The 144,179-nt window shown below is 47.0% G+C and overlaps 3 protein-coding genes and 1 pseudogene across 3 annotated transcripts; 3 read left to right on the top strand and 1 right to left on the bottom strand.

Moving 5' to 3' along the window:
• Positions 1–31,141: 31,141 nt before the first annotated feature.
• On the top strand, positions 31,142–47,077 carry LOC126518651 (uncharacterized). The gene is made up of 2 exons (XM_072284190.1): positions 31,142–31,174; positions 46,436–47,077. The coding sequence occupies exons 1-2, from the start codon at positions 31,142–31,144 to the stop codon at positions 47,075–47,077; spliced, it is 675 nt and encodes a 224-aa protein (XP_072140291.1).
• A 15,441-nt stretch (positions 47,078–62,518) lies between these two features.
• LOC140213039 (uncharacterized) lies at positions 62,519–62,941 on the bottom strand. The gene has a single exon (XM_072284187.1). The coding sequence runs from the start codon at positions 62,939–62,941 to the stop codon at positions 62,519–62,521; it is 423 nt and encodes a 140-aa protein (XP_072140288.1).
• Positions 62,942–77,874: 14,933 nt separating this feature from the next.
• On the top strand, positions 77,875–138,895 carry LOC126518731 (protein obstructor-E-like). The gene is made up of 4 exons (XM_050168500.3): positions 77,875–77,983; positions 128,056–128,265; positions 129,169–129,556; positions 138,029–138,895. The coding sequence occupies exons 1-4, from the start codon at positions 77,935–77,937 to the stop codon at positions 138,129–138,131; spliced, it is 750 nt and encodes a 249-aa protein (XP_050024457.1). The 5' UTR covers positions 77,875–77,934; the 3' UTR covers positions 138,132–138,895.
• Positions 104,914–106,011, top strand: LOC140215422 (uncharacterized; annotated as a pseudogene).
• Positions 138,896–144,179: the final 5,284 nt, after the last annotated feature.

The following is a 144,179-nucleotide window of genomic DNA, read 5'->3' as shown; positions in this document are numbered from 1 at the left end:
GTCTCGTCTAAGCTTTGTACCTTACTCTCGATAATAAGAAGCTGGTTCTGCATGTCTAGGATTCTTGTTTCAAACGAGTCTTGCTTGTCTTGAACCGCAGTGAGTTTAGCCAAAATGTCTTCCTAGTTTTGGAGCATTTCCTTGCACATTACTTCTGTTATTGGTCCTGCATTTTTCTCCACGTCCCCAGAGAGATGAAACAACAGGCCCGCAATAGAAAAACAGTCGCATATACAGTCAACGACAGCCTGCAGACACGGCAGCACTATAAGACCAAGAACATCACTTTGGGAGCCATTTTTTCGGTCACCAACCTGCATGAACCGCGGTACGTCAGGCGACATCGTCACGGCGGTGCTGCTGTGTCCACTGAAGCTGGTAGGCGATGGGCATGCTTTTATAGCATACAGCTGATTCCTTCTGGGCATGCGTCCTGACGTCATCGTGCCCCCAGATGGTGAGCCGAAAAGACCATCCACGTGTCGATGCCCCTGGATACCGGTGAGGTCAGCAAACTGGCCGAAGTATCCGCCCACGCAGAAGTGTCGCGGCAGGCCAGCATCGTAGCGAAGCATGATGTTTCCAGCGTCGAAGGGTTTCGCAGCGCCTCCAGCGACGAAACTAAGGCACGTGCAGAGAACCTACATAAAAAGCAACTCGTCAGGCGACATCGTCACGGCGGTGCTGCCGTGCCCACTAAGAAATTGGCTAACCCCCGTATGCAGAAATGCAACTTAAGTCGAAGCACATGCTTGACTTGATTTAGATGACGCCTGGCGTTAACGTGCCCAAAGACGCTCACTGCGTTTCCTTCGGCGCGTTCCCGATAGGCGTCACTCGGATCAAGTCAAGCATGGGCTTCAACTTAAGTTGCATTTCTGCATACGGGGGTAAGAGTGGCTAAACTGGGTAAGAAATTGCGTACGAACAGCGCAGCTTAGTGAATTCCATCCCTAATACCACGCAAGAAAGTGCGGTAAATGACAATGCTATTAAGGTTGAAGCAGGAAGGGGCTGTGCTAATTGGCTCCTGCTCATGAACAGGGCTGTGCCACCAGCTGTTAGCTATGAAGAAACCTAGCAACTAAACAACTAGAAACATGGTTGAACATCCCCTCCACGCGATGCCAGCTTGCGCTTTCACGGCGTGACATGATCTCGAGGCGCCGTTTTGACGCCGTAGCTGTGCATGCTCTGCTATGGCACTCTGTCAGGCAAATGTTACACTCCTACATTTGTGTTATTCCTTCCCATGAAAGGTAAGCAAGTGTCCTCAGTTTTCTTTTCTCGCTGCCCCTAAGCACTCGACCCACCGCGGTTGCTCAGTGGCTATTGTGTTAAGCTGCTGAGCACACGGTCGCGGGATCGAATCCCGGCCACGGAGGCCGCATTTCGATGGGGGCGAAATGCGAAAACACCCGTGTACTTATATTTAGGTGCACGTTAAAGAACCCCAGGTGGTCGAAATTTCCGGAGTCGTCCACTACGTTGTGCCTCATAATCAGAAAGTGGTTTTGGCACGTAAAACCCCATCATTAAATTTTTTTTAAGCACTCGAGCCGCGTTCATGTTTATACTGACATAATTTTTCCAACGGTTCTTTCAGATGCACGAGGCCTACCTTCGTTATTTGGCGCCTCTTTGTGATGCATGATTTACGTAACACGAAGGCAGTCAGCGGGCTTTTTCAGCAATGATTCACAAATGCTCCCCTCCACCCCCCCTAGAAAACCAACAGAAATCATCTGTGCAAATGGACACTAGGGACTATCCGAAAAACAACGGGATTACAAGCTCGCCTGAAAAATGCTACTCCAGCCATCGTATTTTCCCATTGAGACACTTATACAACGCAGGGTACATTAAAGCAACTTGAAGATGACAGACTAGTTGCTTATTGCGGTACTTTTGATCCGTTTTTCGCCGTTATGTCAGTAGCCATGCGCCGTTGATCGCCCCCTACAATGGGAGGCAGAAGGCAGGTGAACGCCTTCTTAATGGTACTCATATCTATTACCTAGGTCTTCCAGCGCGCCCTTCGTGTGCACAACACACTTTTTGCTTCCGTTCTTCATACGGCGCGTCATCTTTATGCATGCATTCCTCTTTGCCACAAAGAAAGCTATAACAACTTATGTTCATCAAGGAACCTCTGCTCACACGTGTGTAAATTGTTGTGATTATATCGAATAACAAGACATTTTAATCCTTATAAAAAACACTCTGTGGGTGCATTTTGCGGTTATCCGGGGCACCAAACATACTTTTATTCCATATTAGCGAAACAGAAAAGTGGTCTTAAACAAGCGTTCCAAACCCCAGCAAGAACTGAAATTTGGGCGAGTTTGTGAAAATTAATACTAGACTTAAGGCGCAAAAAGTGAGAACACAAGACAGCAAACAAAAAAGGACACGCGCTTTTTTTGCGCTTTAAGGCAAGTATGTTTTTAAAACCGTGAATGCCCAAATCATTTTGTAGTGAAACAAAAAATTAGATCAGTAGACTACTGGTGTGGGCGAGTTGGCAGCATTCCTTTAGGCACGCTTTTGCGCACAAGACAGGCGGTGGTGACCCGAGACAAGAAAGGTACAAGTGGGACTTTTAAAATGAAGGTTGATTAGCGCGTAAGCCAAAATTTTATAGGCTTCACGAACACGATAAGAACAATGTCCACTAACGAGATTCTGGCTCTCAGCCTGTTTTTAAAGACTGCAGTTGTCGCGAAGCACCCCGACCAGAGCAAAATATAAATTATGAAGATGACAGATTACTCACTTCAGGGTAAAATGCGTAAGTGCTGCTTTCATAGTGCAAACACGAAATGACCAAGGGTATCTATCGCAAGGTGCGTAGGTAAAAACTAGGACATCTCCACCCGTGTTGGGGATAGAAAGGATATTTTGTGCATACAGCATACGTCACCGTTCGTACAATTGACAGTTTTTTAAAACTTTTTTTGTTGTAGAGATGTTTTTTGACACCTGCCCGACCTATGTCATAACATACCTCGTCAGTGTAAAAAATTCCTCCTTACAAGCTATATGTGATGCCTGCAAATTAAGAATTAAAATCAATAAACGCAGAATGTGTCAGTTTTCACACCAGACTAAACAATTTAATTTGCAAGAAAATCTACTTTTACGTACAAAAATCACTGTTACGGCTTGCATCACCTGATACTTTTGTTTAGAGAACATTTTACTCCAACATCAACTGACAAATCCACATTAACGTTGTACGTTCGAATTTGCCATCTGAATCCCATGTTCTGCGTTCACTTGGCATTTCTACACAGTTGCAATAGGTATTGTATTCACTGATAGGATTACACATGTACGACATACTCGGAACCGGTAGGCCGGTACCTTTTCAAGAGTGAGGTAGCAGCCGTATTCGATTAGCCTACGGCGTGCCGTGCGCAGTTTCGCGCTTGCGTGCAAGCGCTCTCTACCTTGCAGCTACAGAAATGTTATCACTCGATTAAAGTAAAATTATTGTACCTTTATAAAATAAATATTGAATATTTTATAAATGGCATAAGAAAATAGTACAAATATACTTAAGTTTCGGACTCGCAATATGAGAACCGCGAACAATATTTGTTTTACTTTACTTGCTGCTTAGGGTTACATGAAGCCGCTTAGAATTTTCTGGTGCACTTAACAGCAGCCACCTACAAAGCAGCTTGAAAGTCTCGCACAGTTTCTGCTTCCTTCGTAGAGGTTTTCGTTTGATTTTTATATAGCCCTCATATTTACCAATTTGTCAAAAATAAGTATGGATGTCCAGTCACTGAATTTCAGATGTTGCAGGATTTTAAGATCACTTGAAAGAATAGTGCGTCTATTTTGTACATTTTGTTGCGCTTACATAGGATAAAAGTATATTTGGTGCCCTGAAAAGCACAAAATGGCGCGTCCTGTCTCGTGTACAAGCGTACAAGAGGAGCTGTCGCAGAAACGAGACGAGACAGCTGCTTCAAACTGCCCCGAAAATCTCTGCCATTTCATTTTATCGCCGTCAAACTTTATTATTTCTAGCTATGGTAGCTTCACTATTTTTGCTTGCTGCGATTGTCTAGCTTCCCCATTTGGGTTGCTCCCTCCCTGTTTCCCGTATTTCTTGTCGAGAAAGGTACGCGTTGATGCTGTGCAGAACACTTATTATCTTTAACTCGTACTCAGTGGTTTTCGCAAACTCCGAGTAAGCTGTTTCGGCTAATATGAACTGCTCCATCTGCTCGTCTGCTTTCTTTAGCTAGTCTGCAATACCTTGGATCTGGCTGGCTATCAGCGACATCGTTGCAGGATCGTAATTTTCCTCAAGTTTCTTTTCAGCATCGCTGAATAAGTTCGTTATTTGTGTCCTCAGCATTTTTCGCTTTTTCAAAATCACTTCTCTGTTCATCTTGACTAACTGAGGAAACTGCTGGTCGCTTAGAGATTCTAACGGCGAGGCGTCATCTGAGTCTGTCTCCCTCTTTGTCCGCGCCGCTCCTTGCTGTCGATGTCTCGCCTCGCTGCCGTTGGTTCGCCTTCGGGCCTCCTCTTCGTCCCTCTTCTGTGGCCAGTCCGTCGTTCTGGTAGTCCGTGGCCAGTCGGAAGAGGAGTAGCCGCAATCCTGGTCACGCAGCCATTTCGCAGAAACGAGACGATGCAGCTGCGTTCGATGCGAACGGGATCGAGATTGTTCTTTTTCTTTTCTTTATTGTTTTTTCTTTAGCGCGCGCGCCTTTGGAGCCCGCCGTCTTCTTCTTTCTCGTCTTGTCCGCTCCCATGAGTTTCAACAGGAGCATTTACGGATCCGACTGCTTCAGTTGACAGTTGCCGCAAGAACTAACTGCTTCCATACAGTCTCAGGTACGATTTACACCTGTTGTACCCGAGCTCAGACACAAGCGTAACTTGGAACCAACTGCGCCTGCGTGCTGCCATGCACCTGCCTGCTAATGCACCGTGCTACCACATCACAATCTGCAGTCTACAAGAGGAGCGTTCCCTCCACCTACTGCTTCCCTTGGTAGCAGCTAAGGAACTGTGAACGTTGACTAAGCTACCTGCTGCTGCGCAGGCTTAGGTACAATTTACACCAGTTATACGTGAGCTCAGACACAAGCGTAGCATAGAACCAACTGCGTCTGCGGGCTGTCGTGCACGTGCGTGCTACTTTAGATTCCGACCACATCAGAACCTACCCTCTACAATAGGACTGTTTGCGCCACCAGCTGTTTAACTTGGCAGGAGCGGCGAAACTGTGAAAACTATACTATGCTCTGTGCATCTGAATAGTCACCTGTTCGTTTTTCACTCGGTATTCCTGAGCTCCTGCGACTAGGCGATGTGGTTCGCATCTGTGCTATGGAAGAGTCCTACAACATCACAGTCGGCCTTCTACGAGAAGGGCGTTTACGACACCGACTGCTTCACTTGGCAGTACTGGCGAAACTTTGAGCGTCGCACTATGCTAGTGGCATTTATATAGGCTCGCGTGAATTCTTCTCCTGTGATACCCGAGCTTGGATACAAGCGTAGCGGTGAACCGCCTACGTGCAGTCGTGTACCTGCATGTTAATGTTGTGTGCTGCCACGTCACAAGCTGCACGCTACCAAAGGAGCTTTCGCGGCACCGGCTGCTTCAATTTGCAGTAGCCACTGAACTGTCGTCGTCATACCATGCTATCTACTTTTGTACAGGCTCATGTTCGTTCTTCATCGGTGATACCCGAGTTCGCACACAAGCGTAGTGTGCAACCACCTGCACCTAATGCTGTCGTACACCTGCCTGCTAATGGAGAATCTTACCACATCACAATCTGTAGCCTAGAGGAGGAGCGTTTGCGCCACTGACTGCTTCACTTGGCAGTAGCGGGGGAACTGTGAACGCCGTACTAATCTAACGGCTTCAGTACGGGCTCACGTGCGTTTTTAAAGCGGAGCTTTCTTTGCCTCTTGCTTAGACTTTGCTACTGCTGTTGCTGCATGTTGCTAGTGTGGCTGCGGCTGTCTGGCCCACTGCATCGGGGGTGGTTCGTAGTGTCTGTATCATGACAGGAGGGAGTCAGGAGAAGCGATGGGAGAAACTCGTTTGGACACCACCACGTCGAATGTGCACAATGCCCTCTGGAGTTCCCTGGGCGTTGGCATGTTAGTCTCTTGACAGCTTTAATTATCAGTGACCCCCTCGAAAGTATTGCGGAAACTGCAGCACTTTTCTTTCTACTAACGTGCGAGTCCAGAGGGGACGTGGAACTATAGAGAAGAGGGAGGAGAAGAGGCAGTTCCCCTACAAGGGGGACGGGGGGAAGGTGACCTGAGAGGGAAAGAAAACCCTACTACTATGCGACAACGGTTGCGGGAGAACTGGATAAGCTTAAGTTCAACGTAGAATAGAGTACGTTCCTACTATTTCTGAAAAAAAAATCACCATGCAAATATCTCAAGTAGCCAAATTACACAGGGCGTGCAGAAGCAGAGCTGCACTACTTAATGCGCACCGCAGGGTCCAGGCGACACTAAGGAAGCGATCTACCGTCTAATCAACACTTATGTGCCCACTGCGGTAGCTTCGGGTCGATAGCATTGCTAGAGGTCACGGATTTCATCGCCGCCGCGGCAGCCACATTTCGACGAGGCGAAATAGAAAATGCACGTGCACTTAGATTTGGGGACACGTTAAAGAACATCACGGTATCAAAATTAATACGAAGTCCGCCACTTCGCCGTGTGTGTGTGCGAAAACATTTATTGTAATGAGGTCCGGAGGCTCGACTTCTTAAGCCAAGAAGCCACGTTGGCACTATCAGGCCAAGCCTTTCAGCGACATCACGGGCCCTCTTGACGGCCCTTAGTTGGTCTTGACACAATGGGCTTTTATACCTTTTTTCACACTGTGTCCATTCTTCAACGAGATTCGGTAGAGTCGCGGGACACCCCACCAGCATATGTCAGATTCTAATTATGCCATTACAATCGTTGCAGTCTATCTTAATCTTCCTCTCTAGATATATTTTACTAATTGGGTACGGCGTGGGATATGTACCTGTTTGCAGTAAGCACAGTGAGACTGCCTGAGCCCTGTTCAGTTTTGAATGTGGGAATGGGAATTGTCTGCGTCCTAAATAGATATGTTTCTTAATGTCACTGTAAGTTATTGAATGATCTCTAGATTCCCTGGCTTGATGGTGAACGACTCGGTTGTGACTGTCACGGTTAGCAAGTCCTCGTGCCAAGCCATGAGCAACCTCATTGAAGTTTACCCCAACCTCGTCCACTTTCCTCATATGCGCTGGAAACCATCAGGTTTCAGTTCTCATAATCCTAATGTTTTCAAAACCTTTAGCTGCAACTCCAGCTACGTAGGCTTTATCAAAACACTTTATAGCGGATTTCGAATCACTGTAAATGCAGGCCCACTTATTACTCCTGATGGCTCGAGCAATTGCCGCTTGCTCCATCACCATGGGCTCCTTGGTAAAAGTAGTGATGGCGTCTTGCGTCTTCCCTTGATAATTTGACACAATGGCAATGCCTTTTATCCAATTCTGACTTTACCACGTACCGCCCCTTAATCCCCAATTCATGTTTAATACTTCTGCCACGATGAGATGTGCGTTGTGAGGCAATGGCAATGCTCGACCCTTTGCGAGGCTATGAAATACAGCGAACAATGCTTCAAGCAAACACGTGTCCCTGTGTGTTCTGTGTACTACGCAGTCAAACAGCAGTGGTTCACGCAAGGCAGCCTTTAACGTCAACTCACCATTCTCGTGTTAGACTAAATGTTGAAGAAATCAGGCTTTCGCCGTCAGCATCCCCGCTAATTATCGGCAACCAAAGCAAGCAGCACAAAAAGCTTCGGTTACATCGATTCCCACAGTGATTGAGATCTGCATAACTTTTCACATGTGAAATCCGAGCTCGGACACAAGCGCAGCATAAAAAAACTGCACCTACTTACTGTCGTACACTTGCCCGGCTATTGAAGAGTTCTTCCTCATTACAAAGTGCAGTCTACGTCAGGAGCGTTTACCTCACCGGCTGCTTCACTTGGCAGTAGCGAGGGAACTGTGACCGTCATACTAAGCTATCTGCTTCTGTAGAGGCTCATGCACGTTTCTCACCGGTGATAGCCGAGCTCGCACGCACGAGTAACGCAGAACCACCGGCGCCTACGCAATACGTAAGAGTCCTATCGCATCACAATCTGCAGTCGAGAAGAGAAACATTTCCGACACCGGCTGCTTCAATTCGCAGTAGCAGCGCAACATTGAACGTTGTACTATGCTATCGCCATCTGTACAGGCTAAAATGTACACTCGGCCACAAAAGTTTACGGACCACGGAATCGCACAAAACGTTAAATTTCCAAGAAGCCTGTAGCAGTATCCAGTAGAACATTATACGAAAATGTTCTTAACATATTCTAGCCGATGCCCGAATTGCACATACCAGACTGCGTTGTGAGGTTGCGGAGATATTCAGCTTTTTCTAAAATTTCATGGTCCGTAATATTTTGTGGCCGGGTGTACTTACAGTGAAGCTGTATACCTCTACTGTCCAGGGAAATTTTTGTCCGGTTGGCGTGGTGTGCCGATCCCGGAGATAGTGCAATGCTGAGCCGACCCGCGGCGGACGTGAAGCAGGCGTTAAGCACTCCCCATACGTGGGCCGATACCGAAGATGGCGCAATGCCGGGCCGACCCGCGACGGAGGTGCAGCAGGCGTTAAGCCCTCCCCATACGTGGGCCAATCCCAAAGATATTGACACGTGTTCTTGTGTTCATCGGGCGGCACGTTTCACCGCCTAAAAAATGTTAGCGCACAGCGCAGGACGTGCTTGCTTTTGTGGGAAATTTCTGGAATGTTATCGATGCTTCCATCCGCTGTCTTTGACCGAACCTTGTGTAATCTGATCGTATGTGTGCGCGACGCGAATGATGTAGAACTTCGTGGAAGGCACGCGGGTCCCAGCGATTACTCTGGAACATTCGACGACTGATGTATAAAAGCCGACGTGCTTGAACCGCTTATCAGATTTTCGACGATCGCCGACTGTGTTCGCCGATACCGTTGTGCTTTAAGTGTAGCCTGTCTTTGTGGGCACCGGTTCGCCCAATAAAAGCTACTTTTGTCTTTCGCAGTATTGCTACTGTGTTCTTTAACGTCACTACCACGTGACAATATTGCAATGCCGGGCCGACCCGTGACGTCGGTGCACTTCGCCATTAAGGGCGTCACATACACAGCTTGACTGGTAATCCTTCTTCAAAGAGTGGAAGGGCACTGAGTTTTCTTTCACCAGTGATACCCAAGCTCAAACACAAGCGCAGCAAGAAACCATGTGCTGTCGGACACCTGCGCGCTGCTGAAGAGTAGTACCACATCACAATCTGCAGTCTACAAGGTCAGCGCTTATGTGACCGAATGCTTCACTTGACATTAGCGAGGCAACTGTGAACGTCATACTAAGCTCTATGCTTTGGTACATGCTCATGCACCTTTTTCACCGGTGATACCCAACCACGGACACAAGTTAGAGTGGTACCGGCACTACGTGCTATCGTAGGCCTGGGTGCTACATTGGAGTTTGACCACATCGCAACCTGCACTCTGCAAGAGGAACGTTTATGCCGCTCGAGGCTTCATTTCGCAGTAGCGGAGAAACTGTGAACGTCGTACTAAGCTGTCTGCTTCTTTAGAGGCTCATGCACGTTGTTCACCGGTGATAGCCGAGCTTGGACACACGCCTAACATGGAACCACCGGCGCCTACGGGATACTTAAGAGTCCTATCACATCACAATCATCAGTCTACAAGAGGAGTGCTTACGCCACCGGTTGCTTCATTTGCCAGTAGCGGCGAAGCTATGAACGTCGTTCTAGGCTATCGGTATCTGTATAGGTTCATGTGCATTTTTCAGCGGCGATAACCGAGCTCGGATACAAGCTTAGCGTGGAACCACATGCGCCTACGAGCGGTCGTACAACTGCGTGCTCCTGAAGAGCCCTAAAAGATCACAATCTGCAGTCTAGAAGTCAGCATTTGGGCCGCCGGTTGCTTCATTTGACAGTATCGAGGGAACTGTGAATGTCTTACTAAGCTATCTGCGTCCGTATATGCACGTTTTTAACCGGTGGTATCCGAGCATGGACACAAGCTTAGCATAGAACCACCAGCGCCTACGTGCTGTCGTAGACCTGCATGCTACCGCAGAGTTGTAGCACATCAGAATGTGAACAGTACAAGAGGGGTGTTTACGCAACCGGCTGCTTCATTTGGCAGTAACAGCGAGACTGTGAACGTGGTACTAATGTATCTGCTTCCCTATAGGCTCACGTGCGTTTTTCACCTGTGGTACTCTAGCTCCTACACAAGCGTACATCGACCCAACTACATCTACGTGCTGTCGTTCAACTGCGTCCTATTGAAGAGTCCTACCACATTAAAATTTGCAGTTTTTTTGCGGAGCGTTTACGCCATCGGCTGCTTTATTTGACAGTAGTAAGAGAACTGTGAACGTCGTAATAAGCTATATGAATTTGCGCAGGAACATGTACGGTTTTGACCGATTAAACCCGAACACGTAGACAAGCGTAGCGTGGACTCATCTGCGCATACGTGTTGTCCTACGCCTGGGTGTTATTCAATGGCCCTAACTAATTACAATCTGCACTCTACGTCAGGAGCGCTTACGCCACCGACTCTTTCACTTAGACGTACCGAGGTAGATCGCACTTAGCAGTCTGCTTCTGTGCACCCTCATGTATATTTCAATTTTGATGCCTGAGCACGGATGCCACCGTAGCGTGTGCTCAGCCACCACGTGCGCCTATGCGCTGTCGTACGCCTGCGTGCTACTACAGAGTCCTACCACATCAAATTGTGCACTTTACACGAGGAGCGTTTACCCCACCGGCTGCTTCACTTGACAGTAGCGGCAAAATGTTCAACGTCGTACTATGCTATAGGCATCTATATAGGCTCACGTGCATTTTTCACCAGTGATACCTGATTTTGGACACAAGCGTAGCAGGGAACCACCTGCGCGTACGTGCTGTCGTGCATCTGCGTGTTACTGTTGTGTCCTACCACGTCACAAGCGGCAGTCTACAAGAATAGCGTTTGTGATACCGGCTGCGCCAATTTGCAGTAGCGACTGAACTGTTAACGTCGTACTATGCTCGTCGTACTACAAGTCTCGCCAAGGCCCTTAAGCACAAGGGCCCGGAGGCATGTGCCATACGCGTCGCTACTATCACAGCACCAGCCTCTACAAAGAGGATGTGCTACGAATATCGTGGGCTTCTAACGCGCAATAAGCTTCATCTCATAAAAAATTTAACACTCATTTATGATCAAAGGTTGGTTGTGCTACAAGAAGCATTACCGGACGAAGGGGAATGTGGCGTCGGTATGCTATCGGAGAGCGCCTTTTTCGTTGAGCTTCTGCTTCCCGACACTCCACCAAGACAAGAAGAACGGTCAGCCTCTCACCACACCTATCGCAGAGTGGAGGTTCATTACCAGTCAGCAGGTAAGGATGAGTAGTGTATGCGCGTCCTATTCTACGTGGACAGAACACACCATGAGTTTGTCGCGGTTTTGTTACTGAAGGCCAATTTCATATGTGTGGCCTAATCAAATGAAGTTTAGTAGATCTTTCACGATCCCAGATGGATTGCCAAAAGTTTCTCAGCGTTCTGCGCAAGAAAGGCTTCAAATCTGTGGGAGGGATAGCTATGATAATGTTGCAGGCTTTCGTTGTTATGGATTAAGCAAGTTCGTCTGCAAGCATATTGCCCACTATGCCTCTGTGGTCTGGCACCCAACATACTACTATATGTTGGTAGAATGCATACATAGTGCGCCGACACGAATGGAGGTAATTTACTACTGGATTTTTATTTTTCCTCAAAGGCACTCAAGCTCTTACTACGCTCACAGAATCTGTAACAGCTTTTTTTTTAGTTTTAATGCCACTATATGCTTTACAGCTGAGAGTATTGCGTAAGCTTCTGCCGTAAAAATCCTTGCATCTGCGTCCAGAAAATGGCCCGAGAAGGATGGCCCGATTGCCGCGTTGGATACGCCATTAGGTGACTTTGATACGTCGGCATAAAATTCTGGGCAGGGGTACTTCAATTAGAGTTCCAGAAAGTGCATATAGATGTGCATCTCTGGAACATCCTTTGTAACTTCGACAAAGGACATCTCGCATTCTATCAGCGGCCACAGCCACGGTGGCAACAGCGTTGTTGGTGCCATCAGTGGATGTGCATGTAGTGGAACGTTCATTTCCTCGCTCAGCTTCCACATGTGTAGCGAGGAAGGTTTCCTCATTGAATGTCTGTTTCGAAATAGTGTAGCTGATATGAAATCGTTACCTGTTTTATAACAAGGATGTTCAGGATTAGATTGTACTTTGAAGAAGTATGCGAAGTTTATATATTTTAGAAGAGTTAACTGCTGGGCTAGTTGGTGATCTTGCATACTGAAAAGATCTTGCGCCAAAAAACAACACATACAAGAAAGACGACGACACCACGGGCGCTACTTCAACTGTTTAATGAGGGCTAAAGCACTCGACATATATAGCCCTCCAAAACACCGCGCATGAGTACAAGGCAACACGGAGTACAAAGTCTTATGAGAGTAGGCGCGATAGAAACTTCAGCTCCGCCTTGTGAAGAAAAACCGATGTAATACTAACACAGTCGAAGTTGAACACATTAAACAGCTGGAGTAGCGCTCGTGGTGTCGTCGTCTTTCTTGCGTGTGTTGTTACCTAAGGTACACAGACTACACACCTGAACAAAGAACCTTTCTCATTCTTACAAAATGGCTGTACAAATTATGCATTGGAATGCCCGCGGCATTCTAAACAACTTAGATGACATCAACGAAATAATACAAGAGTTTAACCCTAGGCTGTTCTGCGTTCAAGAAACACACTTGAAAACATCAAATGCAAATTACCTAACACAATACACATTACTCCGCAAGGATAGTGATAATGGTCATGCCGCGTGTGGTGGCTTGTCTATTATAGCTCAGAGGTCAGTTCCTTGCCAACACCTCCACCTTCAAACTAATAGGCAGTAGCAGTTAGGGAAATTCTATTTGACAGGGTGTTTACGGTCTGTTCACTCTACGTACCACCCGAACATGGTTTGCAACTTAGGGACCTTGAAACGCTTGTCAACCAGCTTCCTTAGCCATTAATTTTAACCGGTGATGTGAACGCCCATCATACGTGGTGGGGGCGACTCGTGCTGCGATGCAAGCGGGCGTACTGTAAAATACCTGTTATGTACCGGTGCGGTTCTGCCGAATAAAAAAGAACCCACCTTTTATAACACTTCACATAAGTCATATTCTTCAATAGACCTAACCATAGCCTCTCCATCTCTAATGCTGTACCTGGGTTGGAAGGTCCTGAAAAACCCTTACAGAAGTGACCACTTCCCTATTCTCTTAAGTTTAACAAAACGAGCTCACTGCCCTCCACAGATTGCCCGATGGAAAATCGACTCGTCGAATTGGCAACTGTTTCACAAGGTTGCGTATTTACAGTGCGATGATTTGATCTCTTTAAAGATACATGACGCTGTGGCATATTTGACACGTTTTTTATAGACGCCGCTGAAAAATGCATAAAGCAAACCAACGGACTTGCTAATAAGCGTCCTTTGCCTTAGTAGAACAAGGAATGTAAAGAGGCACGCAAAAACAACAAAAAAGCTTGGTGACTCTCCAACTGCGGAGAACCTCATTAATTTCAAGAAGGCAAAATCACAGGGCAGGAAAACACGTAGACACGCTAAGCGACAAAGTCGGGAAAGGTACATATTTAGTATAAATTCGTACAAGGATTAGGGTAAGGTGTGGAACAGGGTGAACAAATTAAAGGGCAGGGAAACACAACCGCTTCTTTTAGTAAACGCTCACGGCGACACCATGAAAGATCAGGCGGATTCCCCGGGCAAGCATTTTCAAAATATTTCTAGTGCGTCATTGTATGCGCCTACTTTCCTAAAGTTCAAGGAACGCATACTGCGAAAGCACCTTGGACGAAAGTGCGAAGCAGATGAACCTTACAACCGTCCGTTCAGTCTGACTGAACTGAAGGCTTCTCTCAGTTCTTGCAGCAACTCAGCACCAGGTGGTGACCGTATAATGTATGCAATGGTCAAGAATGTGCACCCAGAAAAATTGAACACCCTTGTGTCTCTTCACAACACCATGTTGGTATCCGGGCAATATCCATCCTCGTGGAAAGAAGCGATTGTCATCCCAATTCATAAGCTAGGCAAAGACCTCGCATTAGCCAGCAGTTATAGGCCAATAGCACAAACAAGGTGTATGTGTGAGTTATATAAAAATGGTAAGCCGGTGTCTAATATATTTCCTGCAAAGCAACCATCTGCTTGATCGCCTTCAATGTCGTTTCAGGGAGCAATAGACCCCCTTGTTCCCATTGAGGCAAACATTAGATATGCTTATATAGACAAACAATTTTTTTCTCTGTATTTCTCGACTTGCAGAAAGCCTATGATACAACATGGCCATTCAGAATCCTGCGAGACCTATCTGCAACGGGCGTACGGGGCAATATGTTAAAGATAATAGAAACCTACTTGTCTAACTGCACGTTCCGTGTTAGACTGGGCAACGCCCTGTCCAGGCTTTTCGCTCAAGAGACTGATGTGCCACAAGGGGGCGTGCTTAGTTGCACGCTCTTCATTGTGAAAATGAATTCCTTTCAAAAAGTCATTCCATCTGCAATGTTTTATTCAATATATGTGGATGATGTACAACTAGGATTTAGGTCTTCTAACCTTGCAGTCAGCGAGCACAAAGTCTAACGCGGACTTAACAAGGTCTCAAAACGGGCAAATGAAAATGGCTTCAAGTTAAACCCCCTCAAAAGCTCCTGTGAACTTTTTTTCTAGAAAGAGAGGCTTTATACAAAATCCTGGTATTAGGCTGCATGGACAACACATAGCACTCAACACTTAACATAAATTTTTAGGCATAATACTCGACTCAAAACTACTCTTCATTCCTCATATCAAATTATCTGAAAGCTAAATACCTTAAAACAATCAACATCCCGAAAATAATGTCACACAAAACATGGGGAAGTGACAGGAAATGCCTTATGAACCTCTACAGGAGCATTGTACGATCACGGTTTGACTATGGCGCCGTAGTGTATAACTCTGCTGCGCCCAGTGCTCTCAAGTTGCCGGACCCTGTGCATCATCTTGGTGTCCGCCTCGCCACCGGTGCCTTTAGGACGAGTCTGATTGAAAGCCTCTATGTCAAATCGAATGAATGGTCTCTTGACCTGTAGCTGTCATATTATACTTTTAATTATTTTCTGAAAGTACATGCTAACAAAACCTTGTCCCACCATGAACGATATGGCTTCATATGATACAACGCTCCTTCATAACAAACCTAGAGGCAGAGAGCCATTCTCGATCCGTGTGAGAAAGCTGAGCGAGGATATGGATGTTAGTATTCATGAATATCGTCTAATGGCTTCTGCTAAGCCGTTTCCCTCGTGGTTGTGGCACGTCATTGAATGCGAAACGTCATTTGCACAGGTAACAAAGCACGCTCCAGAGGCCCACATTCATATGCATTTTCTAGAAGTGCAATGTAAAAATTCCTGTCCAGAATATTACACAGATGCGCCTAAATCGCATGGTGGAGTTTCGTATGCAGCCGTCGGCCTATCCTTTTCGGAGTCCAATTTTCTGCACCCTAAAACAAGCATCTTTATAGCATAGGCATATGCGCTATTGCAGGCAGCGAAGCACATCAAACGCATCAAACTACATGAGACGATCATATACACAGAATAATTAAGCGTTGTGAAAACATTTATGTCATGCGGCAACCACAGAAATCCAGTAATTGCAGATATTTTCTCTCTCCTCTGTACTATTTATGCCTCTGGCTACCATGTATGCTGGGTGCCTGGACACAGAGGCATTGAGGGTGACGTCCTGGCGGACCGAATTTCTACCTCCTTAGACACGAAAGCTTGCAACATATTCGTAGCCGTTCCGGTGTCAGACCTAAAGCCATACCTACAGAAGAAACTGAGAACTGAGTGGGACGCTGAAATTCTTAACAAACTCCACGTTGCTATGCCACATTTAGGATACTGGCCATCACTGAGCAAGTCCAGATGAAGTGATGTCTTATTCTGCAGTCTCAGAATACGGTCCACTTACGGTACACATAGTTTTTTTGTTGACTGGCGGTGAACGTCCAATGTGTAGTAGATGTGGGGAGACACTGTGTTCAACATGTCTTCCTACATTGTCGCGAAACACAAGCGAGAGGAAAAGACACTTCCCCTTTGCATATGTTCAGTGTATACCACATCATCTGGCACTGTTTTTAGGTAGATAATCGCTATTTGATATGCAATCTATTTTAGCCTTTTTAAACGACGTTGACACGTTTCACGTTTTCTGTCCAAGGAATTCGTAGCACGGTCTCTTCCGAGAGGCCACTATTGCGATGTCAACCTTTGTTATAGCACATGCCCCCGGGCCCTTGTACTCAAGGGACCCGCTGAGGCTGTTGTGCTACTCGTCATCAGCAATCACCTGTCCATTTGTATGCATGTAACGCTACTACACCCTTGTTCCAGATTCTATACTTATAGCATAACCTACTTCAGTCACTGTCATGTTTTTGTTCCTTGTATATTTTAAGCAATTTATAGCTCTCACGTTTAGGCCTCTCTACAGAAACGTCACATCAGCCATTAATCCCTTCAGTACTCATCGTCACTGCATTGGCACTCTTTGGCCACACTTGCCCCTTGCGCCATTAAACACTACATATCATCATCATCTTTCAAGGATGCACAAGAGCGCGAGTATGCATCGTGCTCCCCATCACGGTTCACACAGTGTAGAGGGTTTTCGCGGGATTCAGTGGGATGTTCGTGTGCACTGCATTTAGGACAGGTTATTCGGCCTCGACAATTTTGTGAACTGTGGCCGAATCTTTGGCCTTTGAAGCAACGGAGAGAGTTAGGGATGTAGTGCCTTACTCTGGTCTTAATTTAACTTGCTTCTATTGTTTCTGGCAGTGCACTGGAGCCAAATGTGAGAATTAGGTGCTTGCTATCGATTTATTTTCCGTCGCGTCTCATTCCAATTTGTTTTACGTTGATGCATTGTGCTCCTTCCATTCATCCAAAAGTTCAGCCTTGGTCAGGTTCATCAAGTTGTCATCAGAAATCACACCGCTGATGGTGTTCATGGTGCAGTGGGGGGTTGCTGAAACGGAGGTGTCCCCAATAAACACAAAGTTACTCAGTTTTTGATACTGGTTCTTGCCATGCAGTTCTAAGAGGAGGTCGCCACTTGCTAGTCTAGATGTTTTATAGCCTGGGCCAATAGTCTGACTTAGACATCTGGAAATGAGGAAAGGCAAGATCATTCTCGTTGTATTTTCCTGTTTCTAAGAGGGAATTACTTGATAGCGGCGGATGTTTTCAGTGTGCTGCGCAAAAATTTAAATGCTTCTTCGGTGCGCCCTCGCTTCTGAGCGCGGTCAGGGAGTTTTGGAAATGAATGCATAGGAAATGTTCAGTTTTCGGCAGTAACGACAACCGCTCATTATGGAGCCCAACAAAGGGATGCCACAGGTCTTATAAAGAACAAGGCTTCCGGACGCCAACTGTACGTTTCCGCTATGACCAAATATGTACAACAAAGCTTGGTTGCACCACAGAAGGTTAACCCTTGCCGCTAGGAATGTTGGAAGTAATAAGAAGTGAAATGAAGACAGGAAATATGAAAAGGCGAGAGAGGAAGAGGAAGGTTGGAGAGGAGGATAGGAAAAGGCGACTGCCGATTTCCTCCTTGTGGGTCACTCTGGAGGTACTGTCTATATGAAGCAGAGGCCAAAGAAGTGTGTTGCCTCCGCCGGGGACCTTAAAGGTCCAAGCACCCAGCATCGGCTCCACCCCAAGATTTCCCTTTAGCCAGCACGGCTAAGCCGCGCACGGCCACACATGGAGGATCCAACCCTCATGTGTTGGGGTACGTGGTGTCGTAACACACCAAACGTCTGCTGGCGCTGACACCCCTGCGGGGCAAGAGTATGAGGCTGCACTGTGTGGCCTCAGAAAGGTGCACGCTGACATGGCCGACTTGCAGCTGCGCGACTTGTACCGGGAGTTTCTGATCCAAACAGACGCAAGCGACCAGGTTTTAGACGTAATTTTGGTTTTAGGAGCACGGGGCATTCTCCGGCCTGTTGCGTTCTCGAGCCGTTCATTGACGCCGGCAGCTCGGAGTCAATGTCAACACTCGGTGACAGACAAGTAGTGTTTCTCGATAGTGTTCGTTCTGCGAAAGTTCGACTCTGCCGTCGATGGAGTGGCCTTCGAGATAGAGACTCACCACAAGGCTCTCACTTGGTTGTGACGCTTGAGCAAGCCGAGTGGCGGCCTTGCGCGTTGGCCACTCTGTTGCAGCTTTACAATTTCACCATCTGCTAACGCAAATGAAAAATCAATGCAGCAGCTCACGCACTTTCGCGAGCGCCAGTCTGAGTTGAAGGGAGACAATCTCACCGTAGCTCCTGTAAGATATGCGAAACAACCGTCGATCCTGGGCGAGGGCATAAACCACATATATGTTGTGGGTCCCGCAGCACTTGTCTTCAGTAGGGGGGAGCTGTTCGAGGCTCAGCAACCGACGATAACTGATGAATTTGGGATTGCAAGGACCAGGGCAGTGTCCACCTCCTCCGCCTCCTCCGACGAAGAGCCGGGGATGGAGGCGGTCGCAGCGACCTGGCCGTGAGAGTTAATGACTGATAATGCATAATGATTTCTGTTCCCATATTCGGTGGCATCAACATTGAGCACGTCTTTTGAGGTGGAGAATTCTTTTTGGAGAGCCTTTGCTCGCTGCATCCTGCACTGTTTGTGGTGCACAGGGTGCACGTTTTTAGGAAATGGGGTGATGCAAAGGTTCTCGTGTATGCGATGTGGAATGGTGCATTTAGTCTTGAAAATGGGTGCCAGAGTGAGAGTTTGTAGAATGTGTCGACTCGCTGCGGTGTTAAAGTCTGCTATACTGGGATGTGAGGTGGGCTTCTGTGAGTTCAGCGTGTTGAAGGTGCCAGTAAGCATTAGCCTTTCATTGGAGCTACGTATTGCGTTCCCCAGAGCGAATTCATATATCTTGCGTAAAAGAGTGCCGATTTTATCTGATTCTGATTTAAGAAAATGTAGATATGGTGTTGCGAATGTAATCTTACTGACAACGAAGGCCTTGACTAAGCGAAGAATTTCGGCCTTTTTAGTCCGCCATATTTATTAGAGACGCCCTAGAAGGGCGTCTCTAATACTGTGGAGTGGAGGTAGGGTAGATGTGTCGAGCAGGTTGCTTTGAATGTGTAAACCGAGCACCCGTAGCCTGTCCACTCTAGTAACAGGGATGTGGTTTAGGACGACCTGTATACTAGACGTGCTGTTCGGTCTCCCGGTAGGATGGCAGAAGTAGCTCGGAATTTTTAGCGGATCATGTGAGATTCATAGCCCTAGCATGAGCAACGACGGGAGTTTGCTGTGGCCTGTAGAGTGTCTTGAATCTATCCATCGGAGCCGCCAGTCTTCCAAAAAGCGATGCCGTCGGCGTAGGGCGAAAAACACCCGCCGTGGTTGCTGAGTGGCTATGGTGTTGGGCTGCTGAGCACGAGGTCGCGGGATCGAATCCCGGCCACGGCGGCCGCATTTCGATGGAGGCGAGAATGCGAAAAACACCCGTGTACTTAGATATAGGTGCACGTTAAAGATCCCCAGATGGTCGAAATTTCCGGAGTCCTCCACTACGGCGTGCCTCATAATTAGAAAGTGGTTTTGGCACGTAAAACCCCATAATTTAATTTTTTAGAGCCAAAACTTGAGATAAGGAATAGATCGCAATGCTAGCGCCATCGGCATCATAGAAATATTAAAAAGAAAAGGGGAGAGCATTCGAGCCTTGGGGCGTGCCATAGCTACGTAAAGCGTACGAAGGGGATTGCTCTGTGCCTATGTGTATAGTAGCGGTGCGGTTGGATAAGAAGGTACGTATGTGTATTTCCGCCAACCCCAATGAGATCAGACTCTCGGAGGACGGTGAAATGGGAAACGTTATTGAAGACTCCGTGGAGGCACAGACTGAGAATTACTTACGTATGTAGACTGCTATTGGGTCTAATGATGTCATGCTTCACTCGAAGCATAATATCTTGGCACGAGAGCGATTTGGGAAAAACTACCATTTGTGATGGATAAATATTGTTGTCTTCCATGTATTTACTGAGTCGTTGGAGGATGACCTATTCGAGTGTTTTACCAAGAGAATACGTTACTGATATAGGCCTGAGATTAGAAGTGTTCAATGGCTTGCTTGGCTTTCGGATAAAAATTACCCTGGCATCTTTCCACGAACTAGGGAGCGTGCCAGTGTCAAAGCAGTGATTGAAGTCCGCCCTGATAGCTGTGACTGAGTTGTCGTCAATATTGCGGAGTATTTTGTTGTTAATAAGTTCGGGACCTGGTACTGACATTGTGCGCAGGGTGGCTAGGGCATGCCGAATCTCTGCTTCCGTCAAAGAAGCGCTTAGTAGCTTGTTGGGTTCGCCAGTGTACTTTCGCATGTCATACTGCTGAGCGGGAGGCAGATGTTTATGGCAGAGGTCGTGGAAGCGTCCGTTGAGATTGTTTCGTGTGTGTGTAGCAGCTTGTTTATGCTGTGGTTGTGGTGTTTGCGTGATGTGGTAGGGTCTAATAAGTGTCGCAAGAGTTTCCATGTGCGCTTGTTATCGAGGTATCACGCTTTTTACATACCTGGCCCCACTGCTGGCAGGCCAGTTGTGTGGCGTACTACTGAATCTGGAGGTTTAATCTGGCAATTCTGAGTCCTAGCCTTCTGTTGTGCCATCACCTCTTCCAGTGTTGGAGAAGAGGCTGTTTGGCTTCCCAGAACCACACCGAAAACGTCTTGCGCATTGTCGATCACAGCATAACAGTACCGCCAAGAAGAAGCCTACTGACCCCGGTAATGTGCGACACATTCAGCGGCTACGAGGGCATTGCAGAAGCAAACATTCCATTAAAGCTTGAACGGAACACCTGCATTTCACTGGGCCTCGAGCAGCTTCGGAACGGACATTCATTAGTCCTACTGATCAGCTTCAGCAATGAATATCAGCACTTACCGCTAGGCACAGCTCTCGCTTTCCTTCATAAAAATGCTGCCCTCATGGATGTCTTCTCACTCGGAACTGCTTCGCCTATTTCATCGGAAGCGGTCAACCTGAGCGATCGTATTCACATTAACTCCGCCTTACAGGAAAGACAGAAACAGCAACTACTCGACCTTGTCAATGATTTCTCTGCCTGCTTTTCTACCGAGTATAAAGTACGGCGCACCTCCGTTACGAAACATCGCATTGCTACGGACGAGTCAGCACGCCACGTTAGTCAACTTCTGTAACGCGTTTCGCTTACGAAAAGGAAGGGGATAAAGCGCTAGGGTCAAGATATGATCAAAGATTACGTGATTCAGCCGTACATAAGTGCATGGTAGTCCGCCGTCGTCTTAGTTAAAAAAAGAGGCAATACACTACACTTCTGTATAGACTATTGACGGCTGAACCATGTCACCAAGTGCGACGTTTATCCCCTGCCACGGATCGATGACGCTCTGAACCGTCTACGCCACGCCCAATTTTTCACCTCTTTGGATCTTAAGTCAGGGTACTGGCAGATCGAAGTAGGTGAGCGCGACCGCGAAAAACAGCATTTGTGACACCTGATGGATTATCTGAATTTAAAGACCTCCAATTCGGCCTGGTTCCGCACCTGCCACATTTCAGCGGATGATGGACACTGTTCTCTCTTCACTGAAATGGCAGACGTGCTTAGTCTACTTAGACGATGCTGTCGTGTACGTAGTAAAGCACGTACTGATCCCAATCAGCAAAGCAAATTTACTACAAAGGCTGAGAAATATCATTTTGACTTTCAAGAACTAAAGTTTCTCGGACACGTAGTCGGCCCCCGCGGTGTTCGGCCAGACCCAAAGAAGCTAACTGCCATCACGGAGTTCCCCCGTCCAACTGACAAGAAGGCAGTTCAACGTTTCTTAGGTCTCTGTTCTTAGTACCGTCATATTGTCGAAGAATTTTCGAGGATCGCCGAACCATTAACGAGATTAACACGCCTAGATGTACCCTTCAGATGAACCGACGAGCTACAAAAAGCCTTCACAGAACTGCGGAAGCGACTGCAAACAGCCTCCGTACTCGTACATTTCGGCGACAAGGTTAACACAGACATCTACAAAGACGCCAGCAACGTGTGGCTCGGTGCAATACTCCTCCAGTGGCAAGATGGCGCCAAACGAGTAGTAGCCTGCGCGAGCCACAGTCTGAGAAAAGTGGAGCTCAACTATTCCAGTATTGAAAAGAAGCGTTTCTCCATGGTTCGCGCCATCGGCAAGTTCTAACCCTACCTGTACGACCAACCTTTTCGAGTAGTAAGTGACCACCACTCACTGTGCTGGCTTGCGTGTCTTAAGGACCCCCCAGGCCTCCTCGTTCATTGGAGCCTCCGCATTTAGGAGTACGATGTCACAGTGGTTTATCGATCTGGACAGAAGCACCGCGATGCCGACTGCCTCTCACGTGCACCTATACCTTTGAAGCGAAGTCACATAGAGCAAGAATTCCCGTTTCGTGGTGTCATAGACACTGTCGAGATGCCTGACCTCCAGCGTGCCGACAGTACATTGCTTCCCCTCATCCTAATCCTCCAGGGAACCACGTTGTTGTCCCACGACTGATGTCATGAGGACAGACTTCTTATTGCCTCCGCAGCAACGTTCTCCACAAAAATACCTTCGAAAACAGCGAAGAAACTTTCCTTCTCGTCGTCCCAGTTTTACTGCGCGAAGTGTTGCAAGTGTGTCATGACGACCCATGTGCCGGACACTTAGGCTTCGCCAGGATGTTAGCGCACATGCGCCAGAAGTATTACTGGCCACAGCTGTTCTAGTCCATTCAGCGCTACGTGAGAAGCTGCCGTGATTGTCAGCGGCGCAAGGTTCCACCTTTGAAACTTGCTGGTCTTCTGCAACCCCTGGACCCTCCTCCAGTACCGTTTCAACAGGTTGGAATTGATCTTCTCGGTTCGTTCCCTACGTTGTCCGCAGGCAACAAATGGATAGTCGCAACGGACTACTTAACGCGGTACGCAGAAACAAAAGCTATACCCCGCGAACCCTCTGCAGAAGTCACCATGTTCTTCGTCCATGACATTGTATTACGTCCCGGGGCCACTTCCGTCTTAATAACCGATCGAGCGAATGCATTTACTGCTGACTTAATCCAGCACATCGTCACACTGGCCCACAAAAATCATCGGAAAACTACGACCTGCCACCTACAAGCTGATGAACTTACGGAGCGCCTCAATAGAACTATCGTTGATATATTCTAGCACAAGTTATGGGAACAAATTCTACCATATGTGATATTCGCATACAGTACCGCTGTTCAGGAAACCAGCCGATTCCCTTCCATCTAAACTGGTTTATGGCCGCTGCGTAACTACACCTTTAGACGTCGATAGACAACGAAACAAGAAGCAACAATGCGGACGATACCGTCCAGAAGGCCGAAGAAGCTCGACAGCTTGCTCGAAACCGTACCCGCCTCGAGCAGTGGTAGAAGGAACATCCAGTACGAACCCGGCAATCACGTTTGGGTGTGGACATACATCCGTCATCAGGGGCCGTCGGAAAAATTAGTGCGTAGATACTTTGGCCCGTACAAGATCGTCAGGCGTCGAGAACTACGAGGTCCTCCCTCAGAGAGTACTACTATAAGCTCGAGCCGACGAAGGCCATGGGCCGAGATTGTACACGTAGTACGGATCAAACCATACTACGCCCGGAAGAAGTATCCCTCTGATAAGCTTTCTCCAGCGTCTTCTGTCGCCCTTTACTCCTCCGATCAGCTACCGGGACGGTCGCTTTTCACATGGGGGGTAGTGACGCGAAGTAAGCTGTCCACTACGAATCGTCATCGCCAGAAGTCAGCTGCCCACTGCAGGCACCGGTCGTCAGAGAGAAGACGACGAAGCGAAGAGCACAGTAGGGGGGGGGGGGTTGCGCCAGGTTTTTTGGGGAGTCAGCCATCATTAAAGGAGGCTGTTCTGTTTGCGCGAGCCCGTCTTAGTTATCTTCGTGACAATATGCTATCAGAATCAAAGTCATGGCCTGCGTTAATAAATAAGTTAGTAAAACATAGCAATTGTGTTTCGCACGAAACTGCTTTATGGAATCAATGCTGGTACATACTGAAGAAAGTATATTCAAGGCATTCCATGAGGTATGAGTATAATATATGGTGTAAGATTTTTGTAGATTGTAGGTTTCGTAAAATACACTCTGGACTGGCCAATCAAGACGCTTTTAAATTATCAATCAGACTTTCGACACCAACTGCATCAGTAGCAATGGGGTCTATCGGTAAAAAGTTGTTCGTTAGTATATGCGCAAACACTGTGGGGGTGGCCTTATGTAAGTCAGTAGAACACACTTTGTTCAGAACAGTGCAGCTTTCTCTTTTAACTACTGGGACATTAGATTGGATTAATTGAATGTGCGTCCTTTCAGTACCGTTAATAATGCTCCAAAATTTACGGGAGTTAGAACGCAGTAGGAAAGCAACAGTTTTACCAAAAAATTACTTCTTGGCTTTTGAAAGCACAGTACAGAATTCTCGGTTAAATTTTTGATAGGAAGACCAGTGATCAGTTCTGACTGTTAATTTGGCACGTCGAAATGTCGGCTTCTTTTTGTTGAGCATGGGCTTTCAGTTGTTATTAAACCATGGAGAGCGAGGACTCGATGAAAGTTTTCTTTTAGCCACAAAAAGATGAATTAGACGCAAGAGTTCGTTTTTATAAAGCAGCCAGTTGTCCTCAACGGAGCACTGCTCAGCCAGGCCAGTCGTATTCCATAAGCAATCTTTCCTTTGATTTGTTTATGCTTAGGTGGCCGGACCACCCATTTCCGTGACAGAGACTCAAAAGGTCCTCCCTGTACTTAGTAGGTACGACTTACTGATGTAAAATCCTACCCTTGTGATCTCTGTAGTGCTGATACAACAATCCTCCTCTCTCATGTATCGTCACGTTACGCTAGCAATGCCTTGTTTAGCTGTGTGGTGTAATTTAGCTAAGCTGTCATCATTCTTTTGCTCCGCTGCCAGTGACTCTCTGTCCACACGTAAGAGCTGTTCAAAGTTCTTTGATGCCGGTGATAGTAATTACCCTGTCTCGCTTGCGAGTGCATCGGCGGGCTCTTCCTGCAGGGGGGAACTTTGACACCCTAGCGATACGCTCTCATTGAGGTGGTCAGCTGGCGGGCTCTCCTCGACCGTTTTTTCATTCCTCGAGCCTAGCTCGGATTCGGTTGTTGAAGTTATCGCTTTTGCTGCTTCCGCTGGAGCAGCTGGTGCATTTTCAGCCGAAAGCGACGCGATTTTACGAGCTTGGCCTCGCGTCAACGCCTGTACTACGCCCTCTCCCAGTTTAAGCCCTTTGTCACGCAGTAACCGATTCGAACGATTCGAAAAGAAATGTAAGGGTACTGCAGTGACAAAAATTTGGAAACTGCAGCCTAGGTCACTAGCTCACCGAGTGGTCCACTGATTTTGACTTTGGCCATGGGCAGACACACACTGTATTCTTCTACAACCTGTTTGATTTATGCTACTCCTCCAGTGAAGTCATCTACCGTCACGTAAGACGGATGGACGATGTCCATCGTGGCGGCACTGTCTCTTAGCACCCGGCATGGTTTGCCATTAACTTGCAGGTCGTGAAGATATGGGCTTAAAAGTTCCATATTCTCGTCCTTTTCACCCACGTAGGAGAAAACTACGCTAGTCTTCTCGCAGTTTACAGCTATATGTCCCAGTTTGTGGCATTTATAGCAGCTGATCGGTCTGAAAGATTGGAATTTTCTTTTCTGCTCTTTTGGCACTGTTTCCCCATTTGATTTCTCCTCACTCTTTTCCGAGGGCTTTTCCTCCACGTCTACAGGCTCCGGTCGTCTAGTCTGCGAACCCTTTTTGAACGGAAATGGTTTCCGTGGTCGATTTCAACCGTCCCAATTTCCGTCCTCGGCGTTCAACTTTCTACGTGTTGCGTACTCTTCGGCTAATTCAGCCGCCCTTTCCACAGGGCTTACATTCCCTCTGTTTTGCACCCACCGTTTCACAGCTTGTGGGATGCTTTTGTAAAACTGCTCTAGACGCATGCATTCAATAATCACGTCTCTGTTGTCGTACGCTTCCGCGCTTTTCAGCCCCTCGACTAGGTTGGCCTTTAAGCCATATGCAAACTCCGGATACACCTCGCTATCTTTCTTGCCTGTGCTGCTAAGCCTTTGCCGAAAAGCTTCGGCTGAAAGGCGGTATTTCTTTAGGAGACTAGCCTTAACTTTCGCATAATCATATGCATCCTGTGCACTGAGTCTGGCGATTACTTCCGCCGCCTCACACGGCAACATGGGCAGCAACCACTGTGGCCATGTACTCGTACCGAAGTTCTTCTCGCAAGTCCTTTCAAAATTGCTTAGGAACAAGCCTATATCGGTCCCGACCTCAAATGGCTTTAATAGCGTGTCCATGCGGCATAATTCTGCCTCACTTGATTGTCCCAGAACCCCTTCACTTCCTTGAGACAACTCCAAACGTTTGCTTTCAAGTTCAAGTTGCATTTTCCTTAACTCGCGATCTTTATCGCATCCCTCTATCTCTCTCTCTGTCCCGTTCTTCTCTCTCTCTCTTTCCCGTTTCTCTCTTTTTTTTAGAAGTTCCAATCCCATTTCAATTTCTTCCTCATTGGGCTGTTGGGAAATTAGCTCCAATAATTCCTGTTTTAGAATTTTGTTGTGTACATCTAGGCCCAGTTCCTCACCAACAATCAACAATTCGTCTCTCAGCAGTCTCCTTAACCCCATGATAGCTGCTTTACTGACTTGGTCCTGCTCGCTAAACCTACCTAGGTAAACACAACCTAGCTAACAATCAACAATCTAGCTTCCCTACTGTTCTAAAGAGAACAACCACAAAGTGAAGCCTAGGGAGTCAAACCAAGAACCAAGCACTCACCGCAGACACAGCACCACGTCGCAAAGTCCGTCTGACCGCTGTCAGCCAGTTGTGAGGATTGGGAGGTCAATCCCACCGTTTGTTACCAGTTGTCAAGATTGAAGTCGGGCATGAATTAGGTGGTAGCTGGCCCATGCCGTCGTCCAACTTATCCACGCTGAGGACGTTGTTGAAGGGATGGACGCTTCTCATTCAGAACGAGGATTATGGGTTTATTTACAGTAGCTGCATAAGGACGTTGCAGTTCATCAGTCTAGCATGACTGCGAGAGAAAATACACTGAGCAGCCGCACAGCAGCGGTTTATAAGCACTCGGTCCTCCCGCGATCCCTAGGTGAGGGAAACGTTCGACCAGTAGACGAGCCGCCTGTCTGCGGGAGGGCTTACACACACACACTCCCGCACAGGTTCACGGTCCCCACCGACGTGAGACGGTCTTCACAGAACTCCGGGCTTACGTCAGGAAAGGCGCATCTTATTCCCCGAGCTGATCGCCGCAGCGCGGCCGCCATGCTCCATTGTCTTGCGTCTTGAAAGGCGCGTGGGAAGGGGCCTCCGCAGACGTTCCATCGGCAACTCCCCCGCTCGCGGCAGACAAGGTAGGCGGTGGCGTGTTCAGTCATAAAGCCTGGTTCATCGAGCTCATCTCGGCAATCCCGCGACGCAGAGTGGCGGACATGGCGCATTGTCCTGCGGACACAGTAGACTTAGTGACGCCGTGTGGCTAGATGGTTGCGGTGGCGTTTCAGGAAAAGTTGACGCCGCTTTCTCAACTGGCTGGCAAAACTTCCACCTCAGCGGGCCGTTCTTAACAATAGAGGTTAGTTCTATGGAACCTAATTGGCCGTTGCGTGAAAGCTTCACCTCATGTTGATTTCAACAAGTGCATTGGATCTGCATCATATTTTGCCCAATGCGGCTGGTTACCTTGGCCATTACTGGGTGCCCAATTTTGTAAATTTCAACAGTAAGTGGAAGCAGTTAACGTCGTGCAATATATTTAAAGAAACGCTTACATTGATGCAAGTACAACAATCACTACGTGATATCCACACATGTACATAAGAAGAGGATGATGTCTGGGGTTTTTTAGCGCAAGGGCCAAGTGCGGCCAAAGAGCGCCACACATTAAGATGCACACGAGTAGCAAATAAATGTACTTTCGGAATTACACTTGACTGGATTAGCCACTATATACTGCAAAAAGAAGCACAAGCCAAAACTGCAATGATACCACGCATGATCATGCCATTTGGCGGGTCTATTGGCTACGGGACAAAAGTGAGTGAAACCTAGTAGCACTGAAACTTCAAGGGAGCAACTACGGACGCCGTTGCATTCTGCGGCCGGCCACTCAACCACTCAAGTTTGGTCGTTCTCTGCTTAGGCGCACTTGGTACTGTCTATATCCTAAACATTTAATGTTGCCTCCTGAAAAACTTCTCAGAGTCTGGATTGTGAAAATTTTAATGGTAAACATTTTTATTCCATCGTTCTTCACAAAGAAAGCTAATATAAAAGTCAATTTTAACCCGTTCGCGTAGAACAATATCTAGCATGCTACTGACAATAAAACAACTTTTCAATAGCAAGTAAAAGAATCATTTTCGCATTTGTTGGGCATTCAGGTATGCAGGAAATTGAGGCAGGCATATAATTTTGCTAATACAATCCGTTAGGGAATATCAGATTAGATTGTACCTGGACACCCCCCTTGCACTTCTTTATTTTCGTGGAATAATGCAGTCTTGAATGGCTTCTATAAGCAAGCTCTAACGTAGGTCTAATACAAGTTAAGTACATGACTAGCTTAGCAGATTAGGATTCTTGCTTCAAGTCCCAGTGAAGGAACCGTAACACGTGCCCCAGCTTCATAGGTTTCTGGTAATCTGGGGTTTTGAGCCTCGCTTGAAGGTAATGTGCTAAAAACGTAGAAGCACAGGCAAGGTATGACAACGAGATTTGCCAATAGTTACAATATATCTTCGTACTTTACGCTTGCCGCTACACATACAAAATTCTAGCACCCTATTTTATTGTACAAAATGTGCCCCTAACAACGTACTTAATGTTTGTCGTGGGGCAGTGCCGCCACGCTACGTACTGCTGCATATTGATTTAATCTTCTTGAACCACATTTACAGCATAGAACCAGCGCAAAACACAGGGTGAGAAAGTAGACGACAACCATGTGTGTTAGAATGCTATTATGCTACTTACACAAGCGACTACAGCTCCTTCTCTCAATAGCTCAATTTTACGCCTTTTGAACTATTGAGAGAAGGCCACTATACATCGTTACAGCGCAGGTACCGCCATGGACGAACCAGGCTAGCGCTAAGATTGATGATTAATGCTCACAAGTTCCATTGCACATTCAGTAATCGCACACATTTAACTTGCGGCGTCCTTCAGGAGTAGGCGTGAGCTTTCGGGTTCGTGCTTGCCGCAATGTTTGGTGGAAGAATAGCGCTTGGAGCTGGAATCGCTGATGTGCAATTACGAGCAATATACGCACGTAATTTGTTTAGAAGCTCACTGTAAGCATGGGTAGCGCAAGGGTTTCTCTGCGCTGATATGACGATTTCGCTGCAGCTGAATGCTACGTATGCGATGAGGGTAGATATATGGACTTGTTGATAGATCCTCGTATAATTTGTTGTAGCACAGGAAGAAAGACGCAGACATAGACGAGGCGGCACACAGCGTTTCTTGCACTGAACTCATTGCACTCCTTGAACTCTCCTTGCACTGAACTTCAGGAACCGCGCGCACTCATAAACGAATTTGAACTTCCAAGCGTTTTAAAATTCCAAAGCGCGAGTGATATTTCCTCCTAATAAAGAGATGTTAATAGTATCGCAGCACACACGTTTTTTCATTACATTTGTAAGATTATGCCACGTAATATACCATGAACCTGGCTGCAAGCAACCCTAGGTGTTGTGCCAGCCCCATTGTTGGAATTGCAATCGTCTGAAATCATCACCCTAAAAAGCGCATTGCAATGCGCCCGACAGCACAATTTTTTTTCGCTCCAGTCACTAGCACGCTCATGCAAAGGGTATTCACAACACGTAGGAAGAGATAGTCGAGGCACAGCATACGGCTCATATGGCCAGGTTCTACTCCTCGGCCGCGGGCAGGAGCATCCTGGAAGTCTTAGGGTGTGGTCCTGCTCTAGAAGAGGAACGCAAGCATAATCTCACTAAGGAGCAAAGGGCTTACATTACGCTCCCTCCTTTTCGCCGCAACCTCCACCCGCAGCACAATGCGGGAAGGCGGAGGGCCAGGGGTGAAGCCAGTCCTGCTGAAAGACGTTCGTACAAACCCGGAGTCTGCATGCTTAGAAGACGTGGCGAAGCACGATTGATCGGTCAACTTCTCCGCCGTCACGGTTGACCACACTGGTTCTGTTCTCCACTCCACTTCTATCAGGAACGCCACTGCCGCTAAGGCTGAGCAAGTAGCTATCGCCGTAGCTCTCCTTACAGATTCTAAGCAGCAGATCTACACAAACTGAAGAGGGTCTTCCCCCTTACTCATGTGAATATTTCGCTTATGTATCTTTTTGGTTCACTTATGTTCGCCTATTCAAACACTATTCATGTGCTGCCTTATGCATGTACTGTACTAATTGCCGCAATACTGCTATTGACTTATTTTTGTGCTATATATATTATTGGAATATCACATATTGTACCAATTCTTGAAGTGCTGCTTTTGACCCACCATGTAACGGCGGACAGGCGAACAGTATGAGTAAATAAAAAATACAAATACAAACTCACGAATAGCGGTCTGGGCATTTGCGTCCGGATCGGTATGAGCTGAAGTAACTCCCATTTTAGGTCATAGTGATATTTCTCCTCATACAATCATCTGGTTTCCGGCTCACCTTGGATCACATCTGGCCAGCATGGCCAACGTGAACGAGATCGCCCATGACCGAGTGCGCGAACAAACTGACCGCGCTGGGTTGCCTGGGGGATCTACGGACTCCAATCTAGCAATCTTTAAGGACCCTCTCCTCAGTTTTAATACCATCAAACATTATCAGTTGGGCAGGAGGGTCTTCCCCCTTCTTCATTTAAAGTTCTCTAGAGCACAGGCCTCTACCCTCTGCAAGCTTCATACCAGGTCATACCCTAGTCTTTATTCCCACAGCCAGTTATTCGAAGGGCTTGATTCAACATGCCCGAATTACGTTACGTTAGAAGACGTACAGTGGCAGTGCCCGTCATTACAGGGTCCTCAATGCATGATCGAAAATAAATGGAGCTCCATGCTCAGGAGCTCAGGCCTACATCAACTCAGGGCCGTCCAGAGGGCCCGCGACCCGGCGGTCAGGTTCGGCCTACCCGTCCCGACGTGGGAGTGGCCCGCTTTTTTCCGCCTTGAGCGGTAGCCAACCTCAGGACCTAAATAAAGTTCTCTGTCTGTCCGTCTGTTCGTCTCTCCGTGTCTGTCCGTGTCTGTCCGTTGGTCTGTCCGTCTGTCTGTCCGTCCGTCTGTCCGTCCCTGACCGTCCCTGTCCGTCTGTCTGTCCGTGTGTCCGTCCGTCCATCCATCCGTCTGTCTGTCTGTGTGTCTGTCTCTGTCGCAGCCTCTGAAATAGCCTTTACGCGTGCGTTACACTACCAATAGGCCAAAATCATATACAAACAGCAAAATAAATAAGAAAGAGATAATTGTTATGGTCAAGGGAAGCCTGGAACGATGATGTTGGCTATGGCCACACGAAATTTTCCGTTGTCTTCAATCGCTATAACCGCACCGGGAAGGTGTTTTCACACTGGAGAAATCCAGGGAGTGAAACACTCATGATAAACGCTAGTGGACCACAAACAAATCTCAGCATTAATGTGATGATCAATGCGCGTACAGTGGGGGTGATATGTACAGTCGTGAGCAAACGTGGAGAAACCACTGCTCCGGGCGCGGGAGCAGCCGTGGGGCCGCTACGCGACCCTGCTATCTCGCGCCACGCGCTCGCTTCGAGAGTGAACCGAGTGACGACAAACTTCACCCTCGCTCTCACGCGGGTGCTCATCACGCTTGATAAATTTCTAGTGCACCGTTCGGTTGCTCTGCTGCTGACGGTCGCGGCGATGGTGATCGCGCATCACAAAGTGCCTAAAGTCTCTCGTGCGAACTGCTTCCTTCCTCCTCCGTTTTCGGCGCGCCTTGACGGATGCGGGTCGACGCCGTGCCTGTATCGGCATGCTGTTGGAAGGCACGCACGGCTTCTACTCGACTACCAAATCATTAGGTAGAGACGAATACATCGAGGCGTAAAATGCAAGGCACTGCGGATCCTTGCTTCGAACGCCCCCTTCAAATAAGTATTAAATATGTTTTGCACTCACAGGCTCTTTATTGCCGTCAGAAATAAAGAATGTGAACGTAACATTCAACTAATACTTGAAAGAGAGAAAATTATTCTCTTCAAACCACTTATTTCTATCGACGCGCACGTTATTCAGTCGTGTGAGAGAGCCACATTCATTAAGATTACCAGTGATTATTGCATAAAGTTCGATAAACACATCGCCGTGATTGTGTTTAAAGCTACTTGCCGAATTCTACTCTCTTTAAAACCCTCGCTTATTTCCCCACACACATAAATGGCTCATTATACTACGGTTTCATTCACAATTAGCCAATGCTTCTTTATCTTGCAGTAACGCATACAATACTGATTGCAAAAAAATTGCTAATGTGCGAAATCTAACAGTAAGAGTAATTACCTTCTGCGATTACAGAGAATGTGCTATACCTACTTACAATAGTTAAAAGGAAGAGGTCCGGACACCGACCAACATGGTTCAAAATATATTTACGTTTCTGCTCCCGTACGAGAGCCTTCACAGTGAGCAAGGCTCATTGTGAACAAGGCTCCTGTGTGGGAGCCGAAAGCTAAATATTGATATGAAAGATGTTTATTTACAGGTTCGAACGAGGTTCAGGAGGAAGCCACAGGGAAGGCCCAGCCGGCGCAGAGTACCCGAGATAACGCGCGCGCACTCTTCTTTCTCTGTTTCAGTGGCGCAGTGCTGCAACATTTTCCCTGGGGGCAGACGAAGCTCGCTGAGCGAGTTAAAGGGACCTGTGATGGTACTTCTTGAGTCAGGCCACGTGAACAATTTGTGTCGCACGTGAACGCCGATTACTTGCCATCCCTCTAATGATGGCATAGTTCACGTCACTCAAGCGACTGAGTATAACGAATGGTCCCGTGTAAGTGGCGAGAAAATTGTGGTATGATCCCTTTTGCGAACAGCTGTCCACAAGCAAACATAGTCACCGGGTGTAAAGCTGCCAGGGATATGCCGCGCATCGTAGCGAATCTTGCTGTTGCCTTGTGAGGAGAGGACAACTTCCTTAGATGCGACGTGTTTTTTAAGCACGATACAGATGTTGGGCGATTGAAGGATCTTCTTCACAGGCTAAAGGTAGAATAGTGTCAAGAAAGCTCTGGAGAGCACGTTCGTACAGCAAAAAGAACGGCGCATATCCTGTAACTTCGTGCTTGGCACTGTTGTACGCGTACGTTACAAAAGGTCAGACGGCGTCCCAATTTTTGCGGTCAGAAGCGACATACATTGACAACATGTAGGTAAGGGTTCAATTCGTCCGCTCCGTGAGGTCATTCGTTAGCGGGTGGTAAGGAGTGGAATGACGATATGCAGAACCACAAAGCTGTAAAAGCTCTTCAACGACGTCGGCGGTTAATTGCCGTGCACGGTCGCTGATGACAATCCGTGGAGCGCCGTGACAGAATTTGACGTGAAAATGAAGCGACATCTGGTGCAGTGGCAGATTGACGTGCCACTGTTTTCGGGTAGCGAGTTAGGTAATCTACGCATAACAATCCAGCGGTAGCCTGCTGACGCCTTTTGGAGCGGGCCAAGCAAGTCAATGCCGACTTTTTCAAAGGGTAAAGTCGCTGGCCTAACTGGGTGCAAATAGCCTGCTGGAGCCGTTGTTGTTTGCTTGTGGCACGGGCAAACAGTACAGCTAGCGACATACTGTTACGTTGTTTTGCAGAGCTTGGGCCACAAAAATATCTGGCGAAGTCGGCGTAGCATGGAATGAAGGACAGCAGGGCGCAGGTTTTCGGGCACAACTAGAAGCAATGGAGGACCATCAGCCGAGTAACTTTTTTTATGCAGCAAACCATTACGAAAAGTAAACGGTGTTGTTGCACCTGGCTCGCGTGCAGCTGCCCATAGGGATTTCAAGGTAGGGTCGCAACGTAGCTCGCTCTGGACGGTGTACCCAAGTCTGCAAAGAGGGTAGAGATGGAAACCAAGTAGTCATCGAAGTGATCATCGTTTGCGACGAAGGGCGACGGGATAGGCAATCAGCATCCGTGTGACATCGTCCGCTCTTGTAGGTAAAGGAAAAGCTGTACTCTTGAACGTGCAAAGTCCAGCGGGCCAACCGGCCACACGGGTCACGCAGCCCAACGAGCCGACAGAGTGAATGATGGTCAGTTACTATCATGAATGCGCGGCCGTTTAGATGCGGACGGAACTTCTGAATAGCGAAGACGATTGCTAGACACTCGAGTACAATAACCGTGTTGTTTTTCTCCGCTTTTGTAAGTGTCCGACTAGCATAAGCAATGACATGCTGACGACCACAGCAGATCTGAACAAGCACAGCACCAACACCCACACCACTGGCGTCAGTACGCAGCTCAGTTGACGCCTCCGGATCAAAATGCGGTAGAACCGGTCCAGAAGTCAACATAAATTTCAGCTGTTGAGACGCAGACTCGCAATCAGCAGAGCACAAGTATGGGGTGTCTTTGTGAAGGAGAGACGTGAGGGGAGAGGCAAGCTGTGCGAAATTCTTAATAAAGCGCCGGGAAAAACAGCGAAGACCCTAAAAGCTTTACAGATCTTTCACCGCGTGGCTGTTTGAAGTCGCGAACCTCTGCTATATTTTCAGGGTCTGGTCATATGCGTTCTTTGTCAACAAGAAAGCCTAGCACGAGGGCTTGACGCTCACCAAAATCACATTTCTTCGAGTTTGAAATAAGGCCAGCTTGCTGGATACAGTGAACAACGACCGACTGGCCCTGATTGTGCTAGTGAAATGTCCGGCCGTAGACAATGACGTCGTCCTAATAGCACATGCAAATTTCCCATTTGAGTCTGCGGAGCACGGTGTCCATAAATCGCTCGAATGTCACTGGAGCGTGGCATAAGCCAAAGGGCTTAACTTTGAACTCAAAGAGACCGTCATGTGTCGTGGAGGCTGTCTTCTCCATGTCTGAGGGGTGCATTAGAATTTGCCAATATCCTGACCGTAAATCAACAGAAAAGAAATACGACGCGGAGTGGAGGCAGTCGATGGCGTCGTCCAGTCATGCTAGGGGGTACACGTCTTTCTTTGTGACGGTGTTAGGCGGCAATAGTCCACACAAAATCTCCATGAGTTGTCTTTTTTCTTGACTAGGATCACAGGAGCACCGCAGGAACTACATGATTCCCGGATCACTCATTTCCCTAACATTTCTTCGACCTGCTCGGTGACGACTTTTCTCTCAGAAGGTGAAACGCGATAAGGCTTCTGACGAATTGGCGTCACTTGCACTGTATGGATGCGGTGTTCTATACGAGACGCCGGTGGTGTATGGGACGCTCTTTGCTCTTGAGCAAAATCAAATACTTATGCGTAGCGATCGAGCATGCCTTGAACCAGACACTGCTCGCTAGAAGACAGCGACTTGTTAATCATGCGCTTAAAGTAAGCAGAATTATCATGGCTGCAATCGGGGTTGGATTTTTTTCCGGCAGTTGACATTTCGACCGTTCCGGTGCTGACAATGGTTTGTTGGTCAAAACTTGCCTGTTTAAGTCCTAGCGTCAAGGTTATGGATTGGGTTGAAACGTTCGCTGTCCACAAACGAGTACATCCATCAGTGGTGACAACGAGGGAGTGAGGGACTCGCATGTTTCTTGAGCGCGTTGCTATAATCGGGCTCAGATAAACCACAACAAGAACCCGTAAGAGGGCGAGAAGTGTTGACAGGTTGTTGACAGAAGTGCGACACACATCTTGCTACACGAACAGAGCGTCCGCGACCTCCCTGGTATTATCAGTCATCGAAGTTCACGCGTCAAGGCGAACAAAAATCGCGTCAGTGACACAATACAACGTGCCCCCCCCCCCCCCTCCCTCACGCAAGAAATCAATTCCTAAAATAATGTCATGCGTAGTATATGCAAGCAAAGGAAATTCTCTCCGAAATGTCTGGTCCCCTATCACAACTGAAACGGAACAAACCCCAAGTGGGCGTAACATTTCCCTGCCAACTTCACGAAAGGTAGTGTTCCAATCCCAAGAAAACTTAACTTTTTGTCCAAGACGATTTTTGAAGGACAAGCTCATAACTAAAACTGCAGCCGCAGTATCAACTAAAGCAAAAGCACTCACATTGTCAACACAAACACCCGCTTTGTTTATAAACATTACTGCACAAGGGGTCTTGATGAAGATGAATATATTTCGGCCTCACTCCGTCGGTCGCACAAGCTAGTTTCCGAACAGCGGCGGGGACGAGTGACGAGAAGGCGACGGATAGCGCCGTTGTTAGGTCGGTGGCGGTGTACAGCTACGCTCGGAAACGGGGGAGCCACCGCGGTTGAGGCTTCCCTGCTACAGCCGTTGGAAGGAACTGGGAAACCGCCAGGGATCGTCAGAGGGCACACGGGGTGGAAAGGCATTAAGCCGTGGAGCACGCTGCTGAAGCGGTGGCAATACCTAGCAATGTGTCCAGGCACACCGCAGCTGTAGAAAATGCGGGAGTCGCGACTTGTGACGGGCGACACGGGTGACATGGGTGTCACGGGCAGAAACGAACTCTCAGGCTGGTTGTAGGAGGGAAGAGCCCGTGGAACAAATCGTGGTGGTGCATCTTGCCGGCGTCCCAGACTTGTTGGTTGCGGTGGCAAGTTGCTCATGTATGGACGATCAGCATAGGTCCTGCGAGGCTCTGAGTAAGTGCCCAGGTGGCCGGTGGTACACGAGAGCGATCACCAAATGCGCACTGATGGCACACATAGGCGTCGTCAACAATTTTAAGGCGTTCAAACTCTTCTTTAATCGCTTGGCGAATCACGGAGGAGATGTCGTCATGAGCTGGGAGGGACACACTTGCAATAGTCGTTACATTGTCCGAGCGTCGGAATTTTGGTGCAATCCTTCTCATTTTCAGCGCTTAAAACGTCCGGCAGGGTTTCTTTTTTTTTCAAACCAGACAGAGTACTAAGACCTTCCGTCGTTATAAGAAAATTATACACATCTTCAGCGATTCCTTTAAGCAGATGTCGTACTTTTTCTTCGTCTGTGATGGTGGCGCTGACGATTCCACATAATTTGAAAACAGCCTCTGCGTGCGTTGTAAAAGTTTCGCCAGGTAACTGACCTTGTCGTGAAAGCTCAGCCTTCTTTTTCTTAGAGATCGGGTCGCCGAAGTAGTTGGTGAATTCTACAAAATTATCCAAGCTTGTCAGAACGTTCTGGTGGTTTTGAAACCAGAGGAGCGCGGTTCCAGTGAGAAACAAAACACATTATCGGGCTGCTTCGTAGTGCTCCAGTGGTTGTGGCGACTCACTCTGTTGTAGTGTTTCAGCCAGTCGTCGCCGTCTTTGTTCGCCTTCCCCGAAAAGGTGGGTGGCTCTCGCAGTGGTGTCCAGTAGCCAGCTAACAATGCGTGATTGCTCTCTGGTTCGTCGCAGGTAGGGTCGTCATTGCCTTCTCCGGAATCAGCCATGTTCGCTGCTTGTGGTCGTAAATCGGCAAAGCGTCCACTCCGCCGGACAGTTGGTAGAGCTGGGTCATCCAGCATCGTCCAGAATTTACCCCGCATCTACACCAAAGATGTTACGAAAGATGTTTATCTACCTGGCGAACCGAGGTCCAGGAGGAAGCCACAGGCAAGACCCAGCCGGCGCAAAGAACCCCGAGATAACGTGCGCCCACTCTACTCCTTTCCATGGCTCAGTTGCGCAGTGCTGCGACAATATATATATTTTGAACCATTTTGGTCGGTGTCCGCACTTCTTCCTTTGAAGTATGCATCCTCCCAACCAGACGGGCTTCCGTCATAATCTCGATTTCATCTATTTACAATAGGCTCGGCATTCTTCCTTTCGAAACTAGCGAATCATTTAGGCTAGGAATTCGCCTTTTTCGCGCGCCTATATATGAACTCGAGTTAAAATGTACTCGTCGTCTTGCATTACAAATGTTATACTAAGTGATGCTCCAACACTTGCTGTTGCGGAAGAGTTGCGCGGACTAAAGCTAGCGGACTGTGTTGTTTTCTAATATTACCCTCCTGAACTCATTGCCAATGTTCACGCTCTATTAAAACCAGATTGAAGAATGCAATATCCACTTCTAAGTTCTGATGCCGCAATTTTCTTCCAATGCTTAAGATTTAAATGTCATTTGTAACAGTATACTATGTCCATGCTGTCATTTGTGTCCTTTCTGTGCAACTTGTATATTGTTTATTTGTGCATTCTTAGAATTATTCATGTGCAATTCGAATGCCACTGCCTCATGAACAAAAGGATTGATATGCCCCTTTTCTCCTTTCTTTTCAATGTTTTTTTCTGGTACTTCTCAACAGGTCAATATTTATTGTTGAAATGCTTGCATCAACGCTTACTGTACTATATCTATTATATTGCTTGCTGCCATTAGGTCTTTTTATACATTTGTATGCAAAGAGCTTTTAGATTCACTTGCCCTGAAATTAACCAATGCTGTAGCTATAGGAGGATTCCCAGGCAGTTTTAAAAGCTAAGCTTTTCTTTGCGAACCACGACAGGTTTCTGGACCATGGGAGCTGCGTGGCTCTTTTGTCGCCGAATAAGCCAACCAATCGAAGCAGAGCGCCGCGTGCTTCTCTGGGTCCCTTGCATCACCACCATATGGCACTCGCATCCGCGCATCTCCCGATCTATACAGTATCTGTACAGGAAAAACATTGATTCACAGTGGAGGAAAAGAACTAGGAAGCTTACCAGCAAGTATGCGGCCTGTAGGGTGGGCAACACAGCAACAAATACGGTCAAGCGGAAAGTCAGAGAAGCTGAAATATTCTCATGGGTGGCGGCAATGGAAAAGAAACCTGCCATGAGTAACTACTTAAGAGGAAAAAACGAAATCAGGAAAGAAACAATTTATGATAACTCAAAGGGAAGCTCATTACTTTTCGAAGCGAGATCGGGATGCCTTAGAACGCGTACCTATAAAGCGAGATATAAGAAGGAACAAAAAGCATGTGCTTGCGGCGGTAAAGCTAGGGAAACTATGGAGTATGTTTTATTAGAATGCGAAGACGTCTACCCAGCGGTCGATTTAGGCACCACTGGCCTCCTTGAAGCCTTTGGGTTCAGCAAGAGGAGTGGAAAAGTAAACATGTCCACAGTAGGCATTAGTAAGAGGCGATTGAGGATTGGTGGACGAAAATTAGGAAAACGACAAAAAACGGAGACGTACAAAAACACAGTGAGCAATAGGGGATCAGAAAATTTGGGCGTGGGAGTTCATAGTGTTTATTTTATCTTTTATTTTTTATTGTTTAATATAGGTAGGAAAATAGGCAGTATAATAGCAAGAGCTTGGTGGCGCAACGCACAGCCCATTTCCAAAGGGGACGCTCATAACATCCATCCATACATCCATCCATCCATCCTCCACACGGCCGCGGCGGCACCGGCCATGCGGAGGAAACAAAAAACAACAACCAGATAGCTCGCCTTCACGCTTCCGCGGCTGCGCAGTAATGAGGAAGGAAACGCTCCATGGGTATAGAATTGTTTTTTAGAGCGCAGCTCTTTGGCGTCCGTTCCTGGGTTTCGCGTCGTCGTCGGCGTTGTCGTCGGACTCGTAACCAGCTCCGCCCCCCTTTCATCCCCCCAGCGCTAGCAGCGACCGACTGATACCGCTGGATGCCGCTGACGCCGCTAGAGAGTCAAGATAACGTGACTGCATAGAACACCGTCGCCGCCATGCAGAAAGAGGAGGAAAGGGTCCCCCCCCCCCTGTTCTTGTGTGGCGGATAGGGTGCTCTTCAGTTGCCGACGCGCCGGTTATTTCACGTAGGCCCCGGCACGTCGACGAATACGTGACCACCTTCCCACGGCTAGACCTGGTTCTTAGCGCGGCGGAAGCGAGGGTATCATATTGTTTGTGTCGGCATCGGCGGCGTTGTCCCTGAAACCAACTCCGCAGCTGGGGTTGACTCACTATCGGCGTCAGCGGCATCAGTCAGTCGCTGCTATCTCTTCCCTCCTCCCTTTATCGTGTTGTCCGCTCGCTGCGCGCGCTTCTGCCCCCATCGTTTGCCGCTGGGTGTACACGCCGCCCCCCTCCCCCCTCTTCCTGCGAGTCTCCGGTTGTCAAAGCGCCGGCTCGAACTTAATTCCTTTCTTCGCTCCTCCTCCAATGCAACCCCTGTGCGGTGGCAATCAGAGAGCCAGATCGGTGGCGGCGGATGTGTATATGTGCACCGCCCGAGCCGAAATTGCCGCTGCCGTTCGCCCTGTGCGGTGGCAATCAGAGAGCCAGATCGGTGGCGGCGGATCTGTATATGTGCACCGCCCGAGCCGAAATTGCCGCTGCCGTTCGCCACTGCGAAATTATCTTGCTGGTAGTAGCTGCCTACTTCGCCCCTACCGCACTCACGAAAGACGTCGTGCACTTCCTGCAACTCGCATTAACCGTCCATCGATCCACACCGATGTTAGTAGTGGGGGACTATAATGTTGACATAAAGACAAACAGCAATTTCCTAACACTTATGCGGGAGAACATCCCGTTCCTCTGGCTCGTAACGCGTCCCACGGCTGTGACAACCTCGCGAGGCACTTGTATAGATCTCGTCTTTGAGAATCAAGCATTGGTGTACCAAGTCGAACATATATCAGTCTATTTCTCCGACCACAAAGCTTCCTTCATGACTGTCAAGAACTGTTAGTGGAGTCTTTGTTAAAGGAATACGTGTGAAAAATAAAAAAAAAATTCTGTGATAGCGCATACATGTGTTGCTCGATTTCTTTGCCTCAATCTATCGAAAAGGTGAAACAGCTTATTTGCTGCGCTCAAATTTCGCATTAGGAAGTAACGTAATCGTCGGTAATTTTTTTATTGCGCTACCTACAATGCACATTTTGCCCCTGAAAGCGTGATGCATTCAAGTCGTCCTTCGTACTCGCTAGTAGTCAGCAACTCCGCTAAACAAAACGCTCGATATAATTTGCATGCGCCTGTGCATTTGTGTGTGTGCCATAGCCCTGGCGTACCTGAACACACTGTTCATTGCTTTCTCTTGTTTATTGGCTTGCCCACAGAGCAGTGAGCAACGCCGTGCACGTCAGCACTGCAGCAGACGCTTGGGAAAAGAAAACGAGAAGATGCAGCGAAAAGTGACTTACTCTACCGCAATGTGCACACATCTGGCGAGCTCAGCGGCAGCGAGATGCTCAAATAACCACACTTACTTCTTGCCTTCTGGTGTATTTATGCTTGGCTAAGAAGAGCACACGAGCATAGCGCTGTCCTGTGTCTCTGTCACGTCTGTGTCTTTTTGAGTTGCGCTAAAGGCTTTGCCATTATAAGTAAACCGTACCAACTAGCGCAAGCATCAGCCTATTGAAAGAGAAAGCTTTGTCAAAACTGTGGCGGAGGTTCATGAAGAAAGGCCAGAGTTTGGCTTGGGATTTCCACGAGCTCTTGAGCAGTCCATATATGGGTGAACAAATAGTTCTCACACATAGCATTCAGATGTCGGCACTCTTCCAGTTTCATTGGGTTATCTAGGTTCACAATGAGGTCATCGTTACTTCAGCGTTACCTCACGGGTGGTCGGAAAAGTAGGACTTATGTGGTGATACCATAGCTTCCTTCTTTTCTTTGCTTATCGTTTCGCCGAGTGAGCTACCTGCTATCTATCTGCTGGCGAAGTCATGAAGGAATCGCTGACTGGATCATCGCAGAAGACAAAAAGAATAACACTTCGTGTTCGCAACGGAACTGTAAAGAAATTTGTCCTGCCTCTACGAAAATACAGCTTCCTCTCTAAATTGGTTCGAGTCACAACCTGAGTACACAATTTGACACCACGCTAGCTACCCCCACTATAAATACTTTCGTTTGTATTATGTGAAAGGATTTCAAAAGGCGCATACTTGTTTTGTTCTTGAAGCACAGTTCGAAGTCTTCCAAGAGGAAATGGAATTTCTTCGCTGCTTTACACGCATGTGAGCCTCTTCACCGATACGTGATCTCAGCGTCATGCATGACGACAAGGGAGCGCCAAGGCGGGAGGAAGGCTCAATGCAGCCTACGCTAAGCATCGCATTAGACTCCAATCTTGACATCCCATCATACAGCTAACGGTGAGTGTGACCTACCGCTGTCTCCTGCATGCTGGCGCGCTGTAGACACCAAACTGAGGAAACAGTACTGGATTGTGCTTGGAAGGCAAAAGGTGAAAATGATGCTGAAGCAATTTGTGGCTTGTAAGCGCTTCAACAGCCGTACTGCTGCTGAGCCAGTGGTTCATCTGCCTCGTGAGAGGGTGACACAAGCGCCACCTTTCGATGTTACCGGTGTGCACTTTATTGGGCCATTGGACACAAAGGATCAAGTAAACCACCTTAAATCGTAAATCGTTCTTTTCACGTGTGCAGTGGCTCGCCCAATACACCTTGAACTGGTGACCGGCATGTCCACCTCAAACTTCCTGATGGCCCTCCAAAGATTTATCTCGAGAAGAGCAGTGTGTCGATTCGTCTTTTCTGAAAAAGTCAACATATTCTAACACACTTTTCAGGATCTACGGCAACTGTGGGAAACTATGCGAGAACATAGTCAGAATTTCTTCACAAGCCACCGGATACGCTCGAAATTGATAGCTGAGAGATGCTTTGGTTGGGCGGCTTTTGGGTAAGGATGGAAAATATTATTGATGAAGGTCTTGACGAACAGCTACTACAACTTCAAGGAGCTCACAACAATATTTGTAACAGAAATCCAAGCTGTCATCAACTGCCTACTTCTACACGGAATCTAACGAACCCGAATCTCTAGCTACATTGCGCTTTCTTGTAGAAAAGCGACTGACCACTCTTCCTTACACCGGTTACGCTACAGAGGTGGCTCAGTCTCCTGGTCAACTCACTCGTCACTAGAGCTACCGCCAAAGAGTCATCGACCAATTTCGCCGTCGCTCGCAAAAGAAGTGCCTGACGAGTCTCCGATCAGCACATTTTGTTGGGCTGAATTCGTCAAGTGCCCTAAAAAAATGCACTCTCGTTTTAGTTCACGATCATTATCTAACGAGACAGCTCCGGAAAATTTTACAAGCGTCACAAGTTCTTCTTCGATAAGCTAGAAGAATCAAAGCCTGCATGGTGTACATGCCTAATTGAACCACATTGAAAAGATTGATTCAACTGTTGTACCCCATGAAATACATGGACGAATTACATGAAGCTCATTCCAGAGGCAGTATGAAGAAACCGACAACTTCAGCCTGTTTCTTTCTGTCAACGGGCAAAGCTGTACTCCTCTGAATTCCCTCGGAAACAGGCATCTTTATCAAAATAACGTTAGCTGTTGGTTGACCTCAAACAAAGGAGTCCATTCTTTTTTGACCTGCATTGGTTTCTTAACGTGAATCCGAAAAAAAAACCCGAGTAAGTGCAAGTGCGTGAGCCTAACTGGACGTGCCTCAGTACGATTCTGATGAGTCCGAGGAAGAGCGTAACTGGCTTAGTCTGATCTGGGCTAATTTGAGTCCGAGTGAGTCCGGATGACTAGAATTTTGGTGAGTCCTGAGTCCGAGATATCGTGACGGAGCAGAATACTGATGAGTCTGAGCCCGAGTCAGCCCGGCTGTGTGGAATTTTAGGGAGTATGAGTCCGAGTGTGTCCGGCTGAGTACTATGTCTGTGTGTTTGCGCACACATGAGCCCGAATGATTTACATATTGATTATTCCAAGTCATGGTGAGGCGGCTGAGAAGCATTCTGGTGAGACTTGAGTCGGAGTGGTCCGTAAAAAGAAAATATATTCTGTAAAGTGAGCCTGAGTGAGTTTCATTTATTTTGCGACCTATGGTTGCAAGTACGACGGACGTCTCCCCAAAAATGGGGACGAGCTTCATGGAGCTCTTCGTAATTGTATTGCTGTGTTCTCTCGATAGACCGGTATAAGTAGACGTTTTGCATTCATTGCCCAAGCGCACATCTCAGCAAAACATCTTATGTAATTATCTAGGCAGTTGGATCAACTGTTGTTGCACAATCTTGTGAAATCGTAATGTCTGTTCGAAACGGGCAACAAACTTCCTTGAGATTTTGATACCTCCCTGATAACAAATGATCGAATAAACAACTGAAACGCTTCAAGCAACATTTATTGAATAGGAGGCACACAGCTGTACACGAGCCTATCAGCGATCTGCGTGGTTGGAAGAGAAAAAATGTGCGTTAAAACAATTCTCATTTCGGCGTGCCTTCAACTAGCTGTAACTACGAAATTTTCCATAACTCTCGATATATCAACGACAATTGCTACACAAGCTTGCTACATTATTGCTACACAAGCGAGTAGATCTGAAAACTGCTGACATGAGTTGAGGCTTTTGCGAATGGATGTGGGGTTTTGAGTGTTGAATTAGGCAGGACATGTGTGGTCACTGTGTTTTTCCCGCCTGCTCACAGTGTACAAAAAGAAAAACAAAGGAAACTGGTTTGATTTAATGTCAGTATTTGAAACATCCATTCAAAAGTGACACTAAGGGGATTTCGCGGCTGTACACCAGTGCCTCTTATTTTTATGACCGGGTTGTGTGCATTTTTTTTCTAATTTTTAAAGAGACTCTGCTAGAGCTCTGGGTCTCCTTATTGTGTAAACGGCTTCAACGAGGCTACATAGCAATACTGACCTTTGCATGTGAGGGTTGTCTTGAAAATGTAGAGGTCAATGACACTCCTGTTCGTGGGGATTGCTGTAGGCTTGCAGTAACGGCAGCATGTTGAACCATTCCCTGTGTCCACAGCCTGCTGAGTGTAACGTCGTTTGAGATGTGGAATGCTACATCGATTAACAACATTGGTTGCCAGGCTAGTTGGTTCATCTTAATAAATGAATACTGGTAAGCGCACTTTCAAGACGGAACAACAAAGGACATCGACACACGGGACAAGCGCTACTCGCACCTAATTTTTATTGTTAACATTTCGCCTACTTCTATACAAAGCAGAACAAGCTCTTAGATCACGGGGTTTTCCGTGCTAAGACCCCGATTTGATTGAGGCACGCCGTTGTCCTTAATTATTTATCTATTTATTTATTATTAACTATTTATTAATTCCAGATTAATTTTTACCACCTGGGAATTTTTAACGTGCACCTAAATACAAGTACATGGTTTTGTTTTATTTTTCGCTCATCGAAATGCGGCCGCTATGGCCGGGATTTGATCTCGCGCGCTCGTGCTTAGCAACGTAACACCAAAGCCACTAAGCAACCACGGCGGTTTAGAACAAGCTCTCGACCCTCCTATATATGTCTTGCCTACTTCAGTCCAGCCTTTTGCCATCATCAACCACATAGGCCAGTCTACTTGTTGTGCAAGATTTCCTTCGTTTTGCCTGCGTAAGGAAGTTATTCAAACCGAAGTGGTCCCTCTCTCTGGAGGCATACAGCCTATGTCGGAGATTAGCAGAGGAAGAAAAGAAAAAGTTATGGATCGTGGGCTGCTGCCTCCGCGCCTGGCGCCAAGTGCGCGCACCTTTATCATCATCATGATACCGTTTATCTTCGTCTCTCGCCATGAAAAGGCTTTGTTGCGTGTCTCACGGCTCCGCTTTTTCGGGCGACGTGACCTGCAAGTGGCCTGCGTTCCGCAAGATATGGTGCCAAATTCCTGGACAACGAGCGGATCCCAACGACGTGGACAACGAGCGACTGCGCCGACGAGTTGCTTCTAGAAACTGCAGCCGGAGTAACCTGATCCTAATCAGAACCGCACCCAGCGAAGCAACGTGCGGAACCGGCTACCTTACAAGCAAGTAATCCGCAATCTTTACAAAACATCGACCGCTTGAAAGGGAAACGCCCTGCTTGCCGAACCCAGTCAACGAAAATCATGAATGAGGCGACGACGCTGTAGGAGAGCGGCTGCAACGACCGCACTGCATTCAGCAAGGTTATAGACAAGCTCACCGCCAGCCATGACGAGCTTGAGAAGATCAATGTCGAGCTTGAGGACGTGATTCCCGTCGAGGATCTTGAAAGAGAGTACGAGTCTGCAGCGCATTATGACGACCAGACGCTTGAGACCCTGACACGCCTCCGGGACCAGCTCGCAGATCTCAGCGTCGGAAGCACGGTGCAGACTCCTCCCTCGACGACGCTCAATACGCCACCTGCCCCAACGACAGTTCTGTCACAGAGCTTCGGACCTCGTCTCCCAACGCTTACCATCAAGCTTTTCCATGGGGACGTGTGTCAATGGACGTCGTTTTGGGAGCAATCCAACAGCACGGTGCACGCAAATACAACTCTGCGCACTACTGATAAATTCCATTACTTCCCCAACTACCTGGTAGCGGAAGCAGCAACAGCCATTTCCGGACTGCCAACGACTGAAGGGTGTTATGAGAGTGCCATCCAGCTGCTTCAGCAGCTGGATGGCACTCTTCAAGCAGTTCGGAGACAGGAGCTGGATTGTACAGCATCATTTCAGAGCGGTCCAAGAACTGCAGCCCGTGACGACTTCTTCGGATACGAGGGAGTTGCGCAGGTTGTATGACGGAGTCCAGCTGAATGTGCGCGCCCTCAACGTCCTAGAAGTTCCAACTAGCAGTTTTGCGGTGATGCTCTACGACGTTCTGGTTCAATCCCTGCCGCGAGAAATCGTCGTGGCGTTCAACCGGCATAGCCGTCTCCAGGATGACGCACAAGGCACGCCATCCTCTGCTTCAGGGGAGGCAACCACAACTTCTTGCAAGGAACTCGAGCAGCTCTTGCGATATACACAGAGAGAGCACGAAACAATAGAGCAGTGTGCTCCATCGGCATCCTCCATCAAGTGCAGGGGGTCTCACAGAAAGACTGTGCCATCGTCATCAGTCCTGTATGCATCGGAAGAATCGAAACAAATGGGCAACGAATGTCTATTGTCTAGGCATGCAGCGCTACCTTGGCCATATCAGAGAAAAAGAACCGGCTGGCTCAAGCTATGCGGTGCTACCGATTTACTATAAAGGGCCACCGTGCAAACGAGTGTCGGCGGAAGTTGGTGTGCGCAGCATGCAAAGCCAGGCATACTTCAACGATGTGCGACCCAGTTTATTGAGTGACAAGGGGCGAGAAATCGCATAACGACGTATCTGTTACTACCAAGCCAATGAAAGCAGAGAGTCCGCGGCCGTTACAAGCTGTCAACTTGACGAGGCCATTAATGTACAGACTTTTCGTTGCTAGATCATCGGTGTCAACGAGACGCCTTATATCAGAGACATCTTCGATGGAGGCAGTCAACGCGCGTTCATTAAGGAGGACCTGGTGGCGCGGTTCATTAGAGAGACATGCCTAGCGTTTAACACGTTTGCGTAAGAAGCTCCTTCTCGTGTGAGAAATTGCAATGTCGTCAAAGCTCGTCTACGTAGTCAATTTGATGACAGCGAGCACTTCATTGAAGCGATAGCCATGCCAGTAATTAGCCACGACATCCCTGTCACGGCTATGGAATGTTCCTTCGCAGCCAAATTACGCGAGCAAAGTTACCGGTTGGTGGATGATCAACTGTGCCTCAAAGATATGGCGAGAAAGGCATTAGCCTGCTCATAGGATCTGATCAACTGCGGAACAGATTGAGAGGCGACATCATACGCAGCACGGAAATACAAGGATTGGCCGTGGTCTAGACCACTCTCGGCTAGACGCTACAAGGTCCTCTCACGAAAACGAGATTCATAAACGGAACATCCGAAGGAATGATCTGCGTCCTGCTGGTGCAAGCTGGAGAAACTAAAGGATTAGACCAAAGCACACTAGACTCCTTTTGGACGTTAGATGCTATGGGAATTGCGCTAAAGGAAGCAACGCATGGGCACGCAGACACGTTGGCTGTTTTCCAACGCAAAATTGCGAAGATTGAAAAGCGGTACCAAGTAGCTGTGCTGTGTAAAGAACCGGATATTCAGCTGCTACAAGACGGCTACAATGTCACACTCAATCGTTTACTAAATCTGGTTAAACGCATCTGGAAGCCCGAAGGATTGCTTGAGAGATAAGATACGGCGATTCGTCAGAACATTGTTTCCGGCCATGCTGAAGTTGTACTTGACAAGGAATCGATAGATGGCCCAGCGTATTACATGCCACATAGGGAAGTTACTCGGGGAATACAGGGAAATTATTCAGGGAAGTTCAGTTCACTGCACAAGCTTCTCCGTGTCACAGCATGGGTGCAGCGCTTGGTCTCCAGCGTTAAGTGCAAGATTAAAAAATCGGGAGTTATCTCTGCCGAAGAAATATTGGCAGCTGAGAGATATTGGATCAGGCAAGTTCAAACTGAATCGTTTCCTGGGGAGACCAGTTGGCTGCTGGAAAGGCAAGGTCCGCCCAATTCATGGGTAGCACAAGTACACCCATTTCTCAAAAAGAACGGGCTTATACGCGTCAGAGGAAGACTACAGAACCTCAAAGACAGCCGAGACGTGAAGCATCCATTGCTACTTCCAAGTCGACATCGTTTCACCGAGCTGGTATTTGCGGACGCCCATCGTCGAGTCATGCATGGAGGAGTAACGACAATGATACACAACGTAAGCGAACGAATCTGGGTCCCAAGAGCACGACAAGCGGCAAAGAAAGCAATCAATCGATGCTTGCTATGCGTCCGTTTTCGTACGAAACCCACTGTGACGCCGTACCCGCTGCTTCCAGTCTGCCTGGTCGTTAGGACAAAACCTTTCAACCCTCCTTGCCTTGATTTTGCCGGACCATTGTATGTGCAGTCATACAAGAGCTCCGACAGGAAAATGTGCATCGTACTTTTCACATGTGCAGTAACAAGAGCATTGCATTTGGAACTGGTGTCGGATATGTCTTCACCTGCGTTAATGTTGGCATTCCGGCGTTTCATAGCAAGAAGGGGACTCCCAAGTACCATTCACTCCGAAAATGACAACTTTTAATAGAACGTCACGGTTATTATAAAAAATGGGGAAAATACTACGACGACTTCGAGGCTTACATTGCGAAGCGAAAAATTCAGTGGAAGTTCATAGTCGAAGCAGCCCCATTGGGGAGGCTAGTGGGAACGGTTGGTCGGAACCGTAAAAATGGCACTCCGCATAGCTTTAGGTCGAAGTTGTCTGTGCGCTGAAGAACTTTCAACTACTATTACTGAGGTTGAAGCGATGCTCAATTCACGGCCTCTAACATATTCTTATAATCAGGCAGTCCAGCCTGTAGCACTCACGCCAGCGCTTTTCCTAGTGGGCCAGCAACTTACGACGCTACCAGTAGGAAATACATTGTCTGACCTAGTTACCCGCCACGATCGCAACGACTATCAGCGACGCTTTCAACATCGACAAAAAAGGATGAATGACTTCTGGAAGCGACCGAAACATGAATATTTGCTGCGACTACCATTGGCTCATCGCTCCTCCACGCATCATTCAAGAAATGTAAAGTTCGGCGACATCGTAATAGTCGCCATTCCTGACACGCCCAAATTATTCTGGCCACTAGCCCGGGTTCAACAGGTGTACCCAGGCGCCGATGGATTTGTGCGCGCCTGTTTATTCCGATTACAGGGAGGCAAAGACTTCAAGAGGACAGTGCAGAAGCTACATCGTCTAGAACTAGATGTCACCACATTTGAGGCCCCAGACGATGTCGGAGATTAGCAGACGACGAAGAAAAAGAAGGTATCGTGAGCTGTTGCTTCTACGCCTGGCGCCAAGAAGTGCGCGCACCTTTACCATCATCATGATACCTTTTGTGTTCGTCTCTCGCCATTAAAAGGTTTCTTGGGTGACTCGCGGCTGCGTTTTTTTCTGGTGACGCGACATGTAAGTGGCCTGCATTCCGCAACAGCCCAACCTTAGAGATGCAAAAAGGATATTTCGCATCGTTAAATCGGCGTTATGGAGACACGTTCACATCTGGTACGAATGGCTATGAGTGGTTTGTGGCCTACTCAATACAGGAGACGTCCGGCTGGTGTCCTTTAGGAATTTCAAGGAACGAGCTGCCCAGACAGCGAAGTTCCCGTGGCACTGCCTTGTTCTTCGCCTGCCTAGAGATGCGGATTTTGCATCTTCGAGATGCGGATTTTGCATCTTTCCAAGACCCTCAAGAAAGGAGCAAAGTTTTGCCTTCATCCGAGTTTACATGTGCACAAGGTTCCTTTTTCGCCCAAAAAGCTGAGAACGACGATAAGGAAAGGTGCCTGTTGGACGGTGTTTCTAGCCTACCGAACACAGGCGTCCCCATTTAAGTACTAAACATAAAATGAGCACCATTGTGGAATCCTGTAGGGAAAATCACTACGTGTTTTACAAGCGGATAAACACGACGGATTTTGGGTGATGTCAACAGCTACGTTTAGCAAAACAGTTGCTGGGGCTTTAAAGGGGCACCAAAGGTTACCAGAAAGTCAAGTTAAATTGATAAAGCAATGCTCTAGAACGTCTAAGGCATCAATATTATCGCGAACAGAGCTTTAGTAACCGAGAAATTGAGGTAAATGCATGACACGATTTGAGACCCCCCAGCGACATTCCGGTACTAGCCCGATGACGAAAGCACTCCTCATCATAATTTATGTCACTAGTACTCAACTACTCGTACTAAAAAGATCATTAGATTAATTATAAGACGGAAGAAAATGCTACTTGCCTACTTCTATTTGATTCTAAGAAAAAATAACATTTTGACGTTACCCCTGAGTAGTATGGGTGATCGAAAGGTTTCGTTTTCGCTCGACTCTGCACGCTCGACTTTGCGCCGTCCGCGCGTTGGAGTTTCAGTTGTTTCTTTATCGCGTCGTGCTGCGGTGGTGCTGCTGGCTCGCGAAACTTGCATTTGGAACAAGCAGCGAGAATGCCACGTCCATAAGATGCCATGGGATGCGCGAACGGTCCGTGGAACTTGGCCAAGGGAAGTTGCAGCGGCGAATCCTACGTTACTTATCATCATCATCATCAGCCTGGTTACGCTCACTGCAGGGCAAAGGACTCTCCCATAGTTCTCCAACAACCCCGGTCATGTACTAATTGGGGCCATGTCGTCCCTGCAAACTTCTTAATCTCATCCGCCCACCTAACTTTCTGCCGCCCCCTGCTACGCTTCCCTTCCCTTGGAACCCAGTCGGTAAACCTTAATGACCATCGGTTATCTTCCCTCCTCATTACATGTCCTGCCCATGCCCATTTCTTTTTCTTGATTTCAACTAAGATGTCATTAACTCGCGTTTGTTGCCTCACCCAATCTGCTCTTTTCTTATCCCTTAACGTTACACCTATCATTCTTCTTTCCATAGCTCGTTGCGTCATCCTCAATTTGAGTAGAACCCTTTTCGCAGGCCTCCAGGTTTCTGCCCCGTAGGTGAGTAGTGGTAAGACACAGCTATTATACACTTTTCTCTTGAGGGATAATGGCAACCTGCTGTTCATGATCTGAGAATGCCTGCCAAACGCACCCCAGCCCATTCTTATTCTTCTGATTATTTGCGTCTCATGATCCGGATCCGCCGTCACTACCTGCCCTAAGTAGATGTATTCCCTTACCACTTCCAGTGCCTTGCTACTTATTGTAAATTGCTGTTCCAAGACTGTTAAACATTACTTTAGTTTTCTGCAGATTAATTTTTAGACCCATTCTTCTGCTTTGCCTCTCCAGGTCAGTGAGCATGCATTGCAATTGGTCCCCGGAGTTACTAAGCAAGGCAATATCATCAGCGAATCGCAAGTTATTAAGGTATTCTCCCTTAACTTTTATCCCCAATTCTTCCCATTCGAGGTCTCTGAATACCTCCTGTAAACACGCTGTGAATAGCATTGGAGAGATCGCATCTCCCTGCCTGACGCCTTTCTTTATTGGGATTTTGTTGCTTTCTTTATGGATTCTACGGTGGCTGTAGAGCCGCTATAGATATCTTTCAGTAGTTTCAGTTACTTATCACTGTGTGCCAACGAGTGAACCTCTCCGTTCGGAATGATTAAGTGCCGTACCTCTGCCACAGCGCGCTGGCAAAGAGCCGAAAAATCACATACTGTGCTCGCTGCACTTTCGTCCAGAGGATTACGAGTTCAACGCCGACTTACTGAAGTCGCGTGGAGTGCCTTTAAAAGCATGCCGCCGGCGTAGTAGTACGCAACGACGCCGGCAGCGCGAGCCCTCAGCAGCAGGTCGCGTTCATCAGTGCTTAAATCGCTGAACTCGAGCACAGCATCTCGAGCCATTGTGTCGCTGTCAGGGTCGCCCATTGCAACGAGCGTCGAAGTTGGCGTCATAAACAAAGAACGAGCTTATCGTCGCGCGCTTTCCTTTCCGCTAGCCACCATAGTTCCTCTTTTACATTGATGTCGGCTCTGTCTTGGCTCTGTTTCTGGCCGCGCGTTTGCATTATGGGTGCCAGCTGGAGAACAAGAGTTTTGTTTGCGAGTTTTTGTTCTCGAATTTACCCACGATGACTGGGAGGGATGTCCACTCAAGCTTGACCAGTTTTTCTAGCCCTGTCGCCAATTGACTGTCATTGCAGGCCGCCTTTTCTGCACTGAGAGGTATACTGTGAATACATTTGACCCAATGTCAATGCATGCTCTGATTTGGAGCTGCCATCGTGGGCGGCCACGATGGGAAGCGACTCGCCGATAGCGCGCAAGACACAGTGGACATCTTCCTCCTCGAGTTCATAGCTTGCAACTTGTCCGCTCTTTCGCCTTTCTTTTGAAGAAAGACAAAATTTTTGCTTTTGGCCTGACGTGTTGTGTTCCAGTTTGGTTTGGGGCAGCCCTTTTATACGTGGCTAAACGCTCAAGGAATGAATCATTAGCGCTTTCGAGGACTGTTTATCTCTATTGAACAGTTAGATGTGAACGGTTTGTACGTATTGGAGCGGTTGAAATTAAGTGACACAGCTGTCTGGTTCGTCGGCATGCATTTCTGATCGGTAGATGACTGAACTTGTAGATTCCGCCGACTGTCGAGGTTTACGGCGCGGTCAGTGAGCCTTAGCATGACTATGCAACTATGGGATGCCGCAGGCGTAGCCCATTTGTTTTCTTGGACACCGCTGAGGTTGACAAATATGCCTTCTTCCATGCTGACTTAGTAAGAGGCTTTCTCGAGCTTAGCGTCCTGCATGTACGCGTATTCTACGATCGTTTCACTTGAGTAGAGCTTCCGCTTGTTTCTGTAGACCGAGGATCCTTGTAGAGACATCTTGCCTAATAAGTTCCGTAATAGCATGCTTCGATGTCTCTAAATCTTGAACGCACATCTCGTAGGAGGTATCGGCCGCGTGTTGCTCCGCGAACACGCGCGACCACTTTCAACATCAAGTGCCATTGTGGCCAGCATGCGAGGAATGCCACGCGTTCAATCTTTGCATGCCAACGTTTCACACTTTCTCGTGAGTTTCCTTCGAAAGTATTTGTGGTTGTGGTCGTATCGCCTGACGAGTGTAAGTGGAGCAGTTGAAAGTTCAGTTGCAATGCTTGGAAGAGTTCACCTTCACTTTGCGCAAAGGCGCCAAGAAAGTCGTTCAAAGCGACGGGGTGCATAGCATTGACTGCATAGTTTACGTAACCGTGATCCGTGTTTGAAACAGTGAACGGGGGGACTTTACCGAGGTCTGTTCCCCACTCCTGCCATTGATCTTGGTCGTTATTGATGCTGAGGTTCAAGGCGAAGAACCACCCACGGCAATAAAGAACCTAGTGATATATTGGAAGCACTTATCGAAATCCGTACTGGCCAAACTTCATTATTAAACGATATGAAGTCGATCAAGCAAAAGTTGTCCCAGAGCGACAAATCTTTTGATGAGATAAAAAAACGACTAACTAAGATCGAAGAAGACTGCTCAGCACTTATCGCGGTAAAAAAAGAGGTCGACGAGCTCAGGACGCTCGCCGAACAGAGCGCAAATAAGATTGCGTCTATTCAGGCTAAACTTAATGACTCGGAAGATAGAGCGCGAAGGTCAAATCTAGTATTTTTTGGTTTAAAAGACACTGAAAGTGAAACATGGGCTGCGTCCGAAGCCCTAGTGATTCAACACTGCAGTACACAACTAAACACCACCGTCGAACATTTGGACATAGAAAGAGCACACAGATTAGGTCGCTTTAGCAGTAACAGAAATAGGCCTATAATTGTCAAATTCGCGCATTTTAAAGTAAAAGAACGTGTGTTGTCATGCGCTAAAAAACTAAAAGGAACTGAATATCGGATCTCGGAAGACTACTCTTCTAACACGCTAACTGCTAGAAGACACCTAGTTCAGTTTGCCAAAGCACAAAAGAGACCCTTCAAACTACGCCACGACAAATTACTAATGGGAAATACAACTTACACATACGACCATAGTTCCGAAAAGGTAGTCGCTCGACCACCGGGTTCCTAGCATCCGACTGTCGCAACAACCATCCCAATAACCATCCCTATAACTCCCTTTCATTTCTTTACACCAATATTCGCAGTATTCTTCCCAAACTTGATGCCCTCCAAAGCCTGCTCAGTACAACGACATCGAACATAGTCCTTCTTACTGAAACTTGGCTTAATCCGTCCATTAATAATTCAGAAATTCTTTCACATTTTCCAAATTTTTCTATATTTCGACGCGACAGATCTCACAAAAGGGGCGGAGGCATACTGATATGCGCACACGAAAGTCTTCAGTGTGCTGAAATAACAGTGACAACGCCCTTAGAAACTGTCTTTGTGATAAGCAACGCTTCCCGCCCAGCCGTTATTATCGGTACGTGCTATCGTCCACCCGACGCAAACAGCTCTTTCGTAGCTGACTTCCATGAGGTGCTTCACTCCGTAACCGTGCTTTATCCCAAATCACCCATCATGCTGTTCGGCGATTTCAACTTCCCTGCCATCAATTGGTCCAATATAGCTGAAACAACGTCAAAAAACAATGTCGAAAGTGATTTTCTTAATACGTGTCTTACGTTTGGCCTAACACAAATCGTCAGTAACCCCACGCGGCACAATGATAAGTCTTCTAACATATTAGACCTTATCTTCACTTCTCACCCTGATAATGTTTCACCACTGACGCACTTACCTGGCCTTAGCGGTCATTCAGTGCTACATGCCTCGTTCCAAAGTGACATCCCTGCCTTCACTAAAACTAGAAAATTGCCAAGGTTGACGACTGGGCGTGTTGGTATAGCATATTAGAGGTTGGATTGCGCAACATTTTTACGAGACACACAGAAGAGACACACACCAAGCGCTCTGTGGTGTGTGTCTCTTCTGTGTGTCTCGTAAAAATGTTGCGCAATCCAACCTCTAAACAACTAGAAAAACTATTACGCTTTACGACAAAGGTAACTATACTGATATGAATATTAAACTAGCGGAATTTGCCAGCTTGTTCTTTACCGGTTTCTTAGAACGTTCTGTTGAAGTTAACTGGCTTCTTTTCAAAAATAAAATGCATGAGCTGATAAAAACTTACATACCTACTTTCACTGTAACTGAAAAGCACTCATCACCCTGGTTAAATACGACACTAAAGCGTCTCAACAATAAAAAGAAAAGGCTTTACCGCGCTGCCAGACATTCCAACTCTGAGTGCGCATGGCAGAAATACTTCACCGCTGAAAAAACGTACCTATCCCTTGCTAGTCAAGCAAAACGCTCCTTTTCTTCGACTACCCTACCAAACATCCTGCGAAATAACTCCAAAAAAATCTGGAATATTATAAATCCAAAGCGTTCGCAACCACTTGCTCTGTGTGACGAGAAAAATAGGCCTATTCCTGATCACGAAATCGCCGAAGCGCTTAATCATGCATTCTCTTCCGTGTTTACGAATGAGCCTAAAGGTGAACTTCCTGAATTCCCATTTTTCAGTTACCATACAATGCCCGCAATCACCTTCAGTTCTGATGGAATCAGGAAATGCATTGATTCCTTAAAGCTGTCGTCTTCACCTGGCATAGATGGTATTAATTCTAAAGTCTTAAAAAATACTAAATATGTTACAAGCGAAATGTTATGTCACATTTTCCAGCAATCTTTATCATCAGGAGTGGTGCCGGATGACTGGAAAGTGGGTAAGGTTATCCCAGTCCCAAAGAAAGGTCCTTCATCATCATGTAGTAGCTACCGCCCAATTTCTCTAACTAGCGTTTGTTCTAAATTAATGGAACATGTGCTTTACTCCCACATTGCTACATTCCTAACATATGTCAGTTTCTTCCACCCTAACCAGTATGGTTTCCGTAAAGGTTTATCTTGTGATAGCCAATTAGCACTCTTTACAAATAACATAAGCTCTAACCTTGATCAAAATATCCCAGTTGATGCCCTCTTTTTAGATTTTGAAAAGGCCTTTGACAAAGTTCCGCATCAACGACTTCTCCTAAAACTTTCTCGCTTGCACCTTAATCCCCTTGTCTTGAACTGGATCCGAAATTTCTTAACTAACAGACAACAGTTTGTGTATGCTAACAACCACTCCTCCTCTAAGAGCCCTGTTCTCTCCGGTGTACCCCAAGGCACAGTTCTTGGGCCCCTCCTATTCCTTATATATATTAATGATTTACCGGCTAATCTTTCATCTAACATTCGCCTTTTTGCTGACGCTTGTGTCATTTATCGCCCAATCCTAGCTGATACCGACAACCAGGCATTGCAAGATGACCTAGACAAAGTTACCTTTTGGCGCAGCATGTGGCTAATGTCACTGAACACTAAAAAGACTTTACTACTATCTTTTCATCGACGGAAGCTTCACCATACTCCTAAGTACGTTCTTTGCAACTCGGAAATATCATCAGTGGAGTCATGCAAGTACCTTGGCCTTACTCTCTCAAATAATCTTTCTTGGTCCTCTCATATTACGAACATCAACAACGAAGCCAATCGCACACTTGGTTACTTCCGCCGCAACTTGCGCTTCGTACCACCATCCTTAAAGATACTAACTTATCTAACTTTTGTCAGACCTAAGCTAGAATACGCATGCTCTGTTTGGGACCCACACCAAATCACCCTTTCTAACATTCTAGAAGCAGTTCAGAATCGTGCAGCTCGCTTTATTTATTCTGATTATTCTTACCACACTAGTGTCTCTCAGCTAAAATTAAAAGCAGGAATTTCCAATCTAGATATAAGGCGTCATGTCTTCAGACTGTGTCTTTATCACAAATTTTATCATTCTTCACCTAGTGCTTCAGCCATCATTCCAGCACACCGTCAGTCTTGCCGATTATGTCATGAAAAATCTGTGTATCCTCCGCCTGCCCGGACCACTGCGCACCTACATTCTTTCTTTGTGAAGACTGCCCGGGACTGGAATGACCTTCCCGCCGACGCCGTGCACCACTCCAATCCACATCATTTCAAGGCTGCCATTGAGTCCATATTCCACTGAAGTGGCCACCCATCCCTCATGTAATACCCCACGTTGGGGCCTTTGAGGTAATAATAAATAAATAAATAAATAAAAGTGTTTGTAGCTAGGACTTGGTCTTTTTTCTTTCTCTGTGCACATTATTGTTCGTATTAGATGCCGCGTGCGATTTCAACTCCCCATGTTAGATATCCATTAGTTCCTTATTGAGAGAGCCTACGAAGATGCTAGATGCTTTAGGATTTCTGAAAAATATGTTTTATTGTGCACCTTTTGCTTGCGAATTAGCTAGCTTGGTGACACCAGACGTGATGCCGCCATAGACATATTTACTGGCAAGGCGCGGGTGGGGACGTGCCCCTCCCCCACCCACTGTCAAAAGTGGAGGGGCAAAGTATGCCATTTGCCCCTCCCCAGCCCCTCCACTTTTGAAAGCGGGCACTCTCGGCTGCACGCTGGAGAATTCAAGAAAGTTTAGGCCAAAGTTTTATTCTTAATGTATTGCTAACGTAACTAATGTTTTCCTTTATTACGTATCCCCTGCTTAGGCAACGAAGATTTTGTTTCGTGCTTCGACGTGCTGTAGCGTATGATGCGCGGGATGCCTAATACGCTCAGTTCCGGCCACAACAAATTTCAACTTGGGCTTCTTACATCATGCCCAATTCTTTCTGACCATCTAGTCATATTTCACCAGACAAAATCAGTTTGCTATATTGAGTCTAAAGTGTCAAAGGGCCTACTCAGCGAAAAAGCCGGCGTCTATCTTCTGGTCAAGTGAAATTTCCATTGGCTGCGACGCCACGTCACGAACGTGACTTGGCGGAGGAGAGCGAAGAAATACGAATAATAATATATACTTGTGAGAGTCAACGCGCCTCCATTTTTTTCAGTACTATGGTATGCTGCACAGCGCGTGTAAATTGAAAGTGAGAAACGTTGTCAAAAAAAGAGGTATCAATATTCCTCAAATGACTAGGGTAATATTCGGCTTTGATTAGCCGGCGATTTAAATATCTCCTTAAGAAAAATGGTTCGTTGCACTCGAGGCAACATTGAAAATATGTTCTACGCTACTAGATGGAAAAGCGGCTGCGCTCCTGAAGCTACCGTAGTGACTTAACAACGAGGCTTGACTACGAGAAGCATTGCAGTTAGGCGAGTGCAGCCTCGTAACACAGGCTCGCAGCGAGATATCCTACCATACAGTGAGTGTTTTCCTTGAATATTTAACCGGAGCGCGGCTACTGCAGTATACATGCTATCATAGATGCCATATATTTTGCTAATTATTCGTGTGACATGGACAATGTGAAAACAAAATAAGCAAATGGATCGTCACTGGAATGCACAGCCATACTATGAGCTTTCGGCACTTTCCAAATACCCATAAAGAACATGCGCAAACCGTTAAACTGTTGTCATTCAAGCCAATTTCCTACTGCCTAAATCGAAAAGCCTGCAGCACGCCGTATGTCTCATAAACATCATTAATAGGACCCAAGAGTACGTGCTGCTGTTCATTGTGCGATTTAAAGCTTCATATAGCGCAATTAGAAAAATACGTGAACTAACTTTGGAGACACCGTCGTTTGCCGACCTCATTCCGTTTAAAATAAGGAGCTGATCCATTGGTGCTTTCGCCAGAAAGGCAGCGTCCCGGCGGGCTGTAAAAGCGGCATGAAAAAAAACGCCTGCAATTGTAATTCATACCTGCATTGATCTTATGTGTGCACTACCAACCAAGTAGACTGCGGTAAGAAGGCGATATATTACCTTAAAGGGGCCCTCAACCACCCCTCGATCATGGCGATAAAACACATTCCGAGGATGTGAACATTTCAGCCAAATTTCGCGGTCGCTCGTGTCGCGTGGAGCTCACAACCGCAGCGCGAAGTCACCGTTTTTCACAAGAGCTTCCTTCTCAAACGGAGTCCTTCTCCCCACCCATTTCGAAGATGCCGCCGACTTGGGTTTGCCGTCATATAAAATTTTCTCATAGACGGCCGCTGTTGGCCGATACAGGACATCATTCAACAGAGGTGTTTGAATCAGTGCGCTTCTCACGGCGTACCGCACAAGCGACGCAGTTTAACAATTAGGCTGAAATAGGCGAAGATCTGCGCTTCAAAGTTCAGTTAGAATGACGCGCAATGCCGGAGTAAGTCGGCTGTCATCAGGTCAGGCGCAGCCCCGCCCACGCACGTAAGCACAAAACATTGGTGACACTGCTCACCCGCGTCGTAGCCATCGATTTTCTCTCATTTCGATTTCTATTGAACATTCAGCGAGCCTACAAACACCCGAAACATAAGGCAAAGCCACACCTACGCCTGTTGCAACCGCCACGAGCAATGGCGGTTGTCATCTGAGAGCAACGCCCGCGAGCGCGCGCTCACACCCTGCCGCTCTTCATGTGCTGTGCATTTAGCTATTGATAGCGCTTCAAAATGTGCAATTTGAATGTGCATACTATCCGTCTAGGACAAGGACAATGTGGGTTCGGACGACGTAGCACGACTAAAATAAAGCCCTGCTGTCCAGCCGTGCCGTGCACTACAGTTTTACGTAGCCGCGTCTGCAGCGTAGCGTAAATACCACGGCCTCGGGGAGGGGGGGGGGGAGCAGGTGCCGTGACGCTCCCTCTCCACATTACGCCGTAGGCGGGACGCCGCCACCGGTGTTGCCCCACTCCTTCGCTACCTCACACTCGCTCTTTTTCGGAAAAGTATTTCGGTAATGTATTCCTGGGAGCTGTCATACTCATACCAAAGCTTTTATGAGGCTTCAATGAAAGGTGGTTAAGGGCACACTCTGATTGGAGCATTAAAAACTCATTCGTGTGAACATTCGATAGGAACGGCTGTTTTTTGAGCGCCCACCGCGTGCAGGCCCACGGAGACATCATGCCTCTTCTTCAGTGCCCTAGAAGTGTAGTTCTACTTAAAGTATGAACTTGACTTGTTACTTCGAGTGACGTCAGAGGACAAACAGCCGGAGAGGGAAGGTTTAAATGCTGGCGTTATTCTCACTGGTGGTAGGTACGAGGCATTTAAAAGCGTTCAGTTTTGAACCTCATCAAATGAAGAATGATTACGACACGTTGGCACAAAAATTGGATGTGTTTTTGAAGTAGATATCCACGAAGTTCCATACAGCAAAACATGTCGAGAAACTAAATGAAGGCGCGCAACATTTTGAAGCACCGGCGCTGCAACTCACAAGCAATCATATGAATCACAATACCACATATAGTCCTCTGGTTTACGACATCATGACTCTGCTTGCTGATGGGTCTTAATCCGGGCATACCATAGCGCTGGATTGCTTGCCGTTTTGGAACAGCTGCAAATGAGCAGGCTGATGCGGATGCAAAAAAGGCACATACTGACGGGATCGGATCGGATCGGAAAACATTTATTGGGCTCTAGAAAAGAGATCTTCGCGGCTTCAGACGGCCTCTTCCATCTTCTGATGGATGCTTCTGTCTGCAATCACAGGGTTGGTGCCCTAGTCCAAGGCTCCACTGAGTATGGCCAACCCGCGAGCTCGCTCTACTAGGCGCTTTTGGCCGTTCAAGCTTACGCTGGAAAGCATACTCTCCCACTGTATATTGAGTCCCCAACTATCCATACTGACGGGAAGACTATTGTCGCGAGCCGAAGGGTTGCTATAGAGCGCCAGGACCAAGAGGACCAGCGTAGCAGGCTCTTAGAAAGGAACGGCGCGTGCCGTGCTTGAGCTGCGAGCACGCGTCGGCAACGGCTTGTTATCCGCCCTGAAACCATATTGACCTTCGGGAGAGCAGGAAATCGTGGATGAGCTCTAGGTCCTGCGAAGAAGGCCAGTCAGTGGGTGCAGAAGGTCTTCGGTGTGCGGAATAAAACGTCGGGAGAAATTCACTATGCCCAGGTGCTTACGCAGTTGGCGTAGGGTAGTGGTTTCTGGGAAGTCTTCCACGGCCTGCACGTTGCAGGGCAACGGACGAATTTCCAGCGCAGAGATGTGGGGACCCAAACACCCAAAGATGAATTTCTGGCAGTTGACAACCAGGCGAAATTGTTGAAGGCGTTGAAAGTGTTTCTGGAGGTGACTCTCTTGATCTTGTGGTTGGGACCCGTGACGAGGCTGTCGTGGATGTACGCAAATACAGCCGGGAGCCCGCGGTTTACCTTGGCAATGAATCTTGGGAACATTTGAGGTGTGTTGCATAGCCCAAAGGGCATGCCACATACTCAAACAGGCCAAAGGGTGTAGTAATGGCCATCTTCGGGAAGTCGGCAGGCTAGATGGGGATTAAATGATAGGCCTTGATGAGGTCCACTTTACTAGAGATTTTGCATCTTTCCAAATGGCCTGTGAAATCGCGAATGTGTGGAAAGGGATACCTATCGTCAACCGTGTGAGCGTTGAGCGCCCTGTAGTCGCCGCACGGACGCTAGTCAACCGGTTCTTTCTTGGGAAACAGATTGAGTGGGGAGGCCCAACTGCTGGACGGAGGGCGAATAATACCAAACTGGAGCATGTGCTCGAATTCCCTTTGAGCACTAGCCAGACCCTCACCGAAGAGGCGGCGCGGAGGAGCTGCGACGGGGGGACCAGGTGTAAAAATGTGGTGTTTTGCTGATTTCAATTGCAGGGCCTCGTCACCTCAGGAAAGTTTGCGAGGATGCGAGCGTACGGGCATAGAGTAATCAGCGTGCGTACGCCAGTGGGAGCGACAGCCGACAGAACTCCACTGATGGAGAGTTGCGCCTTGCTGTCAATGAGGCGACCGTGGCGCATGGTGACGTGGAGGTCGAAATGGGTCAGGAAGTCAGAGCCGAGGAAAGGCTGATTGACGTCGGCTACTATGAAGACCCACGGGAACGTACGCCGCAGGCCAAGGTCGAGAGTGAGGGACCGTAGGCCATACGTGGCGATGGCGACTGAGTTTGCCACGCGGAGCGTAGGGTCGTGTGACTTAGAAGTGCGGTCGGGCTCGGAGGAAGGTAGTACATTGACCTCGGCACCAATGTCTACAAGGAAGTGTAGTCCGGAAATGCGATTCATGACGATGAATAGGCGGCCAGGTTGTAAGACGTGGTCACATGCCGCCGTCAGAGATCTCGCAGCGCATTTCCCAACCAATGGTATGGAGAGCTGCACTGGCGGGCGCAGTGCTGGAAAGGGCTATACCACAAGCAAATAGGCAAGCTTCGAGGACTGCGTGAGCGGGGACTGCTCGGGGAAGCTGGACTGCGGCTGGAACGCGAGGAGGAGCCGCGCTGGTCATGAGAGGACGTCCAAAGGGCGACGATCAAGACACCGAGCTGGTCTATCCGGGACTCTAAGCGGGCCATGATAGATGACTCTGGTGTTGAAGAGAGAGTGGCGACAGTAGGCGCAGTCGCGTTATGGACTCGATCAGCGAGCTTGGCGAAGCCGTGGAGGGTCAAGTCTCCTGCAGTGGTCAAGGTAATGCGGATGGACTGCGGCAAGCGCTCCAGAGAGAGCACCTTGAACAGCGCACTCTTCGCGTCGACTTCGTTTGAGCCCAGGAGCCTTCGCATGCTGTTGACCACCTTTGAAGGGCGGCGATCTCGGAGCTCCTCGAAGGTGAGCAAGTGCGGGAGGCGCGTGCCCTCAGATACCATGGTGTGGTCTAAAATAATCTGCTTCTGCTGCTGATGCGGGGCATCTCCCAAATGTGCAGCGATGAAGCCCGCCACCAAGTGAGCAACCTGAGGAGAACAGGTTGTCAAGTAAGTGATGATACAAAAAGTCCCCAAGCTGATGTGGTGGGGATAGAAGAAGGCGTCAACCTCGGTGAACCAAACCTGTGGGACCTTGCGCCAGAACATCGAAGCTGTAGATCTGCGACATCCTGTGGGCGCGAGCTAGCGTGAGTCTGGGGTCCGAGTCACCAATGTAGGGAACCAAGGGGTTGCAGCGGAGCTCGGCAACTATAGAGAACCTGTGTGGCAGGCTGTTAGAACGGTCTAGCGCGTGCTGTGCTTGCGCTGCCAGCACCAGCCGCCCTACCTTATTTTCGTCTTGTTTTCCAGTGCCGACCGAGAGCGCCGACGTTTAGCGCCCGCGCGGAGCGGCGTCGGTGGGCGCAACATTACCAAACTTAATTTTTTCCCACTATGACAGCAGCGCCGTGCTCCATAAGTACATCAAAACCTCGATAGACCGACAATTGGACAAGCCCGCACATCGGCATGAGCGCCTTCAGAGACTTGAAGCTGAATTCCGATTCCGGCTTCCGATTCGGTTTCGGAGAGGCCGCGAAAGAATCATAAATCGTTTGTGACTCGGTCTGACGTACACTCGCCGATACCTTCACAAGACTGGACGAGAACGGGGCACTGACTCTTAACGTCTGTCACACTCCAGAGACAATAGCTCACATACTTTGCGTATGCCCTCAACATGCGGCCGAGGGAAGGACACTCAAGCATAGTGTTGACTGCTTAGACGGCGCGCGGGCCGAAGCACTTTTTGGCGGTCTCGGGCGGGGCCCGGGCGGGGCCCGGGCTGGACTCGGGCCCGTTCAAAAAAGGGCCTAAAGGGCCCAAGGCATTCAGTGCCAAGCTGAAGCGGCTATGCAAAGACATGGCTCTTACGATACATTTGCAAAGCAAATAGAAAAACAGGTCTTCTGATTTTTTACAGTGACGCTGCTAGCCTCTCGGTTGTCGCCATAATGAAGGTATTCATTATCCGCATATTAGTCTGTTCTGCAAACTCTACTAATAACCACCCCCTGCTATTCCTAGAGCCAATGCCATATTCCCCCACTGACTTGTCTCCAGCCTGCTTCTTGCCTACCCTGGCATTGAAGTCACCCATCAGCAGAGTGTATTTTGTTTTGACTTTACCCATCGCCGATACCACGTCTTCATAGAAGCTTTCGACTTCCTGCATGGTCAGCATGACTGGATGTGGGGGTGTATACCTGTACAACCTTCAATTTGTACCTCTTATTAAGTTTCACAACATGACCTGCCACCCTCTCGTTAATGCTATAAAATTCCTGTACGTTACCAGCTATATCGTTATTCATCAGGAATCCGACTCCTAGTTCACGTCTCTCCGCAACGCCCTGGTAGCACAGGACGTGCCCGCTTTTTAGCACTGTATATACTTCTTTTGTCCTCCTAACTTCACTGAGCCCTATTATATCCCATTTACTACCCTCTAATTCCTCCAATAACACTGCTAGACTCGCCTCACTAGATAACGTTCTAACGTTAAACATTGCCAGGTTCAGATTCCAATGGCGGCTTATATATACATATATATATATATATATATATATATATATATATATATATATATATATATATATATATATATATATATATATATATATATATATATATATATATTTATATGCGTGCTAAATGACATCATAGGAAGAAATCGTACGATAAAGATAAATGCATGCGCGCCATCGGAAATACAGCAGCTAAGGCTATGTGCCAGACCACTGCTGTTTCCATGGGTGCGGTGAGGATGAGACATACGGTACAATCTGTAATTGAAAATAAATAGATTTTTGTTGCATACAGACCGGGCCTGGTCATGCACACGCGGGCTCTGGCACAGCTTAGTAATGAACGCCCAGGCCCGAGCAGGTCCCGTGCTAGGCTTGGTCATGTACGCCAGGGCCGGTGCCGGCCTTGGTGCCGGCCCGGGCTGCACGGGCCGAAACATCAGGCCCATGCAGTGCTCTAAGCTGGAGTAGGTTTAGCGTAATTAGCTTGCGACTTGTACTATGTTTCTAGCCTCTTTACTGCGGCGATCCTTCTAGGAAAAAGAAAGACTTCAAATACTTCGGTACTGTTGTGTATGAAACCAGTGCTACCGACCAAAGCAGCCGTGACTGCGGCTGAGCATCCGCTCAGCAACAACCACGGGCAGGGCAGCGAAGTATTTTTTCTCATCTTTATCATGCACCAGCCCGCCAACTCTGCAGTCTCGCCGGAAGACGCGTGCCCCTAGATCGTGGAGCTTGCCTGGAGGTAAGCGCGGGACAGGAGGCCGTAGACGGCTGATACATGATGCGTTTGGGAGGTGGATCTTTCAGGTATTTTTATTGGCCTTTAAAACGAATCACGCGATAAGAAAACACTGGCGATATTCTATAAAGTGGAATTTCTGAACATTGGCCCGTCCACGCACCACCACTTGTATGCTCGTGGCATTAACGACGTTAAACATCACCATAGGGTAGGTTGTGCCTGAATTTTAGAGCGCAGCTCTTAGGCACCCAATCCTGCGGCGAGCGTCGGCGTCCCTCGGCTCGACCTCGTGAACGAGCGCAGCGAAGGATCAAAGAACGGACGCAGAGCGCAGCGGGGAATCGAAGAAGGACACAGCGAAGAGAGCACGAGGAGCAATGCGCGAGAGGAGGGTGCAGCGTATCCCCGAGGAGGAAAGCGGGGGAGAAGGGTATGGCGAAAGCGTGAGAAGAAAAGCGTAGTACCGCGCAAAGCAGGCTCTGCGGTGACGATGGCTACGTGATGGCGGCAGAGTAGCGCGCACCGTCTCTTCACCGATGACGCCACGGATACCATATATGAAAACAAAGTGCTGCCTGAGCGGAGGTCCGTGTGCGGCAGGTGCTGTGAGTCATGCCCGCACGTCACTCACGCTCTTCCTCTCGCGATTGACCGATTAGCACTTCGCTCCATTCGCAACTTGCCGCAAGAGTCAGCTTATCCGCGCCAGCGAATATATCACAAAATGAAAAGACGTATAGACCTTCGCTCAAATTTTGCGTTAAGGAATATAATAATCCTCGGGGAATTTTCAGTATAACTTGCTCTTTTGGCGCAGCAAAAAGACTGCGGTCCTTCTAGGTTGCCTTTGCTTATTTCGTTGGAATACACGTTAGTCCTTCTTTTCCGATGATCGTTTCGTTATACACGAGTGGGCACTGCGAGCATATTGGGTGACTGAGTTCTTCTGTGGAAATTTGAGGGCGGCCTTGCCACACGTCTTTCTTGTATTTTCGGTCCTCAAGCTTCCTCTCACGACACCAGTGGCCTACACTGCCAAAGCAAAATTCACTAACAGAGCCTGAGGCAACATTCTTGCCTAGTTTCTCTTTAGGTTACACGCCATTCAGTCACTGTCTTAGATCCTTGAAAATAAATTTGACGGTTCGGAAGCTGTAGCTGTGGGACAGCAGTTGTAACATATAGTAGTAATAATCCTCTTTCCATGAAATGGGGTTGCTTGACTGATGAGGCTAAATATCTCAATGCAACGCTAGAGTAAGGGGGAACCATTTAGCCTAATTTTATTGCCATTTGTTCTGTTTGTTCAGATTTGTACTTTGTGCTTCAGATTTATTTGCTGTTGTGGCGTGTGTAATGAACCAGACAAGCGTCGTCTTTCCGATAGCAGCTCATAGACGACGACGACTACCCGTGGTGTGATTAGCTAGAGAGCTCGGGCTGTTCGCTGCTGCTAGGCTGCTGTTTATCTGCTGCTCCTCACCTTTAATTGAACATTATTGCATTTGGTGTCGATTGCTGGAATCCCTCAAGTCACCCTGCAGCTCCGCAATCGTACGTTGCCCACCGTCACCATGACTGATGCGACCTACGCACCGACTGTACCCATGGCTGCCGCTGTCGCTTGCGCCGGCGTACTCCGTCAGCGCGACCCGACCATCTTTTGCGGGACCGGAGACCATGACGTCGAAGACTGGCTGTCCTCCTCTGAACGTGTAAGCGCTCACAATAAGTGGGACGACCAATCTAAACTGAATAACGTCATATATACCTTGCTGACGTCGCAAATCTCTGGTTTAAGGAACACGAATCTGACATATCCTGTTGGTCCGCATTCAAGACACATTTCGCCGAAGTGTTTGGCCGCCCCGCTGTCCGCAAGCTACGCGCCGAACAGCGTCTACGCCAGCGAGCACAGCAACCGGGCGAGACTTTCCCCGGCTATATTGAGGATGTCTTGGATCTCCGCAGGCGTGTTAATCAAACGATGGTGGAGGACGAGAATATTAACCATATTCTGAAAGATATTGAGGACGACGCGTTTTAAATGCTGCTGGCCAAGAGTCCAACCAGCGTCGCCGTACTCTTCAACTGTGTCAGAGTTTCGACGAATTGCGCCGCCAACGTAAAATCGCCCGCCGAAACGTCCCGCAGGCTGACTCGGTCTCGGCCATTGCAGATGCCGCAGGCCATACTAATCCTTTTGCTCTCACCCTTCAGCTGAAGGATTTCATTCGCGAGGAAGTGGCCCGCCAGCTGTCGCTGCTCCCTCCTAGTCAGGAGCCTGCCCCAACACTGCCTCAGGCCGCACAACCAGCCATCCATGCCCAAATATCTGACGCACTTACACCCGTTCGCCCGTCAGCTCCTGTGACGGCACCGCTCTCCTATGTTGGCACCACTCTCTTATACCCGCTAACCGTTGGGGGTCACAGCTCCGCCGCTCAACTATGCTGCCGCTGTCGCACGGCAGTCACCCCATCTTCTTCGGCGAGCTGGCACGTGGCATACACCAGACAACAGGCCTATTTGCTTCGCCTGTGCCATTGCTGGTCACGTTGCGCGCTTTTGTCGTCGTAACATGCGCTCGCAACGTTACGCCTTCGACCAGTTTCCCTACGCGCCACAACATGCCGCCGAGATGAGCCGCCAAGACGCCGCTGAGACCCTTGGATCGTGACCGCCGTGCAGACAATCGCCGTTCTCCGTCTCCACGTCGATGGTCGCTGTCACCTATGCGTCGTCGGCCAGCTACTGCCGAGAGAAACTGACTAGCACAGTTCCGGGGGCAAGAACTGCAAGCTCATCGGACTTTCTAAGGCCTCAATTTTCACCACAGAATGTCATTGACGCGCATGTCGAGGGAGCATGCGTTCAAGCGCTTATCGATACCGGCGCCGCAGTTCCCGTCATCCATAAAAATCTTTGTTGCATAGAACGACAGACAGCTGCGCTACCTGGTAAGGATTCATTATGCGAAAAGGTGAGGCGTTAAGACAGGACACAAGAGAAGATAAGAGGACAACACGTACGCCGACTATCAACTGAACGGAGCACTGAGGCGAAAAGAAGAAAGAAGACACAAAACTAATCTGCGCAAGCACTGGAATGGTATTACCACGTGTCAATCGGGTACATGTGCCGGTCTACGTGAGAGAAAGCTGTTGAGGCACTTAATCTCTTCCTTATGTAAAGTAATCGGAGGCTGACTCACGCACGCACTTCTACCAATATAGATATGCCATGCCTCTACCATAAGACGCGTATCTTCATTCTTGTGCCTGTACAATATCGCGCACTCATCTACCTCTGGCGTGCAGTGACAATCTTGGCAATGTAGGGAAAGATTAGAAGGCGATCCACCGGTTAACGACCTTTTATGTTGCATTAGCCTCTGATTGATACACCGCCCCGTTTGCCCTACGTAGAACTGGCCACAGCTAAAGGGAATTTTATAAACCACGCCCATCCCTATTGCAAAACCCAGTGCCACTGGGACCCAGTGCGCCGGATTATGGGCCCAGTGCATCGTGCTGGATGCTGGGAAGGCGCAGCGTGCTGGGAGGCACTGGCTACTCGCGCGAAAAACAGCTCTAGCGCATTAAATATGCGGTGCCTGGACGCCGTATATATATTTTTGAATGCAGAAAGCAACAAAGAGCGTTTTAGTGCAATAAAAAAACAGAAAGAAAAACGTTAAAACAAAGCTGCTCTTACCAGGATACGATCGTGCGACCTACTGATCCCAAGCCCGGCACTTTACGGCTACACCACGCCAGGAGACGGAAATTCACGGATAATTTGCCATGTCAAAGCCGGGAAGCAGTTTGTTTCACAGACCTACGTCTCGTACAGGCACGTTGATGTGCTGTCGCCCAGCAGCTAAAACTCACGCCTGTACCATAAAGAAAAAGTTGCTGTCCGTATTCAGCAGTATGCTTGGAAGTGCCAAAACATAGATTGTCACTTGCGATTGCTATTTTAACTTCGAAAAAAAGTCCTAAATGAACCGCAGACCCAGGACGGTGTACGGGCTGTTACTGCCGATTTCGATAGCCGTTTCTTGTTCTTCACGCAAAGGATATGCAACGTTTCCTTCGTTCAGTGATGTCTTTCAGTCAACATGCCTGTCTAGTAATATATCTTCGTCAGAGAAGCGCAGGCTAGTGCTGGGAGCCTTCGACGATAGCGCATATATCTGTGTTTATGACGCGTCACATCGGCGGTCATCGCTTCTTGTGCTGGCACTGTAGACATGAAAAAATTGTTTATTTAAGAACACTGATGCGAAAACTGAAATATAGAGTGATTTATCCTTGTTATATTTCTTGATTCCTGAGCATAGACGCGCCGATAGCGTGAGGACGGACTCGGCGGATACGCTAGGCCTAAGCTTCGGTGGGGACCGATCTCGGCGCGGGTAGCTGGCGAAAGCTAAAAATGTGTGTATTTGAGCCTCAGAACTTTTTTTAGTACAATAAGGAAAGTGGAAGCGCACGAATCACCTCAGCTTTGTTATCGGTACGATAATATCAGTCAGCGATAGGCTTCGAACTCGGGGTCCGTTCGCGCGCGTCTGAACCACTTCTGCATTTCATGTCCACTCCACAACACTGTGACAACGGCGACAGCTCCCAGTCATACGTTACGTGTGAACTACTAAAAAAACGCGGCGTCCTCTGCGTTTACGTTGTTTCATTCAAGAATTTAGCTGTCCGCCCAGTCAAAAGGGAAAAGAAAAAAGAAAACGAAAGTGATTTTCAGTTTCAAATGTGCATGAGTAAACAGGGTAGCTCACGCACCTTTATTCCAAGCTGTGACACGAAATAGGGTTTTGTAACCCCAAGATATAGCGTTATTAGGGCAAGAGGCTAGTATCAAGCAATGAAATTGTATAAAGCATTTAATATTCAGCAGCGCTCGTCCTTGCTTACTGGAACCAGCGCGGCACAAACACAACCAGCGCAGTTTCCAGTGCAAACCAGCGAACTGCAGCGAGAACCAGTGCCTGTACAGCACAAACCAGCGCGCCCCAGCGTCATGGCAGTGGAACCAGCGCCTCTTCCAGTGTGACCCAGCTCTTATCCAGCGTTCTCACTGGTGTCCCAGTGAGTCCCAGCGAATGCCAGCGTAGTCAGTGTGACCCGGCGCCAAAAAGCGCGCTGGTTTCACACTGGAAGACGCTAGTTTTTGCAATAGGAATACGACAGTCAGTAGAACTGTTGTTCTTATTCTGCTTCACCAGACAAATATCTGTTACTTTCTTTCGTTTTACCTGCTACTTTTTCCTCTGCACGGCAGCGCATATCTTACCTAGCTCATTGAGAGCAATGAAAGCAACATTAATATCATATCTACTTGCAACTTTATTAAGCCTGTGCGATACTGAATGAATGTACGGAATAGCCACTGCTCTTTTTTTTTATTACTGCTTTCTGTAATCACGTCCGTCCCCCTCGAAATCGACTTTTTAGGGGTTCAGCCACAGTGGCCACTGCTACGCTAGGATAACCTGCTTCTAACAGGCGCCGGACCTGTGCATTAAAACTGGCGCTCATTTTGCGCATGCAGGATCTAGTGAGACAAGACTTAAGGCACGACATGGCAATTCCGTTTTTTACTACTTTGGAATTTGGATTGAAAATTTAACAACGCCTTCGAAGATCTTGGGGAGTGCTGCCAACAAACGTGATTTTGTTCGAAGACCAAGGAAATGTCTAGAAACTGAATTACGTGTCGCTGAGGAAATTCCTTGGTAAACTTTAATCCTCCTCCATAAAGTTTAAATTGCTCACTTACTGAGGTAGAAGCGGAAACTAATTCTTCCCTATTGCAGAAAATCAGGTAATCATCAACGTAACGAAGTATCTGTTGCAAGCTCAAAAAATTAACGACCTCTCCGTCTGGCATGGCACTCTGCACTGCAACCGCGCAACGCATTCATCGTACAGCTGTATGCATCGCCCGTGTAGTCATCCAAGACGTTTTGTACATCACCGAGGTTTTTGTGTTACCCTCCTGTTCTCATGATCTCATCCTCGGGTGGGACTTTCTGTAACATCATAATGCCATCATCGATCGTTCTCGCACGCAAGTGGCCCTTTCGCCGCTATGTGATGCGCTATAGGTAGGCGCCGACCGCAGTGTTCGCAAGGCTTCGTTGATGGTGATACTGATCTAACTCAGGAGACGTCAGTGCTTGTGACCTTGTCGTGCACTGCCGTGCCAGACTCAACTTTGGCGTTTACGCCACCTGACATGCTTTCTCACCACAAGGACTTTTCTCCCGTTCGCCGTCCTCACTGTTAGGTCTGAATCCGCTTTGATACCCTTCTGTAATCCGCACCGGTATCCAGTGACCATACTGCGTGGTGAGACCTTATGATGTGCAAGGTGTCACATGTACTGAAGACCTGGACGTTGACGATGGCGCCACCTGATTACATCTGGACGCCATAACTCCTGTTTCATCAACACCGCCTTCAGCAGTTTTCGACAGCGCCATCGCCGAAGACCTCTCGCCGTCTCAGCGCACTCAACTTCTTACTCTACTGCACGAGTTCGTTTCTTCGTTCGATTGCAACGAACCATCCTTGGGTCACACGACAAGTGTCTCTCATACTATCGACACCGGTTCCCATGCCCCCTTACAACAGCGCGCGTATCGCGTTCCTGCAGAAGAGCGCCAAGTTATCACGGAGCAAGTGGACAACATGCTGCAGCGTGCCGTCATTCAGCCTTCTCAAAGCCCTTGTCACCTGTCGTTCTAGTGCGAAACAAAAGATGGCACCATTCGGTCTTGTATCGATTATCGCCGCCAAAACATGATTACAAGAAAAGACGTCTACCCACTGCCTCGGATCGACGATGCTCTTGACTGTCTGCAAGGTGCCGAATACTTCTCGTCTTCAGTTCTCCGCTCTGGCTACTGGCAGGTTCCGATGGCTAAGGCTGACCACCCAAAGAGAGTTTTCATCACTCCTGATGGCCTGTACGAGTTTAACCTTATGCCTTTCGGGCTCTGCTATACTTCCGCTACCTTCGAGTGCATGATTGATACCATGCTTCGCGGACACAAGTGGAAGACTTGTTTATGTTACCAGGATGGCATAGTTGTCTTCTCACAGGATTTTCCGACACATCGCGCCCGTCTGCATGACATCCTCACGTGTCTCACTTCAGCTGGCCTACGGCTCAACCTCAAGAAGTGTCGTTTCGCTGCCCGAACATCAACTTTCTTGGGTCACGTCGTCTCGAAAGACGGTATTCTTCCTGATCCCGACAAGCTTCGCGAAGCCACCGAGTTTCCGAAGCCCACATCTACCAAGGCTCTGCGAATTCTCATAGGCCTGTGCTCATATTTTCGACGCTTCGTGCGGAACTTCGCCTTTATTATGGCACCTTTGAGGAAGCTGCTTACCGTAAGCAAAGGCATTTCCGCATGGTCATCAGCATGCGATGAAGCCTTGGACAAGTTACGCGAGTTGCTGACTTCATCGACGCCAGTGGTTAAAAAAAATTAAATTATGGGCTTTAACGTGCCAAAACCACTTTCTGATTATGAGGCACGCCGTAGTGGAAGACTCCGGAAATTTCGACCACCTGGATTTCTTTAACATGCACCTAAATCAAAGTACACGGGTGTTTTCGCATTTCGCCCCCATCGAAATGCGGCCGCCGTGGCCGGGATTCGATCCCGCGACCTCGTGTTCAGCTGCCCAACACCATAGCCACTGAGCAACCACGGCGGGTAAGACGCCAGTGGTGTCGGCCTTGCTGCGGTCTTGGCCCAACGGAAAGCCACGAATGAAGAATACGTCAAGGCTTATGCCAGCCCCACCTTTAAAAAAAGCTGAGATGAATGAATGAATGAATGAATGAATGAATGAATGAATGAATGTTTGATGTTTTATGGCGCAAGGGCAAAAAAAAAGCTGAGATGAATCACATCGTTACGGAGAAGGAATGCTTAGCCATCATATGGGCATTGGGCAAGTTTCGTCCTTATCTCTACGGCCTTCCTTTCAGCATCATCACTCACCATCACGCCCTTTGTTGGGTCTCATCGGCCGTTGGGCGCTTCCCCTGCAAGAATACGACATTCGCGTCGTATACCGCTACGGTCGAAAGCATTCCGAAGCTGACACCCTCTCTCGCTCGCCGACGACACCTGATGTGGCTTCTCCTTCCTTTCTTTCTCCGACCTCAGACCTGTAACAGCTGACCGCTATTGACATGCACTCCTAGCAACGGAAGGAGCCATCGCTTGCCTTGCTGCTCGACTACCTTGCAGCTCCATCGGTCGTTCCTTCACCGCGAACGCTACGCCGTCAAGCAGCCCACTTTGTCGTGCGAGACAACACTCTCTACCGCCGCATCTATATGCCTTACGGTCGGAACTGGCTTGTGGCTAGCCCTCGTCATATGAGCTCTGATATGTGCGCGTACTTCCATGATGACCCTCAAAGCGGCCACGCCGGCGTCCTAAAAACCTTCCCAAGGCTGCGTCAACGATATTACTGGCGTAGAATGTATCGGGTTGTGGAGCAGTACATCCGATCATTCACCGCCTGCCAACAAAACAAAACTCCCCCACTGGGCCCTACTGGCACACTAGAGCCGCTACCGTGCCCTGCTCGACCGTTCCGACGCGTTGGCATCAACCTCTATGGCCCGCTCCCATACAGTGCATGTGGAAACCGCTGGATTATTGTCGGTGTCAATCACCTGACGCGCTACGCCGAAACCGCGGCTTTTCCCGCCGCGACCGCACGCGACGTTGCAATGTTCATTCTTCGCAACTTCCTCCTTCGCCACGGTGCTCCTCGAGAACTACTGAGCGATAGGGGTCATGTGTTCTTGTCAGAAGCGATACAATCCCTCCTTCGCAAGAGCCAGACCATTCAACGGAAGTCGACCGTGTATCACCCCCAAACGAACCGTCTCACGGAGCGCTTCAACCGAACACTTGGCGACATGTTGAGGATGTGCGTCTCGTCCGACCACGCCAATTGGGACACCGTACTCCCGTTCGCTATTTTCGCTTATAACACCGCGACACATGCGACCACCTGTATTTCCCCTTTTTTTCTTTGTATGGGCGTGAGCCTTCGTGTCCTCTGGATACTATCCTGCCGTACCGACCTGAAGCTTCTCAGTGCACAACTATGTCAGAAGTCGCCCGACACGCTGAAGATTGCCGCCAGCTGGCTCCTTCATTGACCAGCGAGGATCAGGGTCGTCAGAAGACAAGATGCTACAGTCATCAGGCCATGTCCACTTTCCCTGCTGGTTCCGTTGTGTGGCTATAAATACCACCTCACATGCCCGGCCTTACTTCTAAACTACTTGCGCAGTACCACGGTCTGTACCTGATCATCGACGCCTCCTCCCCTGTGACCTGTATTGTTGAGACCGTCATACCATCGCCGGACCTTCGTTGCCGGGTTCGGGAAACAGTGCATGTTAGCCGGCTGAAGCGTTTTGACCCCCTCATCTTCTCTGCTCGCTGAGTCGCCAGGATGGCTCCGTTTCACACCCGGGGCAAATGTAATGAAGCAGACGCACCTCGTGTTTGCGATAGCTGGTCAGAGACGACGACGACGACGACCCATGCTGTGATTAGCTAGAGAGCTCGGGCTGCTGCTAGGCTGCTGTTTAGCTGCTGCTCTTCACCTTTAATTAAACATCATTAAACGTGTAACACTTCCCTGAATATTTCTGCCCTCTCTCTGCCACTTTAATTTGTCCTAAGACATAAAGGGAAAATTATTGCATCGCAAAAATTGCACTGCGCTGCGTAGGTATTGCATGTCTGCTGTGATAAGTTACCGAAATACTAAGAATGTCGGTGACAATAAAGCATATTCACAAATATGTTGATAAATTGCGCTTTCTCTGATTTAAAGAAAGTACAAAAACAACAGTAAGAGACATTGTGTAACTTTTTCCTTGCGATGTACTTGGTTATAATCAAAGAATATTATCCCGTGCGGCTCTCTGATACGTCCTCGTGTTCGTCAACATAATTATCAAAAGTGATAGACCAATGATTGTAACCAGTGAAATCTAAATGACCAGAAGCGGCAAAGTACGAGAGTTGAAGATTATTATGAAGAAAAGAATAATAATTATGGCTTACAAGGGAGCACTGGTCCGAGATTGGTGATAGGTTCCTTAAAGTTGTCATGTAGTACATGTATCTAAGTTGAGTAATCAGAGTTGCCTGGATTTTGGGCAGAAAAGTCTAAACGAATAAAAATTGGTTAGAACACATATGGCAAAGAAACGGCATTATATCGGCATCTTTGTAATTGAAACAAAATTATATGATTTATTCTGTCAGATCTGATCTCTAGGGCTAAACAATAGAAGATGACAAAGGAAAGTGTGATGAAAATGAGTATGACGCGACAAGTGACGCAAACGAATGTGATTAGTGTAACGCGCTGAGATGGAAACGTGGCAGTATGGAAACTAGAAATTATGTAAAAATAGGTGATATGCTGACTGAGTTGGAGAGGAACAATTGGAATACAAATAATCACGAAGTGCATTGAGAGCATAACCAGTCATTTATTATAGCAGTAGAATCAAATCATATTGAAGCCAAACACGTGAGCACATAAGCAGGTGCTGAAAACAAAGGAATTTGCAAGCACATGTTGGAATATTCAGAATAAGTTTCGAATGTTCAGGTGCAACATGCAGCTGCTCCCTTCCATGCGAACTTAATGAGGATCCTCCGCTGACTGAGCACGTCGTATTCCGGATGACGCATAATAAGCGCGGCTCCAGGACTTGGCAACGCTCACTAACGGGATATTCTAACCGGTCGTGGCCGAAAACTCTCCCCGGTGCAAAGCCAGTTTCCCGTTTAGCGATGAGGCGCGCGTCTCCAAAGCACAAGCCACGAATAGCGAGCACAGCCGGGTGGCGAAGCCCCGGAAAGCCAATTCCCAGATACGCACAAGCTTCTGGAACTATTGCCTTTCTCAATAACATTGCGCTGCAAATTGGCATGCTGTAGACAATCTGTCGCTCTTGCAAGTACAGCTTCTGGCGGTCGTCCAAACGCAACTCATGACGTTGCAGCAGGCCACGAAGTCGCTGCAACGGTGCGATCGGAAGTAGCGAGCAGGTGGATGGTAGCCTGGGCCCTTTCGCACGACTACTACTAGGTATTCGAGGAAACATACCAGTGACGGCAAGTGTCCACTCCTCACTTGTTCGTCTCCCGATACTGCCGAGCCACTAAGCACTAAGCACGGTCAGATTCCGGTGAGAACCAAGTTAGTCGAAGATAGGAATTGCCTATTTGGGCATTCTCATAGATGGCACGATCATCATCACCGGTTCGGGTGCCTTATTTCGTAACCATTGCGCACATTTCCCGTAGTTTTTGTTTTGCTGCCCTTCGACATTTGTTCGAGCACTGTCATTATCACCGGCATTGTGCAGTGGTCGGTTAAAAGCGAGTCGAAAACTAAATCGGTTGTCACACCCTCAGCACGCGATTCGTGCTATATTCAGGAAGTGTCAAAGTGAAGCGCGGAGCCCATGAATGTTTCCGGGGCCATGTTCGGCACGTGCAGCTCGTCTCATTTCGTGATGCGTCATCGCCGCGGCGTTTGCGCTTTGAAGCACGCGAACACCAGCGCTCGCCAACCCACGCGCCTGTTCCGGGCTAGCGCATCCTTCGCTGTCCCCAAGGTGGCATTCGCAGAAAGACGGGGGATGCGTGTTCCGCTGCCTAAAGGCCGTAGGCGTCCGCCGACGCGCTATCGTGCTGCCTGATCGCAGGCCGCGACGAGCGCTGGCTGCTGCTTTCGGCGGCCGCGACTCCGCCGGTGGTTTGGCATTCCTGGGGAGCGGGAAAAAAACGAGCGTGTGGGGGCGAACGTGACCGGCCCCTCGAGGCGGCGCTGTCCTGGTTTTGAGGCTAAGTCGGAAAGTGAACCGGTATGAAAAGGCGGCCAACGGCGCGGCGCCCGGTACACTTACGCTGAGACGCCCGGTGCCAGTCGACCTGCGATGCTCTCGCTGCTGCTCTGCGTTCTGCTCGCCGCCTGTGCGCCCTACGGTGAGTGGCCGTGCTGGCACGCGTGTGTGTCCACACACACTCCCGGTGTCTCTAGCAGATGTCCACAGCGGACACTTTCTCGAGATGTGCCTATGCTGGACGCTTTTTGTGTGTGTGTGTGTGTGTGTGTGTGTGGTCCGCGCGGCCCTGCATCTTACGATACTGATCGGCTGTTGACATAATCTGGTGGCGCACGGAGAAATATCTTGGCTCTGGATACGTGTTATGCTCTAAATGGCTCATGGGGAAACATCACAATGAGTACCAATCCGACGTGTAGTAGGTGTGCGGCCTGACTTGAGGGATTCTCCAGCAGCCCTGTCCGTGGATGTCAGTTTTGCGTGCAGCTTTTCCAATTTGCCCTGAGAAGAAATTATCGTCGATACGAGAAGGTCACCGTATCACTGAAATATTTCATGATATAGGAAACGGGCGAGTGGCATGGGCTAAACATTAGTGACGACGGTTGCATAGCAAGTGAGCAAATTCCTTATCTCAGGTTAAATTTAACAATAAAGGGCCAGGAAAGTAATACACTGTTCTAAGCCCTTCCCTTTCATTGAGGAAGGCTCAGATGCGCCACCAACTGGTGATGAAAATAACTGTGAGCAGAAAAAAAGAGGAAAACAAAAGCAAGTATAAATTGAAGCCACTCGCGTAGTTGTGCTGGTCCCAGTGCCTTTAATTCAAGCACTTAAACAGAACCTACTAAAGTGCACGTTCACCAGTGCTAAGCTCCTGATGCGCGCTGTATATCCATTGTACTTTAGCAGATTCGTTGTACAATGCTGACCGATGGCAAGCCAGGCGTCTCTGAGTAAGACAGGACTCTTACAGGAGACGCCTAGCTGCCTGCTTCACAGGATAGTCTCACTTTGTGTTAATGATGCAGTAGTGTACCTCGGTCATTCATGTGTACTTTACATAAATTTACGTGCTTTAACCATTATTTTCTTCGTGTTTACTCCTGATGATATTATTTCTCCGCAATCACCACGCAATGCAACTTCTAGGACGTGATAATGTTAAGATTATATTTAAATGCCGTTCTGTTCTACGCTTCGGCAGTGGTGAGAACAGCGATCCGCCTTTATTGTAGGTTTGCCAGGCGTAAGCATAAAAAAGGAATAGAATCGAGGGAAGGGAGTCGATGTAATGCTGAAATTAATCAGGGTGACTGTGTTGCGCAATGACGGTGCATGTAGAGAGGGCACATCGGCTAACTCACAAGCAATAATAGTTCAGTCGCTTAATAAAGCTCACAAAGCTCATAAAGCTCAGTAAAACTCATAAAGCTTTGCAAGATGCCCTGCAATGTGCTAACTCTATCTGTGTTCACGCAAGTGGGCTTTGACGTTGGCGCGTCCAAAGTAGTTGTTTGAGCAGTAGATCAGCTGGAAAGATTTTGCACTCAATTAACACAAACGATTTGTTGTATTTCGCTTGATGGATTAAGTTCCTAAAAGTTCTACTGACCACGCCTTAAATATGTGGGAAGTATTAAAGTAATAAATTACTTTGTCCTTTTCGCTCGGCATTGGGAAAGGTAGCTTTTTTTCAGTACTATGAATAAATTGATTAAAAGGAGAGCCTAATCATATGCTGCTTGTAGGTCAAAGTTAGCTTCAAGGATTATTTTGATCGGGAAGGGAGACCCTTCTCTGATATTTAAGAATTACAACTACGAGATCCAACGCATCAAACTAGAAATACTGGGCAATGGATAATCTCACTCTTTTGAACTGCCGCATACAAATTCTCTGAAATTACTTGTCTAGAATTCTGATTCATTGCCTCAAATCCGAGATATATATTCAAAAAGTCAGTTTCATACAACAAGCATGTTATTTACGAAATAAAACAAGTGGCACGAGTAACATGCACGTTATCGCGGACATTTCCGATATACGAACACATCTCGCCTATAATGTTTCTTCATGAGCTTACACCGTATGTTTGTGGCTGTTATTATTTTTTTGTTTTATGTTACCTCACTGTATAGAGTGTTCCAAAAGAGAGCTTACGTGTTTTTTTTTATTTATTGGTGACATTGTGGCTGTTTTACTGTGACGCACAAAGGAAAAAAGAAAAGGCCGCACCAAGGATTTCCTCTAGCCGTCAAGTAGCGGTTTTTCTCCTTGGCGCCTTCCACAATACGTAGTTGCCAAGAAAACACAAAATGAGTCAATAAAAAAATGAATAAGTAGTTCTGTTCGCGTGTTCAGTACACAAGGCTGTCGCAGTGCCACCGGCAAAGCGCTTGTCCCATAAAATCAATTCTTATGCCTAGGTTTCTTTACTGTTCGTTGATGAAGGTAGTTTTGGTGCGTGATTTTATTCAATTTGTATGGCACTGCCTCTCCTGACACACAGACCAATGCGCAGAATATCCTTTTTACTTTCACTGTCGCGCCTCGCAAGAGCCACTCGTCTCTCACGTGAACACCCTTGGTGCTGCCTCTGCCTTCTAAGAGGATAAATAGTATAAAATAGTGCCATCATGAAGTTTAGGCAGTGTGGTGAGACACGAGCTTGGATTGACATTTGCAACAGTTACACGGTCATAATCACACTACTACAAACCAGAAAATTACCCTCACCATTATCCGACCAGTTTTGGATCCTTCTTATATTCGCTTTAAACACGGTGGCATTTCTCTGGAGCTCAGCGCTCTATCATCAGTGAGGGTTATTCAATTCAATGGCAAGTCCTGTAGAACACTAGACATGCTTTAGCTTTGGCGAAATAAACAAGACGCAATCTATAAGCACAATAGGCGTTGCAGCTAAAATGTACTGTTGGTATTCACCAAACCTGTATGCCATGGCAGCCATACATCTTCTGCAGAGGCGCTCCAACTCCTAACGACTCGCCTAATCTGAACCGGTGGCTAACGGATTTTATCCTTTAGCCGCCGCTGCCTCTCTCAGCTTTTGCAACATCTCGCCTGTTCCTTCTTAAGTATGCGCAAGTGTGTTATGCTCTCGGCTCTTTTGGACACAAGTCTGCCCCATTGAGGTCCTCTCGAAAGCGGTGAAAGAAACTTGGCTCCCACCCGCGACAGCGGGCCGTTGCATGCGGCCAAAGTGGACTAACACGGCCACCGGAGACACCCGACTGGCCGCATTTAAAGCACGCGAAATTTGCAAGCACGCCTGGTAGCACCACAGAAGGCCACGTCATCGCTGCATTTCTCGACCCTGTGAGAAGAACACATTGCACACACCTAGCTTCCGCATCCATTCACGTGTGAACCAAAATGTGGTCGATTACACAGGTTCGCGCACTGACTTGACCGCTTCGCCCTAGTCTGAGCATGTCGCCGTTACTCGTTGACCTGTCAGTCGTGGAAGAACTCGATGCAGCAGCTACTGGAATAGCTGCCATATGCCGGAATTGCCTGCATGGGTTAAATTCATTTCCCTGGAACGGCCACTATACGTATGGCGGGCTGCCAGACATGGCGGTTTTAAAGCTAAGCTTTCCTTGCACACCTACCTCATAGTTGACGTGTCGTCCTTTCATTGCCTTCACGATAGTCGTCGCCGTTTCTTCGACCAGGAGAAACTTTCACTATTGGGTATATAATCACTGCCGCGATGTTTCGCATGACTCTGCACCACACGCATCGGCGCGTGACAGCGTTTTTTGTACAGTGCCAAGGTCGCTATCTTCGCACAGTGGCAGGCACGCTTTCAGACGTCTACGACGTTTCTGGTTCCGAGTCACGGGAACTGTCTCGAATGTGGTATTAATAACTAACCTGACTGCTCGAGAATATCGCCTCTGAACAAAGCTTATTATTGCTCTGCAAGATATGCCACCGTGGCAGGTGATCGTTGCTGGATGCAATGGTCGCCGAAATCCGCCGCGCCCGTGTGTTTCGTCGTAGCCGCTCATCAAAGCTTCATTACGTAGAACGGACCCACGCAGTTGCGCAGGCGCTGCTTTTGGACAGATTGTAGCGTTGTTTGGGCGAGGGCCATCGGTATTACCATGCGCTGGCATTGTAATAATACACAAACTACCACAGGCTTAAGCGATCTTTGTACGTTTGAACAAAGCGTTCATGTATGTGAATCAAAACAAGGTGTGTTAGATCTGCCACGTTTTCTGTTTTTTTAAAGCGAAGCTTTTGTTTGCGAACCTCGCCGAGTTTTCGTGACCGTGGATGGTGCTGCGCGGTTCCCTAGCCAAATAAATCAACCAACCACAACGGAGGACGCCCGCGACATCGCCGCCAGGTTCCTCGTACCAGCACCGGATGTCGCTCGCATCCGCTGCGGTGGTGGCCGTGTGGGGGAAAAAGAACCAGAAAGCTCGCCTTCGCACGTCCGCGGCGGCGCATTGCATTAGCCTCCCTACGATGCCTCAATAAAGCTTTCCGTGTCACTTTGTGCGGACATTCTATAAAAGCGAACTCGTGTTTCGACTATTTATGGGCTCACACAAAGCTTCGCTGTATATTGATTTCGGCCGGTATAACGTAACACAATTGCTGTCTGTTTTATTCCAAATTCGCCATTAGCTCTCCTTGATAGGTCAAAATGTTTCGCGCCCTGCCTAAGTAAGTGTGGCGCCCTCCCATGTGGGCTGCACCTGAACCATTCTGACCAATCGCGGAGCGCTAATGACGGATGTGGCATAAAACAGTTCGGAAGAGGTTTAGGTTATAACGGTCAATCACACGTTGTAACTGCTCCATTATTTTTTCCTTGTTGAAACGCTGTTACTTGTGTCCATTTGCGACTCGGACACAGGTCCATGGACTGGCAAAATAACCTATATTATCGCGTTCGCTCAAACATAGCACCTTCCTGAGTCATTGCATCGGCTGATGCCATCGGCTGATCGTGCTTGCCCAATGAATTATCTGGTGTCAGATTGTCCTGTCTGTATTATTCACTGAAATTAAGTGGCCAATCCTGCGCTGAGTTGTTGTTTTTATTTTTTCACAGTTTCCTCTACATCTTGCAGAAATATTGCCACCCACATTGTGTTTAAGTGAATGTAATAACGCAGTAGCAGCACACCATACGGAACGCTTTGCAGGCGCAATAGCATCGCTCGGCGCGCCTTTTTACCCTATAGTTTTGAACTACTGAGTGTGCATCTCAAGAATTATGCTTGAAGCCATCGAAAATTTCACTAATACAATACATTCGTGTTTTAAACTGCTATAGTGATACAGGAAATTCTATTAACTTTTCTATTCTTCCATCAGCGCTGGAGTAATAGTCTTCTGCCACATTAAGGCTCCGACGCAATATGGTGGATATTTTAATTTACAAAGAAGAAAGGTTTGATTCTTCCAGAAACAGCAAACATGCGCTCAACCAGTATTTCTTTCGTTTACCGGGACGGCGCTTCGTCAACATTACTGAAGAGAGCGAGCAAGAAAACGTGTCGAACGTGATATAAGATATGGTTCACTGAAGATCAACACGCGTACTTCACGTAAAAGGATAAACCTGGTCAAACGGCGCGCTTTATATTTGAGCCAACGGTTGCACAAAATGGTCGCAGTCTATGTTACATCATTAGCCCACTTTTGTGGTATATCGAAGAAAGCGACACACCTTTCACCTCAACAAGAATCTGCGATGAATTCAGTGTCTTCTGTAAGGGCAGATTCGCGGGCAGCACGGCATTTATGATTTCACAAAATTGCTAAAACTAGGGAGGGAGATATGGACTTTTTAAGCAGATAAACTATGACAAACAACAAGTTCTGAATTACCGAAAGTTTGTTTAGATTCACTAGCCATATCACAAATTATTTATTTGGTTCTGCATACCATAGCTGCTTGATTTCTGTCATTTTTCTAATATTCAAAACGTTTCCTGCAGCTAACAGTATTTGTACAATTCCTGTCTAGTTGAACTTCGCCGTCCCGCCATATCAACACTGCTCTATAACTGCTTACACAAATTGCACAAAAATGTTATCTGTTATCTAAGTACACTTCATTATTTGCCCCCCCCCTCCCCCGGCCAACAAAAGCGTCGTCACATCCGATAACTTGATAAGTGCTGAAAACTCGCACTTACCTCTAGTACGATGAAGTTAATAGAGCGGGAAACCTTTAAGGTTCAATTTATTGTGGCTAGGCGTGAGGAGGCCAGCGTCATTACATGCCGCTTTTGGGTTAAAAAGCATCACTGCCGAGTTTTTCAAGGAGAGACAGATTTTGAATACCTTCAGCCTGACCTTGTCTATTCTAAGCAATAAGTTAGCGGTGTTAGTAGTTATCTCCCTTAACTATATCGGTTGCTGTATTCGAGGTACTCTGTTGGAATGCTAAACTAATTAGGCCTTCAGGCTTTTCATGCCTACAATGGAACAATAATTAAACCAAAAGGTGTTATAGGAGTGAATTGACAAGGTACAACATATTCGAATACAACCTTAGAATGCGAAATTCATTATATATACATCATTGTTCATGCTAAAGGTACTTTGGCTTGGGCTTTCCGCTCTGAATTTGTGATTACCGGGGCTTATAGGACACTTCCTTAGTGGCGCCATACTTTTTATTCCCCTCCTTCCGATTTATAGTTGTCGCCTTAATGCAATACCGTTGTTACCGGGGGTCCGCGGATGTGGTATATTTATTCACCGGGGAATCTTGAGGGAACATCGGGCTGCGCCAAACATCTAGGGTGTTTTAAATACACACCTTTATATTACATTATGTACAAGAATGACGCAGAAATAATCAATATAGAGGTTCAAGTTCCAGCAGCTGATGTCTCTCACCAAACGTTCGTATCCTCTTTCAAACCATCCGTCATCGTTGTCCAATCGCCTTCGCCCAATCCGGCGTCTGCAGACGTATGATATCAGGTCCCGCCAATTTGAGGCTGGTAGCCATTTGCCTCCGAGGAGAGCTTTGTCCAAAACACATGCACATCACTGTGAACGAACAGCGAAAGGGGGAAGCATACTGACCCCGTCTCCGGCGCGGAAACGGCAATTTGGCTGGATAACAGCTGATGTGAAGGAATGTCCACCTGTACCCTGCCTAGCTGAACCTCTTAGCAGAACTCGAATGTTGGCCATAAATTATCCTAGTTGCGGAGGGCTCGGCCCGGTCACCATTATGGCGTCTCGGCAAAGTCATCGGCCCGGTCACCATTATGGCGTCCTCCTTGGGCGACTGCTTCCGTGGGGTAAATTGCCAATCAATCACAATACTAGTATGCCCATGCCAGAATACGCATCAGCAATGTGCGACTCCTGTCAGGAATATTATTTTTTATCCCGTTCAGATTATTGCCGTTCGCTTCATCTTTTGTACCTAGAATGAAACCACAAGCCTAACAATAATCTACGTAAACTGATTTCGTTTTACGATATTTAGCATCTCACCGGAAAATATCCCGTCTAGCTTTCTTCCATAAGTTGTACTATCACCCTGCAGTACGTGAGGGATTAATCTGCGAACTTAGCATATGGCCCATCGCGCTGACCATCCTCATAAGGCAGTAATCGAATCAACTTCTCATACCAATCCTTCTCTTTGCACATCACTAGAATTGAACCACCTTTCGGGAGTAATAGTTGCTATTAGTGGAAACCACACTTTCTACGAAGTAATAGTTGTATTGTATAGAAAACTTCTATTTTAGGACGGTAGCATTTGTAGTTAGTTTGTAGTTGGTTTTGTTGTATTGTGCTCGCCGTAGTTACTTAGTAGCTATAGTGTTGGACTGTTAAGCACTAGGCCACGGGATCGAATCCCGCCCATAGAGGCCGTATTTCGATGGGGGCGAAATGCTATAACTTCCGTGTACATAGATTTAGGTGCGCGTTAAAGAACCCTAGGTGGTCCAAATTTCCGAAGTCCCCCACTACGGCGTGCCTCACAATGAGATCGTGGTTTTGGTACGTAAAGCCCCATAATAAATGTTTTTGTTATATTGTATATATAATAATGATGAATATTATCATCAAAACACTATAGCTGACGTTGTGTAAGTAGCAGCTAATTTTACTCTGTCACTCATGGCACTATTATATTTTTATTGTCATTTAGTAATCACTCCCGTCTTTAATGCTTTTGGCCCTGAGGGAACGATGAGGAAAGTTATAAATAAGCAAGTGAGTGGCCTGACTGCATGGACAACACTTCGTGGTCATCGGCGGTTGCACAAGTTTTTCCTTGAATGATCGCTGCCAGAAATCTTAAACGGTGGTTCTATGAATTAAAAAAAAAAAAGATGTTTATTATGTCACGCCTCAAAAAGTGTTTATTGACTTTATGGGGTCCACGAAGCCAGTGCAGGCAATATGATCAACGGAAAATGCACTGTTGAAGAATACAATTGGAATTTTTTTATTAGGGCTTATTAAAAATTCTTTTACGTTAAGAGGAAGCTTTAGCTCGGGTACAACTCCGACGCGGCCTATTCAAATACATGTAAAACGCAAAACGCTTTTATAAGATAACCATTCGACTGATTTTAATGAAATTCGTTGTATTTGAGACAGAAAGTAAAGTACTAGTGACTGTTTGAAGCGGAATTTCGATGTATGGCATGAATTTTGTTGACTTTTGATCAATTCGAAAGCTCGCAAAAAAAAAAAAAAATAGAACCACGATGTTTACAAGCTACTAGCTGTCCGTCAAGAACAGATATCGCGGTTGTTTAAACGGAATCCATTAGATCATTCAAAGCGGACAAATTCGATGTGTCAGTTTATATGTTACGTGATTTGTTACACTGTGTACACGGCAAAGCTGTATTTACACATTACTAAATTTTTGAGAATCATGTTTAACATATCAGTTTTGTCCGCTTTGGATGTACTGTGAGATTCAATTGACAGAACTGTGATACCGTTTTTGATTGTTGAGTTACGGAGCTGTAAATTTGGTAGTTGCGTTTTCTGAAAAATGCCAACATTTAGTGAGAAATTTACAACCTAAATCAAAAATTCGAATCCAACGGTCAATACATTTTAAGTTTTCTCTTGAATGCAACAAACCTCGTGAAGCTTGCGGCAGTGGTTGCCGAGAAAAACGAATTTTCCTTTTGCATGTAGTTAGATAGGAGCACGCGAGCTAAAGCTTCCTCTTAAGACTTGTTCTGCTCGGGCTGTTGTTACCATCTCTCGAGGCACCGGCTCGTCGCTCACCCTATGGCTGATCACGTGCTGGGTTACAGCATACAAAGTGCTTCGTTATGTATGGATAAGCCCCGCCGCCTACCCATCGATCGTCTTGAGTGATGAAGGTGCAACTTCTCAGCACGTTCTCACGCAAAACGCATCCTTGCTTACCCGATACCCCATTTACGAACTGCTTGTTTTGCTCTTTTAAACGACTGCGTTCTCATCATTTCTTCTCGCACCCTGTCGCCCGAAAGTAGCTACGCAATATTATCCACTGGCGTCTCACAAGCTCACCATCCAATTATCAACCGCTTAGCGCTAACGACCAACACCTGATAATTATTTAAGGTGCAAACGGACCGAATTTTAAAAAGCGGCCAAATGAAGTACTGCAGACCAAGGAAATGGCGGCACGACAACTGTCCAGCAGTACGGTGAATGTGTGTCTCCACGATGCTGCCCTGGTATGCAGTGTCCCTCAGCGACACCTGCGCTCGAGCTGTCACGCTATGGAAAGAAATGCCAAGCATCGTACGCACCAACCGCTTTCTCCACCATATGAGACGTGGCTCAGAACGCTTTGATGGGAGATGACGTGTCGGCGGTGCGGCATTCGAAATTATTCGATAACACTCTGAGCGTCTGGCCCTGCACTGCTCAGTCGAATCGAAGGGGGATACCGTTTTTCCTTTCGATGTTCAAGTCTTTCGAATATTCGCACACGTCTACACTGAAGCTGCTCGGCAATGAAGCACTGGGCCCATGGCGAGTAGAAGGGGACCATGCAGGCCAGATATTTGTTGTGGCGCGGCCAGCGTCAAGCTACGTGGCGAAACTAGACCTGTGACAGGGGCGGCCTGTCCACTTTTTTTTATGTTACGGGACGATTCCCGTCTGCGCTTTTGCTTCTTCGCGGAGTCTTTCTCCAGCGAGGTTGCTTGTGCGGCGGACCGTGTATGGCCCCTCTCTGACGTGCGAAGTCGAGCGCGTGAGTGCTCGGTTTGGGTGAAGTGTGTATGTGCGCGCGCTTTGCTAGGACGGCTGACATTTAGGCTACGTTCACACTTGGTCTCGGAGCAGGCGGAAGTGGAAAAAACTTGAGAAAATCCGCCCGCCAAGGCGGCGAGTCCGATCGGTCTCGCACAAATTTTTTTCCCCACGGTGAAGCGGAAAGCCGTTCCGCTTCAGCGGAAGCTGCAGTAGCATGTAAATATCCGGTCGTAATATTTACCATTTTGCCGTGTTCATTGCCCATTTCTAGGAAATGAACTAGCTAAAAGTATCAGAACTATGTGTTATTTCTCATTTAGGGTGGACAAAAGTTATACCGGTGTCACACGTACACTTCTGATCGCGATGGGGACCGATCCGGATCGAAACTCTCGACTGCGACTCACTCTCTCACGCATATTTGGCAAAGGAGCCATTCACGACCGAGAAATTTGAACCGGATCGGGCTTGATCGCGATCACAAGTGCGTCGTGTGATAACGGTGCTAACCACGACATGCGCAGTTGCGCGAAATGATTGCTTTTGATTACTGATGGGTAAATTAATGATTATACCGCTTGAAATGGTGATATAAATAGCGCCACCGCGCGGAGAAATCTACGTAGACTAGACGAACGTGGGCAAAAGCGGCAGTGGTCTCCGCTGCACTGTCGAAACAGATGTGAACATCTTGGACATGTCCGGAAACGATTTGCCGCACGCCTTCGCCTTTCCGCCCGCTTTCTGCTCGCCAAGTGTCAACGCAGCCTTAAGCAGGGGCCCTATAACGTAAAACTATTCCAATATGTTTCTATTCCAATCTCCTGACGTCAAATTTGCGTAACCACCGACGCAAGCACCGGGCGGTCACCCACAGGGTTATCTGTACAGACCAATCAAACACTCTTCTCGTTCATAGGAGGGCACTTTTGTTTGCTTGAAAAACGAATAACATTGCCTACACTGAGCCGCTTGTCGCATCTAATTGGCTGACAAGAGGCGAGGGGAACGCTAAAGTGGAGAGGGATCCGCTGGGGCAGAGCCAGTGCACTGAAAATAGATAACCGGATGAAGAGGGTGGTGCCGGCGTCTGCGATTGGTCGGCTTTCCCTTACTTAGCTTGTGGTAGCTGGTCGAAAATCGCGGCGGCATGCAACGGAAGCTTAAGAATGACGCTAAAACTGACCCTTAGCAAAGAAGAGTTGGCAGAATGAGGTGGTAAACGTGCCGAAAGTGCTCGAAAACGTTACACGGCCACGCAAGAAATTTTATTATACGCAAATACACCCATGCTCTCCGGCAGGTGCGAGTAGCCAGCGTCTCAGCTTTCGGAACGGGGCAGCCTGCGGCTATTCCGAAGAAAATTCAGTTTTGTTCGGCATATTAATGCATCTTTATCGCGTACACGTCACTTTGACGTGGTGAGTTTGTGCGGTTTTGTGACGTTGCGTGACAGGCAGGTGAAATGGGTGCAGCCCGAAAATATTTTACCAATAGCAGAGGGCTAATGGCGAGAAGGGGTCGAATCAGAAATAACTGTTTTTCTTTTTTCTGTCATATCATGCATAATCAGTGTGTACACATCATATCAAATGGGGAGCTATCGCGGTTTTCGTGACGTCGCGTGACAGACAGGTGAAGTGGGGGTGGTTGAAAAAGTTTTTCACCAATCGTGAAGGGCTGATAGGAGAATTGGAATAGAAAAGTTTGGAATAGTTTTACGTTATAGCGCCCCTGTTGTGGCGCCATTTTTTCACACAGGTAGATACGGACTGGCCGGAATCGCAATGTAATGTTACAGTGTCACTGCCACCATGTTTCCTCAACTATCACACAGCTACTAGTTGGAAGTGATACTGCTTTTGCCTCTCTGGTAATTGCCTCGCTTGGTCCAATTTTGATTAGCCAAGTATCCCAATAGCGCAACTTTTAGGGTTGGTTGATATGGATGCTTTTAGTGGTGTCATGGATTATTGACGTCATTGCAGTAATCTAATTATTCATTTGTATAGGCATAATACAAATCTCTTGTTCTTAGAAATTATAACATTCATAGACAACACTGTACAATAAGCAACCATACATTCTTCTACGAAGACATACGAAGCAAAGTTCATCTTTATGACGCCTGACTATGTCTCGCAACCAATCACACAACGCTGCGGACGGTTTAAAGTCCAATATGAAACACTGGGTGTAATACATTCCGCTATAAGTTAGTTTAACGAAGGTGCCGCGAGACCATAGCTGTATTTCGAAACTTTTATTCCGTTGTGGGTACCAACCATGGCGTGCAACACCGCTGTAGTAGTAAACCTCAAGCTGGCCTTTCAATCGCCTGGCTTTAGAGCACATCTGTCGCTGAACTGCTGTAGTCTGTGGGTTGTCAGAGTGTGGAGAGATATATTCCTAAAGCTGCCTTGATATACCCTTGGAAAGTATTTACGGACGATCAGAATTCCGCGAAGGCTCCTTTGAAAGGTGCAGCCGAATCCCTGTGTTTTGTGGCCACGATAACCGCGCGGAGGCGCACACTACGACGTCACAGCCTCTGATTCAACGCCCTGCGCAAACTGTGTGGTCGACACCTGCCCTCGCTGGCTTAGGCTGAAAATGTTTACCGGGAACCCTCAGGAAAGGGCCGATCCGGCCTTCCGAGATGGAGTACCTCTTGATGAAAGAGAATTGGCTAAGTGGTACGAGAAATTGACACGTGTGAAAATTTATTAGCTGCTGTTGAAGCATCTCTTGGTTGCTACGTTGGTGAGGACCGAGTGATGTAGAAAATGCTTCTGCTATGTGATTTCTCTCTCTCTCTCTCTCTTTACTATATATATATATATATATATATATATATATATATATATATATATATATATATATATATATATATATATATATATATATATATATATGTATATATATATATAATCATATCATAAAAAGCCAACAAACACCGACACCAAGGACAATATAGGGGAAGTTACTTGTGCTTAATAAATGAAACAAAGAAACGATAAATTACTGGAAATTCCAGTGGATGAGATGCGACGGTTGTGGTTTGGGCTCCCACGTGCGGCAAGTTGTTTTTCATCCACTTGAATTTCCATTAATTTATCGTGTCTATGTTTCATTTATTAAGCACAAGTAACTTCCCCTATGTCGTCCTTGCTGTCGGTGCTTGTTGGCTTCTTATGATATGACTAATAAAAATTGGGCCCCTAAGTTAACCCCCTTTCTTCTCGTTCATATATATATATATATATATATATATATATATATATATATATATATATATATATATATATGTGTGTGTGTGTGTGTGTGTGTGTGTGTGTGTGTGTGTGTGAACGCGCGCGCGTGCCTGTGTCCACAGTGATGTAAGGCGCGTACGAAGCGATTTATTGTCTTTTCGGTTAGGGTCCGGCCTTCATCACAATACAACGTATAACATAAGTGCAGTTAATATACATGTGTATATCAACCAGATGAAAATATGCTTGCATGAAAACGACGTAAATGGGCTACAAAGTGGTGGTGGACATCAGAATTTATGCGATCGCTTATTGTGACATTTCTAATTTCTCTACGGTTTAATGTTGGCTCTAGGAAGCATGTTGTAATAGCCGAAACATGGTGAACCTTTACTCCAAGCATAACATTTTGCTTAAAAGTTTGTGCTTAGCAGCGGTTTCTCGATCAAAATGAGCCGTCAAGTGTATTGATGTGCCACTTAAGTTTTCCCTAGTGCACGTTTCGCTCTCCACGTACATTACCACTAGAACGCAAATGCTGTAAATCTCGAATAGTAATTTCACGAAACTAATGCGAGGCGCAGGGATTCTTCCATAACGTAATCTTTTGGTACTAGTGTCTTCAACATACCCCATAAAATATTTACTTTAAACGTTAATTAGTGAAAATTTGTCAATTAGCTTATGCATTGTGGATTATTGGAGGAAGTGTGATTGATGCGTGCCGTTCGTCATTAAAAATGAGATTCTGTCTCACAATTTCTATTTTTAATAACTTGACATTATTGTTGGTGGAACACGTGATATGTCTACTAAACATAGAATGAAGAGAAAGCTGTAAAACAGCACGTTTAGATAAATAGCCAGTTTGGCCTCAACGGGCCGGAAAGTTGAGAGTGACGGAGTCCACAAGTCAATCTGTGCTTCAATTGCCAAGGAAGTAATCAGAACAAGAAAGTCGCATATCACCGCAGCTTCAGCATTCCCTAACTTTCGCTGGCGCCACGGCCGTTCTCTCGGCACAGAGTTGGGCTGCTCACGATGTTAGCCTGAATTCTCTGCGCTGTTTGACAAGGAGAAGGAAACGCACTCCATCCCTTCGAGCGCAGTCTTGTATGCTGAAGCGTGCCCGCTGGCGGCTGCCTACCGTATTCCGAAGCCACCTCGGCGAGGCGCTGCTGCGGGGTGGCGCAGCTGGTTAAGATCCTGGAAAACCAGAAGGGTGTTTATTTTCAATATTCTTCAGTTTAGTTTCGCTATTATCTCTCCTAAGAGCTAGCCTTGGAGGGAGACAAATCAACTCCGTGTACGGTCTACAGGGGAGGAGTGTCTTTGCTCAGAGTGCTAGCCGCGAGTGTCATTGTTAAAGGATTGGAAAGTGAAACACATGGGTGCTCCTCGATAAGATAAATTGGTACGAGGCTGTGTATTTGCTTATATTGCCGACTATTCTTCTCGGCCCGAATTAAAAAAATGTTCTTACGCTGAAAGCGTTCGTGCCAGCCAATATTGATGTACAACATATTATTAGCGAAGGCGATCAGCCATTGAAAAACAGCGCTTACGAAGGAAAAGCTTTGTGAATTCGGCCCCTGGTTTTTCAATCGTCGAGCACCTTCAGTTGCGTGTGCGCACTTTGTCGACGTCACGAATGTTAGCTGTCATCGAACGAAAACGGAACCGTGTATGCAACGGTACCTTTGTTTCAGCAATTAGTTGTAGAGTGTTCGTCGTATTTATTAGGAATGTTTTTTTTTTTTTTTTTAGAAAGTTAAAGCACGCATACGGTAATCTTCAGGTTCTTGTCGACAATATGTTTGGATCGGTAACACATGTCCATCCGATGATACTGGCGCAGCAAGAATAGTAGTACCGCCACCGCGCTCGACAAAGTGACTCCTCGGTAAGCACACGTTGCCCTGTGGTTGCCATGAATGGCAACTAACTTGCAGCATTGCGAAGCCAGAAGCTGGGCATGGGCGTTGAAGGGAATGGCGCGAGAGCGCTGGGTGCAAACTCGCACGTCGGCGTCACTGTGTTTAGTCCCGCGAAGCGCTGTATGTATTTTATTTAGACGCTAACAACACTGATGGACTGAAATACGAACGGCTGGAGAAATAGTCACACCGCCAAGCCTCGCCGGCCTCGTGTCAACGCGGTGAGGAGACGCACGAAACCCGTTCTTTGGCGCCGTTCTCAACGAGAAGGTGGAGAGTTGCTTTCTCCGACTGGCGGCATTTCGTCGAGGTCAGCGCCGCGTCCTGTCCGAGCACCGTTCCACTTGCAGCGTCGGCAAGCGTGGACCGAGACGCGGGCTGAAACAGCTTCGCGACGGCGGCCGTTCAGAGCTGGGTCAGTAGTTCGCGCACTCACTAGGCGATACGATTCCACGGACAGGCTTGGCCGAGGCAGCATTCAGAGCAAAAGGGGCAACTACTTCGCGCCCTGGGGAAGCGACAAGCGCACAAGTCGGCTGAGGGTCCTCGTTCCACGTGTTATCTGCAAGGCAATGATTGATACAGTGGTCACAGACGAGTGCTTTCGCAAGGCATCGCATTATTGCCGGTTCATAAAAAGGCACCAGTTTTCGCTCCTTTCATAGGTGGAAGGGCAGTCGCTACGTGAAGCAAGATGTGGCCAGATGCTAAAGTTTCTACAAAAGCAGAAACGCGCCAGAGGGAGTGCCATGGCTGCGGGTGTGGCATTGCTTTCGCCAGCGTGGGAACGAAGTACGGATATGCGTATACCTCGTCCTTCTGTCTTCAAACGGCTTTACAACTTTGCAACGGAGTCATGTGTAGCGAAATACTGCGTTATAAAAGCAAGAATTAGCAATTATTACTAATGTGTGCAGAGATTTATTGTCTTGCTATCACACTATAAGCGCTGGGAAATTTAGACAGATGAATCGCAATAAACAACGTCACAAGAACGACTCAAGCACGAATAAGAGACGAATCCATATAGGAACCATGTGTTCTCGTGTATAGGAATGATGGCAGCGCCTTATTTAGCGATGTTAAGGAAACTGTACGGTTGTAAACTGACGTAAGTAAAGCCTTAGTGGAAGCACAGGTTAATGTACTAAGAAGTTTAACGCGTTATGGAACTTGTGTTTTCTGTACTTGTGCGGTCGCTGACGCAGGTAGCGGTCGAGTTATTAGCGCGAGCCAAGAGAAACCCCGAATGCAATGAGTGCTAGCAAGCGCCTGTTGCTAATGCAAGGAAGGATACATATTTAATGGAAGCACAGCGCATCAGAGAACCGAAGGGGCGAAGGGGCTTGCCAGTGCGAATGGTTATAAGGGAAATGTGTGAGTCAAATATAGCTATTAGTTGTTCAAATGCATGCACAACAGTTCGTTAGCAGGACGGCTATAGTCGATAGAGAGGCTGTTAGAGAGACCATCGTTGTGAAAAGAAAGTTTAAGTTTAACAATGCGTACGACGACCATTATGCCGAAGAAACCAGCCGTACCTGAAGTGTACGGATGATCAAACGGCTGGGGTCGACCCACTCTTTGGGACTTCACTGCCGGACTTTGGCTGATTCCCGCGGGCGCGCTTTCGAAGCCTTCGCTCGAAGGCGTAAGCACATACAAGCGCTTTGCTTCACTTAAGCACCATGCACGTTTGGGCATAGTTAGCTGCGAGCCTGACCAAAAGCTTACGAACAGTGCCACACTGTAGCTCTTCGGTGAACCCATCGTTAGAAGCTGTTGGTGCGACAGTTGCTGCAGTTAAAGACACTATTGAACAGATGGAAATTCACTGTTGAGAAAACCAGTACATAATAATTATAAAGTAAATTATACACGTGTGCGCATATAAATTTTTGAGACCAAGTTGAATATGAATCGACCATCCCCGGAAGCGAATCGGCTATCAAAGACTTTCCCAATAGTTTTCCAATATCGAACACCTGTTTTTCCCCTTAATAATATAGAGTGCTGACATTCTCGTGTTTCTAAATTTAGCAACATTATATCACCACACTGCACGTTTTCAAGCCCTGCTTATTAAAAGCCCAAATGGAACATTACGAACAAAACTTTATATTGTTGACATGCTCAGGCTTCTTCGACGAGTGCGAATGACCACGGTCTATAAAATGTGACTCTCTGAGTTATGTATAACGTGCTCCACAACTTGACTTATCGAACTTTATGCCTATGCTACGGTTTTGGCGGTGAAATTTATTGCCATTTTTGTCGATTTTTTAGTTTTATTGAGCCAGTTTACGATTCTAAAATATTAGACAACTACTCATAGTGAATTGCTCGATGAAGGGCATGAAAAACTTCAAAGTAATAAAAAGGTTAGAGATGATGATTCTGGGGCCAAATACGCAAAGCTTTTCGTTCGTAAGCGCTGTTTTTTATTCGCTGATCGCTTTCGCTACTAATATGGCATGCATCATTATTGGTTGGCACGAACGCTTTTAGCGTAAGAACGTTTTGTGAATACGGGCCCTGTAAATTCCGTCAAAAGCATCCTAACTATTCGTCTGCGCCCGTACGCATTTTTTTCGAGGTCATGCCGAGGTGTGCGGATAAATTTTTAGCAAACACGCCACCTGGCGATTCTACATGTGGGCAGGATGTCACCCGTTTCAGATACTCGATGCCTCATCGTAGATGCAGAATTTATTGAATCTCAACCTTGAAACTTTTGAAGCGGTGTGCCGCATGTTCCGAGTGGAGCAAGACTGCGTTATAGACAGGTCAGTGTTATGAAGAGTGGCGTGGATGCCACTAATGGTTCTGTCATTTAGCATAGATATTTATTCCGCTATAGTTACGCCCGGTAGTTGTTCACTCGCTCTGGATTCTCCATTATCACTGAGAAATCATAAGTCCATCGCGTCTATACAAGTCGTGACAAACAGATAAGTGTGCTTTTTTATTATCTCGAAATAATCTGGTAACGCACCCAGCAAGACAAGCATTCCTTTTTGGTCAATTGGAGCTGGTTTTTTTTTTTTTTCGTGTAAAGCAGTTATTAGCTAATAAATTGGTGATGTTTTGTTTGAATTCTCACGCATTGCGTCAGGGTGGCCGCTCCGTAGCAAGTATATGTAAGCAGCTTTACTTGGCGTTGAAATGTTTTCAAGAGGAGCATTGTGGTCATGGCCGCCTTGCAGAAGCGAAGAGACCGCACTTCCGTTGTTCTCCGAGACACGGTTTTCCGTCGGGCAGCTGAAATGGCGTTGGCCAAGACACGGTAGCTGCAACGTCTGTCCACCGCGCTGCGCCCCATACGTATTGCGCTGCACACGCTGTCTACGGGATTGAGTTATTAAACGAAATGCACGGGAATGAAGAAAAAGAAGGGCGCCTTGAGGAAATGTGAACAGGGCGACCGCATGGAGCCCTCGTCAGCCGGGCGTGTTTCGGATGACTGGCTTGCTAATGGATGACGCTGCGCATTGGGTGCATCTGCCGCTGTGTACGAGGAGCGTGCTTCTTTCGAATGCCTCTTACAGGTGTTCAGGAATTCGCAGTTCTTGTGTTGACGCTAGGGGTCTTTTCACATTTTCCCCAAAGGCTAATGGTGGCTCTTCTGAACGTCGCGTGCGAGTTTATGAACTCATGGAGGTGTCAGGAGCTTGTAAATATGGTTCACAGTAATGGAGAAGCGGCAGGCCAACACCTACTTGAGTAGGTTTTTTTTCGTCTTCATTTAATGGCACAAGGAGAGATTGAGAGCTGCGGCTTTGATGCTCTCCAATTTGGGCCCACTTCATGAGGTGGAATGACTGGGAGAAATATGCTTGTGTAGACGTGGGTTCCATGACTTCGTTCTCCGCTATCGCACACACCGACAGCCAATGTAGATCTTATTCGTTCATTGGCATTCAAGACGCATCTATACATCCGCGTAAGATGGACACCCCCGCTTAACCACTTTCATGAATAGATCGTTTTATCTCCAGATAAGACAGTACACTGTTTGTCAGGTCCCATTCGCGTTAATTGTTAAAGCGGCGCCATGGCTTGTGGGATACGCTCCCAAGTGCAGACACGAGCATCGAGGGTCCCTTTTCCGAGCTACGCTTTGGTGAGCCTCGAAAAGATAAACTTATATGCGCACGAATGCTCGGACATTTGTGTGCAGCACCTTTCATACCACGCATTGTGGAGCGCGTTCGTCTCTGGCGGGATCCAAAGGGTCCAGGATATGTCGCCGAGCTCTCCACGGCGTGCGGAACGTGCCCGTCGCCCACCTCCAAGGTACGCGACACGCTGTTTGAACGCATCCGTGGCTGAGCGAACCCGCACGCTGCACGCAACTACACGCTGGTTTGCTCTCCCGGCCAGGCGAAAGCGTCGGCGGTGGCCCAGTTCGAGTGCCGCGCTTGTGACCCCTCCCCCGTGACCCAGAACAGGGGGCATCTATTTGTGGACTCCCCGACGCCTGAGCGTGCGTTATGCTCCTCGGCGCACGCGCAGCCACAGGTGACTGCAGAGAGGACGGGTGATTTATGGGCAGGGTCTAAGGAATTGCTTCGGCGCGAGCTTATCGAAACCAAGGAACAGGGGACGCTCGTTTAGTTATTAGCGTTAAGCGCGGGCACATTTCAAGGCGAGTTTTGTTTCTATGCGAGGACACCGCGGCGCTGTTTTCCCATCCACTTTCTTGGGTATTTATGTGTCCTAGTAGAACCCTGGGAGTGTTAGCCAGCGCCACCACACACAGACCTTGGCGGCGGACGTGGAACGTCTTTTTGCCGCAGGCGTCACGAGAACGTGATCTTTTTGGGTGAAGGCATCCGGCTACATTGATGCCTTCAGGTAGCATATTGGGTTTATTGACCAGTTGCCTTCACCCAAAAAGATCACGTTCTCGTGACGCCTGTGGCAAAAAGACGTTCCACGTCCGCCGCCAAGGTCTGTGTGTGGTGGCGCTGGCTAACACTCCCAGGGTTCTACTAGGACACATAAATACCCAAGAAAGTGGATGGGAAAACAGCGCCGCGTTAGCTCAATTGGTAGAGCATCGCACGCGAAAGGCGAAGGTTGTGGGTTCGGTTCCCACCTGCGGCAAGTTGTTTTTTCATCCACTTTAATTCCCGTTAATTCATCGTTTCTTTATTTCATTTACTAAGCACAAGTAATTTCCCCTATGTTGTCCTTGGTGTCAGTGTTTGTTGGCTTCTTATGATATAACTATATATATATATATATATATATATATATATATATATACATATATTCAGCTCGCGCTTGGTCCAAATTGTATTGCTCTTCATTCGCACATTAGCTAGAGGCACCAGATAACTAGCCCGTGTCTTACGTGCTCATTTACACGCGATCCTACCAACCACAGGTGGCCTTATTCCCTATATATCACGCAATCGATGCGCAAAGAAAAGATATTTACACAGGGCAATACAGGACGGACAGCAACACAAAGGGCGCTTGAACATAAAGCTATTCCAAACGTTTCTATGTGAATTCGGCAATCCGCCCTCCGCGATTGGTCCAAACCTTTTTTGGGCTTCCCCTACCTTCGCCTAGCTGTCACGCCACGTTACGAAAACCGTGGCACCCCCCTTCTGATATGACGTGTACACACTGATTATCCATTATGAGACCGAACAAGCGAAATATAATTATTTCTGATTCGACGCGTTTCCGCCACTAGCCCTCTGCTATTGATCAAAATATTTCGGGCTGCGTTCACTTCGCCTCTCTGTCACGCGATGTAAGAAAACCGCGAGAACTCACCTCGTCATAGTGACGTGTACGCGCTAAAGATGCATTAATGTGCCGAACTAAACAGACTTTTTTTTCTGAATAGCCGAAGACTGCCGCGTTCCGGAAGGAATAGAAGATGGCTGCCCGCCGATCGCTCAGGCACCGATTACTCGAACCTGCCGGAGAGCATCGGTTTATTTGCGTATAACAAAACTTCTTGCATGGCCGTATAACGTTATCAAGCCTATAGGGAGTATTCAAGTGACGTCACGTACGCCATACTGTAGTCATATTGACAGCTTCCACTGTCCTGCTCAGAGATAAGCGGATTGAGAAAACACGCAGGCTTTCAACGTGCTCGCTGTATTACAATATGGCGACCTTGATGACGTCAGTGCAATGCGCCGCATTCGTCACGTTTACGACATCGCTCTGTCAACTCTTCTTTGCCGAGGATCCGTTTTAGTGGCATTCTTAACCTTCCGTTGCACGCCACCGCGATGTTCGACCAGCCACCGCAAGATAAGTGGGCGGAAACCAACCAATCGCAGATGCCGGCACCACCTTCTTCATCCGATTATCTATTTTCGCTGCGCTGGCTCGGCCCCACCGAAATACTCTCCGCTTTAGCGTTCTCCTTGCTCTTGTTAACCAACTAGAGAAGAGAAACCGCTCAATATATGAAATGTTATTCGTTTTGAAATCAAACAAAAGTGGCCACCTATAAACGAGGAGAGTGTTTGATTGGGTTCAGACAACGCTGCGGGTTGCTGCCCGCTGCTTGCGTCGGCTGTTACGTAAATATGACGTCAGAAGATTGGAATAAAACACATTGGAATAGTTTTATGTTATAGGGCCCAAGGAACACGTTCGGTGGTGGTAACAAGAAAACAAAGCTGTTCCCAGTTCTGTTAATAAACAAGAATGATAGCAGAAAAAAAAAGCTGTCGCAACAGCACAGCATGGCGTAAAAATCGCCATGCAAAATTAGTCTTAAGCTGAAAGACGTGGACAATCTCTGAACAATGTAATCGCCGCTGATGTGCCGGCGTACCTTCATCTGAATGACCTTACAGTTCATATCGCTCACACGCCTTAATACTTTATATGATCCGAAGTACTTGCTCGGGATGTTCCTGCTTCACAAGCTTGAATAAAACTTCAACTGATAACGGTGATCCCGAAAAAAGTATTCGTACACACCAAGTGAATTGAAAAAGAAAAAAAAACGGGCGATGGTTATCAACTCAAAAGAGCAATGCAAGAAAAATGGAAGAAGAAAGAGTACACCAGGACAAAGGATTTCACCAACCATTACGATACTCTCTAATGCGAATATTGAGCACAGCTGTTTAAGTGTTTTGAATTCGCCCTCTATTGTGGCTAAGAATTTCATTCTGAGCGACAGGGTGCTGGCGGCGCTGAGCCTCTGCTTGGGCAGCTGCTGTAGCAGAAGCGGCAGACGAAGCTTCTGCGTCGCTCAACGTTGAGAAAGAAAGCGTGAAGGCCGAAACGCGTGGCTCGCGCGGAGCACATGCTCCAACGGCGGGCATGCGCACTGGCTCCGAAGCCCACTCCAGCGGTTTGTGCTGGCGGCATGCCTGGTTCCCGCAGGCACTCAGCTTTCATGCTCATCCTTTCGCCATACCCTCCTCTGCTTTCCGTCTCATGTTTCTGCAGCACTGTCCTCTCCGATTTTCTCCTCGTGCATCATTGCTCTTGCCTTTTTCAACCACCTCTGCGCGCCGAGTTCGCTCTCATCTTGCACCGTGCTCGTTCGCTCGGTTACAAGAGACGCCGACGCTCCCCGCAGGAACAGGCACCGAAGAGGTGCGCTCTGAAAACGGCAGCGATAGCGAAGCGGTGGCCCTACTCACGAAAGATCGGGTCAAACCTCGTCGTCTTCGCCAACGGAGAGGCCCATGTATAAAGTGTTTCCGTCGCCAATTCTGACTCACAGCCTTTCATTGGCGCTGTCATCGATGCGTGACCGATTCATGCCTTGTTTTTCATTTATGATACACCAAACTTACAATTTTTCCAATGAGAATACACTCAGTTAAGTAACAGCTGTATTTTTTTTTTCGCTCTTGCCAATAGCCACACAGTGTGCACAAACGTGTCCACGAACACGCTACTTCAATTTTCAAAAGCAGAAATAACACCCCAGTTCTGTTAAACTGTGCATACTTGCTTTCTAGCTTTGCAGCTGCATATAAAACTGTCAAAATTGTTTTCAGAAGACGCCCAAACCAATTTATAACCAAATAAAAAGAGCCCGTACCGGAGTAGCCGTAAAAGCTGCTGGCGTCGATGTTGAAACTGGCTATCCTGTATTCGTTTCTTACAAGAGAGGGAAGATGGCGCCAGGGAGCCCACGTCGAAAGTGCACAAGTGTGCCCGCCATGCTTATGACGAAAAAAAAAAGAACTTTTGCGGCTGCAAGAAAAGCTTCTATTTCGCATGCCGTGTACGCCTTGACTGAAGGCTTATATAACAAATAAGTATATATTTACCAAAATTATATTGACAAACTGAAGACGCGTGCATTACAAGAAATGTAGGGAAATCTAGTGCATGTCTTTATAAAATTGAGGGGAAAATTGGCCTCCTAGGTTGGCAGTGCTAGGTGTGCAGCGTGGCGGTGCTTTTGCCGCAGCATAGCGAGTTCAATAATCAGTCGCGATGATGATCCACTTGTTTCCGGGATGAGGCGAGGAAAACGGCTCAAAAAAGTTTTGTATATATAGGTGTGTGTGTGGGGGGGGGGGGGGTAATTTAAAGAAGCACATACGAAAAATATTGTCTACGTGCTACTATTTTTTCAGCTATTTCACTGCCTGATCCTGTGACTCACACTTCACTATACATATATATATTCCCGACTGTGCTGCAATACGATAGCGCATGAGCGCAGTCACGTGGTTTTATCTCATATTTCGCGCGGTTTGTATAAACGCCGAAGAAAATCACCGTTCTTCCTCAAAAGTGCGCTTTCGTCCCTCAAGGGACTAACTGCATGAATGTATGTGGCGGGTGCAAATTTCAGAGAGTAAGTGTTTAGTCCATGGTCTGAAAAAGAGCAACGGGAGGATGAACGACAACGGTTACTCCCCATGCACTCCACTGTTTTGGTCCGTTGCGTAGAGTGATGGGGCGAAAACGGTATTGTCTATAAATCGTGAATAATTCGAGGTTCGTGCACCGTCTATTGAACTACATGCAAAGCAGCACTTCGCCTTTTCGTGACAACATTGCGTGAAATTCAAAAGATGGAACGTGAAGAGCCATGCCCTCGGGCGCACACCATAAGTGAGCGATAAACATTAAACGCACGAGTCAGTGATAGACTGCTACATTTTCTTGGTCAATAGTACCTCAGTTCCTAGCGTTCCAAGAAGGTTACGCATCTAGCTGGAGCTATGTGTAGCTCAAACGAGACACTCTAAGCGACAGTGAAATTGGCCTTCTCTGTCGTCTTCGGTGCCCCGTTTGATCTCGCAGCTCAGTTTGAGCTCGCTGCTCATGCCTCAGTTTAGATCACCCTAATAATACTCAGGCAGATTTCTTTTCGCAGTCGCTTATCGTTGCAAGCACACTCAGCGTAAGAGTATCCCCGCATAGCACACAGAGAATGTCGAGTCGCTTTTATATTGCCGCATTTGCGTTCCGATACTTAACCTTGTCTCAATATCCTGTCCTGTCAACGAACTCTTTTATTTGATACAGTGTCTAGTCTATTGGAATGTGATCACTGCATTGTTTTAATGGGAGATTTCAATTGTGTATGTGATCCGAACGATCGAAGCGGCATTAACACTCAGCGGGACAGGAGTGGTGAAGTTTTGTCTAACATAATAGAAAATTCAGGGCTCGTTGATGTAGGAGTGTCGGGACAGGGAGCTCGCTCTTATACAAGAATTCAAGGTCATTCCTACGCCCGCCTTGATCGGATTTATGTTTCTTTATCACTCCTCTCTCGAGGACTATCCTGCATTACTATCCCCGTTTCATTCTCTGATCATTGTATGGTTATCGCAAACATTGGTGAAAAATATGCAACTAATTTCCGACCACAGTGGGCACTCTGGAAGCTTAACTCTGAGCTCCTAAATGATCAGGAATTTATTAATCGCGTGCGCATGGCTCTAACCAATTTCCTTTCTAGTGATTTGCCATTATTTGCTGCTTGGGAACTCTTTAAACAAGAGGTTCGTACAGTAGCTATAGAAATTGGATTGGTGAACTCATTCTATAGAAAGAATGAAGAAAAAACGCTTCTTAACAGCCTATGTAGCCTTTATGAGATTGAATGCGAAATGCCAGGCACTTACATTGTCGACATAGAAAACATTAAATGTGAGTTACAAAAGTATGACGCACTACGTTACAGAGGTGGGCGAATTCGATCTCGAAACAGGCGTGCTCTGCAATCTGAGCAACCAACACGTCAAGCTTTTCTTGACGAGCGACGTCACGGTATTTCCAAAGTAATTCCGGAAATATACTCCGAAGGTAGTCTTCTAACAAATACTAATGACATAATTTCTCAGTTCGAAACTTTCTACACTATGTTGTTTAGTGCACCTCCGGATGATCACGATGCAAAATTTTTAGAGAGTTTTGTACCTCTTGTCAAACCATTACAGGATGATGACTGTGCAGTCATCACTGGTAGCCTTACGATTCAAGAAATTGAGCTAGCTATTGATCAGCTGCCTTTGTCGAAAACACCCGGCCCCGATGGACTATCAAGTGAATTTTACAAAGCTTTGAAATCAATTATCAGCCCCATATTATTATATATTTTTATTACAAGTTTAGAGGTTGACGCCCTTCCGCAGTCTTTTTGCAAAACCCACACAGTTTTAATTCCCAAAAGTTCAGATAAAGAGAAACTGCGTTCTGTTGAAGGCTATCGGCCAATCACATTGCCAAACGTGGATTACAAAATTTTTGCAAAAGTTCTATCCAATAGATTGCAATTTGCGATGTAAATTCTAATTGGTTTCCATCAGACGTGTGGAATCAGGGGCCGATCAATTCAAACCAACATACATATCGCCCGTACCCTTCTTCAATACTGTTATGGTTCCACTGAGCAGCTTGCAATGCTCCAGGTAGACCTTGCTAAAGCTTTTGATCGTGTCAATCACTCCTATTTATTTTCCCTTCTGGAGCATGTCAATGTTGGCTCCATTGTGCGTAAAGGCGTTAGGCTTTGCTACACCTGTTGTACTACTCGTTTAGTTATTAATGGCCAACTCTCCGAACCCATTTCTATTTGCTCATCAGTAAAACAAGGATGCCCGATGTCCCCACTACTATTCGCCCTTTATCTGGAACCGCTATGCTTAAGCGTAATTCAGTCGTGTCACATCCATGGCTTCAATATACTGGGTAATGAAGTTAAAGTCTTAGCTTATGCAGACGATCTAGCGTTCTTCTGCACGGATAAGTCCAGTGTTGAAAAAGTAGTATCGAAAATAGAAGAATTTGGCAGCGTATCAGGAGCGCGAATGAACTCCTCAAAAAGTTTAGGCTTATGGTTTGGCTCATGGTGCTATACACCAGAACAGTTTGCAGGCGTTAAGTGGACTGATGTCCCGCCAAAGTATCTTGGCGTGCCGCTAGACGCATATAAATTAAGCGCACACTATTGGAAAGAACGGGTTTCAGTACTGCAAAGTTACGCACAGACATTCGTTCCACAACGACTTTTTATTTTTGGGAAATCCGAAGCCTGCAATAAGTTCTTGGCAACAAAAATTTTCTATGTATTGCAAGTTATCCATTGAGCTAGGCTATACATCCAACGCTTCCACCGTATCTTTGCAACCTTCGTATGGTCTTCAACTTTTGAGCCCATGAGGCGAGACAATATTTTTAGGCCTGGTAGTGAAGGTGGGCTGGGGCTTAGTACATCTTTATGTGCGGCAGATAGTGTCTCGTTTCTTCTTTTTTCGCGATACTTCCCATCCTCTAATTCGTTCATACATGCAAGTCACACTTGTTAATGCGTTACCTGATTTAGTTGTTTCTTCAAGTTATTCTTCACGCTTATGCTTGTGGGGGCTCATGCAAGAAGTTTACTTGGCGGTTCGTTTCCTGACCGTTCGGATTTCCACTGAATACTTGTATTCTGTGTCGCGCAAAACGTTGTACAAAGACTTACTATCCGTGCTATTTCCGCCTCCACTTTACCGATCAATTTACATTAAATTGCCAGGCCACGATGTGCTAAAGCGAGCTCGCAAAATGTATTTATCCCCTTGCTGCAAAACATTCTTTTATAAAGTTCATAGTGAAACCATACCGGTTAAAACATGGCTACAAAAAAAGGGTATCTTTGTCTCTTCTATTAACTGTCGCCTTTGTGATGTACCAGAGACAATTGAACATTGTTTTATTAACTGCACTGATGCCATCCTATTTTGGGATGTCCTCCAACGGACTTTAAAGAAAGACTTTGAAATTAACGCTCATACTGTGCGATACCTGCTGCCAGCCTCTGATAATAGTGCACCTTTCGATATGTTTTTTCTCATGGGAATGCACAGTTTGTGGAAAACACGAATGATGGACAGAAACGCCGAAACGGTCGTACCTACAAGGGCAAATTTCATCCAAATGACACTACACCTAAAGCAGGTTCATGATGGACTCGGTGTACAACCGGACTGGTACCCTATTTTGGTGAGGTGCTTATCCTTGCCACCCTTCTAAAGTGACAAGAACGTTTCTACTCACAGCATGAAAGCTGCCTTTTCTGTGTGTGACGTTTATTGTGCCCTACATTCTCTGACTATGCAGAACTGGTGAACGTCTGGTTGACTGCAACTATAATAAATACCATGAAAGAAAGAAAGAAAGAAAGCAAAAAAAACTGCCGTGGTCCTGCCGTGATGGAGTGGTTAGAGTACCTGACTTGTGAGCGCGGGGACGTGAGTTCGAATCCTACTTTCGGGCAGCTTTTTCTTTTTTCCTCTAAGTCATTTTTTTATCAGGGTGTAAATGCCTAATTTCAATAATTCCACCTTAGCGGAGCATTGGAAAGAATGACCGTTACTTCCCTTGAGGAGCGTCAGAAAAGGGCATCTGTTAATCTTCGAAGGAGTAACCGCACAGGGAGTAACAGTTCACCCCTTCGCACTTATGCCCTAAGGCTAGGAATCGTAGTGGCCGATCAGTTCCTCCGCTAAAGGAGTAACCCCAATACCCTATTTCCTCCTTTTGTTCTTAGAGTGTAGAACGGGGAGGGTTAATCAGGCGACCGCTCTCATCTCTGTAAGCCTGTATAGTTCTATTGAGTGCTGTTGTCGATCTTTCAGTCATCCGGCTTATTTAACGCTGCGAGATACTTTGAATAAACGGTTCAATTGTAAGGCCTCTCGCCTCAAGTGGTACTCGGGGGGGGGGGGGGGCTTTTTCGCTGCAAGAGATTTACAGCGTTTATCACCATTATCTTTATTCCACTTTCGCAGCCAGGAAGCCCATATATGCGTACTAAGGGCGCGAAGGCAATCGATTTGCGCACTTATTTTTCTTTTATCTCCATGTCTTCATGCGGAAATTAAAGAGGAATCATCGCATCATGACACGGCAACAACGGTATTTCCGTCAATGGTACGAAAATGAATAATTGCTACAAGCGCATAAATATTCCCCTAGCGTCGAGTGTTGGAGCAAGCGCTCCTTCGTGTGAGCCGTTAAACAGGCAGGACTCCAAAGTATACCGAAAGGCACCGCATAGATTTTCTTTGCACGTGCTAAGTAGATCGTGATCCCGCTGCTAGCGCCGGCAGATGCAGATGCGCCAGGATTCGCGCGCTCCGTTTACTTTCTCGGGCACCTGCACGTCGCTACAGTTGTACAAGATTCAGAAAGAAGATTTAATGGCTAGTGGGGCTTGCAAGAGTTCACCTATGCCATCGGTATATATTGCCACACAACTGTTTAGACAATGCAGTGAGGTCGTTCATATCACACTTCAAAGCACGAGCATCATTATCAAAGTATCTAATTCCTTTTGCAAGAACTTTAGCGGAAAACCTGATGCAGTGAAATGTGCCTGTTGCAAAATCATCTTCAAATTATTTTTGTATATCATCCTTCCTAGAGAGGAAGCAGGCGTCGTGCCACTCTGTGTTACTACCTAGTCTGATCCCTGCATATTTTATTCTGTGTCAACTGCATAGGGGTGTTTTCATATCCACTAATCGAATAGTAATATTCTGTCTATATGGCTTGTAGTGAAATGAAATGTTTATTTCTCTCACAGTTGCAGAGTAGACATGAACAGCGCACGCAGGTGAAAAAGCTGCTTGATAGAGCTCGAAAGCCACCTGGCGCTCGTTAAAAACAGTAAATTCACAATAACAAAGAACTCTAGCTTCATATAGGTTCCATGACTAATGTGTCGAACCGAACCCGGCCGGGCCTTGTCGGATACCGCCTGAATCGTTTGGGTGCGGGCAGGCTCCGCGCCGGCTCCAGGCCACGTTCGAAACCATCGGGCAGGGCACAGGCCGGGACCGGCCTGAAAAAATGGCGCGTGCATTCCTCTAGAACATCTACAGGGGTCGAGCAACTGGGTGAGCAAAGAATCAATCGGGACTATGCCGAACAGAAGGGCCAGTGGTGACAGCATGCTGTTCATGGAAGCCATGACAAGAAAGAAATAAAAACCATGGTGAAGTCACTGCAGGAACAGACAGACAGTGTTTCGACTCCACTCACGTGACCGCAGTAGACGTAGAAAACAAAAAGAATTCTCGTGTGTGTGCAGCTTTCCTAATCTTGTGCGCGAAACAGAGAACTTATATTCCTCAAAAGCTCTGGAAAACGTTTCTATTTTTCTGTTACACGAGTGCGCAGGTATTTGTAAGTCTTTTATTTTTCTGAATTCAATGATACGCACAAAAAGAAAAGGAAAATAATTATGGGGAACTGCGAAATGACAACATGAAAGCAAGTGGTCGAGCGTCGTCTTCTCGTTCTTTCTACTCTATTGTAACCTTCAATGAACAAGGACAGTCTGGTGGAGCGGATATTTGGAAAGTGAAGCTAATGAGCTGATAGCGGATGTGAGTTGGTGCTCTGAGTTTCTAAACATGAAGGGGCTGCAATGACGCTTGCGAAGAAAGTTCTAATTTCTGCGATAGAAAGAAGGTGCAGGGGGTGACAGGATGCACATTTAGTGTACAGCTGCAAGCTTCGTAATCATTTTCCTATTAACTTACGCTTCGTCACCAAAAGTATTGATGTCGTCTTCGCTCAACTACGGCATTTAGGAGATGTGCATAGAGGTTTTACGTGACCAAGTGCGACCTTAAATACAATGGTCAAATCAAAGCGTTTATGTTACGCAGACCACTTGTGCCCGATGTTTCATCACCTGCCATAGTTGACCCGGTTTCAAGAAATATCGTTTAAACTCTAGACCAAATTGGAGCAGCGCGTAAGTATAGGGTAGTTTGCGTAGTCTGGTCGCACAATGCAAGCTCTCAATAAAAGCATGCGGTCTGAATCCACCAACTCTCGATCCTCCTGTAGCCGCTTCAGGCACGATGAAAGGACAAGTACGCTGCCGAAATTACTCACTCCAGATGTTTGCAGTGTGAACGTAATTAAAACGGGGCCAATATTTGGGGTCTGACGGTGGCAGTGGGGTCGCAGTGCCAGCAACACCCAATGCTGTGGAATAGCCGCGGAGGGCTAAGCGTCTCGTCAATTCCGAAGCGACGAGATCTGAGGAAGAAATTGGCAGGCTTGACTACACATCGATGTTTGACTAGTCCTACGCCCCCCTTACAGAATGTTCGCAGCATTCTCTACCGCGATCCGAGCTACAACTTCATTGGAAGACCTGCACCTAAGAGAAAAAAAATGTCATTCAATTTCAATTTCAATTTTATTTTCCCGTCTTACAATGCAGATGGAGGGGTTGCAGAAGTAAGCTACACCAGGGCAGCTTGACAAGTCTACAAACATAATGTTCAGCAGGGAGGCAGTACTGGAACTTGTACAATTAAAAAGAAAACAGATAACTATAAGAAGTAATCACTAAAGTATACATGGAACTGCAATACGTACACGCAAGCATAATCAAGCCATGTTATTTAAACTCGTAGTATGAAGCTCTTCGCACGAACAAAAAAAACAAAACGAAATTAATCAGAATATAACCATTAAGAAGGGATGGAAGAATATAGTGAAGGTGTTTTTGTCCAAGTTTAAGTCGAGGTGTGGGTACTATCAATTCTTTGCCATGTCTTGTTGGTTAGATTAACGTTTTTTTCTTTCGTTCTGCTAATTTCCTGAGATTGGTTATAGTATTCCTTAATTTCCGATATAAAGATGACACTGAGGTGATATTTATAGAAGTTATGTACTTTAATCACTCTAGAATGACTAAATAAAGCTGCACATGGATGTCGGTATGACGTATTATACACAGGTCGGAGATACCTTTTTCGGATTAGCTGAATGCGTTCAAGGTTAGTGAAGGTTGTGGTACCCTAAACTAAGTGGCAATCATTCAAATGCGAGTTGAAGATTGGGTTGTGAATCAACATTTTAGTTTTTATAGGAAGGAAGTTTTTTGAACGACGCAGAGAACCAGTGATTTGAGCTATTTTGTTTGAGACGTAATTAGCGTGATAATCCCATGAAATATTGGAGGAAAGTATAACCCCTAGGCACTTGAACTGCTCTATTATTTATATAGTACGTGAATTTAAAATAATATCTTCACGTAGTGGGATAAGTTTATTTTTTGTTCTGAAAATTACACCCTTAGTCTTGCCCTCGTTGATCTTCATTGAATTAGCAATGTACCAATCCTAGAGGGCTTTCATGGCAACGTTGCATTGATCAATAATACTATGGGGCCCTATAACGTAAAACTATTCCAATATGCTTTTATTCCAATCTCATCACGTCGAAGTTGCGTAACCGCCAACGCAACCACTGGGCGGTAACCCGCTGTATTGTCTAAACAGACCAATCAAATGCTCTCCTCTTTTATATGATGTCACTTTTGTCGGATTTAAATATGAATAACATTGCCTGCACTGAGCGGCTTGTCTTATCAAATTGGCTGATACGAGGCGAGGAGCACGCTCAAGTGGAGAGGGATTCGATGGGGTCGAGCCAGTGCACTGAAAATCGATAACTGGAGGAACAGGGTTATGCGGGAGACTGGTCGGCTTTCTCTTACTTAGCTTGCGGTGGCTGGTCGAAAATCACGGTGGCATGCAACGGAAGGTAAGAATGCCGCTAAAAAGGATCCTCAGCAAAGAAAAGTTGCCTGAGCGAGGTCGTAAACGTACCGAAAGTGCTCGAAAACGTTACACGGCCACGCAAAAAGTTTTATTGTACTCAAATAAACCCATGCTCTCCGGCAGGTGTGAGTAGCCAGTGCCCGAGCGATCGGCGGCAGCCATCTTTTATGCATTTCGGAACGGCGCAGCGTGCAGCTATTCAGAAAAAAGATTTGTTCAGCATATTAGTGCATCTTTAACGCCTACACGTCACTTTGACGCGGTGAGCTTTCGCAGTTTTGTGACGTCGCGTGACAGGCAGGTTATGTGGGTGCAGCCCGAGAACTTTTGACCAATAGCGGAGGGCTATGGCGAAAAGGGGTTGAATCAGAAGTAGCTATTTTCCTTTTGTTCGGTTAAATCATGCATAATCAGTGTGTACGCGTCATTTCCGATGGAAGCTATCGCGCTTTTCGTGACGTCTCGTGACAGACAGGCGAAGTGGGGGTGGTTCAAGAAATTTCTTGACGAATCACGGAGGGCTGATTGCAGAAATGGAAAAGTTTGGAATAGCAGAGTTGAGTGGTTGTAGGCTATTGGTGGGATTAGCGTTGCAGTTGCTGCCGGCGATTGCTCCATCGTAGCGACACTTAAAATAAATCAATCACATGAATCAGACGCAGATGTCGCAATTACAAATAGTCACTCCTAAGGTCACCATGTGGAGGCCAAATCCGTGTCCTGCAGGTAATTTGAAAGAAGGCGAGAAACCTCTTTCCTACCCAACTGGTTCACGCGCGGGAAAACAATGTCCTGAAGAGAACTGTGAGGAATTCCTGTCTTCTTGAGGGACCCGAATAACACACTCCTTTCCGTGTTATACAGAGTACAGCACATAAGGTAATGTCGTTAATGGAGACAACGCCAGCCCAGTCTTATACATCCATGGAGGGGTACGAGCAGAGCCCGTGCGAATGTTTTACGTTATCGCGCCCATGATTTCCGCTCTTATGTCCGACATTCGAATTTCGAGTCGAGACTCAATGCCCTAGACTTTTCGTTGCTCCCATTAATCGAGACCACTGGAGAGAGGTTTGCTTTAGCGCACACGCTGCCACAGAGAGATCCATGATGCCCTGAAATCTCGCTCGTTGTCCACTGAGATGTTATAAGCAGCCACAACACAGACTTACCAGTTGCCTGTCCACACATGCGTGGTATAGCGCCACGCTTGCCATGCCACGCACAGCAGTTACTGTCTTTTTCCAAAATACTACGCGTCGGCATCGGTGCGATATTTATTCGGCAGCGCATGCCCATGATGTGAAGTGAACTTTTTCATTAAATTAACATCGTGTTGTGTACAAATGGGTGCTTCGTTTATAGTTACGCTCTCGACTAATGCGGCGCGAAATCTACGCTTCTCTGTAATAATTCCACGAAGCGTCGCTACGGGCTCCGCTAATAGTCAACTCCTTCTGGAGAAAGTGGCTTGCATGTGCCCGTAATATATACTGGTTTGATCTTATTCAGTTAGTTTCAGGAAATCTGTGCACAATGAAATGCAGCCTAGTTGTGATGATTACGTCAGAACGAACTGCATTTAAGAACTTGACTTGCCCAATGACCGTCGCATTCCCTTCATTCGGCAAGGGAGAGATTTTGTTAGAACAGGCTTCCGTGGACAGTTGTCCTAAGGCTATTGAGATCAGCGTGTATATCCGCAAAAACTATATGGCTGCTGCACGCAACAAAAGATCGTGTTATACCTCCCGCGTATCCGCAGCCATGCCTGTTTTTCGACAAGTGCCTTAGCAGCGTGCGCAACATCTTTGTAAGTAAATATGAAGTGCTGGCTAAGGGCAGCCATCCCACAAATGTCATAAATAGCGAAGTCGACGCCATCGCGTAACAGTAGCTTTGCAGGAAGTGCAACATTCAGAAGCTCTTGGACGTTATGCAAAGAGAGGATGAACTGTGCATAGCTGTCCTATACGGTGTCTTAAGTGTCAAGCAAGAACACAAGTGAAAAGGAGAGACTATGGAACTACTTGTTTCTGAAAAACTTCAAGAGGTTATTAAAAAACACCAAAATGCTCCGTGTGCATGCATAATATGAGTTGAGTTTTTCGAACAATTTATTAAGGCGAAATTCTTAAGTGGCTTGTTCCACCATGGCTTTGAACAAAACGCGGTGTTAGTCGAGTGGTACAAAAATTATCATCATCGGCAATGGCCCATGCCCCCTTAAGCAAACAAAAATGCAATGGCTCATACACCCTTAAGCAATTGCTGAGCCCTTTATGCAGAGACTACAAGGGCTCAGAAAAGTTAAACAAACAGTGCATACATTCATTGAAATCACCCATACAACACATAGAAGAGCATGCGTTTCAATAAAGAAGCTCAAAACAAACATCTGAACCATCAATAAAGCATTGCGTACCCCATCAGAAGCACGGAACGGCCGAGGATGCTCACCAAGCGAGCAACTAGGTGCGGCGTGCGAAACAGCGCGAGCAAGGTGTTCGACTGCGTGTGTTGCTTTCCCTTGCGAAGAGGATGTAACGTTAAGTGTAATGCCACAACCACTGGCACGCGTCGGAAAGCTTCAGCACGCGCCGAAGCGGCAAAAGTGTCGGTCGGGAACACGGCGAAGCGTGACGACGCGCAGCGATTATGTCTTCTGCCGATGCTAGAAGTTTGCTGACGCGAAGCGAAGCTGCGCCGGTGTGCACCAATGAGAGGCTGCGACGCGTCGCAAGCGTCAACCAATCGGAGGCTGCGAATCCTCCGGCTTCTATGCCTATGATGGCTGCCCATGCAAAGGCGCCGGCACCAATGATCGTCGGAGTTCTTTGGACGCACGACGCGCACGACAGTGTTCCTAAAAGACAGTGTTGTAATAGCAGGCCGACAACCACCCGATCGACCGACCGACGACCATAGGTTGTGGCAGTGCGAAATAGATCCGAAGCGACTTCGAACAACACCGACTAATCCAACCTGCCCGCTGGGTTCCGCCGGGCTCGGCACGATCGTCTGCTAAAGCAGCCAACCGAATCGCGATTGCCGCAACGTCTGTGCTTGTTGTATGTGTATGTTGTGCTCAAAACGAATGGAAACATGTTTACGAGCACCGAAGTCTGGATTATCAGCACTCGCCTATCGCCGATGTTGTTTACGTTACGCGTAGGCCTAGCGCGTCCATCGAGTTCGTAACTGGCGAGTGAACGAACCCAGCTGAGAAACTCTGTTGAAGGAAATGAATTTTCAGGTCTGTTTGGTGCTGCAGTAATTTAAAATATGGCACTCCTGACTTTGTGTGATGTGGTGAATGAACCGTGTGGAACTTGGAGTGGTCAACCACGGCGTGTTTCGTGTCGCGCCGGGTGACTCAAGTTTAACGGGCAAACTCTGCGCTGTTTCCAGTGGTAAAGATAACTTCCGAAAGCGAAATACACTAGTAGCCGAACTGTGGGAAGTACTTACATAATCAGCCGTGCCGCCCGTTTCAGCTGACGCTGCGCTCTTCTATTCGGAATGTGAATCTACTTCAGTACAAGTTCACTGTGCTCCTTCACTAACTTCTTTCAAGTGCATTCGTCTTTTGGCCTAGTTGGAGATAAATCACTCGCGTAGCAATCAAGAAAACTGGCGCACTGAAGCATACGTGACAACGCAGTCATGTTTGAGTCGGTGTGTCCTTATACTTGAGCACTGCAAAAAGAAATCTGGTTGCAACGTCTGCCCCATGCGCAGTGCATAGCAGGACCTGCATCATGCAAGACCTATGCATGTAGCAGCGTATACCATGATTGCTTCGATGCCTGCTTCTGAAGCAGCAAGTACTGAGTCAATGAAACTGTAATTGATTTTTCATCTCACTTTTTGTTTATGGAAAGTGTAGATGGTGTGAGTGGATTGTGTGAGTGAACTTGGTATGCTTAAACTGCTGGAATCCCTTCAGCTTCTACTAAAATGTTTCTTGCTGCGATACAGTAAATCGTAGTCAGGACAAAGATCTACTCAAAACCAAGTTACTAAGGCATCTGCGCAGAATGTGTTTGATTAACAAGTTAACACTTCCACAACAACAATATGCCGATGCACAGCATATGTGCTTGCAATAAATATATTCCATAAAGGTGAACAACTGGGCCTACAATAACAAACTTTGTAGTAGCACTGCAAAAGGTGCTGCCATGCGTATCAGCCACAACAAAACTGCTGCACGTCGAACCTACTTCCTTGGAGGCACCTCTATAAAGACGCTTCGGGCCCTTCCCATTCTGGGTGTAACATTTAGCTCTTCTCTCAACTTTTCCGCATATGTCACCAGCACTGTATCTAAGCATCGGCCCATTCTTGGGTTTGTGTCCCGTGTCTCGCTTCCCTGATGACGTAAGGTTTTCCGAGCACTCCACGCTTCTATCATTCTGTTACCACTTGAGTACTGCTCATCTAGTTACCGTACCAAACTCGCGACGCTAACAAACATAAGCTTGTTCAGCGCCGGACAACACGCACCCTCTACCCCCGTCTTTTCTGTTGTCGCAAGCTCATGTCAGCCAATGAGGATTGCCTCAAACCCCTCAAGTAGCACACCCTGCAATACCAGCGCAACATTGCACTAGTCTATACTGCAAGGTGCTTGACGGCTCTCTGAACAGCACTAATATTTGTTCAGTTCGTTTGAACAAGTGGTCAGCACGCCCGAGCCCTGATCGCGCCTCTATGGACCGACACCACAACTCCATGATTATATCTGGCATACAGAGCTTTCGCTCCACCCCCCTTGGCCATTTGGATTCTCCTTCCTTGGAACCAGACTGAATTGGCACTCCTGCGTGTTGTACTCCCGTCGAATGTGTGCGTGTGTGCCGTGCTGTGTTCTTGAGCAAGTGTGTGTGTGTGTGTGCGTGTGTGTGCACGTGGAGGGGAAGGAGGTGTCTTCTGCATCCTGCTAATTCCTGCTCTAGATGGCTAATTATCAGACACTCTAACGCACAGGCATCAGCCTTTTTTTAGTCTAGAGTGCCAAGTTACCACTAAGATTAATATTGTTATTATATTATTATTATTATTATTATTCTCACTACGACCACATTGACTGTGTTGAAGCCAGCGTGGCACATAATTCAAAATATTTGTGGAGCATTGTGCGCTCTCACTCTTCTAAAAAGAGTGCGAAAGATGTACGTCTTCTTCATGATAATAGTGGTGCTGTCTCGAACACTGCTGATGCCTTTCCAGAACATTTCTGTTTGTTATATGGCGTGAAATGTGCTTCAAGTAACCTTCCTTCTCAGTTTGGCACAGTGTGTGCGCTATCAGTCAATGAAAACCTTGTTTTCAAGTGTATGAAGTGCCTTAAACCTTCCCTTTCTTGTGGTGTTGATGGTATTTCTTCCGCAGAGCTTAACCCTTTTAGACGCTGTGTACACAATTGTTCACACCAGGAGAGTGCATCAATAGCAAAACCACCGATGAAAGTAATGGTATTTAAAATGTGTTTCATACATCTTGAAACATTTATTATTGGAACTGGGCTGCAGTTTGAATAACGTGCAGAATGTTTTAGCAAAATGAGTGGGAAGGTAGACGGCTGGGTGTTTTTACTCTGTGTCTATATGTTGTATGTAGCGGGTTCACTTCTTTCATTGTTTTTTATAATGCCGTGCCCCAGGCATAAATTTTCAAGTGGCTGGATAAGTGCTTTTCAAGCTTTTCAAAACACGAAATAGTACATGTTCTCATATTTTGTGTTCCTGTAGTGAGTTTTTGCATGGAATCAAAATTTTGTAAACTTGACAAAATTCGCTAAACAATTGAAAATTCTTAATATTTTCTGCAGCTCTACACTTTCTACGTTTCTGAAGATGCAAGAGATGTGGTGAAAGCAACTTTTCAATCAACGGGATAAAGTGGCATCTGAAAGGGTTAAGACGTATGGAAGAATACTTGTTACCTGTTCTCACAAACATCTTCAATAGTTCCTTAACGTGTAGTACCTTTTCTAGCACTCGGAAGGTAGCATGGACATTGCCCATGCAAAAATCAGGTGTTAGATGTGCAGTTGCTAACTGCCGATCTATATCTATCATCTGCAGTGCGTCAAAAGTATTTGAATCAATGTTGGATTCCTTGCTTTCTGTTAGTGCTCAGAGCATTTTAATAAATGAACAGCATGAATTTGTGTACCGACAACTTAAAACTATTTGAGATTGTCAACAGTGTTGACCACTCCATCGACTTCCACAAAGACATTTTTTATGTCTCAAACTGGTGCAGAAACTATAAGTACTCTTAAATGCTTCCTAAACTATTGCATTAAGTTGTATGCAGAAAACGCACCATGTGAAATTTTGATACACCCTACGTGATGCTCCATTCCTCATGGTCGATGAAACGAAAGATCTTGGTGTGTACTTCGACAAAATGCTAAGCTTTTCTTCACATAGATAACTACACAACATGCCTTTCACGCTCTTGGAATCGCATGCCGTATATTGCATGATTTTCACTCACCTATTGTGTTTCTGAAATTCTGCTGTGTGCCGCCAACTACCTCTGTAGGAGGGGGTGCAACGAGCAAATCTAATTCTGATCTCATTGAACGCATCCAGAATAAATTGATATCTATCCTAAAGCACCACCTTTGCCATTCTGGCGACCACAGTTGAGCCTTCTCAAATGTACTTCAACTCGCACCTCTAGATTCAAGACATAATTATTCACACCTTTTGTTCCTGTATAAGGTGGTCCATGACATTATACATTCCCTAAAGCTTCTGGATCATATGCATTTGTTCGTGCCGCAACAGTATACCAGGTAGCATTCCACATTCGTTGCCTGGCCTTGTTGCAAAATTGTGCTGTATAAGACTCGAGTCCAAAACATACTTCAGAGTTCATTTCCTGTATTTTGTGTTTCTGTAGATAATCACGTAGGATTAACTCTCTTTTACTTTTCCTCGTTTCCTTTTCTTCTTATTTGTTTCTCTATCTTGCATTTTTTTTGTCTACCGCATTCATGTTTTCTGCACATTTTGTCTCGCATAGTGCTCGTTAAGTGCACCAGTACAAAGGCGCTCTAGCTGTTCCTGGGCACTACAATGAACATCTGAATGGTTGATTATTATCGTTGTATAAAATTGTGCTTTTTAAGTATGTACTAGTATACTATTTCAGTGCAGTAGCTTTAGTGCAATGAATAAAGGTCATGAATTAAGAAAGTGCAATAATAATGTGCTATGTGCCTGATCATATGCATTATATTATTAATTCCTTCTGAGTTTTAATAATGGCAGGCTACAGTATCCTGTGATGCGCCAGAAAATAATATGCCGCAGCAATTATTGCGTGCCTCACAGAACAAATTGAATATATCTTTCTTAGTCAAAACATCATAGCAGGCTGAAAACGATAAAGTGCATTTTTTTTCTTGTGCTGACGAAGTGTACAAATTGTGAAAATAACCTCTTTATATATTTCTTATACTATGCAAATGAGCTGCTCCCATGCATTCGAATAAGCGCTTCAATAGTACGACTTGGCAGAGGGCAACGAAAGACCCCTATTAAAACCCTCCAATTCTGCAGCTTGTATTATCGACGGTATGTCATTTCATTAATAAAAGAAAGACAAACTTGACATGTCGAAACCAGTTGCAATAGAACATGGCCCTTACACTGTGAAAATGTTTTGTAGCAATACACTCATTGTGAAGGCCTCCGGATGCGCTGTTGATGCATCAAAACAACCTAGAATAACAGAGGTGCTCCATGGGCTAGATTTGACAGAATCAAAACTTGGGGGGAGAAAAGCTACGAGCTACATAAATTTTAGCCATTCTAGATTTTTTTTGTGAGTGCTAGAGGTGTTTCAATTCTTTTTTGCTGATTTTCTCAGAACCCACTTTTTCACGTGTCTTTCGTGCACCAACAAGCATAATTATATTGACACAGATGCTTTATCTGTATCTGGTTACCGCATTTCATCGGCTAAAAAATGTTAAACGCTATAGCTCGGTGCAGGATGCGCCTGAACGTATCGGAAGTTTCGCGAATGTTATCGATGGTTCTGTCTGTTGTCAACGAACCTTGTTAATCTGATTGCATACGCGACACGAATTGTGCAGTGGTTGGGGCATAAGAGAAACGTCGATGGCGCGAGCATGCCACACTATACGCGCGCGCGAAGCCACCGCTAGGCGTCGAAAACGAGCCGAAGAAGCCCAACTGCGAAAGCAGCAACGCGACGATGCGAGACGGCAACGTAGATAGGGTGCCGAAGCTCGCAGACAACGGCTTGTCAAACGTTTAGAGAACACTGAGGCTCCTTATGTCTTGCATGAAGTCTGACCCCTAAGACCGTATAATTTAATGCATTATGAAGAGTGCAGCAGGCTTTCGCCTTCACGTATTACAGGAGTGTAACATGCTGCCTAACTTTTTTTATGTAATTTGGCTTACCAACTCGGGCGATTTTTTTTATTTGAGTACCTTATCGCGCAATGAAGCTCTCTCACTGGCAGAATACACCGGTTAGATTGGCGGGAGTACGATGATAATGACTTCATTTGCCATCTTGATTGCTGTCACTATAAGTCAAGCGTTGTAGTTTTCTTTTTTGGGAGATTTCATTATTGAAAATCTGTCATATGCACAAAGTACGCCCAATCTGCTCTTTCTTTTACGAACATGGTTTTTTCTCGCGGTTTCTCCGAAGCAGCGCTTGTTGTCCATGAGTATATGTCCACGAAGTCCCCTTTTCCCTGTGCACGTTGCATCAAATAAACGGCGGTGCTGTCGTCGTAAGTGTGCGCGCAACAGAGAAACTTCAGCTTAGGCTTCTGTTACGTGTACATCTGATTCATCACGGTCGCAAAGTGCCATGTTGTGTCTCCAGAGTGCCCTGACCAACAGTCTCCTATACCATCGTGAGAACAAAGGCTAAAATTCTCCATTTGTCTTGTGCTTTTCTATCCACCTGGATGAGTTTTTTCGTCAGACCTATATGAGGCCTCTCCACATAGCAGCAGCCACCGGCACTGTGGGCTCATAGGCGAGTATTAGTCAACCCCACGCCGAACAAGGCATGTGGTTCGAGCTGGCTAGAACTGTCACACTATGGATCCATCCAAACACTTTCCCTTTTAGTGCGCAGAGATGTATACCTTGGGCGCTATAACGTGAAACTGTTCGAAACTTTTTTACTCCAATTCTGCAATCAGCCCTCCGCGATTCGTCAAAATCATTTTTGGACCACCCCCATTTCACCTGTCTGTCACGCGATGTCACGTAAACCGCGATAGCTCCCCATCTGATATGACTTGCGTACACGCTGATTATGCATGATTTGACCGAAAAACGAAAAAGAGTTATTTCTGATACGACGCCTTTTCGTCATTAGCCCCTTGGCTATTGGTCAAAAGTTTTCTGGCTGCATCCACTTCACCTGCCTTTGACGCGACGTCACAAAACCGCAAGAACTCACCGCGTCAAAGTGACGTTTATGCATTAAAGATGCATTAATATGCCGAACAAAATTGAATTTTCTTCTGAATAGCCGCAGGTTGCCGCCTTCCGAAAGGAATAAGAGATGGCTGCCGCCGATCGCTCAGGCGCTGGCTACTCGCACCAGCCGGAGAGCATAGGTTTATTTGCGTATAATAAAACTTCTTGCGTGGCCGTGTAACGTTTTCGAGCACTTTTGGCACGTTTACGACTTCATTCTGCCAACTCTTCATTACTGAGGATCCGTTTTAGCGTTATTCTTACGCTTCCATTGCATGCCACCGCGATTTTCGATCAGCCACCGCAAGCTACGTAAGGGAACGCGGATCAATCGCCGACGCCGGCACCACCTTCTTCACCCGGTTGTCGACTTTCATTGCAGTGGCTCGGCGCTATCGAATCCCTCTCCACTTGAGCGTGATCCTCGCCTCCTGTCAGCCAATTAGATAAGACAAGCCACTCAATGTAGACAATGTTTTTCGGTTTTCAAGCAAACAAAAGCGACACCAATGAACGAGGACAGCGTTTGATTGGATTGTTCGGACAACCTTGCGGGTGACCGCCCGGTGCTTGCGTTGGCGGTTACGCAAATTTGACGTCAGGAGATTGGAATAGCAACATATTGGAATAGTTATACGTTATAGGGCCCCTTGTGTGCAACAATCTGTTGTATTTTCCTGTATGGGAAAGCAGGCACAAGTTGTCTAAACGCATCAAATTGCAGCATCCTTTCGAATCAATGCAAGTTAATTCTTGGAACATTCTAGTCACTAAAATATCGCGTTTGATGTGGGCGTTCAGGCAAGAAGCAAATGAACCGGAAGCAGAAAAAACGGGCTCCCGTGACAAGTGCGAGTCGGTGCAGCAGCAAACGTGAAGCCGGCCTTACACTAATGACCACTTCTCGAAAGCCTTCCAGAAACACTCGTCGCAGAAAACGCTCGCAGCGGTATGTGGCGCACACGACGCTAGTGGCGCACACACTCTGTGGCGCCCCCTACCAACAGTGTCCCGGATTGCTCTCGCACCGGAACTCAGCCGAAAGTGGTGCCGAATCACTTGCCAGGAATTCCGGTACAGCAGCGGCATCACTTGTTCTCGCGTCGAACAACACGAGGACCGCGCAAAATGCGGCTTCCCGATCGGAGCCAACAAGCAGGCCACGCGTATCTCAGCACCGCACCACTTTTCGTGTTTTTCTTTCTCTCGTCCCTCGCTTCTCGTGCCCTCTCCCGGATGCCAAAGCTAAGCGACGCAGCGGGAGAGGGTGGTGAGTTACCGGCGGTAGCTCGACACGGAAGACCGGTCGTCAGCGACGTCGGTGACGTTGGACGGGGCGCGCGCGACACGGTCGTGCCGGCACCGCCGGCTGCGGGTCACACCGTGAGTCTCGTGCGCGAGGGACCGGTGGCCGACATTTTTGGTCTCCTACCCTGGGCGATGAATTATTCAGGACAGCTGAGCACGAGCCGACGCGTGCCTGCACTCGAGGCGGAAGAAGCGTCCACACGTGCCCGAGGGGAAACTGCATCGCTGGTGCGCTTTCCTGAGGATGCCGTCTGACAAGACCGCCGCATTAATCGAGAATGGAGTGTTCTTCCTGTCCCAGAGTAGCTTGTGCGTTCACCAGACACCTGTGTCGCCCATGTCGGGCGCCCTTCTGGGCACACTCCGCATTTGCATCGCGCTTTATGCAGAGGCAAATCCTGCGCTCTTTCACACTTCTACAAAGAGACCAGCAAACATGGCACTGCGACACAATTTCCGCCTGTAAACACCTGTTTATGCACTTGGCATCGGAAACACACAGCGAGCCGCATATTCTAGGGAAACATTTGCGGGGAAAGCTGAGCCAAGTGCAAACGCTTTTCAGAGACTACAAAGGAAGGCCTCAAGCGTCACCCTGTGCCGGTACATTTGACGACGGTAGTACGCACTACGAACAACAACCGCAAACTTGTCGGGCCGTTCGCTTGCTGTACACCTCTTAATTATTCCCGAGATAACAGCAATCAGGCGAAGCTGTTTTTCATCTTGGGACACTGGAAGTTGTATGCCGGTTACCACACCACCACGTCGACAATTGTGCCCTTCTATGCGTTTATGTGCTCTTGCAGTATAAAAATCCAGGGATACTGAGGTTAGTGACGCAAAAAAGGAAAAAAGGAGCGGTTATTTGGCTGTACTAAATATTTCCGAAGTGGAGTAAGTTATGCTCCCTTTGTACCATCACTTCCTGCGAGACCTTTCTGCGAATAATTTTATATTAAAGTGAAGTGCATTAAGTAACAAATACGTTCGACGGGGGAAAATATGGCGAAGTGCATTTGAGCCGCTTCATCGTAGTTTGTTGGTGATCTAACGCGATGATGAAGTGGCCGTGTAACAATCAATGAAACGTGTCTAATCGCCCACAGTCGGGACAATTGTTTTGTTGAGAATCTTTCTTTTGTATAAGAGTGGCTCATTACGAGTCGATGCCTACAGTCTTGTAAGGTTATCTGTCAATGCTTACTGGCGGTCATTTCATTGGGGCTTTGTGCAGCAGGTATCGACATAACGCTGGCATGGCAACGAGAAGAAGAAACGGGCGTGTGTTGAAGAGCAGAAAAGAGATAGCTGACTGCGCAAGTAGCGAGTGCTGTGATGGAAGTGGTAGTGCGATACTGCCAGAAGAAGCAACAAAAAGTAATAAGGAAAGAAAGGTGCAAGAACTAAAAAGGAACTAGGTTCGGTCATTAACAGCAAAGAAAGCTGCAATACCATGGAATCAAAATTCCGCAGTGACATTTACGACTGCATACGTGTGGGAACGCGACGGTATTATTTTGGTGAAATAGGCCACTCGTCTGCCACTCCGAAGGCCTGAGTTGGACTCCCGCCCACACCAAAATGTACCAACCTCTGTTTTCAAAGCAACTAATTTAATTTGTTTACAGGAACCTCCGTGAGAAATTTCACTGGATTGCGAGCATTTTCGACGACTGTAAAATGCTTTCGCCATCGCCATTTTTGGTGCCATCGTTCCGTCACGCTACCGCCGCCGGATTTTCGAGTAATGGGGCACGTAATGCTCTCGCACTAATATTTGGTGCTACGCGCGCCACACATCTGGCGTGCGTTAACGCATGCTGCAGCGGGAGCGAAAGTATTGCAATGAGACACCGCAAAAGGAGACTCGTCACACCACACAATTCGTACATGGCCGCTGCGAAGAACAATCCGGCGTGGCGTAGCCTCGCACAGGCTATTTCTGCAAAGCGACGTCACAGAGGGGCAGCACGGAAAGAGCTGCGCTCGGAAAGGGGCTCCTGCGCCCATGACAGCGAGCTCTTTGAAAGGGAGACACGAGCAAAACAGCAAGGCCTTGTTTGACGTACATGGAGCGCGTGACCATCGGTTCTGTGAGAACTGTCCGCCTCCTACGGGGACTGTTTTCTTGCGGAACTGACCCGTCTGGTCGGGAGGGGATGTAAGATGTTCCACTGCTGCCACCCGTGGTGCTCAATGAATAGGCAATGCAACAGCTGGCATTTCCGGCCAGCCAGCTGCCAGACAAGCAGTACGCTGCTTGACCATAAGGAATTACACACACACACACACACACACACACACACACACACACACACACACACACACACACACACACACACACACACACACACACACACACACACACGCACACATATATGTATATATATATATATATATACACAGCCAAGGATCACTTACTCCGGCTTGAGCGCGAGTGGCAATGTGGGGTAAGGCTAATCGAACAGGTAGCAACACAAGACGGGACGATGCAATTAAAGCGCTTACGTTTCCAAAAATCCTGAGTGGCACATTTAACACAACCGCAGTATTTTGAGCTTCTCACACCTCAGGTTATGCACAATATTGCTGAAAGCTTAACCACAGCCATATGTGTAATTTGCTTTACTATAATTTTACGGCATTTATCTAATGGCCATTAACGTGGTGAATTTATATATAAGGTCCCGCTGTGAGCGAAGCCTTGATGGTTGATGGATATACATTTATTTTGGCTGCCAGTTAGCGCCTGAACTGAAGGGCACACAATAAACCTGCATTACTAAATTCCGTTTTTGTAACAGAGAAATTTAATTGATTCTTGGAAAACCAAAATCCAGTTCACCAATACATTGCACTCTGATATTAGCAGTGTTTGCTCAGGTACATTTATTTATTGGTAAAGAAAACACCGTCATCATAAGACTCTCCTTATGCCCACCGCGGGATGAGAGCCCCTCCGTGCAATCTCGAATTACCCTGCACCAACTGATTCCAACTTGCGCCTTAAAATTTTCTAATTTCATTACCCCACCCTGTTTTTTTGCTGTCCTCGACTGCGCTTTCCTTCCCTTGGCACCCATTCTGTCACTCTAAGTGTCCACCCGTTATATGTCCTACGCATTCCATGGCCTGCCCAGCTCCAATTTTTTCTCTTAATGTCAATTAGAATATCGGCTATCCCTGTTTGCTCTCTGATCCGCACCGCTCTCTTCCTGTCTCTTAACGTTACACCTAACATTTTTCGTTCCATCGTCCTTTGCGCGGTCCTTAACTTCTTTTCGAGCTTCTTTGTCAGTCTCCAGGTTTCCACCCCATATGTTAGCACCAGTAGAATGCAGTGATTGTACACCTTTCTTTTCAATGAAGGTGGTAAGCTCCCTGTCAATATTTGGCAACGCCTGCCGTATGCACTCCAACCCATTTTTATTCTTCTGTAAATTTCCTTCTTGGGATCAGGGTCCCCTGTCAGTAACTGGCTTTGATAACCGCACTCCTTTACATACTCTAGAGGCTGAGTGTCGATCCTGAACACTTACTCCCTTGCCAGGATAATGAAGGTTATCTTTGTCTTCTGCATATTAATCTTTAACACCAGTCTTACACTTACTCTGTTAAGGTCATCAATCATTGGTTGTGAATCGTCCCCAATGTTATTTAACAGGGCAGTTTCACCTACAAACAGAGTATTCCTGAGATATTCGCCATCGATCCTCACTGCTGTGCCTTTCCTCTTTAGTAGCTTGAATACTTCTTCCAAGCATGCAGTAAATACCATTTGAGTGATAGTGTTTCCTTGCCTGACCCCGTTCTTTATAGGTAACTTTCAACTTTTCTTGTGGAGAACCAAGGTAGCTGTGAAATCTTTGTATACATTTTCCATGATATTCCCGTATGTCCTGCACTGCTCGATTACGTAATGCCTCTATGACTGCTGGTATCTGTAATGACTGAAATGCCTTTTCATAATCAATGAAAGCCATATACTGAGGTTGATTGTACTCAGTAGATTTCTCGATTACTTGAGTGTTGACATGGATGTGATACATTGTAGAATGTCCCTTCCTCAAGCCAGCCTGTTCTCTTGGTTTACTGAAGTCAAGTGTTGCCTTTATTCTGTTGGAAATTATCTTGGTGAATATTTTATACAATATTGAAAGTAAGCTAATGGGCCTATAATTTTTGCTTCTCTCGCGCCTCCCTTCTTGTGGCTTAGTATAATGTTGGCATTCTTCCAGTTCTCTGGCACACTTGAAGTCGTGGGGCATTGCGTATTAAGGGCTGCAAGCTTTCCAGCGTACCTCCTCCATCTTTGAATAAATAGACTGTTATTCCAACTTCTCCTGCCTCTTTTCCACGGGTCATGTCTTGCAAGTCCCTTCTAACTGCTTCGCTAGTTATAGAAGGGGCGTCTGTATCCTGTTCATTACTTCTCAAAATGAAGGTAGCGTGGCTGCTCTGGGTGCTGCGCAGGTATATATAGAAATTTTCCACTAATTTTGCTATATCTTCGAAATTACTGATGATATTAGCCTGCTTATCTTTACGCACATATCTCCACTTGTCCTATGCCAAGTTTTCTTCCTACTGATTTCATGCTGCGTCCATTTCGTACTACTTCCTCCGTCTTTCTCACGTTATAATTTTGAATATCTCTTACATTCATCTTGTTGATCAGTTTTTACATTTCCGCGAATTCTATCTGATCTCTTGATTTGGACACTTTCATGCTTTGTCGTGTCTGTATTAGGTCGTTTGTTATTTGGGAGAGCTTACCTATTGGTTGCCTTGGTGCCTCATCCAAGCGGTGGCAGACGCTGTTCTATATACATGCGAATGCAGCCACAAAAAACTCTGCGTGAAAATTCCAGAAAAGAATTGCATGATGTAAAACGTCATCAGCCTATTTTTGTGTCCACTGCCCGATGAAGGCCTATCCGGTCGATATGTGGTTACCGCTTCCCTGCACTAGCAGATTTCAAGATGCGCCTCCCAATTTCGTCATTTCATCACCTCGCCTAATTTTCTGCCATCCTCGACAGTGCTTCTTTTCCCGTATAACACACTCTGTATTTCTAATGGGCCACCGATTGTCTGCCCTACAAATTACACTGCCCGAATATTTCCTCTTAAGGTCAGCTACCACGTACTCCATTTCCTCTCAGCTCTACGCCACTCTATTCCTGTCTCTTAACCTTGCGCTTAACATTTTTTATTCCTTTGCTTGTTTGCGCGATTTGTCAGGGACAGGTGCCACATTTCTGACTTCTACCACCTAACATAGTGTCAGGACAAGCATGGAAATTCAGGCTATTTCACGCATACAGAAACACACGCTATCAGACATTCAGCACAAATACGCAGCACACCAATAATGCTACTGCCGTCCACAGCAGCGCACGCCCAATAGAATTATGCACTAATACTGCTCAATGTACTTTGATATGGCAAATCAGAGTGCGCCACAAACATGAAAGTACGCGCCATCGCAGTCCATCAGTTGTGGCCTCTGGCCAATCGGCCGCAGTGACACGTTCCGACGCCGACCCGCGTCAGCTGGACCGGCGCAGACAGACATTTGTTCGTAAGCCTGCTGCCGCCCTATCGTTGAAATGCTTTCTTACGTCGGCAGTGGCGACGGCTGTGGAAATTCTGTGTATTGGCTTGCGCTTACTGTTGGCGTAAGTACTAAAGTTACCGCATCATTTCACACACGCCTGCTTTGGACTGCACTACTCGTCGTTGGAGCGGCGGGCACCGCAAGCTTGCTGACCTTACGAATGGTTTTAGCTTTGTGAATACACTTCTTTCCTAAAAGTCTTTCTCACGTCAAATTTCGTTTGTAAGTACGCTGTGTGAGTTTCGCCCCTGTTGGGTTTCTAGACCTCTGACCACCAGAAAGGCCATGATCGCTGGAATACATTCAAGAGTGAACGCGGACTGAACAAGGATGGTGATTCGCGCGGGAAAGTCCAAGTATGGTTGCGATTGCTTGTAGCTGTTGCAGTTGAGTGAGGGAAGGGTCATTCCGAAATATAGTAAATCTGTGAAATAAAGTCTTTGACCCCGTCAGAAGTAGGAGGCAGTTGCACTAGTACGCGCTACTGCGAACAAAAAACCCGACCGCTCAAATAGCGGAGCAAATAACAAGCGGGCGATTGTGCCAAGAGGGACAGGGGGGTCAATTGTGTGTACATTGCATTTTTTTTCGGGAAAAATCTTTGTTATGCCATCCCCCCTCCGGATGCGCCTAAGTGGCAAGCATTTTCTTTTTTGTGCTTGAACAATTAATAATTTGAATTCAGTGAAAACATGGCAGTTAAAACATTTTCTCACGCGTTTTCCAAATGGTGAATAAGTGGCTGTATTCAGTGTCCTCGTGGCTTATCAGAGCAAGCAGTCAGATCTGCTGCTTTAAAGCTAATTGCTGGAAAAGGGTCGCGTGAAATTGGCATGGAAATATAATTTGGGTTTGTTAAGATTTGCATGAATATTGTGTGATGGAGACTTCGAAACAAAGCAGCCCCATCTTAAGTTGTTCCAAGGTTAGTTGTTCGTAGAGAGAAACAGAAACAAAGATTAGGACAGCATCTGTAGGTATCGCAATTGGCGGCCTTCTAAAGTATATAAAATCCCTCATTGAGTTGGGCAAACTTTTTAATTAAGCAAAACATATAAGTGGAGCAGCTTCACCCAGACATTTGTCATGCCACTTATTCGCAGAGGAGTAAGTTGTACATCAAGTCAAAGCAACTTGTGTTGTTCAAGAGAGATTGCATCTGACGCTGGAAGCCGCGACCGACATGCGCTTATGCCGCCACATTACAGAATGCGCGCACACGTGAATGTAATATTTGCTTGTTGCATTCAATGGGATTTATATGCCGCTGGTTCGTACATCTGTCCTGCGCAGTGGGTGGCCAGAAATCTGATGACTTCCAGTGCCCGGACCAGTTTGGCTTCTACCCGCACCACAAGAGCTGCGACAAGTATTACGCCTGCAGTAACGGCACCGCGTCCCTCAAGACGTGCGGAAACGGGCTGGTCTTCGACGACGTCGACCCACTGAGGGAGAACTGCGCCTACCCGTTCTCCGTCAACTGCGGGGACCGGACGGATCTCGGTAAGAGTTCCTATATGTTACAGAACAAAAGAACGTGGCGTCATTCTAGCTGATGATCTTCGGTATTGAACGTGTCGGCCGCTGACCAGACACCACAAAGAGCAGGACAGATAAGAAGGGAGCACTCGAAAAATTCATCTGCGTTCTAGAATACAAGTGCTCAGTTGTCTGTCTTCTTCTGTGTTGTGTCCTTCCTGCGCCTAACATGTTCAATTCTTGTCTCAGGGTACGCGCCCCAGATATTGCACAGTTATTGTTGTGCACCTGCTACAAGCTTCACTGCCTACAGGCCAGGATAATCTTTTTCTCTATATAATTACATGAATTTACACCGGTTATTTGCGACAATCCTGCAATGAAAATGCGGTTATTTATTCATTCTCACAGGTGAATAGTATACAACCGGCCTCTCTAGGGTGCACAGTTTCCAGAAGCCTGTTCGACAAACTTAATGTTCCTATTTGCTCATATGTAGCACGAATCCCTAAATGTGAACCTACTTCGCTCATTCTAGAAGGTACCCTTATGTCTAACATTCTACCCTTGCAGAAAAATGCTTGTCAGGGCAGTAATCGTAGCGAACTAGTCTGAGTGCCAACCTAGGCATAAAAACGAACAGTGATACGTTGCTCAAAATCGCGCCACGCGCTTCGTATTTGTTAATTGCTCGATACCTAGTATATATTACTGAAACAAGACAACTTTTTAAGCAAAGCGAGCTTTCAACACAGTCAGAACAGTTTTGCCTTGTATATATGAAAAGTTGCTCTTTTTTTTAAATGGCGTATTCATCGCCAAAGATGCGTACCTGTAGTCAACTACTTTCGCTGCGAAACGAGGCGATGAACCTTTAAAGACGAAGACTAAAATGCTGTTTTTGCAAACCCTGGTGCGCGCGCGCAGAGCCGCCGATCAGCACGCCCAACTGCCCGCGCCTGTACGGCATCTTCCCGGACAGCCACAACTGCCGCGTGTTCTTCTCCTGCTGGAACGGTGAAAGCTCGCGCTACGAGTGCCCACCGGGGCTGGCATACGACAACGACCAGCGCGTGTGCGTGTGGGCCGACTTGGTGGACCGCTGCGACCAGCGCGAGGTAGCTGAAGGCTTCGTGTGCCCCGACCCAGCCGAGGTGGACCAGCCGGGCGTGTTCACCCGCCATGCTCACCCGACCGACTGCCGCAAGTTCTACGTGTGCATCGAGGGACAGGCGAGACCATACGGCTGCAGCCTTGGCACCGTCTTCAACGTCGACTCGCTCCAGTGCGATGACCCCGAGAATGTCCAGGGATGGTGAGTGCGTTACCACTGGGGCCATTATCACCCCGCTAGTTAACGGGCGAGGAGTACAGACGGTTGCTAGTGCTCAAGTCTGTCATCCTTTTGCCATTGGTCTTGCCCTACAGAAGCTCCAGAATAGTTCCGAGCTCTGCTTTCTCCTCGTACGGAAATTTCTTTGGATGGGTAGAAATCTGCAGCTGCTTGTGCACTGCTGAAGTCTGAGAAATCGTCGCCTGCTTCGATTTATTTGCACCTTAAAGAATGCTATGGGTTCAAAGTGAATCCTCTTGCTGCTGCGTCACTCCTGTTGCCCGAGTGCTACTTTGGGACCCCGCCAAACACTGCATATATCGATATTACTGTCCTGTGGTGCCGCATATTTGAGTATTTAGCGCCTACGGTGTCCGTGTAAACATACTGTAAAATAGTGGACAAACATAATGGCCGCAGGAACTTTCGTTGAAGGCGTGCCAAAAGCGAGGCTGGACCGATGTCATGCTACAAGAGTAGCTGATACGTACCAGGGACAAAAAGAAAGTGTCCATATGCCGTATTCTCCTGCTAAAAATAGGCAACTATATGCAGTGTGTTTGTGTGCGTGTCTTTGTTGTGTGTTTACTTCCAACGCCTATTTTTTTTATAAGCCGGCAAGTTTACTCAAATCAGGTCGCTGCAGATAAATTATCTGTCCAAGCAAGCATGATTTGGAAGAAAGTCAACATAAATCCATTCAATAATCGATCTATACACATTAACTTTACAGTTACGAGCTTGACGGCAATTGTTTACATGGGACAGTTGAAGAGTAACAACACGCAAGTTCTTTTTCACCTTAGAAAATGTAGACCCGAGTGCCTCGCGTCAAATTATTCCTATAATTTTCCTCAATGCGAACACGGCACCTCAATGAGTGGCTCATTGTGCAACCCACCTGTGACGTCGAAGTGTGGCGTAAAATTTAGATTCGCCATACCGCGCAATAAAGCGGTCGTTCTCGCCGCTCCTTCTGAAGTGACTATGTTTCCACTGGCCAGTTTCGCAAATTACAACTCAGCTCGCTGAAGAAATGCGACAACACCTTCATTTTACGCCACACTTTTACCTGACGCATTTCTTGGAAGGATTGCCGTGTATTGGCGGTGCCACATAAATAATCAGGCAATTTGAACGAATAAGTTGTCACCAGATATTTCGGCCTACATGGCCATGTAGAGATGTAGAAGATTCACTTCAACATTAAAATATAGGCATGGACCCTACAACGTAAACCTATTCCAATATACAATTCTTCCAATCTCCTGGCATCAAATTTGGGTAACTGCCGACGCAAGCACTGGGCGGTAACCCTCTGGGTTTTCTAAACAGACCAATCAAATGCTCTCCTCGTTTGTAGGAGGCCAGTTTTGTTGGATTTAAAAATGAATAACATTACCTGCACTCAGCGGCTTGTCTTATCCAATTGGCTGATAAGAGGCGAGGACCCACTCATGTGGAGAGGCTTTCGATAGGGCCGAGCCAGTGCACTGAAAATCGATAACCGGAGGAACAGGGTGCTGCGGGCGTCTGCGACTGGTCCCTTTTCCCTTACGTACCTTGCGGTGGCTGGTCGAAAATCGCGGGGGCATGCAACGGAAGGTTAGGAATGCCGCTAAAAAGAATCCTTACAAAACGTGGCTGAGCGAGGTCGTAAACGTACCGAAAGTGCTCGAGAACGTTACAAGGTTACGCATATCTATGCTCTCCGGCAGGTGCGAGTAGCCAGTGCCTGAGCGATCGGCGGCAGCCATCTTTTATTCCTTTCGGAACGGGACATACCTCCGCCTATTCAGCGAAAGATACAGCTTTGTTCGGCATATTATTGCATCTTTAACGCGTACCGTCACTTTGAGGCGGTGAATTTTCGCGGTTTTGTGACGTCACGTGAGAGGCAGGTGAAGTGGGTGCCGCCCGAAAAATTTTGAGCAATAGCCGGGGGCTAATGGCAAAGAAGTGTCGAGTCAGAAGTAACTCTTTTTCTTTTGTTCAGTCCAATCATGCATAATCAGAGTGTCACGTCATATCAGATGGGGAGCTATCGCGGTTTGCGTGACGTCGCGTAACTGACAGGTGAAGTGGGGGATGTCTAAAAAAGTTCTTGACCGATCATGGAGGGCGGATTGCAGAATCGAAATAGAAAAGTTTTGAATGGCTTTACGTTATAGCATCTCATGTGCAGTAAAGTTGGCAACTAAGAAGGTATATAATGGGATTAGTTGACTGGCGAATTGAATGCGTTGGTTTTTCTTAAAATGAGGTCCCCCTGGGCCGATAATTCATGTATATGATGCTTTTAGAGTAAAGTCCGTATTTTATAAAAAGCACGTTCTATTGCTGTTAGAGCCTTGTTGGACACGTGTCTTTCTGTAACAGCTTTTCAATTTACAAATAAATGTCGGTATGAATTTGTAATGTTACGAGACCAATATTTCGACCAAGAAAATTTTTCTGGCAATAACGACTTCTTGCAATTGTGTCCAAACTGGCTGTAAAAAAACAAGCTGAGCCATGCGTCGACTTCAGCTTGTGTGGTCTTCCATTGTACAAAAAACTACATATAAAAGGTCCTCGCTCTGGTCATACTTCCTCGAATGTGGTCCTGGTCCCACTACAGGATTGCGCAACCAATTTGGTCCTTCCTGCACTGTGGTCTCACTACAAAATTATTTTGATAGATATCGCCACAAGAATGCGCCACTTCGGGACATTAAGTAGGACCAATGTAACACTCCACAATTTCTGCGCTGACAAAAACAGTGAAGTCCATAACTTAACTACTGCTGAACTGATCAGCCATGTTGCGAAATAGCGTCGCAGATCGCTTCCCCTGTTTATGTGCTCCATACAATCTGAAATGCAAAGATTCCAAATCACGTACCCTTATACACACGTTTGAAAGCAGAAACCGCGCTCTCCAGAGTTGTAAGAAATGGAAATTGTAGGAAGTTTAGCTTTGTGCGAAAGGGACGATTTATACTTCCCTTCATACTTGAGATTTTGAAATGGCTAATAGTTCGATCATCACTTGTGATACGGTGCCAGACCAGCAATATCACTGAGTCAACAAGTCGACCATTTGATGTGGAGGGGAAGCTCATCGCGCCTTTGTTGTAAAGGCAGAGGTGCATTCATGACCTGGCTGTCTTAATACCAAAGAATGAAATCATGCCATAGAAGACGGAGAACGCTGCAAATGGAAACGCGAGAGCAATTATATTGCGATTATGAATTCGATTTAATTGTCGTTACGAACTCGCACTTAGGTGAGCAATATAATACAGCGAATGGCTCAGAGATGCCGCCGCATGGTGCGTGAAATGAATAGCTGGTGCAAATTTTATCACAACTTGGTATCGAGGAAATATCTTTAAAAATCCTCTTCAGATGATGTCGTTAAACTCAACATTTTGGTCTCTGTGCACACGAAATAGGGCTGTGCGAAGGAAAGCTGATTTGCGGTTACGCTCAGCCCTGAGCTGTGTAACCTAATGTACATAGAAATAGAACGCAGCTAAAATACAAGTAAAACTCTTAGGAGTATTTAAAGTGGGAGACAGCATTCTCTTGTTCGTGTATATTTTTTTTCCTCAGCAAAGATGCGGCATATTAAGGGGCAGAAGAATAAGTCTTGTAGAAACAGCGGCATCAGAGGCGTCGACAGAGTGAAACATGAAAAGTCGTCTTCTATCCGCCTTCCGCACCGTGGCAACGTTCTCTCCAAATATGTCATCGAAGACTCAATGTGTTCGAGAGCAAACTGTTGGCTTTTATTGGACCATGTCAATGAACAATGTCCCAGAAAGCGCTTAGAAATTCGAAACCAGTTTTATCGTTAAGTATGCAACATAAGGGTGTCCTCTTGCTTACTACAGTCCGACCCTGAACAGCTAGACATGTGCGACGAATATAATGTCGCACTCGCCGCGAAGCGTTCTCCCGCATGCCTCCACGATCCCGCCGTCGTGCTGGATTAGCCAAGGGCTGCTGATGCGCGCAGATGGCGTCTGGGCAAAACCGGCTTCAAATGCGAACGTGCGTGAGACTATGTTGGAAGATCAGGATGCTCGGCGTGTACGCGAGCGGGGAGAGCGTGGCCTTGTCGATGGAGCCCATCTCTTACGCAACGGAAAAGCGGCGAGCTGCTCAGAGGTCCTTGGTCGGCTGGTAATCTGTAGCGCGCGCGCCCACAAGGCGAAAGCGCTTCTTGGGCGTGTTGCAGGTAGGCGACTTCCCTCGCCCCGTCGGGTTGGTCTCGTGCCAACGGCCACCGTCTCGGTCGGTCTATCGTGCGGCGTATACAAGAGACCGTTCTGGAGAGACCCGTTAGGCAGTTACATCATGCTAGGCAGAATGTAAGCTGCCAGGAATGAAAAACACTTGTCTGGAGGGTTGTTCCCGGTTTAGCATTCTCTATTTTTTCTGTCTCGTGTTTCTTGGTCACGTCGATGGCTTAATAGATGTGAAAGTGGGGACGTGGCGGCACCGCCGTAAGACGTCGTGTTGGCAATGCCGTTCAGGTCGCAGCGTTTTAATGCCTACGAGAACAATGTGCGCTCGCTTGCAGACATCTGCTGCTACATTTTTGTACGCGCAAAACGGTGCTTTGCTTCTGGGTGCCTGCTTGCACTCTGACTATTGTGCTTACTGAGAGTAAAAAACGCGACACTTAGAAAGGGGCTGAGTGTCCGCGCTCAATGTCTAGTAAGCTTGAAGTTAATGAGAACATGGAAAAATCTACTCTAACGAGTTTGTTTGCACAGGGAAATCAGTGCAAATATTAATATTCAATGGGTTGAAAAAGAAGGTGACCTAAACTTGGGCATGTAGTGTATTTTCACCGGTAGGTCCCACGTCCGTCTGCCACTGATACCAAAAGGCGTGACCAGTTAGTGATCAATTTGTGGTTTAGTAGGTGTCACGGAACATTAACATGAGTTTCATAATCAGGGCGCCAATTTTTCAGTTTACGTTTTCTTTTTGCAGCTTCTTTCTGAGCTATATATTTGCGTCTCGTGTCCTCTAGCATACTAAGCCTGGCTGATGACTTGAGATTGCCGCGCTGACCAGCTGTCTCCTCACCTTTGCGGTTATGTCTCTGCATGATGCACTTATGTGTGTACAACAAACTAGAGTGTCAGTTTGCAACTAACATTTGAGGCAATAAGATAGCGAGAGAGAACAAAAAAGGATGCTAATCCTTCAATGTTACAGCAGGGTCGCTTATTGATCTCACTGAAACTTGACTTCATATTTCACAAACCTTCACCTCTGCAAATCTCGACGTTGTGTACAACAAACTGTACTTCTCCACATGAACTAGAAAGTCCCATTCACTGTCCCGCTTTATACCACAACACCTTGCATTAAATATATCTAACCACCTGCCTTTTGTTATGTTGAATTTTTTGTAGGTAAGTGCACAACATCGTATTTTTGCCCCAGTAGGGGTGTTATTGCTCCCCTGTCGAAGTCGAGCGCGAGCGCAGCAGTTTCTCTCCTGCTCCTAAATCGGTAGGCCACGCGTCATACGTACTCCTGAAGAGAAGGCATCTTTCGATGAGCAACGCTGTGAACAGAACCGGGAACGAGCTCGTCTACGCGTTGCCGATGCTGCAGCCCGGGCACAAGAACAGCTTCGTGCAGCCAAGCGCAAGCAGCAACTGCGTAACGAGGATCCGCAGGCTGCCCAGCTGTCGTTTAATGGATTTTCCGGATTACTCCAATGAGAAACACCAGGCCCGCACGTTTCAGCTTTGCTGGTTAACCATCTGTGCGGACTGCTTGGCCGGTGATTATTTCTACTGAAATCGCACAAATGTATATGCACATATTGAACACGTTGCCAAAAACTAAAAAGCATATTATATACAGATATAATATTTCTGACAATTGAAACATGAAAGATGATCTAGCAGCACATATTTTACCCGAATCGTTTATAAACAATTCTTTAATCTCACATTCCAGCTTCTTTCTTTACCTAGAAAGCAGCTTTCTATCAGAAAACACTCCGGCGGTGCCCCATTCTTTACAATGCAAAGTTGGTTAGAAAACGGCTGGTCCGTGGAGACACTTTATGGTTCAATACCCTATTATTCAAACAGCGCCCGGTCTGCCCAACGTAGAATTTCACGCATGATAGGGGAATGTCATCAATAGCACTTGTCTAATGTGGGAAAATTCTTTCACGGGGCTTGATAGCGCACTCATGCGGGCTTTGCCCTCGATCCTTCTGTGCACGGCAGCGCATTGCTTGGCCAGCTTGTGGTTTGCAAAAAAAAATTACATGCAAAAATACCGTGCTCCCATTTTCTTAAGACGGCGGGACGCAGCTTGCTGATACGGAACGCTAACAACTGGCAATTTTTTGTACATTTTTTATACAAGCAAGAACCACATTTATTCCGCTATTACCTTTTAAAGATTCTGGGGTTTCACGAGCCGAACCACGATATGATTATGAGGCACGCTGTAGTGGGGGGCTCCGGATTAATTTTGATCACCGGGGGTTCTTTAACGTGCCCCAGTGAATGCGACACAGGCGTTTTTGCTTTTCGCCCCATCGAAATGCGGCCCACGCGGCCGGGCTTTAATCCTCCCACCTCGTGCGTAGCAGCGCAGCACCATAGCGGCTGTGCAACCCAGGCGAGTTGACTATTACCTCGGCTTTCGCTCAGAAAGGCCAAACACTATCGTGTCACGATCGCTTTAGTCGCTCTAGTTGCCTTGTGTAGCTTTCCTCATTCCAATAAGGGAACTACTTCTTCAAGGCGGCATTCAGACAGGAGAACACAATGGCGTTTTGTTCTCACAAAAGTGAGGAATCTGTATAGGCTCAAGTGTTTAACCGACACATATCGACATTTATTTGTGTGATGTGGCCCGCCGGTATGTTTCAAAACATTTAGGCACACTCATGGCTACCTTTTATTTGTCGACGCTGATAGTTCTGTTGATTTCAGGCCAAACATTGTAAAATATTGCAAGGGAAAGGTAGGCAACTATTTTGTTATAGCGCAAGCTGAACAAGGACAACAGAAAGGCACATCTGACACACACAGCCCTATGTGTGTAAGATGTGCCTTTCTGTTGTATCCACACCGCTCTCCTCCTGTCTCTTAACGTTACATCTAACATTTTTCTTTCCAACGCTATTTGCGCGGTCATCAACTTGTTCTCGGGCTTCTGCCGCATATGTTAGGAGCGGAATACAATACATGGCACCGGTTCGTAACCCACATCAGTCGACAATGAGAACAGACACCTGAAAAGCGATTACGTCCCTGGACTGTCTTCGGGTCTCTGGAAGGAAATCTTTTCGAACGTCCTGTGACGCCCATTTGCCACCGCAGTGCACGCCGAAAGGAATTGCTATGGCGAGCTCACAGAAAGGCACATCTTACACACACAGCGCTGTGTGTGTAAGATGTGTCTTTCTGTTGTCCTTGTTCAGCTTGCGCTACAACAAAATAAGATACGCCGTACAAACAAGCCCCTGTGGGTACCCTTGTAGGTAACTAGCATCGCGTACGCAGCAGCTAGCTTCTATTTCTTTACTTAAAGGCCAGGCAATCTTCTGTTCCAAGTGTTAGATTGAACGATAGAGACTATAAAACGCAATCTTTCAGCAACATTTAACAAAGAATGGGTCAGCGGTAAACGTAAAATATTTTTTCAACGATTTAAAAAAAAAACGCATATTCCCCGTAATGTGGTACCCAATATGTCTATCATGTCAAATAAGTGACTTTGCTATGTGTAACTGTAAATAAGTTAATGGCATGTGTGATGTACCGGTAGCACTAAGCGACTATTTATGTTTCCCCGTATTGACTTTGCAAATGTACGAAATAAAGAGCATCCGCTCTTAAAAACAACGGCAAGCAAAATTAAGAAGGTTGGTTGAAATCTTGTTGATGAAATTATGAGCATTAGACATGTAGGCCTACAACGGGAATGATTTAACGGCTTATAGATTCTGGCACAACGGTAAATTTTCAAAGTAGATTTTCCAGCAATACGCTATGTACTTCGTTGTCTATCGTTATATGGGCTATACGACTAAACACAGGGAGTTTTACAGTTATCAGTTTAGCAGGTTGTGTTTCACAAGCTTGAAAATGGCAGATTCGTTTTATTAAGTCATTACAACAACATTCGGGAAGCGTAGCTTTGATGATATTTGCCCAAGGGAAGTTATGATAAACGCATTTCAAACCTTCATGGTGCGCTTGTGTACAACGATACTACGCAATCAAACAAAAGTGTGCGCCAGCCAATTTTCGCAGTGTCCTTTGATCCATGTTGTACGTACCATGTGTTGTAATGCGCAGTTTATAGGCGCTTGAAGTGTTCCAAGCACCGTGCGTGTTTAATTTTTAACTTTCTGCATTCTTATCGTTCCTCTGGTAGTCATGGCTGACATAGTTTCATCTCTCACCTGCGCAGTGAAAACTACTATGGTGACCTCGATGTGAAGACGCTGAAGAAGGCCCAGACGCACAAGAAGGGCAGCCGCCAATCGTCGTCAGACGAGGCCTCGTCTTCGTAGTAAAGCAATCCACGGCGGTCACACCACGAGTGTCTGCTACACAACGCGCCCACCCGTCCGAATTCTGCGCTGTGCCTGCTGCTCCTCCCTGCAGGACTCTGATGCCCCCCGCCCCTTACGCCCACCTCACGCCCCTTTAAGGGACCCAAGTCGCACGCTGTCGCTTCATTCGCGGTATCTTGACCAACTCCTGTCGACCGAGAAACGCCCGCAGTTTATCGAGTACCCAGGAGAGCCGGCTCGTTACGCATGCACAATTTGTCTTTGACGTGTGCATTCAAGCTGATGAGTATGCCTGGCGTGTGCTCCTCTTTATGCGCAGATGGCTTTACTGCAAGGAGCGTGCATGTGAACGCATTTTCTCAAACACATGGAAACTCTCTAGCCATATAGAAATTTCGGCTGCTAGCGAAATACTCTTAATGCAAAAATGCTTAGTGACTCGGCAATAGGCCACGGACCTCCAAGAGACAAGGGAATGAAGTGCGCATCTGTTGTATTTTTGTGGGGGCGGTGAGCACGTTTTGCTGTCTCCTAATGCTTGCACTGGAGGAGCTTCAGTCACGTACCATTTTTCAAAGTGCAATCACACGCGATGTCCTATTCAGATAAGAAATAAAAAAGCATAGCACATGTGTCTAGAGGGCATCATGATTACTTGCCCAAGTATTGCAATACCGAGCGCTCAGGGACGCTCGATTTCGGCTGTATTTCACTCCCCTTTCCTCAATAAAAATATATCTCCGCACAAGGACAATTCTTTATGCCCCGCTTTGGTTTGTTTATTTGGTTGCTTACATATCAGCCTTTCTGTTCTCAATTACCCGATAGCACCTCTCATGACGTTCGACGCGCTTACGCAGTGCACGGCCAAGGTTGATACTAACAGAAGTCTCGGCACCGACCCAACGTCTGCTCCTGCAGCAGCCCTTTCAGACCGACACAAATATGATGGCATAACGAAAAGTGTACTACAGTGAGTCTGTCATGACAATAACGACATTTTCACGTACGGAACGTTTTGGAATCAGGCGCCTGAATTGTTTAACAAAAAAAAGGGATTGCCGAAGCTTCTGCCTACGCTCAGGCGAAGCTTCTAGCTACGCTGCTTTAGACGAAGTGACTAACAGTGACCGTAATGTAATAAGCTACGTTGAATCGGCACTTCTTTTAAAGACTTGAGGAAAGCAGCTGACAGCTTATAAATCGCAAATACGAAAAGAACTTCCATAATAATGCACACGAAATTTCTAAAATCGTGGGCGATACTTCAAGTCGTGCACCACAAGGCTCAAAGCACTCATTTTTTGCCGCACAAGCATTTATGGCAATACATGTAAGTGATACTGCTGGCCCCCGCAGATATCTAATTAAATTAAAACATAGGGTTCCTATGGACGCGTTAGGCGGTGTATCGTATCCTAGAACCTCGAGGCATCTCCACCAGATGTCACATTGAAGTGACGGTGAATAACCAGACAGTGCTGAAACTGTGAGCCGGGAATATAATGCCGTATTCGTGTAGTCGTTTCTGAGCGCTCTGGCAGCACTAAAAGTCTAGAGCAACTAGGCGTTACTGCTCGCATATGTAGGCTCCACTGATGATAAGAAAGCATGATCATCACTTCCATACGCGGTGATGTTCTTAAAAGAGCTTTAAATCAGCTTTTGACCACCTTCGAAGGATGGAGATAGCGCCCTCGAACAGCCACCCAAATGTGTCATAATAATTTATTGCCCGAATTTGTGCCCAGAAAAGCAAAGTGACGCTCAAAGCACGACGATACGCAAGACGTAGGTCGTCGAAATCTGTCAAGTGCCTCGGCTCGTGGTACATTCCCGTGTGCCTGTGTTTGTTTCAGAACGTACAGCCTCTCTCATTTCTCACTATATCACACGATCATCAGTTGCACGCCCAGCCAATGCCTTCCAATAGCGATAATCTGCGATACCGGCAGAAGTACGCTCAGGCTTACACAGCAATCTCCAGTGCAGGTGTCGCATGCTACCCTGTTTTCTTCAGGTCGATGCATTCCTTACAAAGGCAGAAATCACAGCACGTTAGTATCTGTGACAACCCTCGCAATAGAGAGTGCTTTGTGCGCCTGCGCGTACTACTACCAGTCTCGCAGATTATCCCCGTCGTACGGCAGACCTTAAGCGTCTGGTCGACGCTCGCACGATATAGATAGAAACTCAGGAGGCGATATATACATCGCGCGCACAATCTGATCAGACTAGATTCCTATGATATAGAATCAATGATATCATTAAGGAAAGTTTCAGTACACGCAGACGCGTCTTGCACCGAGCGATAACATTGTAACTGTTGTTTTAACCGGTGAAAAACGCTCACCGGAAGAAGATACTGTGCGCGTGTGAGTATCGACACAGCGCTACATGTATGTCAACCCTAGAAAAAGGCTAAATGCAATTTAGGGTGCCTTCTATTCAAGACACGAATATTAAAATGACTTGAAAATGCGGGCACCTCGGTGATCCTGCTTCGTTATGCAGACGAATTAGGTTTAGCATTTCTCAGTCGTGCTCAAGAAAGTCGATAATGTTCGTTTCTTAAATAACTGGTTTAAAATTATCTTCATGAATGAGCTTAACAGTAAACGTCGGACGATTTGCACTGTAAGCATCCCATTTTGATTTCAGTACTCAAGTGTTTGGTGAGGATAAATTAGTTCAAGTGAGCGATGCCTAATGAATCCGTGTCTTTCTTATCATTAATTCTACCGAAACAATCTGCATAGCAGCCCTAGAGTCTTCTCAAGCGTCTTCCAAAGGGTTACGATGCCGTGCTCGCAGGCGGAGGTGGTTGCACTGTACAGGGTGCGAACTGTGCGCAAGAGCGCCGGGTTGCGCAAGGCATGAGTAGAGCCCGCCTAAAATTAAGTGGCGAGTGTTTATTTGGCAGAAATTCCTCACAAGTGAACTTGAGAAAAACGCGAATATTTAAAGGTTAATATTTCTTAACCCGCAACTTTTAAATTAACCTAAGAAATTTCATGAACCACTAATTGTCAATGGCAAATATCTTTAGGGCACCTTTCGCAGCAACAAATAAAGTAACTGCAACTTGTACAATAAATCTGCCTTACACATTCTAGGGACCATTTGACCCCAAATTGTGGATTTCGCTCTTATTGCTGTTCCGCAATGAGTTTCCCCACCTTCAACGAAAATCTCTATTTGAAGCGATTTTAGTTCTCTTAATTCTTCGCTTTCGTTTCACCTTGTTCGTGTCCACGCGTGAAAAGTCTTCGAATAGTCCATGGCTAACCGCTGACACAGGGCATAAGAGGTATCTGCAACAGTCACCTGTTCTCGAAGCGTGCCTGTTGTTGTCAGCTGTTCAAATTACTGCGCGCGTCGTGGATTCTCAGCGCAGCTGTGCCGCCAAGCCCACTTGTGCACGGTAAGTGACGGCTAGATGTGTGGCTTCGCTTCGTCTACTACATTACTTGGGCCCGTCAAGCCTGTGTTACGAACAGGTGAGCCGAGGTTTGCATTAAGTGGATTACTGCTTTCGCAGTCAGCCAGCCTTGCATTCATGTGCTTGTCGCAAAAAGACGGCGGTTTATTCACATGGAACCTAGTTCACTGCGTCACCGACTCCTCCAACACAATTCAGTTGAATGCAAGAAGCCGCGCTTTAGGCTTTCACGTGGCTGCGCATGTTTGTTATGGCGCGACCGCGCTTGCTACACTGGCCCACCGCGAGCCTCGCAGTATTTTGGAGCGCCGCTCCGAGGCGCCCGTTCCTGCAGGAAGCGTCAGCGTCCTCGCAACAAAGCACATCGAAGGATGAAAGAGCAAATGCGGATGAAAGACGGCGATAGCGAAGAGAGCGCGACGGGGAAAACGAACGAAAAGAGTATGGTAATATTGTGACAAGAAAACCGTAGTGCCCTGCAAGATGAGCTCTCCTGGTGTTAACAGCGCAAAACGCAGAAAGTAAACGAGACGAGAACACGACACCGCAAGTGACACCGCAGCGCTTGTAGCGTCGTCTTCTCGTCCCGTACCCCTGCTACGTTTTGCATTGTTGACACCAGGATGGAAAGCCAAGAAGCCCAAACTGCTAGCCTAGCAAGATGAGCTCTGCCAAGACGATGGCTACGAGATGTCGGCAGAGTAGTGCGCGTCGTCTGTTCACCGATGACGCAACCGATACCATATAAGGAAAGAAAGCTCTGCATGAGCGAAGGTCTGTCTGCAGCGGCAGCTGTGAATCGCTCACACGCGTCCCCCGCGCGCTGTCTCTCGCTATTTGCCAATGAGCGAGGCAGTCGCGCCACACTTCGCTCCGTTTGAAACGCGCCACACGAAACAGAGTGTCCACACCAGCCAATATATCGCGAAATGAAAACACGTTGAGAATTGCGTTCAAATTTCGCATTATGGAGTATCCTTATCGTCGATGGTTTGTTTTATGGACGAGTGCAAACATTACCAGAACCCTGTCAAGGTCGGGATTCTTCATAGCCATCATTGCTAGGTACTGTTTTTTCAGCGAAAGGAAACGACAATAGACAACGTGCTCACGCGCGAACTCTCATAGCAGGCGCAATACCGGCGTTATCACGAGACGTCGTAGGAGCGCTTCAGTTGAATAATTCAATTTTGTTTGCATTGATTGGCACAGACGAAGGACTTTACTCATTTTTGAGTGAAAACAAGCTTTTATAACATGGCGTTGCGTTAGGTTGGCCCAATTTGATGTATTTATGTATTCTAAGGAAACGTATGAAGGTGCCATTTCGGATAGAAGTATTGTTGGCTTTGTTTCGGTTTAGGCCTTTGGCTTGTTTTAATAAAACTCTACTAAATGGTATCCCGCGAAGTCTATTTTAACTATAAGCACCCGCACACGTAATAGCGTGCGTGCAAATAAACAATTTGTGATACAGGATCATCGTGTTGCTTATATGGCACTTGTCAGAAATTAAGGAGCGTTTAAGTATTTAGCGAAACCGTTTGCACAGTATCTCATGCCTCTGGACTAATTGTGTTATTTCTTGAATTGACGTCTAAGTGAAAAAGTCCCCCCCCCCTACTTCCCCTCCGACTCTAGAGATTCTCGTACAGTTAACTCAGCGAAAACCGAGCAATTGCCTGAAACTGAGACAGCTGTAGCTGAAAGCCCCGTAGGTCTCCAAGCTGGAGGGCACTTATGCACTGAATGTCTTCTCAACAGACATGTTTAACCAACTGCTACTTTGTTTTTCCCGAGCTTCGGCAACAGTTCCTCGTTATGCCCACCCTTTTCAAAAACCAGGCTGAACTGCTCACGCCCCCTTCCACATGCACATGCAGCACGTTATACAGCGCATTTAGTGACACAGCCCAAGATTGACGCGCCTCACTTTCCCACCCCCTTCCTGCAGCACCTCTGACAACGCATGCCTTGGAGCGCCTTTGAGGTGGAGGTTGCTGCGAACGGCCGGACAAACGAACATGATGGGCCCATTTTCGAGTTAATAGTGCTGTTCCCGAAAAAAGTAAATATGGGTCCCCACCCTGCCTTGACTGCACCGCCTACTGTAGCGAAGACACCGTAAAATACAAAACTGGGAGGGTTGGTTTCGATGCATGATTGAAAAGGCCCAGAAACAGCTTTCGAAACATTACACTGATGAACTATTTATTGTAATACGAATACATCACTGCGTGGCGGAAGCCCCGCGGACGCGCGTCTTCCCCTCGGAAGCGTCTCGTCTGCTCCCCAGTGCCGCGCGTAACAAGATCCAATGTTTATTTTACCTGCGCCCTCCGGCGGCACGCAGGAAATAATAAAAAGAGGAGGGAGCATACTGCAACGCGATTGCACTTACGTAAATGTCAGATAAGGCCCTTGTATGATTTGCAAATCGCCATATTTGGACATATAAGTGCACACATCATCAGTCTAGTTACGCCCACTGCAGGGCAAAGGCCTCTCTCATACTTCTCCAACTACCCCGGTCATGTACTAATTGTGGCCATGTTGTACCTGCAAACGTCTTAATGTCATCCGCCCACCTAACCTTCTGCCGC

This window comes from Dermacentor andersoni, chromosome 1, assembly GCF_023375885.2.
Source record: "Dermacentor andersoni chromosome 1, qqDerAnde1_hic_scaffold, whole genome shotgun sequence".
Classification (NCBI taxonomy): Eukaryota; Metazoa; Arthropoda; class Arachnida; order Ixodida; family Ixodidae; genus Dermacentor; species Dermacentor andersoni.
Note: the sequence above shows the minus strand (reverse complement) of the source record. Positions and strands in the feature narration are given on the sequence as shown.

Excerpts from the sequence above, each read along its gene's own strand:
- LOC126518651 (XM_072284190.1), top strand. The coding sequence starts at position 31,142 with ATGGCCAACGTGAACGAGATCGCCCATGACCGA. Across the intron at positions 31,175-46,435 it reads ACGAGATCGCCCATGACCGA|GAGAGCGGCTGCAACGACCG; the intron begins GTGCGCGAACAA and ends ACGACGCTGTAG.
- LOC140213039 (XM_072284187.1), bottom strand. The coding sequence starts at position 62,941 with ATGAATCGCATTTCCGGACTACACTTCCTTGTAGACATTGGTGCCGAG.
- LOC126518731 (XM_050168500.3), top strand. The coding sequence starts at position 77,935 with ATGCTCTCGCTGCTGCTCTGCGTTCTGCTCGCCGCCTGTGCGCCCTAC. Across the intron at positions 77,984-128,055 it reads CGCCGCCTGTGCGCCCTACG|TGGGTGGCCAGAAATCTGAT; the intron begins GTGAGTGGCCGT and ends TGTCCTGCGCAG. Across the intron at positions 129,557-138,028 it reads CCCGAGAATGTCCAGGGATG|TGAAAACTACTATGGTGACC; the intron begins GTGAGTGCGTTA and ends TCACCTGCGCAG.